The sequence below is a fragment of the Trichosurus vulpecula genome, chromosome 2, assembly GCF_011100635.1.
Source record: "Trichosurus vulpecula isolate mTriVul1 chromosome 2, mTriVul1.pri, whole genome shotgun sequence".
In the NCBI taxonomy this organism is placed as follows: Eukaryota; Metazoa; Chordata; class Mammalia; order Diprotodontia; family Phalangeridae; genus Trichosurus; species Trichosurus vulpecula.
The window spans coordinates 122,781,350-122,894,347 of NC_050574.1; the positions used below are offsets into that span (position 1 = coordinate 122,781,350).

General features: G+C 39.6%; 2 protein-coding genes across 2 annotated transcripts; one reads left to right on the plus strand and one right to left on the minus strand.

The window, feature by feature from the left end:
• Nucleotides 1–3,845: 3,845 nt before the first annotated feature.
• RNF169 (ring finger protein 169) lies at nt 3,846–88,674 on the minus strand. The gene is made up of 6 exons (XM_036743896.1): nt 88,251–88,674; nt 65,102–65,175; nt 42,774–42,902; nt 31,569–31,681; nt 10,579–10,678; nt 3,846–8,425 (listed from the first exon to the last, which is right to left on the minus strand). The coding sequence occupies exons 1-6, from the start codon at nt 88,672–88,674 to the stop codon at nt 7,217–7,219; spliced, it is 2,049 nt and encodes a 682-aa protein (XP_036599791.1). The 3' UTR covers nt 3,846–7,216.
• LOC118836669 (60S ribosomal protein L9) lies at nt 27,261–27,933 on the plus strand. The gene has a single exon (XM_036743897.1). The coding sequence runs from the start codon at nt 27,278–27,280 to the stop codon at nt 27,854–27,856; it is 579 nt and encodes a 192-aa protein (XP_036599792.1). The 5' UTR covers nt 27,261–27,277; the 3' UTR covers nt 27,857–27,933.
• Nucleotides 88,675–112,998: the final 24,324 nt, after the last annotated feature.

Here is a 112,998-nt window from a genome sequence, read left to right on the forward strand (position 1 = left end):
TTATTGACAAGAGAACTGTGGGCTAGATAATAAAACAATCAGGTGAATTTACAACTGGTCCAAAGACCAGAACAAAAGATTAGTCATTAATGTTTCATGTCAAGTTGAAAAGGTCTTTATAAAGTGGAATTTCGTAGAATTCTACTCTTGATTCTGTGCTGTTAAACAACTTTTTATCATAATTAGGATGATAACGTCATGCTTATTAAATTTTCAGATAACAGATTCAGGATCCAAAAAGATCTTGACAAGCTAGAGCACTAGCCAAATATAGTAAGAAGAAATTTAACAGAGATAAATGTGAAGTCTTACATGTGGGTTCAAAGCTTCACCAGTTGGGGGTCAGGGCATAAGTAGCAGATTATCAGAAACAGATCTGAGAGTTTTACAGAACTGAAAATTCAATGAGTTAATAGTGGGATATGCCAGGCCAAAAAAAAAAAAAAACCCAAAACCCAAACAATTCAATCTTAAACTACACTGAGAGGCATAGTGTCTAGAACATGGGAAGTGATGTTTGGCTGTCCTTGGGACTAGTTAGATCATGTCTCACTATTGTGTTTAGTTCTCAATACATTTTATGAAGGACATGGATTAAGATGGCTCACATCCAGGGAAGGGCAACCAGGATGGTGAAGAGCATAGCAAACTATCTGCATCCAATTTCCGACCACAGGCTGTTTACTATCTTGCTACCTGGAATGCCTCTTGTAATAGTAATAGCTAGTATTTACAAGATGCTTGACAAGTATTATCACATTTTATCCTCACAACCGCCCTGAGAGGTACGTACTATTTATTCTCCCTCTTTTACAAATGAAGAAACTGAAGCAGAGGTTAAGTGACTTGCCCAAGGTCATAGAGCTAGTGTCTGAGACCAAAATTGAACTCAGGTCTTCCAGACTCCAAGTCCAATGTTTTATCCACTGGGCCACCTACTTATCTCTTTCTGGTGATACGTTCTAAGACTGCAGGTTCATATTAGTACTAGCTAAAGCTAAATATAATTAAAGAGGACTTAAAAGTCACACACACACACACACACACACACACACACACACACACGTGTGTGAGCATTCCCCAAAAGCAAAAGGACTTGGGGGATAAACCAAGCCAATCTAGCTTCTGACTTAATCATTCAATTGAAATTGCTCTCTCCAAATTTACCAATGATCTCTTAATTGGCAAACCTAATGTCTTTTCTGTCTTCATCCTTCTTGACCTCTATAGCTTCTGACACCATCAATCCTACTCTTCTTGATTCTGTCTACTCTTTCTTGGTCCTTGTATGTGTCTGCTTCTTCTTAGGTCTCCTTTGCTAAATCTTCATTCAGGTTATGGCCATTTATGGTGGGTATCCCCCAAGATTCTGTCTTGGGCCCTGGCCCTCTCCTTCCTTTCCACTTTTATTTGGTGATCTCAGCAGCTCTCATGGATTCAATGATCATTACTGTGCAAATGATTCTCATTTGTCTAGCCCTAACCTCTAAGTCTTACATCTCCAACTGCCTTTTGGACTTCTTGAGCTGGATACCTTAGACTGAAACTCACCATCTCCTGTCCCACCCCCCTTTCCCAAAACCCTTCACTCTCCTTAATTTCCCTATTACTGTCAAGGGTGCCACTATCCTACCAGTCACCTAGGTTTGAAATCTAGCTGTCATCTTCAACTCCTCTCTTCCTTCCACTCCCTCTGGCAACAGGACTATTGCTAAGGCCTGTTGATTTTACCTTCATAACATCTCTCATATGGTTTCTTCTCTATTCTGACATAGCCACCACTGATTCAGGTCCTCATAACCTCATGCCTGGACTATTCCAAGTTTGCTGATTGGTCTCCCTGTCCCAAGATGCTCCTTACTCCAGTCCATCCTCCATTCAGCTTTAAAGAGCTTCTTAAAAGTCTTGACCATGTCATGTTCCCACTCAACAAACTCCAGTGCACTGGTTTCTTATCACCTCTGAAAGCAAACAGAAAGCGCTGTTTGGCATTCAAAACCTCCTTCCATATTTTCCATATTCTTATACATTACTTAGTCCCACATACTCTGATCCAGGGATACTGCCCTCCTTGCTGTTCACTTCTTACACGAGACATTCCATCTCACTACTCCAGGCATTTTCACTGGCTGTCCCCAGTCCTAGGATTCTGCCTCCTCATCTCTACCTCCTGGCTTCCTTCAAGTAGAAGCTAAAATCCTACTTCATACAACTCTTTTCCAATCTCCCTTAGTGCTAGTGCTTTCTCCCTCTGGATTCCATCCAATTTCTCCTGCATTTATCTTGTTCATACATAGTTGGGTTTTTTTTTTACATGTTGTCTCGCCTAATTACCTTGTTTACCCCTTAAGAGCAAGGACTCTTCTTTTGCCTTTCCTTGTATCCCCTGTATTTAGAAGTGTCTGGCACATAGTAGATACTTACTGTTTATCTGATTAACCAATCATTTTTGTCTGTTAACACTAGAGAGTACATGGTAGGTGCTTAATCAGTTTTTTGAATGGCTCTTTACTAGCACAAAGTATTGAAGGGAAATCACTTGATTTCTTTTTTTTTAAGAGGCCAGTTACAAAATCTGAGCCTGACAATGTGGTAGAATGGGGAAAAAAAAACGAAAACATTTGAGAATGAAGATTTTGATTGTGATCCTGGATCTACAACTCATTGATTATGAGAATGATTAAGTCATTTTCCCTCTCTAGGCCTCAGTTTCCTCATCTGTAAAACAGTGTCTCTAAGGTCCTCTTCCAGCTCTAACATTCCATGAGAAGCAGCATGTCAAAGTGGACAGTTTTGGACTTGGAGACCTAGACTTTGGGAAACCTTGGGGTCAAATCCTGCCTCTCTTACTAGCTATGTGACCATGGCCAAGCCATTGAATGTCTCTGAGCCTCAGTTTCCTCACCTATAACATGAGAGAATAGTATCTATAGCATCTACTCTCACTGAGTAGTCATGAAGCTCAAATGAGATTACAGAAACTGCTTTGTTAATATTCAAGCGTTATATGTAAATGTCAACTGCTATTATGTTTTGAGGTCCTGTCCAGAACCAAGATGAGATCTGCTATCTAGGGTTGGGTAATCCCAAAACTACTGCTCCTTTAACTGACAAATTATGTCGGATGACATCCTCAGATCCTGGGCAACTAGGACAGCTTAGAACCATTTCTCCATGTGATCCAATTTCTGTTTTAACTTATTTAGCTGAACCAAATCAGGTTATTAGCTCACCATAATGACCCACAGAAACCTGTGATGTCTTATATTCTGGATATTTTCACTCTCTGGGATAAAATACAAGTAAGACTAATTTCTTACAGTTGAATGACACAGGAAGAAATCAGAATTACTCAAATTCAAATTATATAATTAAAAGATAAGAATAGGATGCCACTGTTGTTATGGAAGCTAGTCTAAGTCCTTGTCTTTGCCCCAAAATGTGGTAACACAATACATACCAATAACGCAAAAGCATGTTCTGTTCTCCCTCCCTCACCTCAGACCATGTGGCCACCTGAGCCTGTAAAACTGAAAATGCATCACAACTCTGGGGTTGTCTTTCAATGACTTCTCTGAGACTATAACTGCAGGTAGCTGGCCTCACACTGCCTGCCATGTTCCTCTGTAGACTCTCAATAGCTAGATCATCACAGATCCCACATGGTTCTGTGTGCTTATGTAATTCTGTTTACCTGAGTTTACTGGCAGTTGCCATCTTGCTGCTCCATTTCTGGAAGCCAATCAACCTGTTAATGGAGCAATCCTCAGCAGCTTGGACAATATCTGTAGTCATCTTAAGAAATATTCCATTCTTTACTGAGAAAAGCACTTATAACACCAAGAGAAGCTTCCAAACAGAATCAAAGCAAATATTTATTGTGCACCTACTATGTGCAAAGCGCCATATAATGTCCTTAACTGACCCATTCAGGATCACTCCTATGAAAGAACGGACTTTCCCCTAAGATGATCCACAAACCCTCTGGTCACAAATACATTCAAAAGCTGAAGAGTATAACCTTCAGTCATCACTGTGTCACCCAGGCAAAATGTTGGCTCTCTGTCTTAGTCATTGGGATTCAGTTAGATAACAATTGAGCAGCTGAAATCAAAGAAAGGCAATTTTCCTTTGGGTCCAATTAACATATATCTGGAGATGGCATGTATCAGGAATTTTTCCCCTCAGGGTATGAAGAAAATCAAGTTGCTTCATACAGGTCTGCCTGCCTGGCTTAGGGAAAGAAAACGTAGAGAGACCAAAGAACTGGGCAAGTGACAGAACACATAATTGCCTGATTCAATGACAGCCCAACAGGGCTCTAAATGACTTCTTCCAACATATACAATCAACAGGTCATGGGTACTCTCCCCAAGTATCTTCCCAGTTTTGGCCAGTGAGGCACCTTTTGCAAGTCTCAGATTTTCTGGACTTCTAATCAAAATCATCCCCTACCCCCAATCAGAAGTAGAGTTAAAGGCAGAGGGAAACTTGCATGATGAGTTGAGCCCTGCTGATTTGTAAAAAACAGATTTCTGTTGAAGTGTACTTTTTCATTTCTGGTTCACAAAGTTCCCCATCTTCTGTCTGGCTTTTCATTTTGTTAAAAGAGAGTTCGGACTAGCAACTCGATTTTGATGCAAATCCACAATAAACCAGTCAAGTGAATGAGGGGCAAGTTTCAGAAAAGAAATAGTTCAAGCTTCGGCTTCCAAGGAACTTTTTTTAAAAGGTAGAGAGCAATGTAAAATACAGACAATACTGAGACAGGGTCTGTGGTTGTTGTGTTCTTCCCATGTCCCTCCCCCACCCCCACCCCCCAAGCTAAGCAGATATAGGGAATATAATCTGTTCCTCAAGTGATACCACTCTACTTAAATGTGGGGAACTCTCCTCAGCAGTTGTTTCCCAAACCGTTGATGATGGCCAATGCCATTCTAAGTACCAGACTGGGAGACCACACCAGGGCCTGAGGCATTGGCTTAACAGGAAATAGCTTTGCTGGCTAGAGCCAAAATCTGTTGTCAATGCTATGAGATTTCTAAAAATGAGAGTGTTGATTCAGGGAAATATTGAAAATATATAGCTTTATCTATTAAAAATATTTTCTTTTTATCTTTTTAGTTTTTTCTCCTTTTTTTTTTAAACAAAAGTGAGTCCCAACTGAAAAGTGTTTTCAGATTCTTGGACATATAGAAGGAAGTGATAAAACGGAAAAATAAGTGTGTCTTTGCTGCTACCAACAGAGTTAACCTTCCATTAATACTTACAAATGGCAGACTGGAAGTATACTAATGGCAGTAATTGATGGCTTTTTCTAAGTATATGTGTGTATTGGGTGTGGGGGTTGTAAGGGAAGAGGGAAGGGCCACTTTTCTGTCCTTTCCAGACCACTTCTAACTATTTCATCATGGACACTGTCACTCAGGTAGTCTTTAAAAAGGCATCATGTCACTAGTGACTAGTTGGACCTAGATCATACAAAGCATGACCACAAAGTAATAAAACTGATTTTAAAAAAACTATTATACTAGAACTTAGCCATCCAAATGAGTAATGTCCTTAAACCTAATCCCTCTGAAAGGCTATACAATTATTCCAGTGAAATTGCCACAACTCTTGAGACCTTCAGGGCTAATTTTCAAGCCACTCAAAAAGATCAATCTCATTCCTTTCTTAGTATTACCTCATATGTAATCTGAACAGGTGATTATTCAACTTGACCACATACCTTATTTACCACATTTGGCTGTATATGGTGACTTTTAACTATTTCCAAAGACAAAAATCCATTCTCAAAGAATGAAGATATGGCAACCATGAGGACCGGGGTGGGGGGTGGGGGGGAGGAGTATCTTCTATAGAACCTGAAGGCAATTTCCAAAAAAGAGTTCCAGAAAATATTGAGCAAAACCAGCATCCCAAAGAAGTTGTTTTGAAGAGGATAAAGATATTTTTGGACATGTTAGTTTTTTAAATATCAGTTGCATTACTTAGAAGTCACACCTTGTATGTATATAGGGAAAACAAAGTCCTCTAAGATGACCTGAAAGAACACTAATCCCTAAGCTTGGGTGAGCCCTGAAGGGAAAAAATACTGGCTACTATGAGGAAGGAGATGTAGTACAGTGCTTTAGAGAAAAACAGACCCCTAAAGGGTCACAGATATCAGAATTCTTGGTTATAGCCTAATCAACTTCTTTGTTTCAATGGTTCACAATGAGTGCTCAATAAATACAGTTGTCTGATTTTGACACAGTATTCTTATTTAAAAGTCTAAGTTAAATCAACCTTGCAGAGAACCAAGTGCTATGGAGTCAGTGAGAATGGCTCTCAACTTATAGACAGGTAACCTGGAGGCTGGGAAGGCTGTGAGGCCAGTAGATTTTTCATACTCACTCTCAGTGCTTAATTGTGAATGATTCTTAGCTAATTCTTGCTGCTCCCTGGATGCTATGAAATCACTAGTTTATGTGTAAAGGGAATACAAATTAATTTTATCCAGTCCTACATGATTATAAGGTCATTGAGGGATAAGGACCATCTCTCTAAACTTTCCATCTTCCCTAGCTAAAACACAGTGTTCTGTATATAGTAGTGCCTAAAAAAATGTTTGCTACTGATATTTTAGAATTACCCAGAGCCAACTCAATTAGAAAGATATACTTTTGGGGATGGGAGAGGGAAGGAGATGACAGGAGGGAGGGGAATTTAAAATTATGAGTTTCAAGGTCAAAGAGAAATAAATTATCAATTAACTGTTCAGGACAGTATTCATTCTATCTGCAAGGTTGGTTTAAACAAAGCCAGGATGAATTGGGTGGTCTTATAGTTTCCACAAAGCTAACCCATTTTCTTCACTCGTTTTTAAAATAGAGAGAGAGAAGTTGCGGGGCATAGAGAAGGGGAGGAATTGCAAACTCTGGCCACAAGCTCCTGAAAATGGCCAGCCCAAGGCTCAGACCAATCAGGCCCTGCCAGCTTTGGCCCCAAACACCCTCTGGACTGTTTACAGTATGGAGGGCTCCCTACTTGAAAGGACTTGATCATGGAAGAGGGGCAGGGATAAGGAATCCCTTTGACTGTGACTAAAAGGCCCTGGCTCAGATCCATAATCAAGGTGTTTTCATCACTCAGCCTAAGCGAAAAAGTGGACTCAAGGATCTCTGATTGAACCTATTGGCCTCTAGGAAAAAGGCAACATTGTTCATAAGTGCTACTTGGCACCCGTAGTGCTGCTGGACCGTAGGAGGTACTGATCAACACCTCCTTTCCGCCTGCTCACTGTCCTACTCTCATTGTCAAACATGTGCTGGAGCTGAAGTGCCAGCTGCCGATCTTCCTCTTCCTGCTGTAGCTTCTGCTCCATCTCTTGAAATACTGGGTCCCCAGGGGTCAGGCCCACTTCCCCTACACTTTGTCTTAGTTTCTTAAAGGAGCCATTCTGCTCTAAGTGCTTGGTCTTACAGTGTCTTTTCCGGCCACGACGCAAGGGAGGGAGTGGCGCATCACTGATAGCTTCCATCATATCACAGGTGCCATTGGGCAGCTCAAAATGGTTCAGTGTTTTCAGCTGCTTTTTTGTGGTTTTGAGAACCACACCAAGTGTGCTGTTCTCAGGCAGTGCTGGATTAACAGCCATAATTTTCCTTGTGGTGACTTTCATATCAGTGCTCATCCATGATTTGTCTAGGTCAGAGTCTGTGCTCGTCTCAGATCCCTCAAACCCCTGACTGTCCAAAAGAGCTCCATTTGCTCTCCCTTTGGATTCCAAGGAATAGTCAGTTTCCAACAGGATCTTGGCACTGCTCTTCTTACCAACTGCCCTTTCTACCTTCCCTTGACTAATTGAGGGAAAATATTCCGGCTCTGGGATGACAAGTGTTGGATGATCTGAGCTAACTTGCTCACTGAAGAGTCTTACATGTAAAGCCAATCCTGGTTGCTCCTTGCTGGAATGGACAACTTCAGGAATGAGGAAGTCTTCCCCTGTTTCAGAAGGCATGGAAGTAAGAGTTGCTTTTGAAAAGGTCTTTTTGATCTGCCGCTCCTGGAAGATCTGTTCCCACTTCTTGAGAATCCGTGGGCTAGCCTCGTAAGAGGTCTGCTTCTGTAAGGTTCTGGTCAAATTTCTGGGTGTCGATTTGATGATCAGTGGGCTGAGTACTCTGCCATCAGGGAGTCTCTTGGGAGGGGTACATGGTGAGCAGACAATGGGTTTGAAATGATTCAGTTCTTCTGAGATGCTATCATTGCTCTCAGGACTAATAGATCGCTCTGGCTTATGTAAGGAGGACAGGGATGATAGGGAGCTGAATGGTAGACGCTTTTCCACAGTCAGATCAGGGGCTGAGAGGCAGCGGTTGTTTTGGGTTGACAAGAGAACACCAACAATGGAGTTGGAGGCTGGAGTCACTGCTGTGACCTAGAAATAAGATGAGAAGATTTTTTGAGTACATGGTCATGACCAGAAAAGGTATCTGTAGTTAACAATCTAAAGAAGGTTTTTAATCTTAACCTTCTTTGTGTCATGGACCCTTTAGGCAATCTGATAAAGCCTAAGGACCTTTCTCCATATGAATGTTTAAATGACTTCAAATGAATTAAATAAAATACATAGGGTTATAAAATAAACTAATTATATTGAAATACAAATATCACAGCTTTTTGTTTGTTCAAAATTCAAAGTCCTCAAGTTAAGAATTCGTGATCTGTACCAAAATATATCTTGGGAAACTCTGAAGACTAGTAATTCTAGTCTCTTGATAAATATGTAATAAGATATCCTTTTCTTATGGGTCCTGGAGAATCCATAGCACCCTAGAGTACAGAAAGATGAAATGGCCTTCAATAGCTATTATAGCCCCAAGGGGTTCAATTTAAACTGGGACCTGGTACTAGTTGCTGGGCACCACTTGTTTGGTTGTCACCTACCCTCTGGCTCCTCTTCTTCTGCTCCTTCTATGTGGTCTCATTATTTTCTTTCTCATCTTGCTTCTTCCATCTATTTTCCTTCCTATATTCCCCTTTCATGGTCTTTGGTCATCCTATCCCCATACTAGACCCACCCTATTCCCTTGTCCCTCATACTGCTCTCCCTACTGCCCAGTCCTCATAAGTTCTCTTCATGCTGCTAAAGACCTCCCATCATTAATGATCTCCCTTCATTCTGCTTCCCCCATCTCTACCATGGCCTCCTCCTATCCTACTCTCTTTGGGCTCAGCTCAGCCTCCTCCCATCCCACTCACCCTGGTCTCTAGCGAATTCATCTGTTTATGTATAAAGCCTTTTCTACCTATGATACTTAAAACACCAGTGTGACCTTGATCGAGTCACCTAATATCCATGTTTCTTCTTCTATAAACTGAAGTTTAAATTAGATAATCACTCTGGTTCTACACTTACTAAAGCCTACATATTTAGGTTCATAAGATCATGTATTTAGGGACCTCATGGATCACCTAGTTCAACTCCTACATTTTACAACTGAAGAAGCTAAGGTTCATGGAGCTGAACTGATTTAATCACATAGGTAGAATGTATCAGAAGCAGGATTTGAAACCACTCCTCTGACTCCAGAGTCAGTGTTCCTTCCACTGTACCACACAGTTCCAGTCCTGTTAAGTCAGCCCCCAACTTTTACCCACATGGTCCACTTCAGGATTTGGCAGCTTAAGCAAGTAATTAAGTATACCCTCCTCATTTGCAAGTCTGGATCAGAAGGGTATTTCTCGACCTGAAGTTAGAATCTCTGAGGAATCCTGTGGAAGCTGAACTGTAAGAAACTGTAAGAAAAACATCGATGATGAAAGATGCTGAACTGGAGAGATAATGATCTACTCTCCTCTGTTTTTGATGCCTTCCTTCTCATCCTTTAAGATCATTAGTGTTATTAAGGAAGTGAAGAGAACCACAGAACTCTTAAGTCTATGGTAGAAGGTTAGATGGAAAGTGATGGAGATCCCAAAATTATGGGAGTTCTTCAAAGGGTTCTGAGATGAAAGCGCCAAAGAAGTTCTGGTTTAAGAAGGCACATCATGTTAACAAAACTGAAGATATAACACAAATGTAACATATCTGAAAACAGAGAAGAAAACTGAAAATTATATTTAGTGGACCTGGAAGGTGAGGGAATAAATTTATACCTACAATGGAACTCAAGTAGTACTTATAAACAATGTTGCCTTTTTTTCTAGAGGACAACAGACTTGACCAGAGATTCTTGCATCCTTTTTGGAATGGTTTAAATGATGAAAACACCCCTGGGCTAAAGTTTTGACAAATGCTCATCAATTGGTCCTAATTCCACCTACCTATCAGTCCATCAGACTCACTGTTTTTTCCTCAACTTTGTGTCAGGATCCCCACCAAAGCTAGTATGACCAAGACATAGTCTGTCTTTTTCTAGTCTACTCTTACATATAGAAAAGTACATACTCAACTAGATTTTAGTGTCTACATTCATTCAAAAGAGAAAGCAAATCAGGAGTCACATCCAGAAGTGATCTGTGTGTTTAAAAAAAAAAAAAAGTGATGGGATAGGAAGGTAGATTCCCTGAGGCTTCTCAAAATAGTACCTTTGCTTTACTGCTGGGAACTGATCGAATTCTGCTTTTTGCTCTGTCCTGGGCTGTGTCATTACAGCTCTGGCTCCTCTCCACTCTGGAGTTCAGGTTTCTAAAGAAAAAAAAGTGGAAATAAAAGTAACATAACTAAAGATAGTATGTGCAACTGTAACAGGCTGGGTAAATCAGGATAGTTAGAATCTGTTCTGGAAGGAAATTAAGAGTGGTGGGAAGGATAATAATAGACTGGAAGTTAATAAAACAAAGTTCTAGTCCTAGTTCTGTGATCTTGGGCAAGTCACTTTGGGGCTCAGCTTCCTTGTCTATAAAATAGGTATCACTTGAAGTTTCAGGTGATGGTACTGGACGATCTCTCTAAGGCCCCCTCCAACTCTCTTAAACCATCTACCAATGGAGACTCAACTCTTTAACTAGGACGAACTCATTGGCAACATTCACTGAGTACCACGGAAAATTGGTGCAATCATTTCCTCTTCAATTAGCATTATAAGATCAAATAAGGCCAAGAGATGAAGGCGTCTCAAGAAGCCCTCTGATTCCAACTCTTGTCCTCCCAACTGAACCAGGCTTAAATGATCTAAAGTAGATCACTGACTGTTTAGTCCAGGTTTGAGAGTCTCTTAAGGACCACTACTTCATTACTAACCTAGTTCAGGCTTTTATCCTCTTTATGGGAAAAAAGTTCTTCTTCATATATCACTCAAATTTCATAAGCAATTTGAACTACTGAATTAATGATATCTGGGCATTCCCAGGCTAGGAGATAAAAGATTCAACATCATCCCTGCTCTGACATGATTTACAGTTTTAGTAGAGACCTTACCCTCTGATTTAAGCCCACTTCTCCTAAATGTGTTCTCTGGGGAGATGAAAGATAGTCTATATGTACACAAAGATTTGTGATCATTCTAAACAAAGGTTTTTAAAGTGGAAAAACATATACAACCAACAAAAGAAGTTATCATTGGTAGCACATTGGCTTCCACAGATCTGAGATGTCCAGTTAAAAAAAACACAGGGTTAGTCTGCTACTCCTCACTGGAGGATGAGGGCTTTATTTCCTTCATCTTGGGCAGCATGGCATATTGGATCAAGAGCTGGTCTTTTAAGCCTAGACAACCTTGAACCTGGGATCAAGTCCTTTGACACATATTGATTGTACGAGCCTGGGCAAGTTACTTAACCTCTCAGTGTTTTTGGTTTGGTTTTGTTTCTTTTGGTGTGTGTGTGGGTGTAAATTATTTTTACTTTAAAACTTAAATACAAAATAAGAAAAGAAAAAAGATACAAGCTTAAATACTAAAACTAAAATAATACAAAATATGAAAAGAAAAAAAAAGAAAAAAAAAGCATTGCCATGTGCACAGCAGAACATGAGAGGATTCAAAATGTACAGCAATAAATTTCCATTTCAAGAAAGCCTATATAATAAATACTAGGCATTGTGTTGAGATCCATCTTTTCTTTGCTTCCTTGTAAGTTATCTTTTGTTCTCTGCTGTGCAGACAGCTACAATCAAGTGTGGATATGTGTGTGTATGCATATATATATATATATATATGTATATATACATATATATATATATGCATACACACACATATATATATACACACATACATATATATACACATATACATGCAAAAATATACAAATATATAAATACACACACATGCATTTATACACACACTTACACATAGATATACTTAGATATCAATAATCACAGTCATATATAGACATATATGTTCATATGCATCTATGTAAGACTGTACAACATTTATTTATCCTCTGTTTCCTGGGTAGATAACCTCTTCCTTCATAAGTCCAAGTCTTTCCATATTTTTCCAAGTCCACCAATTCATCATTCCTATGCCACAGCAATACTCCCATCACATACTGTCTGGTTGTTTTAAATAGTCTAAAACAACACTGATAAATATGGCTGACACAGTGTAGTTTCCCTATTTTTCTCTTTTGATTAAATCTATTTTAACCTTAACTTTGTCCAAGATCATGATTACCACCCCTACTCCTTTTTCCCTAACAATTCCCTAGAATTTACTCTTCATTTTTATTTTATATTTGGGCGTATCTTATTTCCTATCCCTCCTGAATCCTCCACTTTATTTCTATCCACTACCTTGCCATCCTATTACTTAACCTACCCCCACTCCAAAGATCCCTTCCTTATCCTCTCATTCCCATTAATCTAAACACCCTTCTATACCCCCCTTTAACCTATTCCCTCACCCTCCCCTGAAAAAGATCCCTCCCTTATCTTCTTCCTCTTCCCTATCCCCTTAGACTTTTATTTCTTTCTGAATTTAGAAGACTTTTATACTCTTCTAGATATACATGTATTGTTCCCTCTTGAACCCATTCCCAATGAAAGGTTTCCTGAATAGCCCTCCTCCTCCATCTAATTCCTGTCAGTTCTTCCTCTTGAACCACATTTGTGTAAGATAATTGCTCTTTTTAGCTGTTCCTAAAAGGTTGTACTTTTTAAAGTTATACTCAGATCTATGCCAATTTTTCTTGCAAACTACCCAATTACTAATAACAATATTAGACATACATTTTACATTTTAAATACATAAAAGGTAAACAATCTATCCTTATCGAGTCCCTTAGAATTAGTCTTTGATGTGTACCTTATATTTCTTTTGGATCTTGTATGTCAAATCTTCTATTAAGCTCAGGGTTTGGTTATTGTTTTTTTTTTTTTGACAAAATCCCTAAAACCCATTTTTTTTTCATTCAGGATTATGTTTAGCTTTGCTAGGTATGATATTTTCAGCCAAAACCCCAGTTCTTTTGCTCTTTGATATATGGTGTTCCAAAACCTGCGGTCTTTTAGTGTTCCTGCTGTGAGGTCTTGTGTGATTCTAATTGTGGCACCATCATATTTAAATTTTTTTTGGTTATTGTTGCTCGTAACATTTTATCCTTGAGCTATGGGTTTTGGAATTTCACTATGATATTCCTGTGTGTTTTCCCTGTGGGGATCTCTTTCAGGTGGTGATTGGTGGATTTTTTTGTATTTTTACTTTTCCCTCTTGTTCTAATGCTTCAGAACAATTTTCTTGAATTATTTATTGTGTTATTGCATCAAGATTCTGTTTTTGATCATAGCTTTCAGATAGTCTGATTATTCTTATGTTTTCTCTATCTTTCCCCCAGATCATTTGTTTTTCTTATATTTCATACTCTTCTATTTTTTCATCTTTATATTTTGTTTTATTATTTCTTGATCTCTTATAACTTTGCTAGCTTCTCCTTGTCCAATTCTGATTTTCAAGGAGTTGTTTTCTTTCTTAAGATTCAGGATGCCCTTTTCTAATTCACTGACTTTCTTTTCATAATCTTGTTTTTCTTGGATTTTTTTTTTAGTTTTTCCTCAATCTCTCTCATTTGATTTTTAAAGTCTTTTTAAAGTTCCTCTATGAACTCTTTTGGGGCAGATGACCATTTGACATTACTCTTTGGAGTAAAAAAGTGTTTCTTTGCTTAGTATCCTCTTCTGAAGATGAATCCTGGTCTTCTCTATTCCCATAGTAATTCTCTATGGTGGATTTTTTTCTCCTCTGCCTGTTCATTTTTTAAAATATTTGCAGCATCTTGGTGTTTGTGATCACTTCTAGCCCTGGGGTAGTGCCTCTGGTCTCAGATCCTCCTTCAGTTCCCCCTCTGGCCTGGAACCAAAACCAAGACCTCCAGACTCATGTAAGCACCCACAGCCAGCAGCGTCCCCGTCCCACTGCTTCTGCACTCACCAGGCATGTACTGGTTCCTTCTTGTCCCCAGCCATGTCTCCACAGCACAGCTGGGTCTGGCATTCCTTGTCAGCAGAGGTTCCCTTCACCTCCCCTGGCTCAGATGCCCAACTCCCCTCACTGTCCCAGGGGTAAAAGTTTTTGTGGCTGGGGCCAAGGCAGCCTCCCAACCCAGCTAACCCCAGGGATGCTTATTGTTAAAGTGGACCTAGCCTGGAGGTGTTTGCTCCTCACAGGGACCAAACCTCTTCCTGGGATTTTTCTCAGATTGTCCCAGGAGGACTCCTGTTCTGCCCCTACTCTTACTTATTTTTACCATTCTATGTTAGCCTGAGGTGTTATTATCTCATTTGTGGGAGAAATCTGGAGATCTTGGAATTCTCTGATCTACTCCATCATCTTGCCAGAATCTTCCCACCTCTGAGTGTTCTAAGCAACTCTCTTAAGACCCTAAGTTGCAGAAAAGGTATCAGTCAGCACTGGCAATGTCATTGCCACTCACTACTTTATCTTCAATCTCTCGCTCTCTACTGGTTCCTTCCCTATTGCTCATAAGCATTCCCATACCATCTCTATGCTAACAATTCTCAAATCTACCTATCCTGCCCTGATCTCTTCCTGACTTCCTAACTCACATCTTCAAGTGCCTTTCAGACATCTTGAACTAGATGTCTTAACTCAACATTTTATCTTATCTTAAACTCAACATGTTCAAAACTGAAATCATTATCAACCCCCTACACCCTCCCCTCTCCTACCTTCCTTATTACTGTAGAGGAGGCAACATCATTCTCTCAGTCCCTCAAGTTTACAACCAAGGAATCAACCGGGATTCCTCACTATCTCTCACCTCCCCCACAGCCAAGCTGTCGCCAAGGTCTGTTGATTTCATCTTTGCAACATCTCTTGAACATACTTCCTTCTCTCCTCTGAGATTGCCACTACCCTGGTAGAAGCCCTCATCACCTCAAGCCTTGATTACTGCTATAGCCTGCTGATGGTTCTGCCTGCTTCAAGTCTCTCCCCACTCCACTCCATTCTCCATTCAGCCACTAGAGTGATTTTCCTAAAATACAGTTGGAGGTAGGGGTGGGGGAGAATGACATGATCAGAACTATGTTTTAGGAAAATTGAAGATTTTAAAGTGGTCATCATGACAGCAATCATGAGACCCTCCTCAATGTTTATAACACTGAGAATCATGAAATCTCAAAGCAAGAAGAGATCTCAGAGATCATATACTTTAATGTATAACATAGTTATGTGCCAGGGACTGTCCTAAGTGCTGAGGATTCAAAGAAAGGCAAAAACCAAAACAAAACAAACAAAAAAAAAACAACAGTCCTTACTCTCAAGAAGAAAAGTCTAATGGGGGAGACAACATGCAAGCAAATACATACAAACAAGACACACACAGGATAGATTAGGAATACACAGTGAAAGTAGGAAATGGCAAAGAGGAGGGACAGTGTTTCAGGCAAGGGAGACAGCCAGTAAAAATGCCTGGAATCAAGAGCAGTGTCTAAATCTTGTGAAAATGAATGTCCAAAACTAAAAATAAATTAATTATTTTTTTTAAAAAAAGGAAATGTGTCTAGAAAGAGAACATTTAGGATGCCAATGTCATTGGACCGAAAAGTATATGAGGATAAAAATGTAAGAATGGAAAATTAGCAAAGGCCAGGTAATAAAGGTATTTGAATGCCAAACAGAGGATATTTGACCCTGGAGGTAAGAAGGGTATGCTGGAATTTACTGAATGGTTGGGTAAGAGGTAATATGGTCAGACCTGCACATTATAAGATAAATCTGACAGCTGAATGAAGTACAGATTGAAGTGAGGAGAGCCTTGAGGCAGGGAGACCAGCCAGCAGTCTACTGTATTAATCTGTATTAATGGAGGGCATACTGTCTAACATAGTCCTGTTGTGAAGAAAGTGCTTTTTATGCTTACTGCCTTGTAGATATGACTTGCTCTTCCACTTATATACCTGGTACTTAGCATGGTGCTTTAAATAATCAATGCTAAAGTATTAAGTGAAGTTATAAAGAGGGAGAATATTTTTTCTCAGGAAACATTTAAATTTTAATAGAGATGGGCAATACATTAACTTGGTGGGCAAATGCTTGCAAAACAATATGGCAATGCTATATGGATGTGAAACCAAGACTCCAGGGAGAGGAGCAGGATTAAGTTTAGACTTAAGCTATATATTTGATATATACAGTAGGCTGTAAGGCAATATGAGGATAAAAATATTCAGGACTCTCCAACCATTCTGGAGAATGGCCCAGCAATATCACTACTAGGTCTGTTGCCCAAAGAGATCAAAATATTTATAAGCAGTTTTTTTTTTGGTGTTTTTTTTTTTTTTGTGGCGGCAAAGAATTGAAAATTGAGGAGAGTGATTGAACAAGTTGTGGTATATGATTGTGATGGAATACTACTGTGATGTGCAGAATGGTTTCAGAAAAACCTGGGAAGACTTATATGAACTGATGCAAAGTGAAGTGAGCAGAATCGGAAGAACATTGTACACAGTAACAATATTATAATGATCAACTAGACTTAGCTACTCAGATCAAGACTGATCCAAAATAATTCCAAAGGACCTATGACAAAAAATGCTATACCTCTCCAAAGAGAGAACTGATGAACTTTGAATAGAGGCTGGAACATACTTTTTAAACTTTTTCTCCCTTTTTTGTCTGTTTTCTTTTGCAGCCAGGCTAATATGGAAATGTTTTGCATGACAATATACAATTGATGTCAAACTGCTTGCCTTCTCAAGGGGGAGGAGTGGGAGGAAGAGAATCTGGAACTCAAATTTTTAAAAAATGCTAATTTTTTTTACATGTAATTGAGAAATGTTTAATGAAATAAAAATATATGGAAAAATATTCAGGACTTCATAACTGGCAATTTCTATAACTCTATAAACTAATATTTTATTACTTTTATTTTTTCATTTACATGGATATGTAAATGCTTGCATTTCTGGGTTGACTGGAGAAGATGAGGTTGGCCAAGCTGATAGGATAAAATCTTATGACTACTAGAGAAAGACAATCCCCCAAATTCTTTTCGGTTGTAAAAAGAACGTTGGACTTGGATTTAAACACTGGCTTTAATCAATTAATCCATAAGATACTAAACTCCTATTATGTGGTAGGCACTGTGTTAAGCACTGGGGATACAAAGACAAAAAACAGCTTTTACCATCAAGATGCCTACATTCTATTGGGAGACATCGTGTGTGTGTGTGTGTGTGTGTGTGTGTGTGTGTGTGTGTGTCCATACAAAACTTATACAAAATAGAAGAAAGGTGCTGGGGGGTGGAGGGAGAAGGGGAAGGTTCTGGCAATTAGTGTTCTAACATTTACTAGCTATGTAGCCAGGGTTGATATCGCTTCACTTTTCTGAGAATGTTATTTGATTTGTAAAGTAAAATGCACACAATATAATACTTGCACTATCTTACTGAACACAGAAAAAAAAAAGGTAAAGTTGCAGGATGGTGTTAAAGATTTAGTGTGTTCCTTACTCTTCATGGATTGGGAAAATAGGTTGTTCCTTCAGAATCAACCAGATTTCAAACTACATGCAGGTAGGGACATAGTCTTTCTTATCTTTCTAGCTCCCTTGGCACCAAGTACAAAATTCTGCACAAACAAGAGTTTCACAGCTCTAAGGAATTCAGAGAACAATTAGCTCAACCCATTCCTAACGAAGGGTTGCCTTATATCATCAGTAAGGTGGTCCACTAGCTTCTACCTGAAAATCTCCAGTAAAAGATAACCCATTACTTTGTAGGGTAGTCAGTCATTCAATAAACGTTTACAAATGCTCTGTGTTCCAAAGACTGTGCTAAATGCTGGCGATACCCAGGAAGGCAGAACAACAACAACAACAAAAAAAAAAAAACTACTGCTCTTGCCCTCAAGGAACATTCATACAATTTGTAAACCACTATGTACATGCAAGATGTATTCTGGGCAGACAGAAGGTAATCTCAGATGGAAAGCACTAGCAATGGGAAAGGCCTCCTGCAGGTGATGGGATGTTAGCTGGGTCTTGAAGGAAGTCAAGAAGTGGACATAAGGAGAAAGAAGATTCCACTACAGGGGACAGCCAATGAAAAGGCACAGAGACAGGAGATGGAGTGTCATGTGCAAAAAAACCTACATGTTTTTGGATCTCAAAGTACATAGAAGTAAGTAAAGTGTAACAAGGCTGGAAAAATTATTAGAGTTAAAGTTCTAAAGGGGTTTAAATGTCAAACAGCACTTTTAAAAAAAAATCTTAGAGGTAATAAAAGTGTATTGAGTAGGAGGAGTGACATGGTCAGACCTGAGCTTTAGGAAAATCACTTTGACAGCTGGATAGAGGTGAAGAATGACTGAGGAGAGGAGACCAAACAGAAGGCTACTCTAATAGTCAAGGAGTGAGATGAGAGTGCACCAGGGTGGTGACCATATAGGTAGAGACAGGTGACATATACAAGGGATGTTAGAAGGCAGAAACAATATGATTTAGCAATAAATTGAATATGGACAGTGTGAGAGAAAAGGTGAGGATGAAGTGACTGAGATAATTATGATGATCTCAACAGTAATAGGAAAGTTTAAAAGAGCAGGGAGTTTGAGGAGAAAGATAATAATTTATTTTAGAATTTTGCTGAGAATCAAAATTTAGCTCCATAACATATAGTTTGCTAATACCATATTCTTCTCTTTTTTGAAACTTGGGACATTTACCTTCCTCCAATCATACAGCACCTGTCCTACTCTCCTTATCTTTCAATGATGACAGACAATAGCTCAGCAATAACACCTGCCAGTTCTTTCAATGCTCTAGAACACAGGCTTGTCTTGGCTGGATAATATGAACTGGAAGCAGGGGAAGAGAAAAATGAGAGGGGGAGAAATGGAATTAGGTATTTCCTCTTACCATCTTCTCATGTGCATCATTAAATTGTTTCAGTTATTTCTTAACCATTTCTGTTTTGTCCTTCATCCCATATACTACAATACTTCTCCAATTCTGCTTTTATTCCCTTCAAGCAATACTCTTTTATTATCGTTAGCATTCATTACCAAATTCAGCTTACTGTGGGCTTTGAAGCTTCTGACACTGTTCTTACAGGGCCTGTACCATGTGCTACCTTTGAGTACATATTCTCTATTATCTGCCTCTTTGCCCCCCATCTTCTATATAATTCTCTTAAAAGGTAAAGTGATCAGTGAGTTTCCTGTGGAGCCACACTGGTTTCTTGAGACAGCTCTTCCCTTTTGCCTTAAATGCAATAATGTGTTTGTTATTGAATATTTGCTGAGTAGAAAGGTATAATGTAGTAATGAGCACTGGTATACAGTAAAGGAAATATTCTGGAATGGGAGATGAGGGGAGTGGAGGACTACCTTGCAATCTTTGGTTTACTCTGCCTATGGTCGATCCTAGGCTTTAATTAGATTAATAATGAAATTTCTTTCTTATTTTTTTTTCAAAAATTTTTTTTCATATCTTGAGCACATACTATTTGATATTGGTTTGGGTGGCCTAAAAATGTTCTGAGTGACAAAAGAAAAGGCAGCAGGAGACTTACTACAACATATAATCCTACATTTGGATAACTGAGGATTAACAAATTAGAAAAACAAATTGTATATTCAAAACATGCCACAAGTTATAATAGGATTTCAAGGATACTGCTGTTGCTGCTGCTGCAACTACTACTATTACCAAAAGCTCCTATTTGGATATCACTTTAAGGATTACAAAGTACTATTCTTACCTATAATAGAAATCATGTAAAATATCTCTATTTTACAAATGTGAAAATTAAGATTCAGAGACGTTAAGATAACACAGCCAAGGTCACACAGCTAGTAAGTTTTAAGAGTTGAGGTTTGAGCTAGATCCTCTAAACCCAAGTCCAGTTTTAAGTGCCCTCAGATATGGAAGCCATATTAACAATTAAGCTTTAGACTTCTCCAAAGTGACTGTATCTGAGAGAATCTTAAAAGCCAATTCACTTTCTACAAATACAGAACAAAGCCTAGGGAGTTTAACTAGAGGCAGTGACCTGCTATATCACTAGTCAGCATCTGGAGACTACTGACAAGCCCTGAGGACTTGGTCAGGTCTCTTAATCTTTTAGGGGCTTTTAGGAGTGTTCACCTGTAAAATAAGAAGGTTGGACTAGATAATCTCCCAAGTCACTGGATTATAGACTTAGAGATGGATGAGGCTTTATATTTAGTCCAATTTCCCACTCTTGGCTCTCTTTTGACACTTTTAGGTCTCTTACAACTCTAATACATGATGCTCTAAAATCCCCGAATTTAATGATTATTTCAAGATCAGGGCCTGTATCATATTTATATTTGTAACCCCAGAATCCAGAACAGTTACAAGGCCACTTGCTGAATTGACATCTATGTAAGGCCCCTTCTATCTCTAACACTGTATGATTGATTCCAGGTCAGCTGACAGAGAGGTGGAGCAATATATATTTGACCTTTGATAGGACAGGGAGGGTGGGGTGGGAGAGGGAAGAAGAGGACAAGGGAAGGGAGGGAACCCACTTAGAGGCGAGGTGTTGTCTCTATGGAGACAAGAGGTGTGAATTCATGAATGCCCTACTTCCCTAAAAAGCCCCAGTCACTGACATTTTGCTTCCAAATTATAGGGCTTTAAGACAATTCTGAAGTTGGCACGGCCTACTTGAGGGGCACTAGCATGGATAGGTTGTAGCAGTCTCCTCTGCAAAGTTCCCAAGAACCAAAAAGGAATGTTTTTCCTTCCCTCAAATGCTGATCCTTAAAGCCTTAGGGCAGTCCTTGCCAGCTGCCTGGTTTCCATGCTAAACAAGCAAAAGAGCAGTAAATATGAAAAAAATCAGCATTCTCTGAAAGTGACTGGCTGAAATTTCCAGTCAGGAGACTAAATGGTTTCAGGGATGTCTGGTTGGGCTAAAAATACCCACAACCACAATAATGCGTCTGAGTCACAAACAATGAGAAGTGGGGGTGGTTGCCACAGACCTAAAGCTAAGACTATGATACTTAATGTTCAAAGCACAAAGCAGAGGGTTTTCACTGTGAACACACACACACACACACACACACACACACACACACACACGCATACACACATGTATACGAATATAACACATGCAGGACTGCTATCTTCAAAACAAAATTCAGAAAGGAGCGCTGAGAGATCTACATAAGCAGATGTCATTTCATACAATTTCAGGGAAGGAAAGGCCTTTTAAAAGAGACTTTAAAAAAATCTATTCCAACCCTTTGACAAATGTATGAATCTCTTCTATAACATTAGTGACAAGTAGCTTTTGTCACTAATTCTCTGCCTAAACATCTCCAGTGAGGATGCAATCACTATTTTGTGAGATTGCTCTAATACAATTTTTACCTAGAATCCTAAGATTTAGAGCTAGAAGAGAGCAAGCTCATTTGAACCTTAGCTTAGAGAGGAAGACATTTAAGTCCAGAGAATATAAGTGACTTCTCAAGGTCACACAGGTAAGAAGTAGCAAAGTTGGAATTCAAATCTAGGTCCTCTGCATCTAAAACCAGGGCTCTTTACAAGTGTCACTTTGCCTCTTATTATTAGCAAACTCTTTATTTCATTGAGCTGAAACCTGCCTCCTGTGACTTCTCCCCACTGGTTCTAATTTCACCCAATGGAATCAAACAGCATACCGGGCTTGTTCCAGCTTCAGATCCAGCTCAGATTAAATACTTGGACACAGTGTTGCTACCTGCCTCTTTTCTCCAGGACATTCACCTTTTTAGTTCTCTTTCTCCTTTACCTTAGTTGGGCATTCAAGGGTCTCTGCAATCTAGCTGAAACTTAAATTTCTTTTTCTTTTTAAATTTTTAAAAAATTCTGAACTTCACAAACACCAAATAAAATAAGCCTTTCCACTTACAAAGCACAGCAGATAGTCAATCAATAAATTAATTAATCATTTAATGTGCCAAGCACTGTGCTAAGTAAGCACTGGGGATGCAGAGGCAGTCTCTGATGTCAGAGAGCTCACAGTCTAATGGAGGGAGACAATACGCAAACAACTCTAAACCAAAAACCTACACAGAAATAATCAGCAGAGGGAAGGCACTAAAATTAAGGTGAACTGAGAAAGGATTCTTGCAGAGGTTGGGACCTTAGCTGGGACTTCAGAGAAGCCAGGGGGAAGAGATGAGGAGGGAAAGGATTCCAAGCACGGGGGACAATCAGTGAAAATGCCTAGAATGGGGAGATGAAGGCTCTTGCAAGAGGAAAATGAGGAAGCTACTTGAAACTGCAAAAAAAGTTATTTTCAAAATTGCCCTGATCATCTCTAAGCTTCCTTCTCTTCATTTCTCAAGCATTTTTAGAAATGCTTCAATAATCTTATTTTTTTATGACACTAGTATTGCTAACCCTATTCTCCCCATTCCAACTCCTTCCCTTAAATTGGAGGATGTGAAGGAACAAAAAAATAAAAATGCATAGTGAAGAAAAAATTCACCATTGGCTGTGCACAGAAACGTATGTCTCATTCTGTATTCTATCACATTCTATATCTATCAGGAGGTAGATAACATGTTTCATCACTGGTCTTCTGAAACTATGTTTGATCATTTTACTGACCAAGTTTTTAAGCCTTTAGAAATTATTTATCTTCACAGTGTTGTTACTCTATAAATTATTCTAGTTCTGCTCACTTTACTTATCAGCACTTCATACAAACCTTCCCAAGTTTCTCTGAAATTACTCCTTTCACATCATTCTTTACAGTGCAATAATGTTCCATTATGTTTATATATAAAAATTTGTTCAGCCATTCCACAATCGATGGGCACCCTCTTCATTTCTAGTTCTCTAAAGACAAATAAAGCTGCTGTGAACATTTTTTCCACAGCTTTTCAGAAAGGCTGGATCAATTTACAACTCCTATCAATACTGAACCAATATGCCTGTCTTTCTACAATCCTAACAGCTGTCATTTTCACTTTGTTGTCATCTTTGCCAATCTGATGGGTGTCAGGTGGAACCTCATGGTTCCTTTAATTTACATTTCTCTAATTATTAGACCTGGAGCATTTTTTTCATTGGCTATTGATAGCTCGAATTTCTTCCTTTGATAAGTGCCTGCTCATATCCTTTGATCATTTACCACTTGGGTAATGGTTTTTGTTATTATATAGTTGAATCAGTTCCTCATATTTCTTGAAACATTTGCTGCAAAGCAAATCTGCCCTCCTTCCCCCCAAAAAAATCCTGTTCACTTCATTTTGTATGATTCTCTTTACCTCTTATTTGGTCATGAACTTTTCATCCATTTGCAAAATTTTCATCCAAATGCGAAAGGCATTTCTATCCCTGTTTCTCTAATTTGTTTTTTTTAATGTGACCTTTTATATCTAAGTCATTTGGAGGTTGTGTTGGAAAATGTTTTGAGATACTGAGATACTGATCTAAACCTAATGTTTGTCAGACTGTTTTCCAGTTTTCCCAGCAGTTTTTGTCAATTAATGAGCTCTTAATCCAGTACTTGGGTCTTTGCCACACTATGCTACTATGTTTGTTTGTTTCCATATCCACTGACCTATTTTACTAATTTGCTCACTGACCAATTTTTCTGGTTTTTCTCCTACTTTATTTCATTTTTATTATTTTATTTTTTATTTTTTAAGTGTCAAACAGTTTTGACAATTGCTTCATAGAATAGTTTGATATCTAGTACTGTCAGGCCCCCTCTCACTTTTTTCATTATTTATCTTGAGGTTCTTGACCTTTTGTTTCTCCAGATGAATCTCAGTATTTTTTCCCTAATTATCTGAAGTGATTCTTTGCTAGTTTGATTGGTATTACACTAAGCAAATTAATTCAAATAATTTAGTATAATAATTATATTGACCTGGGCTACCCATGAGCAATTAATATTTCATCAATTATTTAGGTGTGAAATTTCAGAGTTTTTTGTAATTGTAGTTTGTATAGTTCCCCATATGCGTCTTGGTTACATTCCTAAATATACTTTAAGTGGTTATTTTGAATAGAGTGTCTTTTTACTTCTGCCTTCTGAGTTTTGTTGCTAGTATACAGAAAAGCTAATAAATTATGCAAACTTATTTTATGTCCATCAATTCTGCCAAAGTTACTGTTTCACTTAATTTTAGTTGAATGTTTAGGATTCTCTAGACAGATTATCATATCACCTGCAAAAAGAGACAGTTTCGTTTCTTCTTAGTTTATGCTTATTCCTTCCATTTCTTTTTCTTCTCTTATTGTTATAGCGAGCATTTCTACAACTGATGATAATGGAACAATGGAAATTCTTGCTTTGCCACTGATCTTACTGCAAAGGCCTCTTGCATTTCATAAAATGTTAGCCCTTGATTTTATACAGATACTATTTACCATACTAAAAAAGGTCCATTTATCCCTATGCTTTTTAGCGTTTTTAACATAAATGTGTTTTATTTTGCCAAGGCCTCTTCAGCACCTAATGAATGATTTAAGCAATGTGATTTTTATCATTATCGATATGTCTTATAAACCATGGTGACAGTTTCTCTTATATAAAACAATGCATTCCTGGTACAAATCCAACCTGGTCATAATGTATAATATTTTTTTTAATATGTTGTTATAATCTATGTGCTAGTATTTTGTTATTTTTGCATCAATAGTCATTAGGGATATTGACTTGCTGTTGTCATTATTCAATACTGTCCAACTCCTTGTGATGCCATGGACTATATATACTATGCCAGGCTCTTCTGTCCTTCATCATCTCCCAAAGTCTGTCCAAGATCATATTTGTTGCCTCCATGACACTATCTATCCATCTCATCCTCTGCCATCACCTTTTCCTTTTCCCTTCAATCTTTCCTAATATCAGGGTCATTTCTAATGAGTCCTGTCTTCTCATAATGTGGCCAAAGTATTTAAGTTTGAGCTTCAATATTTGACCTTCTAGTGAATAGCCTGAATTAATTTAAGTATTGACTGATTTGATCTCCTTGCTGACCAAGGGACTCCCAAATGTCTTTTCCAGCATCAAAATGTAAAAGCAGCAATTCCGCAATGCTCAGCTTCCTTTATAGTCCAACTCTCACATCCATACACTGCTATTGGAAAACCAAAGCAGTGATCATATAGACTTTTGTCAGCAAGGTGTCATCTCTGCTTTTTAATATTCTGTCCAGATTTGCTACAGCTTTCCTTCCAAGGAGCAAGAGTCTTTTAATTTCAAGGCTGCAATTACCATCTGCAGTGATCTTTGAGCCCAAGAATATAAAATCTGACACTGTTTCCATTTCTTCTCCATCTATTTGCCAGGAAGTGATGGGACTAGTTGCCAAGATCTTAGCTTTTTTGATGTTAAGCTTCAAGCCAGCTTTTATAATCTTCTCTTTCACCCTCATCAAAAAGCTTCTTAATTCTTCTTCACTTTCTGCCATCAGAGTGGTATCATCTGCATATCTGAGATTGTGATATTTCCCCTGGCAACCTTAATTTTGGCTTTTTATTCACCCAGTTCGGTATTTCACGTGATGTACTCTATACATATAAGTTAAATAAATGAAGTGACAATAGTTGGCCTTATCATACTCCTTTTCCAATCTTAAATCAATTAGTTGTTCCATGTTTGGTTCTGTTGCATCTTGGCCCACACACAGGTTTCTCAAGAGACAAGTAAGATGATCTGATACTCCTAACTCTTTGAGGACATGCCACTTTTTGTTGTGATCCACACAGTCAAAGGCTTTAGTGCAGTCACTGAAGTAGAAGTTGATGTTTTTCTGGAACTCCCTTGCTTTCACCATAATCCAGTGAATGTTGGCAATTTGATCTCTAGTTCTCTGCCTCTCTGAAATTCTCCATTCACATATTGCTAAAGCCTAACTTGCAAAATCTTAAGCATAACTTTGCTGGCATGTGAAATGAGCTCATTTGTTTAGTAATTTGAGCTTTTTTTGGCACTGACCTTCCTTAGAAATGGAATAAACTGATCTTTTCTAATCCAGTGACCACTCCTATTGAGTGCAGTAGTTTAACAGCATCACCTTTTAGGATTTTAAATAGCTCAGCTGGAATTCTATAACCTACACTAGCCTTACTGTTAGCAATGCTTCCTAAGGCCTGCTTGACTTCATTTCCAAGATGTCCCGATCTACATCAGTAACCATACTATCATTGTTATAAGTGACGTTAAGATCTTTCTTGTGTAGTTCTTTTATGTATTCTTGCCACCTCTTCTTAATCTCTTCTACCTTCTCTTAAGTCCCTACATTTTTGTTTTTTATCATGCATATTTTTGTATCAAACATTGCCTTGACTCAGTTTTCTTTTCCTGAACTGTCTCTCCCTCCCTGGCTTAGGTATCAAGAATGTGTGTATGTGTGTGTGTGTGTGTGTGTGTGCACGCGCGCATGTGCGCGCGCATGCACACGTGTGCACATACACACATACATATACACACATATAGAGTTATCACAGAAGGAGTTTGGTATGATCCTTCTTTTCATATTTTTACAGTCTATGTAAAGTTGGAAATAATTTCTTTGAATATTTGATAAAACTCACTTGTAAATTCATCTATTCCTGGGCTTTTTTTCTTCAAGAGTCAATTTACTATTTATTTCTTCAATGCCTTTTTCTGTATTTGGTTTATTCTCCAACTATTCTGTTAATCTGGGTATTTTTAATTTTTGTAAGTATTTATACATTTCATCTAAATTATCCATTTTGTTGGCATAGAACTGAGCATAATAATTTGATAATCTCCTTTATTTCATCTTCATTTGTTGTGAATTCTCTATTTTGATTTTTTGATACTAGCATTTTTCCCTCTTTTTAAAAATCAGATTAGCTGTTCTTTGCCCCGTTCGCTACCAGAATGAAGACCATTCTAAGCAACCAGACGGTCGACATCCCAGAAAATGTTGACATCTCTCTTAAGGGTCGGACAGTCATTGTGAAGGGGCCCAGAGGAATCCTCCGTAGGGATTTCAACCATATCAATGTTGAGCTCAGTCTCCTTGGAAAGAAGAAAAAGAGGCTCCGGGTGGACAAATGGTGGGGAAATCGAAAAGAACTTGCAACCGTGCGCACAATCTGTAGTCATGTACAAAACATGATCAAAGGCGTTACCCTGGGTTTTCGTTACAAGATGAGGTCTGTGTATGCTCACTTCCCCATCAATGTTGTTATTCAAGAGAATGGCTCACTTGTTGAAATTAGAAATTTCTTGGGTGAAAAATATATCCGAAGAGTGCGCATGAGACCAGGTGTTGCTTGTGCTGTTTCTCAAGCCCAAAAAGATGAGTTAATTCTTGAAGGAAATGATATTGAACTTGTTTCAAACTCAGCTGCCCTGATCCAACAGGCCACAACAGTCAAAAACAAGGATATCAGAAAATTTTTGGATGGCATTTATGTTTCTGAAAAAGGCACAGTGCAACAAGCTGATGAATAAGTTGAAAAAGATGCCAAAGGCCGTGTCCTGAGGAGTCAACACTTATTCAGATGTCAAAATAAAAATACTTTTTATCAAAAAAAAAAAAAAAATCAGATTAGCTAGCAGTTTATCTGATTTAAAAAATAGCCCAGTTTTATTTATTAATTTAATATTTTTTCTTTTAACTTTGTTAATGTCTACAATGATTAATTTCTTCAAAGGTTTTTTAACGAATATAATTTTTATTGCATTTGTAGACAGTAAAAGATGTCAGTCAACAAACATTTATTAAGTGACTACTATGTGCCAGGTTCTGTGCTAAACACTGAGATACTCAACGAGGCAAAAGACAGTCCCAGCCCCCAAAGAACTCACATTCTAGTGGAGAAGACAACAAGCAAACAAATATGTACAAACAAGTTATATACAGAATAAGTAGGAAATAATTAACATAGGGAAGGCACTAGAATAAAGAGGGGTTGGGAAAAGCTTCTGGTAGAAGACAGAACTTTAGTTGGAATTTATAGGAAGCCAGAGAAGGCAGAGGGTGAAGATGAGGAGAGACAGGATTCCAGTCACGGGAGACAGCCAGGGAAAATGCTCTGAGCCAAGAGATGTAGCATCTTGCTTATGAAACAGCAGAGGCCAGTATCACAGATTAGAAGAACCAAATGAGATGTAAGGTATAAGAAGACTAGAAAGACAGGAGCAGGCTAAGTTTTGAAGGTCTTTGAGTGCCAAAGTGAGGATTTTGTGTTTGATCCTGGAGGTGGCTAGGAACCACTGGAGCCTATTGAGGAGGGAAGTGATATGGTCAGACATGAGCTTTAGGAAAATCACTTTGGCAGATAATGGAGAATGGACTGGAGTGGGCAAACACTTGAGGCAGGCAGACCCACTAACAGATAATTGCAATTGTCCAAGTGTGAGGTGATGACGACATGCACCACAGTGGTGGCAGTTTCAGAGGAGAGAAAGAAGAGTATTAGAGAAATGCTGCAGACGTGAAATCAATAGGCCTTGGTAACAAAATGGATAAGGAAGGGTGAGAGATGGTGAGGAGTTGAGGATGTGCTTAATATTTCTATTATTCTGCATTTTATGTGAAGTTTTTATGCCCTAAACAGAGTTAATTTTTGTAAAGATGCCATGAACAGCTCCTTTTTATTCCCTCAGTGAAATTGCCAGAGAGCTATCATAAAGAACTCATCAAAAAGTCTATTCAGGTCCTTAATTTCTTTCTTGTTTATCTTTTTGTTAGCTCTAAGTCTGAAAGCTGTATGCTGAGATCTGTAACTATTACAGTTTTACTGTCTTACTTCTCCCTGTAAATCAACTAACTTTTCCTTTAAGTATTTAGATCCTAAGTCATTTTGATGCATATCAATTGACATTAATTCACTGTCTAACATACCATTAAGTATAGTGTAGTTTCTGTTTAACTTTTAATCATGCCTATTTTTTACTTCTGTCTTGTCAGCAATCATCATTATTACAGCATTATTTTAAGTGTTTCTTATGAACAACTCATCATGGGACCCTGCTTTCTAATCCATTCTTCTATCCTCTTCCATTTTATAGGTGAATTCATCTCATTCACATTAATTATTATGTTAACTGTATATTTCCCTCCTACCTATCCTCATACTTTTTCTTCTCTTTACCCCCCAGATAGTCTTTACAAAGAAAAGGGTAGTGCGAAAGCATTTGCTTAACATTAGCGAGGCAATCTGCTTTTGCTCTTTAGTCCTTCTCTCCTCTTTGCCCAGACTCTGATGATAGTTTTTATACCCTTTATTTTCTTTCCTTTTAACTCACCATCCCCCTTCACAATCTATTCTCCAAAGCTGGAATATGTTTTGCTTATAACTCATCTCTCCCTTATTCTCTCCTTCTTAAACCCTTCTCTTCTATGCCTATTTTCTACTCTTTCTCTGTTGAGTTTGTTGTTTTTCTACATACAAGCTCTACGTGTGTTTATCTATGTGTGCATGTTCCACAGTGAGCTACTGCCTCCTCTGAACTTTCACATGGCTTCATTTATACCTCTTACTGCAATGATCACATTCCTAATTTTTATTATGATTATATATGATATGTCTTATCCATCTTACTAAATCACAGAGGTAGGCTTTGAGTCTTATCTCTGTTACTCCAAAGAATACAGGACACGGATACATGTCTATGATGTGAGTTTAGTAAATATTTCACTGGAATGGTCTATAAAGCAATGCCTCTTCAAAATCCTACAGACGCTGAAAATTAAAATATATCTGTAACTAAACATGTTTTCCTTACTTACCACTATTGCTTTAGTCTCTCATTTTCCCTAGCTCATAAAATCACAGAATCTCAGAATGAGAAGGGGCCATAGAAGGCATCAAGTCCAACCTTTCAGCTAGTATAGGAATGCTCACCACAGTATCCCTGAGGAGAGAACACCCAGTATCTGCTTCAACAATCCTAGTAATAAAGAGATCATTCCCTTTGTAGAGGCTGCCTGTTCTATTGTAGATCAGCTCTGATAGCTAGAGATCTTCCTTCTATTAAGCCTAAATCTGCTACCCAGTAACTCGGACACAAGTCTGCTACCACTATCCTATCATGATGATACATTAGATATTAGAAGATAACCTTCCTATTCCTCTATTCTATTCTGATAAAGTCTCAGTTCATAGAACAGAACTATACAGGCTGAAATACCAGAGACAATGTAGCATAAAAGAACACAAAACTAGTATCTGAGCCATAGTAAGTGTTTAATATATGTTTGCTGATTGACTAGGAAGAGACTTGGGCTCTTCTTTCATCATCATCATCATCATCATCATCATCATCATCCTCCTCCTCATCATCCTCATCATCCTCATCATCCTCATTCTCATATTCTTTCGTAGTTCATGTCCTGTGGACTATAATGCTAATAATTAGAGAGGCAGCATGGTGTAGTGGATGGAAAGCTAACTTCAGAATCAAATCCAACCTCTGACATATAGTGGTGAGTAATATCTGACTTACGTAACACTAATCTACATGCCCTGAATTCATACAAACTGAATGGCATCAAAGCTGGCCCAGACGCATCCTGGAGGAGGCAGAAGAAGGGAAATGGGGTAGATTAGGGAAAACTTACTTGTATTAACCACTGGTGACACATTATCTATAAAGTAGAAAATCCATACAATGTATAACCAAGAGGTGACATTCTTAGAGCGAAGGAATCTTATTACTGGAAAAGACCTTAGTGGACAAATAGCCCATTTTTCCATCCAATGCATTAATTCCCTGTATAACATTCCTAAACAAGCAGTGGTCCTACTTCTGCTCCAAAACTTCCTTCTAGAGACAGCCCATTTTACTGTTATATACCAGGGATGTGGAAAGGGTGATGGGAAGAATTAGGAGAACCCATATAATTTGCTCTCTCCTTCCTACCAAAAAGAGAGTGGAAGTATACAGTGTCAGGCTAACAAGGCTGCTATTTGGTCCCAATACCAAAGGGATAATAACTCAGTACAATTACACAAAGAATTTTACCTTTTATTTTTCACTTTTAAAAATCTGGTACATTCTCACTTTACTTCCTCACAAAATCAAGCTTGGTCCCAGTTCTCCCCTCTCCTTCCCCACATTCCCAAAGCTGTCTTTCCCATGTTCTTTTTGCCTGCCCAGTCCCACCCCTTTCTCCCCAAATAAACAGATCCAGACTGAATTTGGTATGGTCTCTTACCCTGCCAGGAAAGCTAAGGAGTAAACGCTGCTCTTGGAAACAAATGCCGAACGATGTGTCATCTTGCCCTGGGAAGGTTCTTCATTTTCTGAATCTGAGAGGCGCTCAGGACACTGGGAAGGAGACAACAAGGAAGACAACACTTGTCCATCTGCGGTACCCATGGAAATTTCCCTATGATTACAGAGAAGGTATACATAGATTTTTAAGTGTAAAGGACACACAAACCAAGGCTTTTAAAGAATTATTTTCTATTAGATAATGACACTACCATTTTGGTTAGAGAGATCCCCTATAAAAGATTTACAGACGGACATGCATAAGAATTGCACAGGAAGAAAGGGCATAGATGTAGATAAGTTGTTATATGCCCTACTGGATATCTGTACCCACACAAATCATATTACATACCTAAAACAAGAAGAAAGTGTTTATTACCCTCATTTTGCAAAGGAGAATGTTATGTAACTTGCCCGTAGTCACAAAGCTAGTAAGTTGTAGAACTTGGATTCTGGTCTAACTCTAAATCCAATCACCTTTCATTAAATTTCAGCTGCCCCTCTAAAATAACAATGCTTATATCAGCCAATGCTTTAGTATTGGATAAATGTCCCGTTGCCCTCCTGGGTAAGTGGAAATCTAGACCAGAAGCCACTTCCCTAATATAGTAGTTATCTTAAGGCCACTAGTGAGAAACTCGTAGGTCATCACCTACTAAATGTCAAACTCCCTTGTGGCTCCTCCCTTTACAGGTCACCACCTTAATATTCTGCTCTCATATAAAACATCCTATAGACACCAGTTCTCCCTTCTCCTTCCAGAATACAATGACAAAAAGCAATGGCAGAGTTGTAAAGGTATGGTCTATCCCAAATCTGGGAAGGAAGCAGCACAGAATATGAGTGTTAGAAGAGGTCTGAGTGGCCATTTAGTCCAACGCAGATGTGAAAGAAATCCAACTATATAATATAACCAACAAGTGGTCACCCAGCCTTTGCTTAAAGACCTCTTGGGAAGAAGATCCCACATCTTGAGGAAGTCTATCCCACTTTCAGACAACTTTTCATTGCTAGCAAGTTTCCCCTGACATTAAGGCTAAATTTGCCTTTCTGCAACTTCCATCCTCTGTTCCTAGCTCTGCTCTCACGAGTGCTAAATAGAACAGGTCTAATCTCTCTCAAACATAATATCCTTCGAACACTTAAAGATATCAATCATGTTTCTAGGAGTAAAGCTTTGATAGCAAAGCTTGCTAACAATTCTCCAGTCATATTACACATCCCTCTCCATTACGCTACCTATGGCCCAGTTAAGATATTGTCTTATCATTCCATTTTCTGTCTCTGTGTCATTGGATTGGCTGCCCTCATGCCTAGAATGTATCTTCTTCTCCAAGTCTACACCTTAGAATCCCTTTTTGTTGTTCAGTTGTTTTCAGTCATGTCCAACTCTTGTTGACAAGAAGTGGTAAAACACTCCAGTATCTTTGCCAAGAAAACCCCAAATGGGGTGCTGTGGTCCAGCAAATCTGCATCCAGATCCAAATGATATGACATTAAGGTAGCTCCAAAGACAGTTTTCCAGCATTCCCATTTTGTATAAGCAAAGTCCCATCTCTATTATGGTTTTCTTACCTTCTACCTTCTATACTTCCAGATATATTCTTTGGGATCTTTGAATTCAGCAACTAGTTGAGGGGAATAAGACTATAATATCAGACTGTTTCCTAATTCATCTAATGATAGCCAACAAAAATGATATGTAGGCGACCTTAACTATGACAGTAGGTGCTATGGGACCATTTGAGCCCAGATGGGCCTTCTTAGCTGGTTTTAGGGGTGAAAACAAGAAAAAGTTAATACAAGACACTAAGAAATTTACATAGGCATGAATCTCCGAAGGAGTTTTTCCCTTTTAAGTTGGCTAGCCAGTACTACAATGGAACTGAGTTATTCTCTTAGGGTAAGGATTGAAAGCTTTAGAGAAGTAATTTTGGCTTTTCGCCTCTCAGGATTCCGTAGGAGAGTGGGGAAAAGACTTCCAACACACAAAGACTCTAATAATGTGAGAAATGTGGTACCCGTGTATAGATTTTATAGCAAGTAACATCAATTTATTCATATTCCTCAGAGTGAGGAAGGACAGCACACAGTTACAAAATTCTAAGAAGCAAACGTGTCCTTAATACACATCCCAAAAAATGGTCATAGAAACCACAAATCAGATACTACGAATGAATAATGAGTCACAGTTTAACAGGCCATACAACAGATGGACTTTCTGCGATCTTTTTCACAGAATCACTGAACACCAGAGAGCTCACCTAGCCCAACCCTTCTGTTTTACTTAAAAAAAAAAAAAGACTCAGGAAAGTAAAGGAACGTGGCTGAGGTCATACATCTAACTACCGAAAAGCTAAGCCTAGAGCCCAGGCCTCTTGATTACCAGTATAATGCTTCTTCCACAACAAACTGTCTCCAGATGGAATCTTAACCTCACTCTATTTCATGCTATCTCTTTTCCACCTCTGATGATTGGTAGAAAAGTGTGACTTTATTCCCTCTGATTTACTCCTGACTTGTAACTAGCAATCTCAAAACATTTCTGTTTTTCAGGGATGTACTGTTAAATTCTAAGACGGAAACCAGACTTTATCATATATGTAGTGGATCTTTGCTCCCATAAAGACCACAAAATTAATCCATAACAAAATCTTAAGTTTTAAAATGTTTCCTAGATTTCCTGGGCTTCCCTCTTAAAGCTACTGCATTGTTCAATTTTAGAATTCTCATGAAGCCTCATTCGTTTATAACACATTTACTTGCATATTTCTTTCTTATAGCTGGAAATAATTCTCATGAGCCATTCAATTTGAGGTAGAAGGGACCTAAGAGGGCACGCAATCCAACCCATACCTGAACAGGAAGTTGCTCTACAGCACCCTCAACAAATGGTCATCCAGTTCATTCTTGAAAAATTTCCAGTGGTACAAAATTAATGCACAGTAGTCTGTTCTACTGTGGGACAGCTTTAATCATCAGTTCTTCCTTATACTGAGCTGAAATCTGCCTTCAAGTTTCAGGGTATCTTAACATCTGATCCAACCACATAGCATTTTTGCTTCAGAGGCTGCATGGCTCAAAGATATACATAGGATAGAAATTTTCATCATCATCAAAAGTAAAGAAGGATGCATCAAGACTGTGCATGCAAATGGCCAAGAAAAACAATCTGCAGAAATAGGTAACTTGCTTGGTGCCAAGAAAGACTGAGAAGAAGATGGACAAAGAAGTCAGGGAGGATCTGAAAGGAAGAAAAGAATCCCCCATTCAGGATGGCCTTACCTAATAATAATTCACATGCCTATAGAACTTTGAAGTTTATAAAATGCTTTATTCATAACAATCCCAAGCGGAAGGAGTGCCTGAATTATAATATTTATTTTAAAGAGTTCAAAACTCAGGCTGAGAAAAAAAAAATGACTTGCCAAAGATTGCTTAAGGAACAACTATCCAATCTCATGTTCAAATTTGGATCTCATGACCATCCATTCCTAAAAAACCATGCTGCCTCTAAGCTTTGCTTTAGTCGATGTGTATGTACATCATCTACAAAGATCAGGTGGCAGAGCCTCAGACATCTCATCCTATAAATGGAACCATCTCTGAGGACCCTCAGCAGACAAAGGGCTGGTAACTGAGCATGATTTTCAGCTATAGTCACACAATGAACACATAATGATGTATCAGAACAATGGCAGCAGCAGTATTCTTTTCTGAAGATGAAAGGAAAGAGGTCTGTTGATCTGGCATATTTCAGAGGAGTAGCATGGACATACAGATATTAGGAAAATGCTCCAATTAGCACTTTTGTTATAATGTATTAAGTGAAAAATATGTACATATCAAAAACATTGCATTAAACGACTTTAATGAAAAGAGACTTAAATTCCTCTCTTTTTGCTTCACAATCACCCCAACCTTACTCTATTCCGGGGGTACTTTAGACCAGCTTTTATGGATTCTGTAAATATATTTCAAGCTCAAAAGTCTATGGCCAAATGAGTTTGGTAAATGCTATAGTAGAATGTTTTTCAATTGCTAGTTCCACATAAAACTGTTAGTGGGCCACAAGGTTTTGTTTTTTTTTTTTAATTATCTAAGGTCCTTATTTCTTTTCTTTTTTTTTTTTTAACTTCGCATTGAATTAATTTATACACTAGTCAAGTTGCGGAGAAGAATTATGACCAATGGAACAAATCATGAGAAAGACGAAACAGAACCAAAACAAAACAAAACAAAACAAAAAAAACAAAACCCAAAAACAAAAACAAAAGAGAAGAAAAAAAGGCGAGCATGAAGTATGCCTCAATCTGCATTCAAACTTCATAGTTCTTTCTCTGGATGTAGAGAGCATTATCCATCGTGAGTCCTTTGGAGTTGTCTTTGTACCTTGTGTTGCTGAGAAGAGCTAAGTGTGTCAGGGTTGGTCCTCACGGAATCCATACTTCTGTGGTTGTGTACAATGTTCTCCTGGCTCTGCTCTGCTCACTCAGCAATATGTCATGTAGGTTTTTCCAGGTTGTTATGAAGTCTGTATCATCCCCATTTATTACGGCACAATAGTATTCCATTACCTTCATATACCATAGCTTGTTCAGCCATTACCCAATTGATGGGCATCCCTTTGATTTCCAATTCTTGGCTACCACAAAAAGGGCCACTATAAATATTTTTGTACATATGGGTCCTTTTCCCGCTTGTGTGATTTCTTTGGGATACAACCCTAGAAGTGGTATTGCTGGGTCAAAGGGTATGAACATTCCTGTGGCCCTTTGGGCGTAGTTCCAAATTACTCTCCAAAATGGCTGGATCATCTCACAGCTCCACCAGGAATGTAACAATGTTCCAATTTCCCCACATCCTCTCCAGCATTTATCATTTTCCTGTTTTGTTATTTTAGCCTAAGGTCCTTATTTCTTAAAATCCAAAATCTGATTACTTCTCTTCTCCATTTCTAGATACTTCCACCCCAGGTCCCAGCTGCCAACAGCTGACAGTAACAATACTGAGTTGAAGCTGCAAAGCATTATAAAATGCAGTTTTACCCTCCTAGACAGTAGGCACTCAATAGCTCCCCCTTCAGAAGGGCAGACTAGTTTCCTGCTTCTTCCCCCTGTCCCATTCCTCCTTCACCTTTCTATTTTCAACATTTTTCTAAGAATAACTTGTACAAACCATTCAACATGACAATTGATGAGTTGCACAACAGTGATTCTTTATACCTCTGGAAAAAAAGAAAGAGCCTTGATACCACTACTGTGAACAAGGAACAATTACAGCAAAGTCTGCTAGAAAATTTGGATGGGAAACATGCATTAGAGTCATACAGGACCTATGCTACAAGGGCAGCCAAGCTTTTATCTATTCTCAAGAGCAATATTTGTCAATTCCCTGAAGTGACAAAAGAGAGAAACAGGAGGAGGGTTTGGGCAGTTACTAACTTTAACTTGGCCTCGAGTTCTCTCTTGATTTTGAGGCACCAAACATTCCCAATGAGGAAGCCCTTACAAGCCATGGGGAAACCCAAAATGGTGACAATAATCACAGAAACTCAGAGGTCATTTAATGAGATAAAAATTCCCTCTACAATGTCCTTGAAACTAGATGTCCAGCCTCTGCTGGAAGATCTCCAATGATAGGGAATAAATGAAGATCAACTAATCAGGGATCCTTGATATGATATACTAAAGGAGACCCCAGGTACATTTGTAACATTTTAAATCCCAGTCTGGAATGAAATCAATTTTTCTATCTCTCTTAGTCAAGCAAAGAATCTCTAGTTTTAAATGTTTGTATTGGTATCTGAACTCTACCCTCCCCCAAATACTGCCAGTCATCAGAATCCCCTCCTCTTAATTTTTTTTTTAATTTAACTTAGTTAAGGCTGAAATCTGGAGAAAAAAATATGGCTATGTATAGAAATAACTTCAAAATGAAGACTTAACTTCAATGTTAGCCATGTTATGTTTTAAAAGAGGTCAGGCAATGTTAAACTTCCCCAGGTTGAACTAAAAATGACAACTGTGTAATCTGCTGAAAAGAGACTTACACTAAGAGTTATAACTGGCTCTGCTCTTTACTGCAGGATCTTAAGCACATCACTTCCCTCTCTGCACCTCAATTTCTTCATCTATAAAATCAAGATAATATCCACTCTGTTTCCATCACAAGGCAAAAATATAAATGCACTGTCATTCTTAAAATGATCATTGAATTTTCTACCAATTCCCTGTAACATGTGCACTCCATACAACAAAATCTTCCATCTGACCACTTAAATTGTTTTTATTCCTTTTTCTAATTGTCTCATGTATGTTACATCTTGTCAATCAACCAATAAGCACTTTTTCAGTCCTGCCTATTTGCTAGGCACAGGGAACACAAAGACAACAAATGAAACAATCCCTGCTCTCAAAGAGCTTACATTCTATTGGGGAGACAACGTGTACATATATAATTACTCACAGAACAAATATAAAAATAATTACAAAGTAGAGAAGGAGGACACTAGCAATTGAGGGCATCAGGAAAGGTGCTGTGCAGAAGGTAGAAGCTTGGGCTTCATATTTCCAACTAGACAGTCCAACAGTGTGGACAAACTCCAAGATTCTGAGCTTCTACTGTATTGTGGTTCTCACACAGCCAAGTACAATCCTTACTGGTCACTTTCTGATGTCCTCCCCTTTCTTATAATGGTTTCTCTGGAGGTTAGATTGCAAGATGGGCAGTTCACAGTTCACCAGCCTTGGTCTCTCTCGAGACCAAGTGACTTTGGTGGGGAAGGAAGAGGAAGAGGGGAGAACTGGCTCCAGCTGGATATTAGGCTCTTTCCCTCAGGCTTAGTGGATTGACACATAGTCCCTAATACATGTATCCTACCCTGTTTCCTCTGTTCCTCAGTTCTCTGGCTCAGCGGCACACAGGTGCCAAGTAGATATCAAAGATTGTGTAAATTTCTGCCATTTGAAGTTTGGATCTCCACAGCATTGGGACAAGATGGTGGAGTCTTGAGTTTTGTGACAAATATAGAGACACATATCCTGCCTGTTCCTTCTGTTCCTCAGCTCAGGCTAGGCACTGCTGCAAGACAGAATGTTGCCACATGTCTATTGCAGACCAAGCAAATTTCTGTTGCGTGGAGTTTGGGTCTCTGTGGCACTGGGGGAAAAAGGTGTACTGCTGGGGTACGGAGTTGCATTCCGTTGTAAGCCTGATGTTGGTTTGTGCAGCCCTGGTGCCAGAGCACCTCCTGGGGGAGGGGATGCTGAGTAATCATTTATTAGGGGTTAGGGCCAGTATTCCCTAATAAGTTCTTACTTTGTTTGGGTTCATTATATACCTTACAAGGTTAATAAGAGGGAAGCATCCCATAAACCATAAAGCATCACATACATGTGAGCTACTATTATTGTTGATAATAATAGCAACATTTATATAACCAGAATGGTAAAACCCCAGAAGTATCTGGCAAATAACATATAGAATTGATTCTCCCAAAATTCAAATAATTCACTTTTCAAGAGCCAGGAGTATAGAGTCGGAAGGCCATAATCAAATCCCTGTGCCTTTACTCACTACCTTAGGATCTTAGGGAAATCACTTCAATTCAACTGAATTAGTAATTTATTAAGTGTCTATTATGTGCAAGGTACCACAATAGCTTTTGGAGATACAAAGACAACAAAGGTCCAAAAAATCCTTGCTCTCAAAAAGCATACACTCTACTGGGAACATACAAGTTGCACATAGATTAAAAACTGCAAATGATTTGATAACACACTAACAATTGAGGGATCAAAAAAGAGTGTATGACTGCCTTGAAGTTAAGGCTGAACTAAAAGCCCAAGTTCTAAGAGGTAGAGATGAGGAGAGAATACATTACAGGCAAGGAGATCAAAAGTGCAAGAGCATAGAAGTAGAAGGGTGTAATGAACAGTTCAGGAACAGCAGAGCAGGCCAGTTTGGCTGGACATCAGAGTGCACAAAGGGGAGTAAAATTGCAAAATAAATCTGGAAATGATAGGCTGTAGTACAATCATAAAGGGTGGTAACTGACATACATATATACATACTTAGACACACACACACACACACACACACACACACACACACACACACACACAGATTGCATTTTCACATCTGGGAACACCCTAGAAATCCCAGTGATTCTGAACCCCTGGAGGTTGTAATTCAAACCCCATTCCTCACGTCCCACCTCTTGATTCCTCCTTCCCAACCTCTTCAACCCTCCCACCCAAAAGTTCCAACCAAATGCCACTCAGCCCTTCCACTGTGCCCTCTCTAACGCCGGTTCCATAGGAAACAAATTTCCCTTCATTTAAATCTTTTCCTCTCTCACTCCTTCCATCTACTAGCTCTTACTGAATCTTGGCTGTCCCCTGAAAACACAGCTTCCCTGGCCACACTTTCCAGTACTGGCTGTACTTTCACTCATTCTCAGCTCCCTAGTCTAGACATGGGAGTTGGAATATTCTTTGCTCCCCATTGCCACCTCCAGGTTCTCCCCTTTCCTCCATCACTCAGTAACCTCTTCCTTTAAGGTTCATGCCTACCACCCAATCAAAATCCTGGCAGCTGTTGTCTGCAGTCTCCTAAGTCACTCCCCTTCCTTCCTCAATGAATTTGGTACCTAGCTCACAATCTTTCTCTCCTCCTCAATTCTTGCCCTCATAAGAGGGGACTTCAACATACATATCAACTCTCCCTCATATACCCTAAACATTTAGTTTCTCAACCTACTCTTCTCCAGTGAGCTACTCTTCCACCTCACTTCAGTCACACAGAGATGATCATGCCCTTGATCTTGCCACCACCTACAAATCTGACCATAATTTATTGCTTTTCACCTCTCTCTCTTTGCCTTTCCTTAAAAAATCCTACTCTTCCATTTTCATTTGACCCCCTCTATTCTCTCCCAGGTCATCTCCCCTGTACTAGCCAGTCATCTCTTGAAAGAAATCCCAAAATGAAAATCTCAGGAATATTATAGCAAAAATCCTGAGCTCTCAGGTCAAGAAGAAAGATGGCAAGGGAGCAAGCAGCAAGAAAGAAAGAATCCAAATACCAAGGGACCACAGTCAGGAACACACAAGATTTAGCAACTACCCCATGGAGAGTACAGGACATGAAATATAAGATTCTAGGATTACAACCAAGAAAAACCTAAGTATAATCCCACAGTGGAAAGCATGGATATTTAATGAAACAGAGGATTTTCAAGGATTCCTGATGAAAAAACCTGAGCTGAATAGAAAATTTAACATTCAAACACAAGAATCAAAAGAAGTATAAAAAGGTAAACATGAGTGAGAAATCATAAGATTAAACTGTTTAGATTCCTATATGCGAAGATGATACATATATAACCCCTAAGAACTGTATCATCAGTAGGGCAGTTAGAAGTTTACCTAGACAGAGGATATGAGCATGATTCTATAATGTTAAGATGATCTCAAAAAAAGAATGGGTGAGAAAGAGGGATGCATTGAAAGGGGAAGAGAAAAAAAGAATAGGGAAAATACCTCACTTTAGAAACCAACTTTACTCTTTCCAAATACACACAAGAATGGCATGTTTTAATGAATAAATAGACCATTTATAAGTAGCTGTGTACATGTAAAAAGTGTTATTTCACATGAGTTGGTATTTGTAGGCTTTATGGTTTTCAAAGTTTTGGTGGTTTTTTTTCTCTCTCACAACTCTGAGGTGTGGAGCACAGTTGTGTCCTTACTGCCATTTTATGGATGATGAAATTGGGATCGAGAGAGATTAAGTGGTTTGCCAAAGGACACACAGACATTAAATGTTGAAGCCAAGATTTTGAACCCAACTCTTCTGATATCAAGTCCAATGCTTTTTCTTGCCTTACTAGAATCCTAAAGGAATCTCCTAAAGAGAGTGAATCTCAGGTCTCCATCAAGCTCCTTAAGGTAAAGGGCTATTTCATTTTTGTCTTTGTGTCCCCCGTGTTTAGCACAGTGACTGCTTAAATAGCAAAGTAAGATAATAACACAGGAGACTGTGGGACAGTATTTGATGCTAAGTCTTTCCTTCCTTCCACTCCCCTACCCCAACCTATCTAGTCTTTTAACCTGTCCACACAAGTCTGATTTTTCCACTAATATCTTAGTGCTATTCTGGACCCTCCTTACTAAGTTCTCTACTTCTCATAAACTGGGAAGCCCAACAGTGTCACTGGATCACCAAATTCAAGTGAATTCTGAGGTGCTCCATCACCCAGCGTGCCTGTGACAGAAGGTGAGTCTAAGAAATTTCTATTAAGAAGGGCGGTAAGGTGAGGAAATTGAGGGGATTAGGCCAGCAAGTGGTTAACTGTGGCAAATGAATGAAGCACACTGACTCCATCTTGTGACTCAATTCTGGAGCTAGCTCAGGTTCTCTTCTACTCAAGAAGTTAGTCTAGTGCAACTTCTAACTTGTGAGAAAACTTTATTCAATTATGGAAAATGAGAGAACAACTTATTACATTGTTTGAACCTAGCCCTGCATGACTGGGAAACTGGAACACCTCTCTCTACCTGCTATTTAGAAACCCTTAACCAAGAAGTTAGGTTATGGTGACCAGAAACCCAGTCAGATTCAAAGATTGATGCAAGGAGTTTTCTCACAATTGTACATCTCAAGCAACCCATGTCTCATCTGAAAACTGGGCCTATATTGATCAATCGGTTATTGACTCCATGTTCCTTTGTTCACAAGACACTGGGGCAGGATGGGGGGTGGAACTGGGACAGCTCCTTTTCTGATTTCAGGGAATTGCATCTGTTTGCTCTTCCCCTCTCAACTTGGAAAGTCCCTGATCTTTTACCCAAATAGAAATCAGATTACCTAATGTTTGATTGTTTCCTTTTAATTAGTTGGCCTTATTTGAGTAATTGCTTTTAATGTATCAAAGTCTGTGTCCCCCAGTATTCAGCGTCTAGGCCTAAGCTGAGGTCTGGCCCTGCTTTGTTAGGCAATTGGCATGCAATGCTTAATAAATTGATATGCTTGGAAGGTTGAACCTTCTTTGATTCACCACAAAGGAAAACAGTTTATAAAATATAAAGTACTATGCAAATGTTATTATTATTATTATTATCATTAAAAGGGGATTACTTACGAGAACTAATGGTTCATCTTTTTTCTGCAGTTCTTCCATTCTCCTTTTCCCTGCTTCAATGTCCTCCAGTAACAGCTTGTGAATCAGATCCTCAGAGCTTTTTTCCTCTTCTAACTTTTCTTCCCTCAACTAAAAATACAAATTACACAAGAGATAGAAAAGTTTAAAGTCAACCCTAGAATCATCTTGAGACTTATCAGATCTAAAGCCCCTCTAATTTTTAAATAAGGTTATTACCATACTAAACTCTTGCCAAACCAACACTTCGCTGTAGCTTAAAGTCCAATTGCTCTGCATTTTTGAGCAATCCAAAAACCACATAGCTAAGAGAATATAAATAAAACCGGAAATATAAGGCCTATTCACACAGCCAGTAAGGTCAGTCCCTGCTGAAGACCAGACACACCTGACTGGTTCCTACAAGAGCTTGAGAAGGCAAGATAGTGCAGTGAGGTGACATAGTATAGCAGTAAAAGCTCTTAAATAGGAGATTTGGGGAACCTGGCTTTGAGTCCTCACTCTGCCACTAACTTTCTAAGTATCTCGAGAAGGTTAGTTACTCTCCTCTGGGCCTCAGTTTTCACCTCTGCCAAATAAAGGCACTGGACTAAATAATTTCTAAGGTTCCTTTCAGCTCTGACATTCTAAGACTTAGAGCTAAAGCTAGTCAAGATTAGTTAAAAGGTCATAAATCACTGTTCTAAAGCTGGATGGGATCTCTGAAGTTATCTAGTCCAACCCACTGACAGATGTGTCCATGGACAAGAAGTGACTTGCCTGAGGTCACATAGCTAGTAAGCAGAAAAGTCAGAATTTGAACCTGGTTCTTTTGACTCCAAATCAAAGTCTTTAGGTAGCTACCTAAAGTGAGATGAGCATTACATGTGGAATCGGAAGAACTAGGTTCCAACCCTGGCTCTGCTATTTGCTGCCTCTGTAATTTGGGGCAAGTCACTTAACTTACCTAGACCTCAGTTTCTTTATCGGTCAAATGTAGAGGTTGGACTAAATGATGTTTAAAGTTCATTTAAGGTCCAAAACATAGTCTTCATATTTTTCTGGCAGAAAGATGACCATCTCTATGCCTACCACACCACATACCCCCACTATGGCAAAGTATACCATCCACAGCAATCTTCAAGAATTTATGACCAAAATCCTATTTTTGATTGGTCAGTTTTTTCTTCAGGCTTTTGTTATATTTAAGGGTAAAATGAGAAGAACATGCAGCCCCATCCTTACTTTTGGGAATCTTTCCCTCTACCATGTTTGATCATGTACTTAACACATATCAACTCATAAGCTAAATATATACGTGGCAAAATAAGTCACAGTATGGTACAGGAAAAGATGAAACAAAGTAGCCTAATAACAACTGTCCCTCCAGCCTAGTAAAAAGGCAGAGCAAAGCCCCATCTCCCAAAAAATTCCTATCTGAAAACTGTCTCAATTGATTCCTCTCCATTTGGAAGATCTAGCTACAGAATTATCCTTATTTTTCAAGCTAAGGAATTCTAATCCTAGAAGTCAGGGAGACATAAGATGAAGATTAGGAAGGAGAGACTTCCAACCATGACGGACAAATGATGAAAGTGCTAGTTAATATGTTAGCTTGTTGTTGTTATTCAGTCACATCCAATTCTTCGTGACCCCATTTTTGGGGTTTTCTTGGCAAAGAAACGAGGATGGTATGTTATTTCCTTCTCCAATGGATTAGGCAGACAGAGTTTAAGTGACTTGTCCAAGGGCACATCGCTAGTGAGTGTCTGGGGAAAATTTGAACTCAGGTCAATTTCTTTCTTAAACTGTGGCACCCAGAACTGAACACAATACTCTGACTATGGCAGAGAATAGAAGAGACGTACCTCATTCCTGAAAGCCCACTGCTGACCCATAATGAACTTAAAAGTTCACTGAAAACCAGACTATTTTCAGATAAACTATGCCAAAATGTTCCTACCTTTATCCTATACCCAGAAGTTGATTTTTTTAACCCAAATGTAATTACATTTATCTTTATCAAATTTCATTTTACTAGATTCAATATTCTCTCCTGTTGAGATCACTTGAGATCTTGATGAAGCCAAGTCAAGTGATAAAAGCATTTTTAAGCACTTACTATGTGCCAGGTGCAATGCTGAGCACAGGGATACAAAGGAAAGCAAATAATCAGTCTCTGCTCTCAAGAAGCTCAAAGTCCAATGGTGCAGACAACATGTAAAAACAAAGATACAAGTACAAAGTACAAATAAGATATCTACAGAATAAACTAGAAATAATCTGAGAAGAAAGATACTAAGATTACAGAGGCCTAGTAAAGTCTCATGCAGGAAACAGAGCTTTAGCTGAGACTTAAAGGAAATCAGGGAGACAGAAGATGAAGATTAGGAAGGAAAGAGCTCCAACTATGGGGGACAACCAACGAAAATGGAGCCAATGTTAGCTATCGCTTCCCAAATGTGGCATCTGCAAATCTGATAACCAATAAACATTTAGTAAGAGTCTATTTTGTGCCAGGAACTGTACTAAAAGCTGGAAGTACAATAAAAAGTCCCTACTCTCAAGGAGCTTACAATCTACAGGGGGAGACAACACACAAAAGGAGGCAGGAAAGCCGGGGGAGGGGGAACTGCTCAAAGACTTTTTGGACACCTTGTATTTTAAACATTTGACTGGTGAGGTCTTTGTGCATCAACATCATTCTCTTCAGAAAATTCACCTTTTTCCTTCTTCATTCCTGAGAATTTTCTATCCTTCCTAATCTTATTTCCCCTATCCAGAATTTCTCTCCTTTGCTTTAAGATGCTTTGCTTTGGGCTGAGAAAGCTCTAGCTGATTTCTGATCATTAAAGCTTCCTATCACTATAAATCATCCCTCTGTGATAGGCCAGTGCTTTGCTTTCTCAACTCATGTATTTTCTTTTCTGTCCGGGTGGTCTGCAGAATATTTTTGTGACAAATAACTTCCGTGTTTCCTTCTCTCCTAGAAGGGAGAACAGCCTATACTTGAAACATAGATCTATGATGTCCGGTTTCCTAATCCCAAGTTGAACTTTCTTTTTACCACATCACTATGCCTTTACTGGGTTTATGGGATGTGTACCATGTTGAAAGAATACTAGCCTGATATACAAGATCTGGGGTCTAATCACAGCCCTGCTACCAACTAACCTGCTATGTGACAAGTCTTTCAAACTCTCTGGGCCTCATCTTCCTCATTTGTAAAATGGGAGACTCAAGGAGATTAAAAAAAAAAAAAAGTCAGGCTAGAATACCTCCACAAGCCCTTCCAGCTCTAAAATTATACCAACTACATGCAAGATACAAATAAAGAGGTGGAACTATGGGTTTTCAAAGGCTCTGCCAGCAAAGAACAAGCTCTGACAGCTCCTATCAAACTGGAAAGGCTTCAGGTACAGACCTGGTAATGAATTGTGTCTCTTTTTTGGTGTCTGTGTTAAGTGTACAGAGAAGGTCACCACCAGGTGGGCCACCAGGTAATGATACTCATGCAAATTATATACTAAATGTAGAGGGGATGTGATATGTGCCTGGAGAGATAAAATCACAAATCTTTTGAGCAATAATATTTGAGATAGATCCTCTGTGGTTTTTTTTAGGTATTCCAATTTTGCTCCTGAAAACCAGCTATAAAGTACTGCGGCAAAGCCAACAAAATTTAAACTGCCACAATCCTTTCCATGCTATCTGGTCTCTGTAGTTATTATATTTATAAGGAGATGGTTTTGCTTCTTAGGATTTTGTAAGTTGTTTGTGTTCCCATCTTTCTTCTCTTGAGAAATATTAACGAATCAGTGTCGCTTGCTGTAGAATACAGGGTATTCTAAAAACCTTAATGCAGTTTTAAGCTATACATTTATATGAACATTTATATATAACTATTAATAAGGAAGACCCTTCTCCCTTGTTAGGATCTTTGTGTATTGAAGTCTAGCATTTCACAAGTAGAATTCCAAAGGGGAGAAAAACATAAGCACCTTTATAAGGCCTTTAATTCCTCACTCAACAACGCAAGACCATTCCCCTGGCACCTGTCAAACAACAAGCATGAATCCTGTAAGTGTTAACTGTCTCTTGCTTTGTGCTTTTGCCTCAAAAGCCAAGAAGGTCTCCCTTCTTTTCCCAATAACCTATATTATAGGCAAAAATTTCCATCTGGCCTCTGAAAGCTTCGTAACAGCTGGCATCATAGATGAGAACTTCCATGTCTTAGGTAAATCAGGAATTATTCCATGTACCATACTCTCATCCCTCTTAACCAACTACTGTGCTCAAATATCCCAAAGCACATATCAGGTAATGCCTTCCTTCCTCCTCAGAAATCACTATGCTGGAACACCAAAAAAGAAATTTGGGAAACGAACTTCAGGCTTGCCACACTACCTCATTCTTGGTAACTACCCCACCACCATCCCAATATAAAGATGGATTTGAAGGCCCATGGCATCCCACTTCTGTCTCTGCCTGGCAATGAAGAATATCTTTTAACAAATTACAAACGTCTTGTCCTTGGGTTTCCTTTTCCTCTCCCTAGTGCAGATGCTTGTGTTACCACAATCACTAATTTGGAGATGCATCTGCCACCAAATGAAGGAGCTGTAATGAACAGAAACTGAATAAATTTCACTTTTAAATTCCTCAAACTCAAGGAGTTCTCCCTCCAACTGCTGCAGTAAGTGGCCCTAATATGAATACTCTTGAATCCTCTTTCCATTTCCATCAGGTTAGTTTCTTGACTTGGTAAGCCAAAACCAGATTACAAACAACAAGTAACCATAAAATAAGTGAAAAGAATAAAACCTGGCAAATGGGTATTGAAATAAACAGATCAAATCCCCTCATTAGCCAAGTCAACTAGATATACAGGCTTTCAAATTCTGCCCTCTCTCCTGACTTTGTAATCTGGGGTTTGAAGAGATGGTTTGGTTTTTAAAAGCTGGTATTCCACCAACACTATTAACTTACTTGCTAACATTATCCACAAGTACAGTAAAAAATAATTTGCCCCATCTAATATATAAGTAATATCTCCAATAAAGGTGAAGCTATACATCCTTTATTATCAGAAACTTTGTTAGCAGAGGGAAAATAGAGGTTTAACATAGTTTAATTCCTATTCATTTTTGAATGCTTCACTCTGATGCTACCTTCTCCATGAAGCTTTCCTTGATCTTTTCTGGTAACAACCTTCTTCCTTGGACTTCACATAGCATTTTGTTCTATAACTCTCTCATGCATGTAGCATGTATTATTCTTATCTTTGCATATGTAACATTTTAAAAACTTCACGATATCTAAGTCTTAAATCTCATCTAAACTTTTTTCTGTCCTATTTCTATCACAGAAGTCTATAAAGAGTAGGTACTTAATGTCTGTTGAAGAATTAGTATGCTCCTAAATAGAAAAATTTACAGGACAAAAATGCCATTAAATATTGACTAAAAACACCAAATGTATCCCCAGAACCCTTTATATAATCCTTTCATTTGACCCTCAAAATAATCCTTTGAGAGATAAGATTATCAAGATTAATGGTCTCAAGCAGAAAGCTGGGAAACAATTTTTATGGCCAGAGTCTCTGATAAAGGTCTCATTTCCAAAATATATAGAGAACTGAGTCAAATTTATAGAAATACAAGTCATTCCCCAATTGATAAATGGTCAAAGGATATGAACAGGCAGTTTTCAGAAGAAGAAATTAAAGCTATCTAGTCATAAAAAAATGCTCTAAATCACTATTGATTAGAGAAATGCAAATTAAAACAACTCTGAGGTACCACATCACACCTATCAGATTGGCTAACATGACAAAACAGGAAAATGATAAATGTAGGAGAAGATGGGGGAAAATTGGAACACAAATGCATTGTTGGTGGAATTGTGAATTGATTCAACCGTTCTGGAAAGCAATTTAGAACTGTGCCCAAAGGGCTATCAAACTGTGCATGTACCATTTGACCCAGCAATACCACTTCTATGTCTGTATAAATGGGAAATGGACACACATGTACAAAAATATTTATAGCAGCTCTTTTTGTGGTGGCAAAATATTGGAAATTGTGGGGATGCCCATCAATTGGGGAATGGCTGAACAAGTTGTAGTATATGAATGTAATAGAATACTATTGTGCTACAAGAAATGATGAGCAGGCAGACTTCAGAAAAACCTGAAAAGACTTGAATGAACTGATGCTGAGTGAAGTGGGCAGAACCAGGAAAACATTGTACATAGTAACAGCCACAATGTGAGATGACTAACTTTGATAGACTTATCTCTTCTTAGCAATGCAAGGATCCAAGACAACTCCAAAGGACTCATGATGGAAAATGCTATCCACATCCAGAAAAAGAAACTATGGCGTCTGAATGCAGATTGAGGCATATTATTTGCTTTTTTTTTGCTTGTTTCCTCTTTTCTTGTGGTTTCTCCCATTGGTTCTAATTCTTTACAACACGACTAACATGAAAATAGGTTCAATAGGAATATATATATGTAGAGTGTATATCAAATTACACTACATCTTGGGGTGGAGGGAGAAAAGAGATGGGGAAAGAATTTGGAACTCAAAATCTTATGTAAGTTAATGTTGAAAACTAAATTTTAAAAAATAAGAAATGTGATTTAGTAGCTGCCTTTTAAATAGTTGATTAGTGACTTGCGCATGGTAGATGCTTAATAAAATACTTGTAGAATTGAATTAAAATTTCTCAAGTCACAGCTGGTACTGTTTTTCAGGCGACAATGGGTAAGTCCCATCACTATGTAGGATTTAGGGCTATAAGGGAATGTAGAGATCATCTAGTCCAACTCTTTTATAAAAACAGACGAAGAAACTGGGGCATCAAGTGATTAAGGTCACACAGGCAGGTAAGTAGTAGAGGGTTCCTATTAGATCAGACACTTACTTGCTTAATAAATGCTTTGTTGAATTATACTTTTAATTAGTTTTACAATTGTTGTAGAAAGTGTTAATTTTTACATGAAATCATGTATTTATCATTTCTATTTGAACCAGATACAACTGAAGTTGGCCTATGAGAAAAAGTCATCATTCCTCCAACCTGGATCATGAATAGCTTTTAGTATTGGGATGTGCATGACTTTCTTCACTGTTGTTTCAAATATGCTCCAATCTCATTTTGTGGTGACTTTTCAAGAACTTAACCAAAGAACCTTGCCTTTTCTCTCACAAATCTTCCCAAACTGGAGAAGGGTAGACATGGGAGAGGGAGAAGACCATATGAAACTGCAAAGGAAATGTAAAAATAACCCATGCCTTTGATTAAATTAGACCTTAAGGCCTTAGGTTCTCTGCATTTTTTTCAGAAGCATATTAATTTGATTTTTTTAAATCTATGTATAAGAAGTCTAGGAGGGGGCGGAGCTAAGATGGCAGCTGGTAAGCAGGGACTAGAGTGAGCTCAGTACCCGAGTCCCTCCAAAAACCTATAAAAAATGGCTCTGAACCAATTCTAGAATGGCAGAACCCACAGAACAGCAGAGGGAAGCAGGGTTCCAGCCCAGGACAGCCTGGATGGTCTCTGGGTGAGGTCTATTCCACACAGAGCTGGGAGCTGGGAGCTGGGAGCTGGGAACGGAGTGGAGCAGAGCCCAGCCTGAGCAGCGTGGACCATCCAGACCAGAAGCCAGGCGGAGGGGGCCCTAGCGCCCTGAATATGTGAGCTGCAGCAGTTACCAGACCCATCGACCCACAAACACCAAAGACTGCGGAGAAGGTTAGTGGGAAAAGCTGCGGGAGTGGAAGGAGTTCCCAGTTCGGCTTCCAGCCCCGGGGGGCAGCGGAGGTGGGGCAGCTACAGCTGTTGTTACTTCCCGCTCCAGGCCCACCTGGTGGGAGGAATTAAGTGGTGGATCAGAGCAGGAGTGCAACAGCCTGCTGAAGATCTAAGCCCAGTCTGGACTGGGGGTCATTGGGGAAGGAGGAGTGCGGCTCTGACAGAGCAGGCACCTCCCCCCCAAACGTAGAACATAGAACTCGTTAGTCTACAAGCAGTCATACCCCACTGAAAAACTCAAGGGTCAAGTTAGTTGGTTGGGAATATGGCCAGGCAGCGAAAACGCGCCCAGATTCAGTCTCAGACTTTGGATTCTTTCTTTGGTGACAAAGAAGACCAAAACATACAGCCTAAAGAAGACAACAAAGTCATAGAGCCTACAACAAAAGCCTCCAAGAAAAACATGAACTGGCCCCAGGCCATAGAAGAACTCAAAAAGGATTTGGAAAAGCAAGTTAGAGAAGTAGAGGAAAAATTGGGAAGAGAAATGAGAAGGATGCGAGAAAACCATGAAAAACAAGTCAATGACTTGCTAAAGGAGACCCAAAAAAATACTGAAAAATACACTGAAGAAAACAACACCTTAAAAAATACACTAACCCAAATGGCAAAAGAGCTCCAAAAAGCCAATGAGGAGAAGAATGCCTTGAAAGGCAGAATTAGACAAATGGAAAAGGAGGTCCAAAAGACCAGTGAAGAAAATACTACTTTAAAAATGAGATTGGAGCAAGTGGAAGCTAGTGACTTTATGAGAAATCAGGATATTATAAAACAGAACCAAAGGAATGAAAAAATGGAAGACAATGTAAAATATCTCCTTGGAAAAACCACTGACCTGGAAAATAGATCCAGGAGAGATAATTTAAAAATTATTGGACTACCTGAAAGCCATGATCAAAAAAAGAGCCTAGATACCATCTTTCAAGAAATTATCAAGGAGAACTGCCCTGATATTCTAGAGCCAGAGGGCAAAATAGAAATTGAAAGAATCCATCGATCACCTCCTCAAATAGATCCCAAAAAGAAATCTCCTAGGAATATTGTTGCCAAATTCCAGAGCTCCCAGATCAAGGAGAAAATACTGCAAGCAGCCAGAAAGAAACAATTTGAGTATTGTGGAAACCCAATCAGAATAACCCAAGATCTGGCAGCTTCTACATTAAGAGATCGAAGGGCTTGGAATGCGATATTCCGGAGGTCAATGGAGCTAGGATTAAAACCTAGAATCACCTACCCAGCAAAACTGAGGATCATGTTCCAAGGCAAAATATGGATTTTCAATAAAATAGAGGACTTTCAAGCTTTCTCAGTGAAAAGACCAGAACTGAATAGAAAATTTGACTTTCAAACACAAGAATCAAGAGAAGCATGAAAAGGTAATCAAGAAACGGAAATTGCAAGGGACTTACTAAAGTTGAACTGTTTTGTTTACATTCCTACATGGAAAGATGATGTGTATGATTCATGAGACCTCAGTATTAGGGCAGTTGAAGGGAATATGCATATATATATATATATGTGTGTGTGTGTGTGTGTGTGTGTGTATGTATATGTATATGTATGTATATGTATATGTATGTATATAGATAGGTGAATGTGTATGTATGTATGTATCTATGTGTATATGTATGTATGTGTATGTATGTGTATATATATGTGTGTGGTTTTATATATATATATGTGTTTATATGTATGTGTATATATATGTGTGTATGTATGTGTGTGTGTATATATATATATATATGTAAAAGAGAGAGAGCAGACACAGGGTGAGTTGAAGATGAAGGGAAGATATCTAAAAGAAATAAAATGAAATTAAGGGATGAGAGAGCAACATAGTGAGAGAGGGAGATAGGGAGAGATAGAACGGGGTGGATTATCTTGCATAAAGGTGGCAAGAGGAAGCAGTTCTGTGGGAGGAGGGGAGAGGGCAGGTGAGGGGGGAATGAGTGAACCTTGCTCTCATCAGATTTGGCCTGAGGGGGAATACCATACATACTCAGTTGGGTATCTTACCCCACAGGAAAGAAGAGGGAGGAAGATAAAAAAAAAATAAAAGGGGGGGGATGATGGAGGGGAGGGCAGATGGGGGTGGAGGTAATCAAAACAAACACTTTGGAAAGGGGACAGGGTTAAGGGAGAAAATTCAATAAAGCGGGATGGGTTGGGAAGGAGCAAAATGTAGTTAGCCTTTCACAACATGAGTATTGTAGAAGGGTTATACATAAAGATACATGTGTGGCCTAGGTTGAATTGCTCGACTTCTTAGGGAGGGTGGGTGGGAAGGGAAGAGGGGAGAGAATTTGGAACTCAAAGTTTTAAAATCAGATGTTCAAAAACAAAAAAAAGTTTTTGCATGCAACTAAAAAATAAGATACACAGGCAATGGGGCGTAGAAATTTATATTGCCCTACAAGAAAGGAAGGGAAAAGGGGATGAGAGGGGAGGGGGGGTGATAGAGGGGAGGGCTGACTGGGGAACAAGGCAACCACAATATAAGCCATCTTGGAGTGGGGGGGGGAGGGTAGAAATGGGGAGAAAATTTGTAATTCAAACTGTTGTGAAAATCAATGCTGAAAACCAAATATGTTAAATAAATACATTTAAATTAAAAAAAAAAAGAAGTCTAGGAGTGGAAAAAAGAGTACAGAGAGCATATTTTTAGATTCTTACGCAAAAGAATTGATAGTATATTCACAAGTATCAATCATAATATAAATGCCTATACCAAAAGGCTGAAAACTTACTTATCTGAAGTTTCTTATTTTCCTTAGAACCATGCAGTTAATTTATTCCTAAAGATGTGCCTGTGCACTACTCCTATAAAGTAAGACTCTGGACTAGCCCTAGTCCTGAGAAGAAACATGTCAGCACATGTCAGAGTGGGAATTTCCTTATGTACTACATATACCAGAGGAGAGAAGAACAAAAGCATGAAAACACACCCAATGACATACAGTACGGTACAATGGAGAGGGCCTTCGACTTTTAAGTCATAAAATTCATCTTGTTCCAGTTCTGCCATTGACTATTTGTGTCATCAATACATTCAAGTTCCAGGTCAAGGTAAACCACACATCTCAAGGTTCTCAAAGAACTGTTGGGTTGGACTATTTAACTGATGTTTATAATCTTTCAAAAATCATAGGGAATGGAAGAAATGCCACAAGCTTGAGTTCACTTGGCTTTAAATCTTATGATTGAAAGGAGAAAAGGTGATATTTGAAAAGTTTTAAAAAAGATATTTCAAAAGTACAAGATGGATTTGAAGAGAGTTGGAAAGGGCCTTAGAGTTCATAGAATCTTAACCTCTCTACTTTAGAAATGAGAAAACATCTCTTGATAATGACTTGCCCAAGGTCACACAGGTAGTAAAAAAAAAAAAAAACAATATATGCACTCAAGCCCAGGATCCTTTCCACTATACAATATGATGGTGAAATTCCAGTGGCTCTCTAGGATAAGATATAAAATCCTCAATTTTTTAAATAAAGCCTTTCACAATTTTTAATGCTTCAAAATATTTGATATCATTTTTGATATCTAAAACCTTGATATGTAAAGCCTTTCTGGCTCTATTCTACCTTTCCAGACTTACATCACAGTGCTTTATAAATGCTTGCTGAATGAAACTTAAAAGAACTGTATTACAAGAAATTACTAAGATCAACTTGTCTTTATCTTCTTTAGAACAAGCTACATAACTAACTAGATTTAAAAGAATGTTTAAATATAGTTTATTATAATACTGTACCAACATTCAATTAGAATCAGAAAACTCAAAATCATCTCTGACCTTTCCTTTCCCTTTGCCATCCTCTACCTTCAATTACTGAAGCCCCTACCAAGTTCTATAAATTCTACTTCTGTACTCTCACTCATACCCATTTCCTATGTTCAATCTTCATTACAACTACTAATGAAGGCAACTAGGGGCAGCCAAGTGGTACAAGTGGCTAGAAAGCCAGGCCTGGAAGACTTGAGTTCAAATCTGATCTTGGATCCTTAACTAGCTATGTGACCCTGGGCAAGTCATATAATCTTCTGGCCTCAGTTTCCTCATCTGTAAAATGGGGGTGTGATAATAGTACCTACCTCCCAGGGTTGTTACAAGGATCAAATGAGATAATAATTATAAAATGCTTAGCACGGTGCCTGGCACATAGAAAGCACTATATAAATGTTAATTATTATTGTTATTATAAAGATTCGAAGTTCAAACTGGCATGACCTCTCTCTTGAACTATTTTAAAAACATTAACTGATATTTCCCTTTCATATAATCTACAGTCTAGCCAAACTAGACCATTATTAGATCTTGCAGTTTGTACAATTTTCCATTAACTCTATGGCCTATTATAGAAAGAATGCTGTTGGTAAAAGACAACTCAGTACCTTCTCACACCTTCATGGAAAATGTCCTCCTCAGCATGTGCCAAAGACTCTCTAAACATTTTATTGATATGAAAATAAACATTACAGCAATTAGTGATATTTTGTCAGCTGTCCTTTTTTTGGGGGGGGGGGGCAACAACAGGATTTTAGATACAAGTATTATTATCCTCATGTTACAGATGATAAAAATGATGCTGACACTAAAGGACTTGCCCATAGTCACCAGGCTATTAAATGTCAAAGTCAGAGTTTCAATCCAGGTCTTCCTAACTCCAAGTCTAATTCTCTTTCTACTATACCATGTCAGCACTCATATGTTCTTTGTGCCTCAATCGCCTCATCAGTAAAATGAAGGAGTTGGACTAGAAAGCTTCTATGTTCCCTTTCGGCTTTAAGACTATGATCCTACATACTAATCCCATTCCAAGATTTTAAGCTCCTTGAGTATAAGAACTGTATTATTTTCATCTTTGTATGCCTAAGTTGGCATGCAGTGGATAGAATGCCAGGCCTAGAGTCAGGAAGATTCATCTTCCTGAATTCGAATCTGGCCTCAGACACTTACTATGTGACCTGGTCACTTGACCCTGTTTTCCTCGGTTTCCTCATCTGTAAAATGAGCTGGAGAGGAAATGGCAAACCACTTCATATCTTTGCCAAGAAAACTCCAAATGGAGTCATGAAGAGTTGGACATGACTGAAACAACTGAAGAACAATAAATGCCTAAGTGCCAAAGGATCTCATTCAGAGGAGGTCCTTAACGTTTACTGAATTGAATTTTAAGGCAGAAAAAAAAATTGAACAAGGCAACAAAAGCATTTCAGTAAAGAGAGCTTTCAAAGAGGATTTTGTACTCAATTTGGGCTTAACTTATCAGAGGGATTTTTAAAGCTATTAACAGGACCCTAAGGTTTATATAATTCACTTATCACATCTAATTACTCTGTTTATTTGCTAAGAGTTTACAGTCACCTTCTCTCTACTTCAGTGACTCAACAATGAAGAACAAAAGACTACTCCAAAGGTAACCAGTGAGAGAAGAAAGAAAATAGATGGGCTTGCAAATTTATTAGCAAAAACTTAAGAACCAGCCTAAACTACTCATGTGACATGCTGATTTACCAAAAGTAGTTTTCTAATGGCTTCATTTTCTGCAGAGGGAAAGAAGTAGTCTTAGAAATTAGGTCTTTCTCTTTTCCACTTATTCTTTAACAGTCATAGAACCCCAGAGTTTCAAGACATCTCAGGAATCATCTAATTCAACTCACACATGAACCCAATGATGCTATAATAAAAGGAATTGAGGGTAGGGACTGAATCTATGAATTCAGCAGATTAAGTAACTTGTGGTAAGAAACTCCCTTTAACAATGCAGACTAGTATCTTCTCTGCAACTGGCATTCTGAGAAAAGTTGCCTAGAGCACTGAGAGATGAAGTGCTTTGCCCAGGGATATAGGATGTCAATGGTGGATCTTGAACCTAGGTTTTCTTGACCCCTCGGTGAGCTCTCTATCCACTATGCCAGGCTGTATCTCACCAGAATAATCACTCAGATTTAAATACCAGCCTACTGTTATATACAGGATCAAACTTTGCACACAGTAGTAACTTACTGTTTACTGAATCAAATTAATTATAATAATCTCTAACATTTTAGGTTTGCACAGCAATTTACATACATCATCTCATCTGATCCTTACAACCACCATGGGAGGTGTTATTATTATCTCCATTTTACATTTAAGGAAACTGAGGCTGCAAAAAGTTAAGTGACTTGCTCAGGATCACACCATAAGCATGTGAGGCAGAGTCTGAACTTAAATCTTCCTGCCTCCAAGTCCCACCTTCTAACCACTGTGCCACTTAGCTACTGCATAAACATGATCTGATTTCATCTTCACAATACCCTTGGTGAGAAAGTTACGCTATTATCACCTCCATTTTATCTATATAAATTGGGACCCAGCAAGATGAAAGGACTTGCTCAAGACCGCAAAACTAGTAAGTCACAGACCAAAGACTCAAATCCAGGTCTTTGGGGTTTGATATTCTTTTCATTGTACCATGCACTTTCAATAATAAAATAAGTGAACTGGCTTAAATTTCTTCCAACTCTAATAAAATATAAGTCATTAAAAGTATGCTTATTTACCTACTTGTTCACAAAGATGATAACAATAACCTCAATCTTACTGTTGAGCAGGACTTTCAGAACTGAATTCTTCAAAATACAAAAATGATAAATGAGCGTTCTGTTATCTAGGAGAGAAGAGTTCAATTATTTCCACAGGCCCTGAGGATACAAAATGCTTTACATATATTAACTCTTTCGATCCTCACAAGAGCCCTGTGAGAAAAGTGTTATTAAAATCCCCATTTTAAAGATGAGGAAACTGAGACAAAAAGAGATTAAATGATTTGTCCAGCGTGACAGAACTAAGAAGTGTGTGAGGAAAAATTCAAGCTCAGGTCTTCCTGTTTCAAGTCCTGTACTCTATCTATTTTGATACCTACCTATCATAAGGGAGCTCATGAGAGAAGCTCTCAAAATCTCAGTAAAATGTGAGGCAAGATTCCCTGCTTAAAAAGTAAGAAGTTGAGGTGGCACTGGGCACTTGAGGAGAGGTAAAAGTCTGGAAGAGCTGTTAAGGTGAGTACAGGGATATGTGAACTATCTGGATCCTAGTAAAACAAACTTATTGACAAAATTTTATATCTTTAAACATTTAACATGCCATCTACTCTTGCTACAACTACTTTTTTCTACAGGATTTGGCATTAAGTTCATCAGATTTTGACACATATTCTTTCATTTTTCATCTTGAAACCATACTTTTATCACACCAGATATTAAGTGTACAATTGCTAAGAAGTTCATTTTTCTAAGCCCATGGGTTTTCAATGGGAGTTAAAACAGGCAAGTTCTCAAACCAATGAAGCATGTTTTTTTTTTTCCATCTTGGATACATTTCTTTATCTTTTGTGATGCGTGGTATGGTGCAAGGTCAAAAGCATTTTTTGGAAGTGGATGTTTTAAAGTCTGATGAAGATGCCCAGATCTCACAGCTCACCCAACAGGTCTTCTAAGAACTGTTCTGTCATATAGTCTCTCAGATTAATAACCTCAGCATTATCTTCAATTCCTCATCCTCCCTTCCTCTGCATATAAAATTAGTTGCCAAATCTTGATGTTTCTACATCACGAACAACTTAAAGTCTGACCCCTTCTCTCTACTCTCATAGCTCCAACCTTAGGTAAAGTCCTCATCACCTCTTGTCTAGAATATTACAAGTCTCCTGATTGGTCTTCTTGCCTCAAGGCTCTCTCCACTCCAGTCCATCCTCCACATTGCTGCCAAAGCAAGGGATTAGGAAGAAGAGGAAGCCTTAGAACCAGGTACTGAACTCCCTGGAGAAAGGAGGAAGAGTGACCTCAAAGTTGAGAGATTGTAGCAATGAGGCTCTGAACTAGATAGTATAGAAGAATTGGGAAAACTTCAAAGAATGGGAAAATCTGACTCTATCACCTACTAATTATTTGCATATAGACAAGTCATTTAATTTCTCTGAGCATGGTTTTTAAAAATGTAGATAATAATTACACATCATACCTTAGACCTAGAAGTGATCCCAAAGGTCAGATAGTTCAACCGCCTCATTTTATAGGTGAGGGCCTGAGGCCCAGAATGGAAAGAATCTCAAAGTAGGATGATGACAGCAGAATGAGGTAAGCAGCAGTAAGAAACAAAATGAGTACACTAATTCCTCCCAATCTCATAGATGTTAGGGGCAGCAAAGGGAGATAAGGAAGGGTACCGGAAAGAAGAAGCAACACTTGAGAGGGTGGCCATAGTAAGTATCTTTAGTCAGGCAGTCAGTTAATAAGTATTTATTAAGCACCTACTATATCCTAAGCACACACTGCTAAGCACTGTGGGATACAAAGAAAGGCAAAAGACAGGCCCTACCCTCAAAGAGTTCACAATTTCTCTTTAGGAGAAAGACAGCAGATAAAACACAAATAAGAAGATGGAAGTAATATGATGATTTTAAGAACTCACATTTACACAGCCCATTACAGATCACTTTCTTCATTATAACCTTGTGAAATAACCACTACAAGTATTATTATCCCCACTTTATAAAAAAAAAAAAAAAAAAAAAAGGAACCTAATCTGGGATTGGTCCATGGTTGACAGCTAATAAATGACAGTGAAAGTCTAAATAACCCCCTTGTTTTCAGGGTCAAACTTTTCTTGTGACAAGCAGTCTCTTCCCTAGACAACCTCTCTCTTATGCACAACAACCCCAGCTGGCCAACAAAGTACTGAGAAGGGGCAGGAGCATCCCGGGTCTGGAATGAGCCCTTCACATAACCATCCATAACCTTCCTTCCCTTGTCATGGCCTCAAGATAATTTATTTCACTTAAGGTCCCAACCTCCACTGTTGGCCAAGTTATAGTTGTACACTGCCCCTTTGGAGATCTGGTTCTATCCTTGTGTTTCTGCCTACATATTGGATACAATTTTGCCCCTTTTTATTCTCCTCCCTTCGGAAACTTCTGATGCCTCCCACACCCATCCCTGCTCAATTTAAGTAGTTTCCGTTATTTGGGTCCATAATAAAGGTTTATTGCTTTTAGTATCATTGGCCTAGCCTATCTCTCCAGAGGAAACCCCTAAGTGCCAAAAGCAACTGCACTTTAAACCTTCTGTCTCCATGCCCAGCACTCTTTCTGAATCACACTGTCCCATAATACTAAACAGAATAGCCCAAATCAACATCTAATATACACATTATGTCTTCTATATGGTATACATTTATTAGTTGAATAAAAAAAAATTAAACTAGTTCTAGGAGAAGCAAAAACTATATCATAATTAGTAGTTTCCTACTCTATCTACACCACTTTGTCACATATTAAGGATTGTTTGCATCTTATGATGGCAAGGCTGTCCTATTTTGGTTATGATGTTATCTATAAGCTTCAAGAGGAAAGGGACCAAGATTTATTCTTTATATCTCTCACAGGTATATCAGCAAATAACAAATAATAGGTGCTCAATAAAACATTGAAAAGGGCACTGAACTAGGAACCCAAACATTTGACTCTACCACTTACTAATTATCTGAGTACAGGCAAGTCATTTAGTTTCTCTAAGCCTGGTTTTTTAATGTGTAAAATGGGGACAAGTTACTGGATCATAAAAATGATCCTAAAGATTATCTAGTTCAAACCCCTCACTCTATAGATGAAGGGACTGAGGCCCAGAGAAGATAAATGACTTGCCTGGAAGTCAAACAGGTAATAAATGTCAGAATCAGAATTCAAACCCAAGACCTTTAACATCAAATCCAATGTTTTTTCCCTCACTTCCACTTCTTAGACTCTATGGTTTCTTCAAAGTTCCACTCAGTCTTTCCTGAGACCTTTTCTGCTTGTGCCTTGTATGAGAAACAGCCAGGACATCTAAGAACACTGGATTGAAGAGTAAAAGGAAGAGGGGGAGGGGAACAGAGGAGTGAGACATAAGACTGGAAAAGTGGTAAGGGGCCTGAAAATGAAGGGCTTTAAAAAGCAGAGGATTATATATTTGATCCTGGAGGCAACAGGCATCACAAGAGTTTACTGACAAGAAGAGTGACATAGCTACACCTATACTTTAGAAAGATCAATTTGATAGATGAGAGCATAGATGGGAGTGGTGAGAGACTTAAGGCAGGGAGAACAACCAGCAAGCTAAGGCAGTAGTCTGGGAAGTGAGATGACAACGGGCCTGCACTAGAATGGTAACAGTGTCGGGAAAGAAGGTGAATATACAAGAATGTTACCAAAGTGAAATCAACAAGATTTAGCACCAAATTGAAAGTGAGGAGTCAAGGATGAAAGCCAGGTCATGAGCCTTAGTGACTAGATTATAGAGCTCTCAACAGTAACAGACAAGTCTGGAAGAAAGGATTTTTTTTGCTGGGGGGCGGGGGGCAGGACCAGACTTTAATTAGCTCAGTTTGAAATATGTTGAATGTAAGTTGTTCACTAAACATCTAGCTTGAAATATCTGAAAGGTAGTTGGAGCTGTAAGACTGGAAGACAGGAGAAAGATTAGGACTATAAAAGTACATTTAAAAATCATCAGCTTAGAGATGATAACTGAATCGATGGAAACTAATGAAATCACCAAGTCAAACAATATAGAAGAAAACAAGACCCAGTACAAAGTACTAGGGGACATTCAACTACAGTGGGCATGACCTGGATGAATATTCAGTAAAGGAGACTGAAAAGAAGTAGTCTGATAGGTAGGAAGAGAATAGGAGAAAGTAGTGACCCAAAAACCTAAAGAGATGAGAATATCAAGGAGAAGGGGGTGATCAAAGACTATAGAATGGTCAAGAAGGATTAAGACTGAGAAAAGGTTATTAAATTTGGCAATTAATAGATCATTGATACCTTTGGAAAGAGGAATTGCAGTTGAAGGTGAAGAAAGAGGAAAGAGTGGAGGCACTGACCTGTGGGTGGCCTTCTCAAGTATAGCCACAAAAGGGAAGAAAGTAGAGATGGTTAGATCAGGTGATGGTTTTTGGAGAAAGAGTTGTATATTTGTAGAGAGTAGGGAAGTAGCCAGTATATAGGGAGAGACTGAAGATTAGAGAAAGTGGGAATGATAGAATGAAAGAGGGAGCAATCTGCTAGAGAAGACAGGTAGGAATGGGATTGTTTGTGCATGTGGAGGAGTTTGCCTTGGCAAAGAGAAGGGCCACCTCTTCATTTGAGATGGGGTAAAAGAGGAGAAAGTGGACAAAGATGAGGAGGAGAGAAAAGGGAGCTATTGGTGAATGGCTACGATTTTTTATGTGAAATGAGGCAAGATTCTCATTTGAGAGATTGGGGGGAGAAAAAGCCTAGGGAGGTTTGAGAGGGATGAAAAGGCTTGGAAGAGCCACTGTGTTGCGTGGGATAGTGAAATGAAGAGGAAATATACTTGTTTTGATAGATGCCAGAAGGAGGAATAGAATATTATGTGGAAATTGCAAAGAGACAAAGACAAGCTTGCTTTAAAAAAAAGAGGAAGAAAGGAGCTTAATAATTAAATCTATCTAAAAGTAGAATGGACTGCCTCAGAAGCTGATAGATTCTCTCTCATCAGGAGATTCCAAGGAAAGGCTGGATGACCACATATCTATCACCAATGTTGGGGTGTGGGGGCGGTGTTTCTTGTTCAGGAATGGACTGGACTTTGAGATGTCTCTAAGAACTCTTCTAACTCTGAAATTCTATTGCTCTGTAAAGTCACTCAGCTGTTATAGATTTTGGACCTATACCATGACAATTATATTTTCAGCTTTAAAAATCCAGGTGCTTGTTTAAACCACTGTGATTGATTCTTTACCAAAATGTACACTATTTCTATCATTCCCTAAATCTGTCTGGGCCACATGGAAGATAATGGGAGAGAATGTGTATATTTCACCAAATGAATCCCTTGGAAAGCCAATGTGATACATGGAAGGACCACTGGACTCTGGAGTCCAAAAACCTAGACTGGAGTCCCAGGATAACCCTGTGCTAGCCACGCAATGAAAATGCCTCACTTCCTTTATCGTTAAAAACAGTATAAATATTATTTGCTCTCAACTCAACAACCACTTAGTAAAGACCTCTACTCAAGGCACTGTGCTAGGAATACAAACACAAAAATAAACCTACCATCAAAGAACTTACATATAACACATGTATATAAATACAATACGTACACAGATTCAAATCAATTCAACAACTGCTTACTAAGTACCTACTATATGTAGCAGGCACTGATGCTAAAAAGATAAAAACAAAACAGTCTCTGTCTACAAGGAGCTTCCTTTGTACTAGGGGATTCAATATTTATAGACAAGTGCATACAAAATAATTACAAAGTCTTTTTAATTCAAAAACCATTTATTAAGCACCTATTATGTGCTAGGCACTGTGCTAAGCTTTTCCAAGTCTTTTCTGTCAGGAAAAAGAGCAGTAACAACTTGCAGGGTGGGGCAAAGGCTGGTCAGGATAGAACTCAGGTTAGAGGTAGCACTTGATCTGAGCCTTGAAGGGAAATAGAGACTCCAAAAGGCAGGAAAGGAGAGTGTTTCCAGGATTGGGGAGGGCAGCCTGTATAAAGACAAAGGAGGCAGAAGATGAAAATGTTATATACAGCAAACAGCAAGCAGTTCAGTTTAGCTGAAACAATGTGTGTGAATGACAGTGATGTGTAATCAGTCAGCCTAGCAAGAGTCTGAACTGAAAGCATGAAAATGCCAAAGAAGAATTTATAGTTTGAGGTTTCTTGGACAGAGGAGTGTGACGTGGTCAAACTTGTGCTTTAGGAAATGTCAATTTGGTAGCTATGTGGAAGATGGAATGGAGAGGTGAGAAATGCAGGGAGAAAATTAGGAACCTATTATCATAGTCCAGACAAGAGGCAAAGGATGAGTAAATTCAAGGTAATCTGAAGAAGAGATCAAGGAGATCAAAGAGGTAAGCTCCATGAGAAGAAAGAAAGGAACAGGATGAAGGGCACTGAAGTAAAGGAACTGAACTTAGGAGAGAAGCCACCTCTTCATCAGAGACCGGAATGAAAGAGGAGAAAATAGGAGATGACAAAGGGGTCTGAACTATAACAGCTAAATGTTAAAAGGAAAGAGGGAAAGGATATTGCAGGAGGATTGAGGAATGGAAAGACGGAAAACTGTGGGAAGATAAAAGAATCAATCAAGGCAGGAGAAAAGGATTGTCATATAGCTGTGTGAATTCATTTGAAATTAGACTACAAATCTGTAGTGGACTCAGTCACTGGTTGTGTCTTTCTCCATCAACAGCACTCAAACAGGAATGAAGAAAATTGGTGGTGCAGATAAGCCAGAGTGTGGTTTGGCAATGCATGAGCCAAAGTAGGACCAGGGGTCAAGGGATTCAAGAGCAGAAGATGGAGCATAGTTGGACTTTTTAAACTATGAAGTCAAGACTGCAATCAAAGTGAGATCACGGTAGAGACAACAGACGGGGAGGGCACAGGCAGGTAAAGTCACTGTAGACTACAGTGAGGATGAATATCTGGTTTAAAAAGAGTGAAGCAGAGAGAGAAATGCAAGAATAGGAAGTTTCAATCCAATACAGGAATTTCTGAGTCCTGAACAATGCAAAGCGCATTGGCTCGGGAACCAATAGACCTGGATTCAAATCTTGCTTCTGACACTACCTGGGCAATTTTGGGCAAGTCACTTATGCTCTCTGGGTTCCAACTTCCTTATTTGTAAAATCAGGAGGCTAGATCAGATGACAGCAAAAACAAGGACATGGTTATCTCTGTATGTTTCTAAGGTGAAATGAAGGTCATGGCAGCTGAGGTTAATGAACCCTAAGACTAGGGTAATAAAAGGGACATTAACATGTATCCAGATGTCCTTAAGAATGAAGGCAGGGTTTGAGGAGAAAAAGAATTCTATGGAGCAAAGGAGTTAACTCCTTGAAAAAGGAGGGGGAATGACCTGGAACATTGCAAATGATTATAAGAAGGGTCTGGATGGGGCAACAAAGATGGAAGGAGTGAACCTCAGAGGAGGAAAGATTTCTGAATCATGACACCAAAGGGAGGCTTGTAAGTGTCAGTGAGAAACAAAGAATATGGCTACTTTTCTTCCCTCTGCTCCAGTGTGTCTTTAAACATGAGAGAAGATGTATCCAATACAAGAGAAATAACAGCTAAGAAAAAAGTATCTTGTGGTGATAGCCAAGTTTCTGCAAATGCAAGAGAAGTAGAAGAGGAAGAAGACTACGATAAAGGAAGGTTGTTAGCAATAGAATAGGGATTCCAAAAAGGTCAACAGAATGGAAAGATGCATAGGACAGGGACCAGGGATATTAAGAGCAGAGATGGATGTGGATGAGAGGCAGTATGGAATGGTACTTGTAAAGGTAAATTTTCACCCAGGCAGCCAAAGAATATTGCTAATATTATTAGCAATAATATTATCCAAATTCGTATAATCCAAATTCTTACTAAGTGTTCATTACCATTAGTATTTCAAGTTACTTCCAATAAAATGAAAATCAAGGTTAAAATTAATACTATACCTTTCTTAGGCTTTCATACTCCTCTCGAAGTTCCCCTGGTTTACTTAATTTGATTGGTGCTCTGAATATAAAGTCTGCAGGGAAGGATAAAAGGGAAATACTTTAATGTACTTTTCAAAGAGGGAACTGGTATTCAAATCAATTCAAACATTTACTATGGTCTTGGGTAAAACATTATGATGTGTAAAGCACTTGAATGAACTCTGGGGGTGCTATGAAGATGAAAAAAATAGTCCCTACCTTTATGGACTTTACAGTTTAGTAGGTAATATTAAAGATACACAGACAACCATAATATAAAATATAACAAGCAGGTGAGTGTTGATGAATGACATTCAGTCATTTAACTGGTAATGAAGTGATTCCTATCTTCTATCTCTAAATAATACCATCAAAACACAAAATTTTCTACACCAGAATTCCAGTAATTGTGTCAATGAAGAGTGTATTATACATTAAATTATATTAAAAACCATGTCTTTTAGACTAGGCCTAGTTTCATTAGAATGTTAAGACTATCTGAAGTACCACACAGAAAAGTGCAGAGTTAGAAAGGCCCTCAAAAGAGTGACTAGAATCTAGTTACTAGATTATTCCTTACAATCGATTAGGGCTCAGAGACCATGAACCTAGGTCAAGACCACTGGATTTGAAGTCAAAGGTCCCGAGTTCATATCCTAGTTCTGCCATTTACTACCTGTGTGACTATGGACAAGTCATTTCACCTTTGTGGGCTTCAGTTTCTTAATCTGTAAACTGACATTTAGACTTGATGGCAGCTAGGTGGCACAGAGGATAGAGCACCAGGCCTGGCACCAAAAAGACCTGGGTTCAAAATCAGCCTCAGATACTTTCTAGTTGTGTGACCCTGGGCAAGTCATTTGACCCAGTTTGCCTCAGTTTCCTCATCTGTGAAATGAGATGGAGAAGAAATGGCAAGCCACTCCAGTATCTGTGTCAAGAAAACCCTAAATGGGCTTATGAAGAGTTGGACACAACTGAAATGCCTGAACAACAAAGATCCTAAGGTCTCCCTCTAGCTCCGACCTGAGAAGGAATCCCTTCTACAACATTCCTGATAAGTAGTCATCTAACCTCTACCTCAAAGATGTACAATTTAAGTTTTGTTCATGATACTTTACTTCCTACTTTTGCTACAATGCGGATATTGTGAAAGCTACACACAAAGGAAAAATATCTTAAAATCCTCCAAAAAGAAAAGTCAAATTTCTTATATATCTGTCCTTGCTTAAATGAAGTCATTTCAAAGGTCTAAATAAAATATTTGTTACTAAACATTCTAAGAATTTTCCTTCCTTTCAGGTAAATAAATATTTGTTTTGACATCACCTACACCATCTAAACATACTGCAGCATCTAAACAAACTGTATTTTTCCTTTTTTAGTTGGGTTAGTTATATTTAGAAAGCAATGTTTTTTATTTGATGTGTGGTTAACACTTAAGGAATGTGGAAGGCACTTCCATTATACATATTCAACCTAGGTAGTAAACAGAAACTCAGGGCTCAACGTGCTAGAGACTGACTAATCACCAGATTTGAGCAGCAGAAGTTACATCACCTTTAGTCACTTGAATGGAAAAAAAAATTCCTAGTGATTATTCTGAGAATTCCATCCCTTGTGCACATTTCAAGCACACATCAGGACCTTCAAGATCACCTAATCCAATCACTTTAAAGATGTGGAAGCTAAAAAAATAAATAAATAAATAAATAAAGATGTGGAAGCTGAGGTCAAGGGAAGTTAAGTAACATGGCCAAGGTCATAAATGTAGTAAATTGCAGTACCAGCATTTGAATCAAGGTCCTTTGACTCCAAATACAGGATTTTTTTTTCTTACTACACCACACCACCCCTATGAACTTTTTCAAATGGCTAACAAAAAGGTTATAGATTGTGGTTTATTTTTTAGGCAACATCTTAATTTTAGTGCATAAAAGTAAAGCTCATTCACATAGGAGCTATCTTGTTTTCCAAGTGCTTTGCTTTGTTGAATGAGTATCACAAACAACCTGCTGATATCTTGCTGAGGCAAAGAGAAAAAAAAATATTTCAAAGACTGAAGGGCCTTAGGAATCCATTCTCTAGATTAGGGGTTTTTAACTTGGGGTACACAGATTTCTGGGGATCCATGAATTTAGACAGGAAAAAATGATATCTTTATTTTCATTAATTTATGACTTTAACAGTTCCTTAAATTAGAGAATTAAAAAAACAAACACAATATACTAAGAAAGCATTCATAAGCTTTACCAGACTGCCAATGGGGCCAACAAGACAAAAAAAGATAAGAACTCTGGCTCTAGACAGTTTCTACAACTAGAACTACTTGTAGATTTCTAAGTTGTTTGCCGGTTCAAAAAATAACCCCCTCTCCTCAAGGAGGGAAGAAAGGCAACAACTGTGAAACCTGACAACCCACCCTCCCTACACCATTCCCCACCAAGTAAATCCAAAGTCATGGGATTTTACTATTGTATATTGTCAACTACTTCCCCTAGTGAGATTTCAAATTTAGATGACTGGAAAGGTGGTTGCACCCTCAAAAGAAAGGGAAATTTGAAAGAAGACTGGATTTAAGAGAGATGAGTTCCATTTTGGGCATCCAACTGCATATGTCCAACAGGCAGCTGTTGTTGATGTGGGACTAGACCTCTGGAGAAAGACTAGGGCTTCTCACACACACACACACACACACGTACACGTGTACACATGGGTATATACACATTTATATGCATGTGTATATGTCTATGTCTGTATTTGAGAATCACCTGCATAGAGACAATAATTGAATTCATGGGAGTTAATAAGATCATGAAGGGTATAAAGGTCTAAGAAAAAAGATCTAGGACAGAGTCTTAGGAAATAGTCATGGTTAGGGAGGCAGGATGATACATAAGAGACTTAAGAGTAATAAGAGAGATAAAGGAAGAACCAGGGGATATCCAGGAGGAAAGGGTGGTCAACAGAGTCAAATACTTCAGAGAAGTAAAAAAGGATCAGTACTGAGAAAAGGCCATCAGATCAAGCAACTAAAAGATAGCTGGTTACATTGGAGAGGGAAGTTTCAACTGATAGAGACAAGGTTGGAACAGTAAAGAATAAGATGGGATCTTCTGCTGAGAGGGAATGGGAAGAATGGTATAAGAGCTTGAAAAGAAAAAAGAAAGTATGGAACAGCTGTTGTGGGAATGCAACTAAGAATCGACTAAAAAGGAAGAAAAAGATGCCAAACAACAGTAAGAGGCCATTTGAAATTAGAACATACAAAATTGGAGTGGATGATGTGGTGTAAACTTTTCCAACATTATTAAGCACAGATCAAAAATATAAGCAAACAAGGTGGATGGTAGAGGATGATCCAGGGTTGAGGACTAGCAGAACTAGCAGAATGGTAGTAGGACGAGAGGGCAACAGTATGTCAATGCCTATGCTTGATCCAGTGTGACAATAAAAGAAGGAGCAACCAATACTAGGAAGGGTGGTCAGGGATGCAGCATCTTCTGTTGAAAGCCAGATTTCCATGAGTATAAGAAGATATACAAAGACTGAACAGAAGACAGAAAGAATAAGAGAAGATTTTTCATGATGTAGGGGTTCCAGAGGAAACAATGGAAATGAAGGGTAGAAGAGAAAGGAGCCTTGGAAGTGGTAGAACTGAACTAGATAGGGACAAGAGTACAGGGAAGAGAAGGGGATTTTTTTTATCCCAGAAAACAGTGACTGATCAATGGGATTGGGGAACAGGAGGGACAAATCTGCTATCTATACGTACCAACTGGTTAAAGCCTCTTTTCAAGTTCTGTGATGATTACATATGATAAGGGTATTTTGTTCTCTCTCCAAACACTAAGAAGCTGGGGCTAGTTGAGGTTGGGGGAAAGGCTAAAATTAGATTAGAATCTTGTGTGTCCAGGAACCCAAGTCAATTCAAATATGGCATCAATTTAGTAGTTATATCCCAAGATGGTAGGAGATGTGGCAGAATTTAGTGAGGCTATCACTTCATCACTCTGAACACTAGAAGTGTTTCTTTAGATCATTTGGCTGACATGCAGTTACTAAAATCCCTAGGTATTTTTCACACAAACTACAATTAAGTCAAATAGTTTTCCCTTATACTGTTCCTTTATTTCAACCAAAGTACATAACTTTACTTTTATCACTATTCAATTCTATATTCTTATAGTCTATTCAGGGCAGCTAGGTGGTGTGGTAGATAGAGGGTTAGGCCTAGAGTCAGGAAGTCTCATATTCTTGAGTTCGAATCTGGCCTCAGACACTTATTCATTGTGTGACCTGGGTAAGTCACTTAACCTCATCTGTAAAATGGGCTTGGAGAAGGAAATGGCAAACCATTCCACTATCTTTGCCAAGAAAACCCCAAATGGGGTCACGAACAGTCAGCCATGATTGAAATGACTGAACAACAACATAGTCCATTCATCATTTCATAATGCTGAGATCCTTTAGGGATTGATTTTGTTATCCAATTTCTTCCAGTTTTATATCTTATATAAATTTAATACACATGTTGTTATTTCTTCACACAAGTCACTAATCAAAATGCAGAAGAACATAAGGCTGAGGACAGAGTAGGAGTAGACAGGTCCAGGGTAATGGAATAGGAATACTTTTTATAGTGCATTTATCACCCATAGCAGATTTCTTTTTGTTTGAGCTATATAGAGACCTGAGAGAGGCTTGAGAAATTGAAAAGGATGTCAGAAATCATCTAGACCAACCCTCATTCGAAACATGAATCTCTTCTAAAATATCACCAAGTAGTCATCCAACCTCCACTTAAAACCTTGGCAACAGAGAACTCACTACAAAAACCAAGGCATCCAATTCCATTGTAGGAAAGTGCTGAGAGACAAAAAATTCTCTTATAGAGAGTTCAATTCTATCTCCTTTTAATTTCTTTATATTGATATTATTTCTACTCATTCCATCCCTGGAACCAATATTTCAAGACAGCCATCAGATCTCTCACCCCTAACACCACTCCCAGAAATATTCTCTTCTCTAGGCTTCTTCTCTTCCTCCTGTACTTACCATTATATACAGTAGCTTCTTCCTCTTTCTTATTCTGATTGCCCTTCTCTGGGCATACTTTTGTTTACAAACATCTCTTCTAAAATGTAACATCCAGAAAAGGTCTGGTGATGATTTATATAGTCCTAAAAACTCACATGGATGACCAGGAAGAGCTATCTCAATAAGCAAATGAAAATTTTGTTGTTAAATGTATGTTCTTTGACCCTAAAATATATACAGTCACAAAATCTTAATCTGAGGACAAAATAAACCTTGCCCATTACTAGGCTTTGTAGACTTTTCAAAGAAGTACTTTTATAGTCCTCAGAAGTCTAGGTCCTTTACCAATGACAGCAAAAGCAGGCAAGTTCTCTTTCGGGGGAAAAAACAAAAACCCAATGGTTTGCCATAATGGAACAAACAGGCTTCTGAGCCAGTTCATACTTTGTGGATATCACTTGGTCAAGCCAATGATCTCACAGAACTTCCAAAATGCTTTGACGTCCAAATCAAACCCTATTCCTGGAAACACAGTGTTCTATCACCTAAGGCTAAAAATTAAGGTTATTTTCTTCCAATTCTAACTAGCGTGATCCTGCTGAGAGGAAAAAAAAATCCGGCATGACGTTTCACTGCGCACTCTCATAGTCAGCACAAATTTGGAGTATGATGTTCAAGGGTGAGTTCCACATTTTAGGAGGGACAATAACAAGTTAGAACATGCCCAGAGCACAGCAATCAAAATGGAGAAGGGACTTGAAACTACATCATGGAAAGACTGGCTGAAGAACAGAGGAATATTTAACTTGGGGAAGAGAACACTTTAAGGAAGAGGGAAATATGAATGCAGTCTTCAGATATTTGAAGAGTTATAATAAAGAAGAGAGATAAGACTTGTTTTGTTGACTCTAAATGACAGAACTAGGATCAGTGGATGAGAATTACAAGGGAGCAGATTTGGGATCAACAGAAGACAAAAACTGTCAAAAGGGGTTGCCTAAAAACAAAATGGGCTTCCTTGGAAGATATGAATTAATTTCCTTTTAGTGGAAACCTTTTTTTTTTTTTTTTGCTTTTTTTTTTTTTGTTGTTTTTGGCAGGGCAATTGGGGTTAAGTGACTTGCCCAAGGTCACACAGCTAGTACATGTGTCAAGTGTCTGAGGCCGGATTTGAACTCAGGTCCTCCTGACTCCAGGGCCGGTGCTCTACTGACTGCGCCACCTAGCTGCCCCGTAAAAGGTCTTAACCTGGAACTATTTTTTTTTGTTTTTGTTTTTTGTAGGGCAATTGGGGTAAAGTGACTTGCCCAAGGTCACACAGCTAGTAAGTGTGTCAAGTGTCTGAGGTCGGATTTGAACTCAGGTCCTCCTGACTCCAGGGCCAGTGCTGTACTCACTGCGCCACCTAGCTGCCCCAAGTGGAAACCTTTAAAGGGAAGAATGTTAACAACTTACAGGGGATGCTGTTGAAGAATTTTAGGTAAGGACTGCACTAAATGACCAGTAAAGCTCCCATAAATTTAATTTTCTATTATTCTATAAACCATTGTGTTCTACCCAAAGAAATCTCCAACTATATTTTCAACTGAATTTTTATTTTTAATTTGATGAGAACAGGCATACTCTAAGTCATGCTTCTGAATAACAGTCATCACAGGAGTCCAGAATTAAAGTGGCAGCCTACAATATCTACAATAATTCTATTTTTAAATTCTCATTAGATAAACCTACTTCTGTAGTAATACTTTTTGGTAATTACAAAGAAGTACTCTAAAAGTTCATAATCATTGTCTTTACTGTAAGCAGAGCTGCTGAAAAGGCAGTGGACTAGGAGTCAAAAGTCCTTTCAATTCAAACAAATATTTATTAAGCACTTGGATATAAAGTGTGTGAAGTAGTGAGAGAATAAAGTGTGAAGGCTTCACAAGGAATATACACACACACACACACACACACACACATATATATGTATGTATTTATATCTAAAATGTTTGAGAATCAATATTTAGAGAAAAGGGAAATGGGATGAATTTGAGTCTATGAGAATCTGATTATTTAGCCTTTAGAAATGTCTTTCTCCCCCTCCTTCTTTAGATTTATAGATGTCACCTCAGCTGTGAGTGGAATACAAGATTGTGAAAGCTTCCCTACGAATAACTCAGGCAAGGCAATATTCAAAATAGAGATAGTACTTAAAAATCTAGTTAGGATGTGAACCTCACCAGGCCTAAGTTTCATTTTCCTGTAACTTTTTGTAAGTTTTCATTTTCAGGGAAACCAGATGGTATTCCCCTCTCCCCCTCCCTTTACCTATTTCCCCCTATAAGGTAATTCTGTAGCTTTATTCCTGGTTAGATTGTGAGGTCACTTGTCTCCCACCAATGGGGATGGGGGGTCCAGCCTCTGGGGTGGGATTCCTTAGAATTGTTTGTACAAGGGTATATATCTCCCTGCTTGCCTTCCCGCCACCCCCCCACCCCCCATTACTGCTAGTCCGCCCTGGTAGTGAGAGAGATGCTCAACTCTCATGAGACTTGATCAAATAAAGCTTCTGTTTTTCCTAACTTGAGAAACCTCTTTTTTTTTACTTGAGTCGGTGGTCTTCTGACCCACACAAAAGCATATAAAAAAGTTTAGATAATAGTTTAGTTAGATCCTCCCCTTCATGGAATTTCCATCCCTGAAAGAGGAAAAAGGCAGAAAGAACTAAAACACAAATAATAACTAAGTGCAGTAGAGAAGTATAAAACAAAATGGTATGTGAAGCTCAAGTTCAGACTGCAAGAGAAATCAGAGAAGAATTCACAAATAAGGTGAGCATTTAGGATCAGCTTTGGATGGTCACATCTATGCAGAAGGAAGGAGAGTCTGACAACAACATGAAAAGACTGCAAAGAAGAAAAGCAGAGGCGGGAAGACCTGTTAGGAAACTCCTGCAATAGGAGAAGTAGGTGGCAATGAGGGCCAATCTAACCCACACTTTATACTTTGGACAGGTAAAATCTGAGATTTGGGGACCTCTCTGACCTCAGTTTCCCTTTCTGTAACATAAAAGTTAGACCAGATAATCACTAAGGCCTCTTCTAATATTAACACTGGGTTTCCTTGGGAGATATCCTGTCACTGGAAATCTTTAAGAACTGGTAACCACTTACTGAAGATGCTATAGCAGGGTTTTTGGTAAGGGCTATAATAAATAACCAGTTAAGGCCCATACAACTTCTCTATTATTCTATAAACCATTGTGTCCTACCCCAGAAAAGGCTTAAGGGGAAGAAAAAAGGGGGGAGAGATAAAGAAGATCTGGTAGAGAGAGAAATGATGAAAAGCAAAACTATGATCTAATATGTCTTTTTAGAAATACAAAGATGATTCACAAATTCACTTAGATGTGAGCCCAAATATACTAGGGTGGGGTCATGAGACAATCAATATGGCAAGCTAGTTTTACTCCCTTCCCCCTCTTAAAAGCCTCAAAAGAAAATATGACAAATCTATAGTAAAGTGGAATCTATAGAATCAAATGACAGAAGTACCATACATGGTAAAAGTCTCATTAAATTACATCAGAGAACTTAAATATTTAAAGTTCCTGCTCCCCCTCCCCACCTCAGACAACAGTCACAAGCAGTAGGAAGCAACCTCATAGCCTTGTGCTCTAACTATGATGGTCTTGACCTACAACCACTCAGGAAGGAAGGAAGGAAGGACCGAGTTTTTACTACGTTCAAAAACACTGTTTTAAGTTAAGTGCTAGGGATACAAATACAAGCAATAAGAAAAATAGTTCCTACTCCTACATTTACATTCTAATGATGAAGACAACACACACAAAAAAGGAAAGGAGGGAGAGAAATGATTTTGAAATCCTTTAGTCAGAAGCAGAGCCAGACAGGGAACGAAGAGTAGCCAACCTGGACCTCTCCACAAAACATAGGCAATACAACTTGGGTAGAGGGAATGGAAGCAAACGACATGGCAGCACAAAATTGGGACTAAAAACCTACCTGAGGTCAGTCTACTCTCCATAGAGTTTACTTTGGGTAAAGAACCAGCTGGGTCCCCATACTCTCCAAATCGATGAGGCTGAAGATGTATACAACCTCAGGAGCCCCACAGCAAGTGAAGAGAAAGGAATCAAAAATTGAAATGAGAAGCCAAGAGACAAGCTTCAGAGAATGTGAGATAAAGGCTAAAATACAAAAAGCCTGAGAGAAAAAGACTGGATGTAAACCATTCTCCAAAAGACAAACCAACAGTGTAATGCAAAGACAGAAGAAAAGAATGGTTTTAAAGGTGACAACACACTGAATATCACACTCTCAAGGAAACATACAGACCCAGACACACACACACACATACACACAGACCCAGAAAAAAAAATTCTAGATTCTCCAGAGATCATGAAGCAGAATCAAGAAACTCCAGAATGGTTCAAAAGAGAAATTAAACTATAAAAAGAAGATATAAGGATGTAAATTAAGTTGGAAAGCAGAGCTCTAGAAGCAATTTTTATGGAGGCATACACAACAAAGAACTTCCCAGCACTGGGCCCTGGTCTAGGTATTTCCTTCTCTGTGCCCTGAGCACTTGGCATATAAGGCTTTAGTCCACTCTTTATTGTCCCTCAACAGTGGCCAACGCAGAACATGGGTCTCTTCTGTTTCTCCCCCACAATTCTAAACTCAGTGATGTTTCTGCCATATCAAAAATGACAATCAAAAGATTTTCCATCCAATCATCCATATATTCAACCCTTAGGCAAATCTCTGGTGAACAGGTTCCACTTATTTTCTCAGGGGTCTTTCCTGTTCTTCATGACCTCTATCAGCTCCTCTCCCTCATCTTGGAGATGCTCTGCTAGAACACAGCTCTTTGTGACTTCCTTCCTCTATTCCAAAAAGGAAAATCTAACAAAACACTCTTGTCCTATCATGGAGGCTGGAAAACTATATGCCAAGAGAGAACCAGAGATGCCAAAGGTGAATATCCCAGTCAGGAAATAAAGCAATAGATAAAACGGATTCAACAGAAGTTCTTGAGTTTTTCAACAGCCTAGAAATGACAACCTCTTACCTTTGCCTATGGAAAACAGATGCTGAAAGTAGCTTTAAGCGACTAAGTTATCTTACACATTTTGATCCATTAAATCCTAGGACCACTCCATTAGTTAACTTTTTTCTCTAACCCTCTGACCAGGAGTGTGTTTAAATCAGGAGACCTCTAAGGAAATGATGTCTTAATGGATGTCAAATAACCACATTCCATAACCTGACCCACCAATCTAAGCCAGGAATTACAATGAGTTTAGTCAGCGAGCAATGGGATTGCCACAACTCAACAGCATTAGACCTTAACCAGGTCCTTCCCTCTAAAAAAAAGGTTTCTGCCTGGGGTGTGGTAATAGGTTATTAATAAAAACAAACAAACCAACCACAAGACAGGTATTATGTTGTTTGCAACAAAACTCCTCAGGAAGAAACTGTCATTGTCAGAACATCCACAACTACCACAGATGCAGAAACAAATCCTCTCTCACCTTTATACAGACTGCTGCCCAATCACAACTCAAAATATTAAAGAGCACTGAACCAAGAGTCTGGAAACTAGTCTCGGTTCCTCTAGGAACTATGACTCAGAACAAGTCATTTCCATGTCCTTATCTGGGCTTCCCTTCTTCATCTGTAAAATGAGGAAGTTGAATTTGATAACTCCTAGACTCCCTTCCAGTTGTTTCATGATTTTATAAAATTCAGTTATTTATCCATATTTGGTTGTACCTAGGTTTTGTCAGCTATAAAACGAGGGCACATATCCTTTCTAGTTTCCCTGTCTTCCTTCAAGTCTCAATTCACATCTTTTCCTTCTATACTACAGGAAGGCTTTTATGGCTGCCCAGATACTAATGCCTTCCCCTCTGAGTTTATCTCCCTGCTACTCTGTACATATCTGGTACACACCTAGATATACTTATTAATTTACATGTTATATTCCCTATTAGAATGTGAGAGCCTTGAAGGCAGGAACTGGTTTTGCCTTTCTTTGCATCTCCAATATGTAGCACAAAATTATTCATTATTATTACCACAAGGAGATCAAAGAAAAAGGAAAAGGACCTATATGTACAAAAATATTTATAGTAGCTCTTTTTGTGATGGCAAAGTACTAGAGACCTATGAGACACCCATCAACTGGGGAATGGCTAAATAAGTTGTAATACGTGAATGTGACAGAATTCTATTTTGCTGTAAGAAATAATGAAGCGGATGGTTTCAGGAAAAACCTGGGAAGACCTATATGAACTAATGCAAAGCAAAGTGAGACAACCAGGAAAAAACAATCTACACAGTAAAGATCTGGTAATTCTGATCAACACAATCTCCCATAATGATTCCAAAGGACCACGAGATACAAACTGAATTTATTTTTGTCTTATTTGATACTTCTCTCCAATAGTGCAGATGAGAATTAACTAAAAAATAACATAGCGTTAGGAAGCAGCCTGAGGAAGTGAAAAGAGTATGGGATTCAAGTCAGAAGACATAGGCTCAACTCCACAATCTGACAGTTCCTACCTATGGGACTTTGGTCAAGTCACTTAACATGTCTAAATATTAGTTTTCTCTCCTATAAAATGTAAGTAATCTTTGCATTTGCTACCTCACAGGATTATTATAAGAAAAATGTTTTATAAATAATCTCCCAAATGGTACACCTACTGCATTCAAATGATACAACCTACTGCAATTCAGAAATCCAAAGCTCTAAAGATCCAACAGCCTCAGCCTCCCTGCTAGCTAGTATCACAGACATATTCTACAATACCAGGTTTGTTCTCCTTCACATACACTATTTTCTAGCTAATACAGTAGATGCTTAATAAGTATTACTTGAGTTGCTTATAAAATGACAATCCTTTCAAAGTGGCAGAGGAAATGTAAAAACAGATACAATCTCTATAGATACCCAAGTTTTGCTAAAATCATCTCTTTGGAGAGCACAGTACTATAGCAACCAGGGATTTAATGAGCCACCATATAAAATGCATCAATAAATTTCTAAAGAAAATAGGTTAGGCTGACTGACAATCTTTAATTACTAGGTTTAAGACAGTTCAATGAGCATTTAAGTGCTCACTATGTGCTAGAAATACAAAGACAAATTTTTTTTTAAGTTCTCTCTGTCTTCAGGGAGTTTACATTCTACTGGTTCTCAAAAGCAAACTTCTTTTGATTCCATATGTAAAAAATCTGATTGTGCATCCACAAAATATGTCTATTCTACATATGTATTACTGTAATTCTATGTACATTATAAAACATCTGCAAAAAATACTGAAAAGGATGATAAAGATGAAATATACAACATATTTATTTTCATTTTATTTAGTGACAAAAGAATCCCTTTGCTCTCACCAATAATAATATTTTAGTGATACTAATTTATTGAGAGAATGTGATTAAATATGTTTTATTATTTGAGGGGAAAAAATTCCATGTGTATGTCTTAAAGCAAGGTTTCAATGCAGCAACACTCCTGAGTGCAGCCAGAACCAGATTAAAATGTAATTGGTAAATATTTAACAAAATAAATAAAAATACAACAGGAGACATATATATGTATACATATATAGAGAGAGAAAGAGAGATACACACATACATACGTGTGTGTGTATTTATAGTGTTAAGTTGTGGTTTTCTAAGTCAATATATGGTTGGCAGGGATCCTTACATGTAGTTTAGTGCCCCCTCACTTTCTATTTGAGTTTGATTTCACAGCCCTAGAGTATAGGGAAAACTAATGGCAACAAGGTGTCCCTAGAGTTTACTGAGTAGAATGATGGCACGGTCAGCTTGTACTATGGGAAAATCACCTTGGCAAGTGTTTGAAGGATGGATGACTAGACTGGGAAGAGACTTAAGAGAGAGAGAGCAATTAGGAAGCCATTACAATAGTCCATACAGGAAGTAATAACCTAAATTAGGGTGTGGCTTTGTTAAAACACAGAAGAGGATGGATTCAAGATATGTGGAGATAGAAATGACATTTGGGTTGAGTGAAGGGTGACATCATGTTTGTGAAACTGGGTGACTGCAAGGATGTTGATGCCCTCAAAAGAAACAGGGAAGTTGGAGGAGGAGTAGGTTGTGGGGGGAGGAATAAGGTAATGAAATCTCTGGTACAAACTGCAACCCACCCATGCCTGCTCATCCTGTGTAAGTTATTTTGTTTCACTTAAAATGAATGGGGGGTGAGAGGGTGAGGGGATTTCTTGCTTCACAAGTCATTGACCTTGAGTACAGAGTTCAAAGTCTGATGACAGCCTGATGTAGCCACAAGGAAAGAGGATAAAAAGAAGTGAATAAGGGAAGGAGAAGGGCCACATTTTTCCAATGGCACAGCTGGGGGGGGGGGCGGGGTGGAGAGGGGAGAGAAGGGAGTCTAAGTTATGGTAATGTTATAACCGCACCAAAAAAGTCCAAAAAAGGCACAAAAGGGGAAGGTGAGAACCATAACAGTGGGAGCAGTTGGGGGATGGAGGGAAGGCAGTGGAAGAATATTAGGTGATGATGGACCAAGGGTGGAGACAAGCCCTACAATAGGCTATAAAAAGGAAGGTGAGATGTGACCTGTCTTCCCAAACTTCCAAACTGATTGATCACATATCCCTTGAGGTCATGCTAGTGACAAGTCTGAAAACCTTGACTCTAAAGAATATGTGTATCAATAATAATTTTATAGGTAATTGCTCATGAATCTCATTTTCTTTTGCACTGGTATATTAAACAGCAACAGATCATTGTTGGATTTCGTATGGTTGGTACTGAGGATTCACTATCATTTGAGCAGAAAGCAGGTATAGGTATATTTAATGAGGTATGATTCAAGAACAAGATAAGGACCTAGCTTACTAGTATGAAGGCTATTTTTCTTAATTGTAAACATGAGAATGATCCCCTTAAATAATTAGGAGGTACGCCACTATCTACTATCAGCAGTTATCTGGTTATCCCATCTAAGCCATCCTTCCCAGAGCCCTCCAGCAGGTTTGGGACTCAGGAAGCTTCACAAAAGATTCAGCCTGGCCAGTGAAGCTGAAAGTAATAGGCCTTTATCTGGTTCTTTTTAATTCACATAAGGTAAGGCTTAAATGCTAAGCCAATGCGACTGGATTGGAAACATGGGGGGCAATGGTAATGAAGGAAGAATCCAACCAGGTGCTCATCTGAACACACATGTGCTCATCTCAAAGTCAAAGCAAGAGGAAGAGATGGGTTAAGTTATGGTGCTAGGGAGACGCTATTCTTTGGATATTGAGAGTTAAAAGGAACTTCAAAGGTCATCTAGTAGTCTGAGCCACTTTTTACAAATGAGGAAACTGATGTCCAGAGAGGGTAAGTGATTAACCCAAGTGAGTAGGCAGAGGCCCTGGAAATTAAGCCCAGCCCTTTTCCCCACCCACCAGGCTAGTTCTTATTCCTCAGCTTTGATACACTTGGCTAAGCCAGGGTACCACCTCCTCCATGGAGCAGAACAACACACTGAGCACCTCCAGGCTCCTCATCTTTGATGTCATAAGTGGAGCCCTGATGTAATAGTAACTAAGGTGGGACGTTTTGCTTTTCTTCTCTTAAGTGCCTTTGATTCTGGCCTTTGTTTGAATGGGGCAGATAAAGTGGGATCTTTTTGTCTTGGAATATTTCTCAGCACTGAGACAACTGGGAGTCATTGATTTGTATATGATGTGATCCTGGGGATGGAGAACTTTCCCAGACCCAGCTTGGGTGAGGTCAGAGCCCTCAGGGCTCCAAACTGGATATAATTGAGGAGAGCTTCACATTTGATTTTTGGGGCACACTCATGGAAGGAGTGTTGAGACTCTGGGCAAGCTGCAAACTGCCCCCCAGCTTTGCAACCCAGATGTTGGTACTGGTAATTATGTATTGTGATTTGAATCAGACAAGGTCTGTCTGTTGATGTTTGTAATTTCTGTTTGTATTTGCCTTGAAGTTCAGGGGGCTAATCTTTTTTCCCTGAACTGTGAATGATATTTGTATGTTTGATTAAACTGAGATTGTTAACCCCTTAAAGTTACTTTCCTTACTAAGGCAGATCAAAGAACCTGTGTTGGCAGCTTTCTGGGTACTGGTTGTTGGTGGATATTACACCCCCACAGAAGCTTCTAGCAAGATTGTTACAACACCTGAGTAAACGGGTATTGACCAATAGAAGAGCCCTCCCCACCACTCCTTCTATGAGCACGGGGAACAGGAGTCTCCAAGATTCCAAAATGGCAAAGTGGGGATGCCATGCTGGAGGAGGGGTCATATCCACACCAGAGGCAACATGCTATAAGAGACTAGGTTCCCTCCACCCCCACCCCCCAAAAAAAAACCAGAGGGTTGGGCTTTTTTTTTTTTTGGTTTACTAATCTATGTGTTTACAAAGAAGTTTACTTTCAGATTATTAAGCCATGTTAATGCATTTGGCCAGTCACACTAACAACACTATGGTAAAGCTATGAATTTGGTTCATCCATTCTGGAAAGCAATTTGGAATGATACAAATAAAGCGTCTAAACCACACACACCACTCGACCTAGAGATTCCATTGCTAGGCATATGCCCCAAGGAGGTCAATGACAAAGAAAGGCTCCATATATACACCAAAAATATTTATAGCAGCATTTTGTGTGTGTGTGTGTGCGCGCGCGCGCATGCGTGCATGTGTGTGTGTGTGTGTGTGTGTGTGTGTGTGTGTGTGAGTGGTAGAAAAAACTGGAAACAATGTAAATGGCCATCAAGGGGAATGGTTAAACAAACTGTGATGTATAAATGTGATAGAATATCATTGTGCTGTAAGAAACAAGTATGATGAATACAGATAAGCAAGCAGAGCTAGGAAAATGAATATAAAGATTATAAACAATTTAAATGGAAAGAACAATCACAAAACAACAGAGACTGAATGTTACAAAATTACAAAGAACAAGCCCCGCCTTAAAGAAGAGCTATGAGAAGACACTCTCCCCTGTTCTTTTGCAGAAGTTGGGATCCAAGACTGTGGAACACTGCATATAATGTCAGATTTTTGTCAATCAGTTATGCTTAATTTTTCTCTTCCTTTTTTTCGTTTTTGAAACATTCTTAGTTATAAGGGGTGGTTCTCAAGGGTTGGGGGGAGACAGGGGGAATCTGAGCTATGTAAAAACAAAAAATACAAAATCTATTAAAAATAATAGAACTGAATATATGTATGCATATGTACATACACTAATAATAACAGCTAATATTTATATAGCACTTGAAAGTTTGCAAAGCATTTTACAAATATTATTTCATTTGATGCTACACAACCCTGGGAGGTAGGTGCTATTATTATCCCCATTCTGCAAATGAGGAAATTGAGGAAGACAGAGGTTCTATGACTTGCCTAGCATCATAGCTAACAAGTATCTAAGGCTAGTCTTCCTGACTCCAGGACCGGCATTCCATCCACTGAGCCATCTAGAGCAGGGCCTGCACAACCTGCTGCCCGAGGGCTGCTTACAGCCTGTCCAGTGCTTGCAGCAAGCCAAAGGATTTCCTCTAACATACAAAGGATGTTTTCCTCTACATTTTTTGCCAGTGTCCAAAATCCTTTGGCAGGCCGCAGGTTGTGCGGGCCTAATCTAGAGCGTGTACACATAAACATACAGACACACATTACATACGAGACCAGCCCTAGCCATACTCCACTTTACTCCACAGCCTTTCCCTCTACCCTGCCACAATCTCCTTCTAGTTCCATAACCATAAGCAAATCAATACCATCATTGCTATGGAAAAGGATATCAATACCCTCCCCTATGGCTCTACTCACCATCACTATAACTATCTTGATCAAAATATCTCTCTCGGCCACCTCTCTCCTACACATTGTCTCCCCCATTAGAAAGAAAGTTCATTGAGGGTAAGGGCTGTTTTCACTTTTTTCATTTGTATCCTCGGAGCTTAGGACAATACTTGGTACATAGTAAATGCTTAATAAATACTTTTTTCATTCATTCACTACGCTGAAAACACTTTGCCATGTTGGTAGTAAGATTTGTATTAAAGGACTGCCTAGGAAAAAGGAATAAATTCTTAAGAGGTTGGTGAATTTTAAGATCATAGAATCTAAGAGTAGAGAGTCACTGAAGATTTTCGTATGTAAGAATGACATGATCTAATTGATGCATAAAGCCTATTAAGAATGGGGCAGCTAGGTATTCCAGTGGTAGAGCACTGGTCTGAGTTCAAATCTAGCATCAGTCACTGACAAGCTGTGTGACCCTGGACAAGTCACTTCACCCCAACTGCCTCCAAAAAACAAACAACAAAAAGCATATTAAGAGCTGGAAAGGACTTTAAAGATCATCTAGACCATCCCTCTCATTTATTTTATAGAGAAAGGAAGAGACCTGCCCAAAGTCACACAGCTAACGGAGCCCAGATTTGAAGCCAAGTCATTTGACTTTAAATCCAATGTTCTCTCCACTATGCTACTGTATATAAAATTTTTGTTAGACAAAGTAAGTTATTTCATTGAAGCAACATAGTTTAATAGGTCTTGTCATCAGGAAAGTTTGAGTTAGAAGCCTGGCTCAAACCCTACCGTTGTGACCCTGGGCAATATCTCTGAGCCTACCTATCTTAGAAAATACCATACTTTCTCATTCTGTGATTCTTTACCAGGTCTTCATGCAAACTGTCCAAAAAGAATTTGCTTCCTGTAATGCCCTGGAGGTGTGTGTGTAAGAAGTGTGAGGATCCACATACAGCTCTCTTGCCATTTGATGTCCTTCACTCTATGTTACTGATCCATTTTTTTTTGTCCATCTACCAAAGCAAAAGCCAGATTTGATACTGTAGATTTTTGTTTTCAATAGGAGCTGGGACTAGATTACCACTGAAGTCCCTTCAATGCTAATGATCCTAAGTGATTGACAGAAAAATTCTTTTTAAAAATAGAGCTAAATAAAAAACCCAGCTGTAATAAATTAATACAGGAACAGTAAAACAGGATGCCACTGCATCACAGCACAGTACAATAATACAACTTGCTAATAACAAACCTTAGTCATGAAAAAACTAAAGAGCATTCAATGTCTCTTGTTTAGAACACAGTGAAGCATTTCATGCATTCTAGCAAAATGGCCATCAAAAACCTTTGTTGAACTTGTGTATCTCTTTGTATCATTCCATGGTTACTTGATATGTTACTGTATCTTTCAAGGAACAATTTATAACTATCATAAGCATGAGAAATAAGATGGAGGAGGTGTAGTATAGCTTTAAAAAACTGGTAGGCTTTAGTAACCAGCAAAATACACATATGTCAAGTGCCTCCCTTGTTTCCCTTCAAATGTCAGATAAACAAAGTGCTACTATAGTAATAATAATAGCAGCTCATGTTTCTATAGCACCTCAAGGTTTACAAAGCACCCTCTTCGTGGTATGTAATTTAAGTATAAGTATTTTAAAGGCAAGGAAACTGAAGCTCAGAAAAGGTAACAATCTATCTTTCATGCAATTGCCAAAGTAGTAGGCTTTATGCATCAATTAGATAACGTCATTCTTAAGTCCAAAAATCTTCAGTGGCTGCAAAGTAAGATTCATATTACTTCACCTGGGATTCATGGTTCTCACAATCTCGTACCAACCTGCCTTTTCATTCTTATGTCCTATTTCTGCCCAACATATACTTAAGCTCCGGCCAAACTGGTCTCCTCTCTGCCTACCGAAATATTTCCTAAGGCTGGAATATCTTCCAACCCTTTCTGTACTTACTGAATTCCTATTCATCCTTTAAAGTACAAATCAATTTAACCTCCTATATGATGCCTACCATGATTCTCCTGGGGTGATAAAGTTTCATTTAGCATTCTGAAACAAGCCAGTGATCCTCCCCTGGGCCTCAGTTTCCTCATCTATAAAATGAAGGGGTTTGGAAAGATAACCTTTAAGGTCCACTCCAGCTCTAAATCAATCTAAATCAGCTTAACATTCTAAATACATTAGCCTCCAAAGTTTGTTGATCAAGCACTCCTATTAATACAAAGATTTTTGAGCATGCCCCCAATACATAAATATTTACTTATTTATAAATTATATACATGTACTGCTATACTAATATATTATAAAACATATACAAAAATAGATATCAAAAAGGATGAGTTTTTAATACTAGAACATACAGGAAGGCACTGGAGTTTACTGAGTAGGAAAGTGACAGGTCAGCTGTGCTTGGAAAAATCACTTCAACAAATGTATTGGAAGACAAATTTGAGAGAGGAGAGATTTGAGGCAGAGACACCAATTAGGTAGGAGATTATTGCAATAGTACAGATGAGAGGTGAAAAGACCAAACCTAACTGGTAGTGATGTGAGTAGATAGAAGATTATATTGCTAGAAATAACACTTGGCTACTGCATGGATATGTGGGGTAAGGGAAAGTTAAGTATGATACCAGCACTGCAAACCTGGGTGACTAGAAGGATACTAGTATTCTCAACAGAAACAAAGAAGTTTGAAAGAGTGGTGGGTTCGGGACAAAACAGAGAGTTCTGTTTTAAGACATGTTGCATTTGAGATGCATATTGTACATCAAGCTTGAAATGTTCAATAAACAAGAGACTAGAATTCTGTTGAGAGAAAGACCTGTGAGTCATTTGCACGGAAATGATAATTAAACCCATGGGAGCTGATGAAGTCACCAACAGAGAGAATAGAGAGACAGAGAAAAGAATGCCCAGTATGCAGCTTTAGGGAATACCCACAGTTAGGAAGCTGTATACAAATAATGATCCAACAAACAGAAGTAAGAAGTAACACATAAGAGGAAAAGCACAGAAAGAGCAGTATCACAACAATCCAAAGAGAATAGAGTAGGATGGTGATCAACAGTGTCAAATGCTACAGAAAGATCAAGAAGGTCAAAGACTGAGAAAGAGCTATCAGATCATCACTGGTTGGCCCTAAAGAAGAGATAAAAAAAAAATTACCTCCTCTTGCTTCTTTTGCACATATGGGACGACCACAGATGTGGAACAATGCACACAATGTCAGACTTCTACAATATGTTGTTTAATCTTAATGAACTTTTTTCACCTTTTTTTATTCTGCTATAAAGGGCAGTGCACTGGGAAGAAAGGGGGAAGGGACACAGGGAGAAAGCTGATGTAAAAAAAAAAGATAGCAATTTTTTAAAAGAGATTATTGAAAACAATTTTTTTTTAAAAATTATTGATAGCTTTGAAGAGAGCAATTTCAGTTGAAAGGGAAGTCAAAGATGAGGAAAAGGTGGAAAACCTGGAAAACTTGAAGAATGGTGATATTCCTGATAGAAATACCAAAGTTGAGAAGAAGATTGAGAAAGGAAAGATAACGTAAATGCAATTCATCCATGCCTGTTCATCAAAGGTTACTCACCCTTACCAACTATTAGCCATCTGTAATATCTCTGGTGGTTATAATTTCACACTTGAGAATTCTAAAGGTAATGCAGGCTTAAAAGGGTGCAGGAATATAAACTGTCATCTAGCCAACAGAACTAACTCCAGCGGGGCTGCAGTTCCATTAACCACTTACTAGAGATATGATGCTAATTAAGGGAAGTATATTAAATGGTATGTGCAGTGATAACACAATGATGCCAAATCAAGTTAGGCTTTTAGGTAATACCTCCCAAAGTACCTGAAAGCAAAAAAGGAGGGTAGAGTGCACCCAAGAATGATAAAAGCCCAGGAAGATGACAGGTGCTACTCACTGACTAGTAAGATGAAAACAGAACACTGAATTCTGGGACCTGTAGTTTACAGAACTGGATTTTTTCATAACAGTATTCTCCTCCCCTTTATGAAAATTACACATGCCAAGGCTCCCAGCATGCCAACAGCAGCAGCAGCATTTTATACTCTGGTAATCCATTCCATAAGCTGATGGAGGGAGACAACTTTTTATCAACAGATAAGCCAAGCTAATTTTGCCAGAGCAAACTGTATATGCCTCAACACAGGACAAGTCACAACACAATCTTTTGGTTTTTGTTTGCTCTTTACACTATACTCTCATTCCAGTCTACACTTCTCATTCCAGGAAAGACTGACCTCAATGAACAGACTTTAGGGGAAGGAAAGAGGAGAAGGTATGGTAAGAAACTAAGTCCCAAAGCTGTACCAACAAACTGTACCAAACCAAAACAGAATCTCCAGGGCTCTCTCCTTTTAATGGACTGGGGGAATTTAACAGCCCTCAATAACAAAGGTCAGTGTCCCACCTAGGGCTCTAAAGAGCTTTCTTGATGTCCCCACCCAACTGCTCTCCCCATCCCCTGGATTCATCCTTGGCCTAGAATAGATTCCACCATCACCATTCTACCACATCATTCAATCTCCCTTCCATCCACAATGAAACCACCTTCTCCCAAATCCAACTTGTCCCTAACCTATCCCAAGCCTACAAACTTCCTTCAATTTTCAAGTTTCTTAGACCCATGCCAGAAGATAGGTCCCCTCATCCCAAATGCACTTTATTCTTTCCTTCCAAATCTCACCTAGTCCTCCAGTCGTACTGGGTCCACAACATTCCTTCTTTCCCCCTCAAGTTCAACCTGCCTCTAACCCATCCTGCATATCTCTCTCTCTCACACACACACACACACACACACACACACACACACACACACACACAAATGCCCCTAAGCGCCTCTCTGAAACCTCAGAGGCTTTCCTCCTGATTCTCAACTCAAATTCAACCTACTCCCACACTAATTTCAAGCCCAAAAACCTTCCTCAGGGTCACTCTTCCTCTAAATTAAAATAGTATTGATGGGGTGCTGAGGCCCCCTAAGATCATGCCTCTGGAAGCATCCCAATTTCTCAGCAGGCCCCTGTCCTGTGAGAAAATTTTCTCTTGTTGCAGAACACATCTCTTACCAGAAAAAAGGGGTGTCTGGCCCAAGCCTCTTCCTCCCACCAAATCACAAGGTCCATGCCTCTGACAACTCCCTCAGTATCTGGTATACTCCCTACACTATCCCATCCATAACTCCTGAAGATACCTGGACCCTTAGATTACCTAATGAGTATTCCTCGCATTCCTTTCTCATGCCCCTTTTCCATATAAACCCCAGCATCATCCTCAGCTTCTCACAGGTTCCCATAAGGACCCTTGCTCACTTTTGCTAAAGTGTTACAAAAAACTCTTTGCCAGTTGATTAAGAGAACTTTTGAGTGTGTGAATTCATTCCAGGCAACTCTGACTTGGCATTCTGGGGGTCCCAGCACCCCAAAATTTCATCAGCACCCTGACCCACAATCCCTGCAAGTTCAACCTGTTCCCTGACCCATGATCTTCCTCTGTCTCCCCAAATCCAATCTGACCCATTCTAGATCCTGGAGCTTCTCCTTTCCCAAAATCTGATCTGCTTCCCCATGCACCAGGCCCCTCCCCTAGAATGTCCTTTTGTACTAGGGGTAAGAAAAGAGATGGAAATGGGAAAAAGAAGGAAGGTGGAGGAGGAGAAGGGGAAAGAGCAGTTAGAGGGGAAGAGGAGGAGGAAAAAGAGATGGAAGAAGGGGGAGGAGGAAGAGAAGGAGGAGGGGAAAAGAACGGAAAGGAGGAAAGATGGTAGAAGAGGAGGAGGAAAAAGAAGGAAGGTGAGAAATAGGAAGAAAAGAAGGGGAGGAGAAAAAAAAGAAAGGAGAAGGGGAAGGGAGAAGTAGAAAATGGTAAGGAGGAAACGGGAGGAGGGAGAAGGAAGAAGAGGAGGAAGAAGAAGAAGGGAGGAAAAGAAGAGGAGGAGGAAGAAAAGGAGGAGGGGAGGAAGAGGAAAGGAAAAGTAGGAAATGGGAAAGAAGGAATGGGCAGGGGGAAAAAGAAAAGGAGGAGGGGAAGAGGAAGAAGAGAAGAGGAAAAAGAAAGGAGAAAGAGGAGGGGGAAAGCAGGAAATGGGAAGAAGGAGGAAGAAGAGAGGAGGAAGTGGGGAGGGAAAGGGAGGGAGGAAGAGGAGGAAGATGAGAGGAGGAGGGGGACACCCGGAGGAGGGGCGCACAAGAGACTGCACCTTCCTCGGCGGCCGCGGCCCGCTGCTCCTCGGCTCCCGCAGCACCGGCTCCAGGGCTGGCCCCGGCTGGGTCCCCGTCCAGGCGGCGGAGGCGGCGGCGGCCACGGTGGAGCCGCTCCCACAGCTCGGCTTCGGCCAGGCCGCTGGGGCGGGGGCGGGGGCGGCGGCGGGCCCGGCCTGAGGGACGGCTGCTGCGGCAGCCGCAGCGCGGGCAGCAGGAGGGCCCGGAGGGCGGCCCGGGCCCGGGGCCCGGTCCCGCCTCGGCGGCGAGGGGGGCGCAGGACCGACCCAGCGAGTGGCCGCGCGGCAGGACCACTGCCTCCGCCAAGCAACCGGGACAGGCCGCCGCCACGGCTGTGCCCGCTGCTAGCTCCTCCCCGCCGCCCCGCCGGCCCCGCCGCCTCAGTGCAGCCGCCGTCGCCATCTTGTTTCGCGTTTGAAGGGAGAGACCGTTGGGGGCGGGAAGCGGGTGAGAGGAGGGGGCGTGGCAGGACCTATCTACATATTCATTAGCGGCCTCGGCTCTGTGGCACTTTTTAACCATGAGGGGGAGGAGAAGAGAGAAATGGGCGGGGCGGCATCACGACGGGCGTAGGGTATCTGAATATTCATAAGGGGGCCTGGCTCACGCTCTTTGAGCCAGCCTTTGAGTCCCACAGAGAACGGAGACGAAGTGGGCGAGGCTGTAAGCTCAGAGGGGCGGTGCTACATCTACATATTCAGGATACTCCATGGCCAGGCCGTAGGAGGGGAAGTGGAAAAAAATAGGGGGCGAGGCAATGCCTATTTGGGTGGTACTTAACTGCATATTCATAAGGAGGCAGGACCCGAGTGTTCTGTGACCACGCCTTCTGAAGGGAGACGATTCGAGCGGGGGCGGGATATGAATAGCTATTCTGCATATTCATGAGCTGACCTAGCTCTCGTCAACCTTCTGGGGACTGAGTTCGGGCAAGAGGTGGTCTTATAAATATTCATAAATACCCCTATTGGCTCCGCCTTTGACGTGCCCCTCAGTCCCGCATAGAGCCCTGGCGCATAGGAAATTTCTGGCCAAGTCTAGACCTACACAGACAAAGCATAGTTAGTGATGACGGGACACTTAGTAGTGTAGTGTCGTTACCTCAAGCCTCCTAGGGCTGGCAGCTCCCTGACATGAGTTCCAGTGTCAGTACCACCATTTCCTGACTGTGGGACCTTGGGAGTGCCTCTTCCCTTCCACTGAGCTTCAGTTGCCTCATCTCAAAAATGGGAATACCAATCCCTTTCATGGCAATTTTGAGGAAAGTGTATTAGAAGCATCTGCCTCTATTACTAATTGAGGAAATTTTAAGGAAACTTTAGGCTAAAATAATACTATTGTCCTCTAAATAAGCAGGTGAACGAGACACACGCAGGCTTTGGGGACTTGAATTATCTAGATAATTACCTCAGGTCTCCCCTGGGGATGTTTCCTTTGCGCAATTGCCTGGAAAGATCTATCTATATTAGTCAACCTTGAGGTATTTTTGTCTTCACTGCTTAGTTATTCATCTGTCTTCAATTCAACAAATATTCATTGATTCCTAGGCGATTAGGCAGAGAAAACAGGCTAGTTTTGTAATCGGAAAACCATATCTGAAAAGGGGCTTGGGTTGTGAGGATCACTTGTGATAATGTACATATAAGTCACTTGTTTTTGTTTTTATTCCCTCCACCTGGACTGCCATCACTCCCCCAGAAACCTTTACCATCGTTTAAAATCCTATCTTTTAAGACTCATCTATAATGCTACCTTCTCCATAAAGCCCTTCTTGATTCCCTCTGGCCAAGTGAGACCTCTCCTTTCTGTAACTTCTTTGTACCTCACACTGCCTACAGCTCAAAGCATTACCTTCAATGAACCAGGGTGAAAGAGTGTAGAACAGGACAGCAATTAGTAGACCTAAAGTCTACTACTGTACTGGTCTATTGTAAAGTGTGGGCACATGCATATTATATAGAGTTGGTGGGGTTCATGGGGTGATGGTGGTCCAGCAGCCTAGAGGAAAAGTAAAGAGATAAGAGGATAGGACAGTCATCGTTCTTTGGAGGAGCAACGAAAGATGGAACAGGAAAGAACCTATTCTTCAGTTCATTTCTGAGACTACATTTTAGGAAGGATAAGCTGGAACAGAGGAGGAAAGGGGAGGGGTAGAAGGGAAAAGAAACAAGTAATTATTAAGCACCTTCTATGTGGCAGACACTGAGTTAGTGCTTTACAAATATCTCATATGATCCTCACAACAGCCCTGGGAGGTTGGTACTAGTATGACCTCCCCTTTCAGAGTCAAGGAAACTGAGACAAGTAGAGGTTAAGTGATTTGCCCAGAGACACACAGCTGGTAAGTGTCTGTGGTCATACTTGGACTCAGATCTTCCTGACTCTGAGCCCAGCATCTATCCGCTGCACCACCTAACTGCCTCTAACAGGGAATTGAGACTTTGTTCAGCCTAGAGGAAGAGAAGTAGATGACTTAGGTATAAGAAAAAATACTGGACCTTTAGTCAGAACAGATCGGAGGACCCAGATATTAGAGTCACAGACCTAGATCAAAGCCCATTTTTACCACTTATTATCATTGTGACCTCTTGAGCAAATCTCTTCTTCACTCTGACCATTAAATTTACACCTTTGTAAAATGAAGTTGGAATGGATAATAATGGTGATAATAGCTTGCATTTGTGTGGCGCTGTAAGGCTTGCATAGTACTTTACAAATATTATCTCATTTGATCCTCACAACAAATAGCTCTAGAAAGTAGGCACTATAATCTCTATTTTCCAAATGAGGAAACCGAGACAGATAGGCCTGCTCGGGGTCACAAAACTAGCAAGTGTCTAAGGTTGCACTTGAACTCAAGTGCTGTTACTCTAGGTCCAGTGCTCTCTATCTGCTACAATCTTTAAAACTATTTCACTTTTGAAGGATGAAATTATCATTAAAGCAAGTCAAAAAATTATGAGCTATACTGTTTTGAATAGAAAGCTCCAGCTGAATTCCAGATAATTGAAGTAATCCCTTCAGTACTTTGTCAGCTATAAACCCCTGTGTTGGTAAGCAAAATGGGCTCTTAGCACTCCGTTCAACCAAGTGCCCTTGAAGAGTTTGGCTTTTGCTTCCTTTGATTAATTCAGTGTATTTCATTGAGTCTCACTAGGTACTAATCCCCAGGCCCAGACCCCTATTAGGTGCTGAGCCTATGTGGGTGTGAAGCTCCCAGGGTACTAAGGGGAGGTGCTAACTCAAGAGTCAATCATAGGAGCCTAAGTTCTGGTCATTCAGATGACGTTTGATGACGTCTGAAATGGTATAAGAAGAGAAGACAGAGCCATTTGTGCAGGGCTCTCACTCGTGGTGGCGTGAGCTGATGCGGAAACTCTGGGCAGCTATAGCTAAGAGCCCTCCAGCTCATAAACCCAGATATTGGGACTTTGTTAAACTCTGGTAACTATGTATTGGGATTTGAATCAGACAAGGTCTGTCTGTCGGTGTTTGTAATTTGTTCGTATTTGCTCTGAAGTTCAGGGTGCTGGCTTTTCCCCCTGAACTAAGTGAATGATATTTGTATGCTGAATTAAAGTAAGCTTGTCAACCCCTTAACGTTGCTTTCCTTAGCAAAGCAGGTCGAAAGAACCTGGGCTTTGGTAGCATGCTGGTAGCATTCTTGTTGTTGGGCTTGTGTTGGTTTTTCACCCCCACAACAGCTGCTAGCCGGATTGTTGAAACAGCCCCATGGCATTAAAAAGGCAAGGATGTAGAGAAGAAGGAGTGCTGGAGAGGCCTACATTCAAAATGGCCCCAGACACTTACTGGCTATATGGCTATGGGGGTATCACAGAGACTTGGAAGATGGAAAGAATACCTGAAGTACCTGCTTCATACTGTCGTTGGGAGGATCAAATGAATCATTTACATTGTGGTACTGGAAAAATCAGTTACCATTAGAAAACCCCTAGACTCTGACAAACACCCCTAGAAAGAATGGACTCAGATCTCTTGGGCATTTAGCAAATATCCCTGGGGCCCTGTGACTCCTCCAAGGAATGTCAATAGATAGGACCATCCCACTGAAGGATAACCTGTCAGACCCTTTCACTTTAGCAGATATCCCTGGGGCTCCGTGACTCTACCAAGGAATGTCAATAAGATTATCCCACTTAATGATAACCTGTCAGAATCTTTTGACCAGTCAGGACCTTGTTCCTATTCCCCACACCCTGTGACCTGGCCTGTAAGTTCCAAGAGATAATTAACCTCTGTACCCTGCATTTTCTATATAATCCACACCTTCACCCCAACTTGGGGTCATTTTATTTGGGTAGCAAACCTCTAATGGCTGCCGGCTAATAAATTCTCCATTTAAAACTTATACTCTGTGGTGTGTCTCACTCGCTTCTGGTACAACAACATAAAGTGCTTTGAAAGCTTTAAAGCATTATTCAAATGTTAGTTATGATGATAATGAAGATGACAACTACCATCAAATATCTGATAGAAGAGGCATTGGACTTGTTCTCCTTGGCCTTTAAGGACAGAACCTAGAGCAGTGGTTAGAAGTTACAGGGAGGGAGATTCAGGCTTCATATCAGGAATGACTTCCTCACAATGAAAACTGCCTAGGAGTAGAACTGGTTTCCTCAATTCTCACCAAATTCCCTACCTTTCCATTTCTTTGAATGATGGAGGCATAATGGAAAAACTGCCATCCTTAAACTCTGGAGAGACATGCGTTCAAGTCACCGAACCTCTCTAGGCCTTTCTTTTCTTATTTGTGGAACAGAAATAATAATGCCTAGTGGAGAGAAGATACTAACTACTCTTTTTGAGAGAGAGGAAAAAAAGATGTAAGAATACTGCCTGGATGAGATCAATCTGTATGGAATCTCAAAGTTGGAAAGGATCCAAGGGGTCATCTGATCTAAACTTTTCCTGAATAAAAATCCCTATACATCCACAATGGTCTCTTTCGATAACTCAGCCATTTCTTCTTCATTGGAAATCTTTAGCTTGCCTTCAGAATTTCACTTGTACCCATGGCTACTCCAAACCTCATCTTACCTAAACTTCCCATGGCACCTTCTCTACCCTCTCTCTCAGCTGAGGACCCCTCTCACATACCACCAAAACAAAAACAAAAAGAAACCTGAAGCCATTCACCAAGAGCTCCTTCTACTTCTCTTATCTCACCTGCCTCTATCATCATCACCTACTACGTCCAACTTCAGTCCAGTTTCTGATGTCTTTTCCAAGGCCAGCCCCTCTACATATGCCCTTGTCCCAATTCCTTTTCCCCTAAGACCATCCCCTCTATTATCCCTACTCTCTCTCTCTACCCTTTAATCTCTTCCTAACTGACTCCTTCTCTGCTTTCTACAAACATACCCATATCCCCCTCATCCTTAAAAAATTCCCTCATTTGATCCTACCATCATATCTGGCTATTGTCCTAGATTTCTCCTCCCTTTCACAGCTAAACTCCTTGAAAAATCTACCTCTGTTGTTGCTATTTACTCTCCTCTCACTTTAAAACCCTTTGCAATCTGGCTTCTGACATCATCATTCAACTGAAACCTCTCTCTCCAAAGTTACCATCAACCTCTAAAATGCCAAATCTAATGGTCTTTCCCCCAGTTCTCATTGTTCTGAACTTCTCAGCAACATTTGGCAGTGTTATTCAGCACCTCTGGGTTTTCATGTCATTTTCTCTCTTGGTTCTCTTCCTACTTTCTGACCCCTTTTCCTTAGGATCCTTTAAAAAATCTTCATCTGTATCACACCCTCTAACTATGGGTGTACCCCAGGATTCTGTCCCAGACTCTCTTCTCTCTATATACTCTCACTTGGTGTTGTCATCAACTCACATGCATTCAGTTTTCATCTTTAGGTAAATAATTCCCAGAACTATATACCAAGCCCTAGTTTCTCTCCTGAGCTCCAGTTCCAGATCACCAACATTGTTCCGAACATCTCATACTAAATATCCTGCAGATATCTTCAATTCAACATACCGAAGACAGAATTCCTTATCTTTCCTCACAAACCACTCTCTCTTCTGGCTTCCTTTGCCTCCAGGAGCAAATACAAAATGTTGTCTGGCATTCAAAGCCCTCCGTAACCTAGCCCCCTCCTACCTTTCCAGTCTTCTTATACTTTATTCCCTAAAAATTTCTCTTCAATCCAGTGACACTGGTGACTGTTCCATGAACAAGACACTCCATCTTTAACTTTTGACTCCAGACACTTTCTCTAGCTGTCCCCCAGGCTTAGAACACTCTCCCTCCTCTGCTCTCACTACTGACATCCCTGGCTTCCTTTTAAGTCCCAACTAAAATCTTACCTCCTACAGGAAGCCTTCCCTATCCCTCTTAATTCCAATGCCTTCCCTCTGTCAATTATTTCAGATTTATCTTATATACGGCTTGATTTGTATATCTTTGTTTACATATTGTTGCCCATATTAGATTGTAAGCTCTTTGAGGGCCAGGATTGTCTTTTGCCTTTCTTTGTATGCCTAGCAGTTAGCACAATGCCTGGCACATAGTAGGTGTGTAATAAATGTTTAACAATTGTTTTCTTCAAACAAATGATATTACTATTTGTGAAATGTTGATTGGTTGATTCTTAATTTTCTTATTGCTGAAAAGATTACTACCATTCTCCCAGTCATCCAGGTTTACAACCTTTGTATCATACTAGATTCCTCCCTTGCACTCATTCCATATATCCAATCTGTTTCCAAGTCTTACCATTATTATATTCATCCTCTTCTCTCCACCCTAGCTGAGACCCTCTTGCCTAGACTATTGCAGTAGCCTTCTAACTGGTCTCCCTGCCTCAAGTTTTTCCACCATTGCACTTGATCTTCTACAAAGCTGCCATGTAACCTAAAGTGCACGTCTGACCATATCATCCCCCCTTATCACCTCAATAAACTGCAGTGGCTCCCTATTACCTGGATGATCAAATATAAAGTCATTTTTGGTATATTTAAAGGTATTTGCAACCTGGCTCCTTCATACTTTTCCAATCCTTTTCCACTTTACTTACCTGCAGGTACTCCATGTACAATGACATGGGCCTTGTTTCTATTCCTCACACACAATATTCTATGCCTTTACAGTGGCTGTCTCCCATGACAGCTGAGAGGAGCACAGATTATGATGAGGAAAAATAGAGGACAAGGAGACCAATTAGAAAGCTATCGGAATAGTCTAAGCCAGGTGCAAGGGGATAAAGGCCTATACCAAGGTGGTGGCTGTGTGAATGGAGAGAAAAGGACACATACAGGAAATATTATGGAGGTAAAAATGGGTTGGATATGTGGAGTTGGTGTAAGTGAGGAGTCAGTGATAATGAGAAAATTGTGAACCTGGGTGACTAGGAGGATGGTAGTTCCCTTAAGAGTATGATGGCAATTCCTGATTTTTTTATCCCCTCAATTTTATATTGTGTACATCTTTGTTTTTCAAATGTGTTTCTTGTAAGCAACAGGTTGCAGGGTTTTATTTTTTTATCCAGTCTGTCACTCCTTTTTCATGTTATTGGCTTGCTTAAGCCATTCACATTTAAAGTTATGAAATTTAGTTTTACATTTTCTTCTGTCTCAAAAGTTAGGGTTTTTAAAATTATGATTTTCTCCTCTTCTTCAGTTGCTTTAATCTTTTTTAGGTGACTCTGTTCCCACTGACTCTCTTCCCCTCACCCCAATCCACCCTTCTCATTTGTTACCCCTTTCCCTTCAAGATTTTGTTTATTAGTTCCTCTCTCCTACTTTTATCTGATTATATATTTCTTTCCCCTCTTTTTTCCTCTCAGTCAAGTAAATTGTCCTTTCCTCTCCCCACTTCCTAGCTGAAGTTCATTAGTTTTTTTAAAGTTTCATCTTTTGCACCCCTTTTCAAAGAGTGATTTCTCTCACTCTCTTTATTATTCATCCTGTCTTACTGTTTACTCTAGACCTTCATTTTCTCATTCATGACCCCTATAACCAACTAGTCTCTCTGTCTTTTCTCTGTTTTCTTTGTGTTTTTTGTATTTTATATTTTCTTTGTATAATCAAAGCTTCCAACATATCCATCCTAGCCTCTGCCTTCTAGGAGCTTTCCATCACTGCCTTATAGGGCTTACCCCATGATTCCCTTTTTCTATTGTGCCTCACTCTCAGAATAATGCCAATTATTGCAGGTGTCAGAGAGGACACTGTCCCATGGCAGGGCACTTCCCCCTCCCCCATTAATCTATAACTTCTCTTGTTGACCTTTCCTTCTGCATTTTGCCTGGAAATCTTCCTGTGCCCATACTCTTCTACTCCTCCAGTTGCCAGTTACCCTTAAGGATTCCAACCCTGCCCATCCAAAGACAAGTAGACTTTTCAGGCACCAAATCCCCCAGGCCTCATCCAGCATAAGGTCCTCATCTCCCTTTACCCATAGAAGAATTCACCAGTGGAAGGCCTTCTTCCATTCCCCCACTTTTCAACCTTTTCCCCCTCCTCATCACCCACTCCTCTATAGGCTCTTCTCTTTCTTAGACCACAGAGATTATTTTCCTCTAGTTGCTGGCTCTTAATATGACCCCAGTGCATCATTCATTTCTCTCTATTCTCTTCCTCTTTTTTACCCCTTTCGTGTACCCTTCCATGTTATAAGTTAGTCTCGCAAAAGAAGCTTTCACCTATAGGCAGGATATTTCCAGGTTCTATCCATAATCTAACCTTGTCTGCCTCTTCATTGTTACTTCTACCAGATTTCTGCTTTCACCCCTGTCTCCTTGTGTACATTTAGGGAGAGGTCTCTTACTCATCTTTCTGTTGTCATTCTGTTGCTGTTGCTATCTGCATTTATTTGCTCCTGCATTTCTGTTGCTCAGGGTGTTCAAGAAGCAAATAATCTCTTCAATTCTGATTTCTTTTCTTAAAATGTTTCGAGCTCTCCTTTATTATTGAACATTCATCTTTTGTCCTGTATGATTAAGCTCAGATTTATAGGATAGATCACCCTGGGCTTCATCCTGAGCTTCAATGCTCTTCAGACATTACAGTTATCCCTTCCACATCACGACTTTCCCCATTGTAGGTTTTTTGATATATGGGTTATCATAATAAATTAAATGGGAACTTTGGGGGAGTTTTGCAGAAGCCACAGACAACATGTAAAGACCAGCAGATGGCACAGAGCCTATGACCAAATACTTAACCCAGATTTTACAATAAGGTACTGTAAACACACCATAAGAGGAAAAGAAAAAAATCATACTTCTTCTCTGGTATGAAGAGAGGGCCAAAAAATTTTACATGGATTTTCCAGGTCTCAGGGGTGAGGGGGGCACCTAACCCCCATGATGTGGAAGGGATAACTGTATTTCATTCCCTTCTACATTTTTAGTGAGTATGTGATAGTCTTCTGTTATTCAAATGTCCTTTCCAATGTATTTGAAGGTCTTTCTCTTTATGGCTTGTAGAACTTGTTTCTGAATTAAATTGTTAAATTTAACCACTATGTGTTTGGGAGTTTGCAGCCTTGGGATTTTTTTTCTTCTGGAGATGATCTGTGAATTCTTTCAATTAGAATTTCATTTTCTAGGTTCAGAAGTTCTGGGCACTTCTCTTCTATTATTTCCTTTATTATGGTGTTAAGAATTTTTGTCCTGTTGTGTTTTTCCAGTAGACCTATGATCCTTCGGTTGTATGTACACATCCTATCTTTGAGATTCATATGTTTCACCTATATTGTAAGTATATTTTCTTTTAATATTCTTGGTTTTTGCTTATCTTTTTCCAGATTGTTTTTTCATTTTTGTATATTTGCATTCCCAATCTATTGTTCTCTAATTTATTTCTTTGATGAGGCTTACACTGCAGTTTCAAGTTTTTCTATTCTGCTCATTATTTTTACTATGCAGGATATAAATTCTGCTCTCATAATTCTCATTTCTTTTTTAAACCACTCAGGAATAGTGTGTTGTAGTTCTCAAATTCCATAAGGTTCATCAAGTATTGGATCATTTCCCTTCATTTTGCAGTATTTATTTATAGAGGTCTAAACTTGTTTACTAGCTGTTGTTACAGTTTTTCCTGTTGATTTCTCTGTTTATATTCAAGGTCTTTGATATTCTTCTTCCTGAAATCTTTGGTACTTTCAAGTCCCCACCTCCCACAACTTATTTTCCTTGTTATTCACTTCCTGACTCCTTCCTCTCTGGTTGTGGTCTCCTTGGGGACTGGATATCAAAGCATCTCAGCCTCCTCCCACACTGGGCAATTCTTGGTTCACAAACCTATATCTCTGCCCCAATTGACTTTTGGATGATGAGAACTGGCTCTGAGCTATACTCTTTTCGCTCAGGCTTGATGGAGTGCTACACAGCTCCCTATATGCATATTGTCTTGTCCTACTACCTCTGTTCTTCAGTGGTTGTACCTCTCAGCAGGGTTTTTGCTCCTGAAGGGCTGTGCCCAACTTGTGTGTTGAGGTCTGAGCAAACTTCCACACCCAGGAACTAGAATTTCTATGGCACTGGAAAGAATGCCATAACGAGAACAGGGGTGGGTTTTGATATCAGTTTGTGTCGTGTCATTGGGTCTCCTAGTTCAACCTCAATATCAGTAGTGTGGGAGGTGGGAGAGGGGTGCTGAGTGAGCTTAGGGTCAGTGAGCATCAGCTTATGAGTTTTGAGGGTTTTTTTTAACCTTCTTTTGGATTCTAAGTGTCTTAGACCATGGAAACAGCTGAGCTTACTTTATCTTTGGTGCATAATTTATGTTTTAGAGAACTTTGAAATGTCATGGGAATCAGAGAAAATGTCTAGTCTGCCATCTGGTTATGACCCAGAAGTCAGTTCCCTTGACAGTAATAGGAAATTTCAGAAGAGGGGAAGGTTTGGTAGGAAAGATAATGAGTTTTGTTTCTAACATGCTGAATTCAAGGTCTCCAAAAAGCAGTTGGCGATGTGATATTGGAGGTAAGGAGAGGGGTTAGGGTTGCACAAGTCGATTTGAGAATCATCAGCATAGAGATGAGAATTGAATTCCTGGGAGTTGACAAAATCACTAGATGAGATAGTATAGAGAGAAAAGAGAAAGAGGTCCCAGGATAGATACCCATGGTCATGTGGTCATGACCCAGACAAATATCCAGAATAGGCCACTGAAAAGGATTGACCAAATAGGTAGGAGAAGAATAAGGAGAGAGCAGTGTCACAAAAACTTGTAGACATGAGAATATCCAAGATCTAACGTGATCAGCAGTAACAAAGGCTGATGAGAAGTACCAGAGGATGAAATATGCAAAGAAACTACATTGAGGAGACAAAGTTTAATTTGCTAAGTCGCTCACAGAGCTACTTCTGAGGGCAGGTAAATGTCTAATAATAACAATTACATTAATAATATTTTATATAGCACCTACTGTGTGCCATGCATTGTGCTAAGCACCTTACAGTTATTGTCTCATTTGATCCCCATAATAACCTGGAAAGTTGATGCTATTATTTTCCCTATTTTACAGGTGAGAGAAATGAGGCAGACACGAGTTCAATTACTTGTCCAAGGTCACACAGGTAATAAGTGTATGAGGTTGGATTTGAATTCAAGTCTTCCTGACTTCAGGCCTGGCATTCTAATCCATTGTGCCACCTAGCTGTCCCCTATACTGCTATCCTATGTGTAGAGTATACAACATAGCTCACAGTACCTATCCAAGTTTCAGTATCCAGCAAGGTTGGTTATTAAGTGAAGACTTAAGTGGAGACAAGCACCTTGTCTTCCTACAATACTGCCCAGCACAGGCTTGGGATCTGAAGTTCTCAGAGCAGGTGATTTCCCCTGGGTGTCCTGTCATTGCTTCATAACTTGTCTGACAGACTTTTTATGGGGCAGAGGAAGGGGACTCAGCCTTAGTCCCCTGGCAAGAATTCCTTCACCTGGAAACCTTCTAGTCCCATCTCTGATGTCTGCAAGGTATGTTACATCTCTTGTCCAAAACATCTACCTCTTGCTGTACCTGGGGAAGCTCTGGAGCCAGAACAGTCCTGAGTCATTAGAGTCATTTGTTATATTTTTAGTGCTCAGAAATCAGCAAATACTACAAATCAGGGCTTAATTTTTTTTTGTTTTGTTGGTTGTCTAGAATCTAAACTAGTAAAAGTGATGAGAAAATGTTAATGATGCAGATTAAACTTAAAAGTATGTCCTGCCTTTTCAGAGAGCCAATTAACATTGGTTAAGCATTTCCCAGCATCCCCCGGGACTCCTCATCTCCTCACTTCTTGTGGTTCTCTCACTACCGCATCAGGCAGCCAAAGTCCATGAAGCAGAGGGGGAAATGGGCAAACTGAGAGGGGTGCTGCATAAGAATGTTTAGGGATAGGCTATGAGACATGGAAGGAAGCTTCAGAATTCTCTTTCAACCCCCTCGTTTTACATATAAGGAAACAGAGGCAGAGAGGGAAAGGAAGTATTCTGATTGTGAATCAGCTGCCTTTGAAGGGGGTTAGTTGGTGAGAGGTCTTCAGGCAGAGATTGAATGACCCTTTTTCAGTTACCATAGAATGGATCAGCTGTGGATTGGAGTAAGTAGCTGTTTAAGTCCCTTCTGACTCTGAAATTCTGTGAATCCATATACATGCCAGATCTTAACAAATGTATTTTAAAACAGATGAATCAGGCTCTCCTTACTCAATTAGCTACAATTTAAGTACCTGCTGTGGGCTAGGTACTGAGCTAAGAACTGGGTATATAAAGAAAAGCAAAAAATAACCCTCTTCTCAAGGAGCTCACAGTATCATTGAGGAGAGTGTGGGAATGGGAAGAAGAAACAGTGGGAGTGGGAAGAGACAGACAGGGAGGGAAATAAAGAGTGGAAAAGATGAGAGGAAGAGAGAGACAGAGAGAGAGACACAGAGAGAGAGAGAGACAGACAGAGAGAGAGAGACACAGAGAGAGAGAGACAGAGAGAGAGAGAGAGAGAGATGTAATTGTAAGAGAGATGTGACAGAGTACTGCAATGAAGTATGAGAAATACAGAGAAATCTAGAAAGGTCTTCATAAATGGTGCAAAGTGAAAAAAAAGCAGAAGAATGGTGCTCAAATGAATTACTACAGCATAAGGGAAAAAGTGAATCGGACTGAATGGACAAAAGAAGAATTGTGTTTAATCAAATCAACAAACATTTATTAAGCCCTTGCTATATACCAGGCACTGTCCTAAGCATTAAGGGACACAAATACTTCAAGTAGGAAGAATCTCTGCCCTTCTATGGGTGAAGATGATTTGCATGTCCAGAGAGAGGTAAAAAGGGTACGTGGAGAGCAGTGGGAGAAAGGTATGTTGGTGAAGCCCAGAGAATGAAGAAAGGCTGGTCTGGGCCCTTCCTCAAAAGGGAGGGGAAGAAAATACACTTAAAAACTATTCTAAGAACGGGTTCATAGCCTTCCCCAGACTGCCAAAGGTTAAGAACCCCTGACTTAGAGGGAGAAACTGAAAAATGATATTTTAGACAGTTAAATTAATTTGAGTATAAGACTTGCCCAAGGTCACCCAGCCAGTAGCGGGGCTTGAAACCAGGTCTTCCTGACTCTGAGACCATCCCTTTAACTGCTCTGCTATGCTCCCTCTCTCCCTGGGATGATAATGCCACTAATACATCACATCTGTATAACACTTTAATGTTTACAAAATGCTTTTATCACAACAGCCCTGTGAGGTTGCTAGCCTGTGAGTTATTAGTGTCATTCCACACATGAGGAAGCTGATTATCAGAGAGGTAAAGGGAAGTAATAATGCAGTATGTTACAAAAAGCATTTAATCTGGAGTCAAGGGAGCTGGTTCCAAAGCCCTGCTGCTCTGCCACTGACTAGCTGTATGACTCTGGCAAGTCACGACTGGTCTCTGGGCCTCAGTTTCACCCTATGCGAAATGAAGGCGTTAGATGGCATGATGTCTAAAGTGTTGTCTCCAAAGCAATGATTTATGATTTACCTTAGCTAACAGTTGCTAGGTGCCCAAATGAGGCTTTAAACCCACATTTCCTAATTCAGGATTCAGAGATAGCTCTCCATTACCCCACCCGGCCTCTTTAAAAATTTTTTTAATTGTGAACTTAGTAATCATCAACGAACAAATTCTAATGTATAAAGAACAAAAACGCAGACTAACTTACAGCCCCCTCTGTTAGTAGAAGCCCTCCTTTGTCACAAATACAGTGACTCATCCAGGCCTATCTACCAGGACTTTGTTGGTTTCTAAACGCTCAGACTTCCATTGATTTTGTCTTCTGAGGGCCCTGAGCCATGCCCCCCACGCCCCACTGCCTCACATAAGCTGAGACCTGAGAAAGACCTTAGCTTAAAAAGGCCAAGGTCTCCCACTGCATCCAGGGCCTTCGCCAGTCATCCTGACCTGTCTTGCCACTGGACACCAATGACTCTGAAGGACAGAGTGAGGCTGATGACTTTGCACAGCAATGCCTCACTTAAATTCAAATCACTTACAAGTCAAGACTTCACCCCTCTGATGTCATTGGCCCTCTTGGAGAAGAAGGACCAACAACAATATAAGCTCCAAACCCCCAGGCTCATCTTGGGCCTTCTCCTGGAACTGTGATGTGGATGTACTGCCACCAGGGGGCAGATGGAAACTGTCAAGATTCTCCCACTCCTGATCCCACCATGGTTCTCCTGCCCTAACTCAGCATGCCAGCTCCATGCCCCCAAAAGACCCTCAGAGAAAAGCAAAGGGTCACATACTATCAGCTAATGTAAACTCGGCTTCTTCTACCAGCCCCTCTACATGTTTTTAAAATTAGATCTATTTAAATGGCCAATCGGGTCTGTTTCCCCTGCCTGGGAGAAGATGAAGCTTTTTGTTTCTCATTTTATTCAAATAGAGAGTTGTGACTTTGACCGGATCTCCTGGTATGGGAACTCCCTCCATCAATACAACCATGGCAACCAGGTGTAATTTAGTAGATAACCCCTGGATCAAGAGTTCCTAACCTTTTTTTGTATCATGATCCCCTTTGGCAGTCAGCCTGGTGAAGTCTATGGACCCCTTCTCAGAATCACTTTTTTAAATGCATACAATAAAATGCACAGGATTATAAAGGAAACCAATTATATTAAAATACAATTATCAATTAATTTTTTAAATAAATCTTAGGTTGAGAACCCTTGTGTTTGGGAGTTGCCAGAGGCACAAAAAGATTAGGTGGCTTCCTAGGATCACATAGCAAGCAAATATTTGGGGGTGAGATTTGAAACTGGATCTTTCTGATTTTAAGGACAGCACACTACACCAGGCTTCATTTTAACTGCCATATCATGGACCTGAAACTGTTGGTTCAATTTAGTATTACAGAATTAGAAGAGAACCACAGAGGAGGAAAGAGAAGCCCCAGAGAAGTAAGTTGGCTTGCTCAAAGATGCACAGCCAGGAAGGAGCAGAGCTGGGGTTTGAACCCAAATCCTGACTCCACATCTAGTTCTCTTTCAGTTACACAGAAAATTCCTCCAGGACTTTCTTTACCCATAGTGCATCCAAATTATATAGTTAGTATGAGGCAGGTATTCAGTACTTTCATACAGTTGATTATGAACAGAAAATAAGTGATGCAGGGATTCCGGAAAAGAGAAATCATTGTGGGCTGGCGTGGTCATGGAGTTTTCATGGGAAAGGTGGGACTGGAATTGGGATTTAAAGGCATGATAATAACCTTTGGATAGGTAATAAGTAGTGGGGGCCAGGGGAAGGGAGAATACATTCCAGGAGTATGTTTTCAACTGCTTGTATTCTGGGATGATTTTTTAAAGATTTAACCTTAAAAGGTCAGCATATATGTCTCAAAATATGATATTGGAGGGAAAATAGATAACTCTTCTGAAGAACCTGAAATGAGAAACAGCTGTATCTTCTGGTACCAGCAGGTGTCTCTGTCGAACCAAATCTCTCTCATTCCATCAGTGGTTTTCTTTTCCACCTTCCCAGCACTTTCATCTAGTCTCCTTCCCTGCCTCCCCCTCCACATACCCTCAACTGCCAGTGAAATGCTTTCAGATATCCCCAAACATTTCCTACCTGGCTAAGCCTGCCTCCAGGTGTGGTCAGGTTGCTACCTGAAGGGGGCACCTTTTCAAATTAAGAGTCAGGATAGGGAAAAGAAAACTCTGAAAACCAGGAGATCTAGGTTCTCTTTCTGACAGCTGCTAACTAATTATATAGCCATAGGCAGCTCATCTCCCCTTCTTGGAGCATCAGATTCCTCCTAAATGAGAGTGATGGATCAGGGGAATCTCTAAGCCCCTTCCAGATCTAAATTCTATAGTCTGTAGTCTAACATTTTGTTCTCTGAACTCCCTGATCGCTCTGACTTGCTATGTTCTCTGACAGTCTATAGTCCAACAGTCCTTCCAGCTCTAACATTTTCTGATTCTAAAACTTGGGACACCAGCCAAAAGGAAAGCCAGGGGCCTGAGTGGGATAAAGTGAGAGGAGGCAGTGGTGGTGACATCTTTATAACTCTGTCTTGGATCACTGGTTCTAGGTCCTACGGTGGGTTGGTTCTCTTATAATGAGATTTAGAACTGGGGAAAAAACCCTCAGAGATCATCTGATCCAAGTCCTTCATGATAAAGATGAGTAAACTGAAGCCCTGAGAGTTTGTGACTTGTCTAAAGTTACACAAGATAAAAGTGGCAGAGTCAAGATTCAAATCCAGGTCCCTGGACTCCAAAAGTTATGTTGTTCCTTGTTAGATATCTAGCTTCCAGATTTCCCATAGCTCAAACAGGAAATATGCAGCATAGCTCTGTCTGGTCCTAAGACATTACATTTGGTGAAAATTGTGAGGTGGAAATTCAACTCAATTTAACAAGCCTGTATAAATCCTATATGCTCTAGATTACATCTCCCAGAAGACTATACATCTTCCCATGGTATACATGAGTCACCTGTAAAGAAAGGGAAGCAGGAAGTTGGAGCTGGAGGCCACTCTGCTTTCCTCAGAAATGGGATACCAAACTAGGATTATATCTACGTGCTCCCTTAAATACTGTTAGTCTAGGGGATATGATCAGGTTCAATCTGACTTCTGATTGCTGTGTCATTATTGGGAGGAAGCAGGATCCCAAGCTTTATATCCAAAGCTTGTCTTTCCTAGCAAATATGAGTTCCACAATGAACACACATAACACTTAGCCAAGAGAACTCATTTATCCACATGATAGCAAAACAGAAATCAGAGAAGGTATACATAGGAGAATATATTCCAGACAATACAGAATGAAAGAACTCTCCCATTGGGGTACAGGTGCCTCAGGTCAACCAAGAGAATCCTTGATCTCACCCGAGGGGAAATTCCCCAAAGTCTTTCCTGTACCAAGGTGGGGATTGGGACATGAAGGAGACTGCCCACTCCTCTCATGTCTTCTTGGAGTCTTTTCCTCCAGCAACCTGAAGTTTAATTGGCCTCTTCCATCTTCCCTCTTGAAGATGGAAGTCAGAAGTGCCCAAAGTGATTCAAAGCTTGAAGAGTCCTGAAGAAGACATGAAGCCCAGAGAGGATTGATGAAGTCTGGAGTTCTCATCAGTTCTGCCCTGCTCCCCACACAGGGCAGGGCATTCATCTCCACCAATGAGGAGAAAGTCCCACACCAATGGGCTTTGGGACAGAGAGATAAGGATGTGATGAAAAAAGTGCTTTGTACATTGTAATGCATTGCATAGCTTTAGGGGATTATTATTTTTCTTTGCATCCCCCACAGTGTTTAACCCAGGATAAGCAAGCACATAGTAGATGCTCAGTATAGAGTTGAGGATTCCAGATCTCCTTATTCTTCATCCAATGATCTTTATTTTCTAAAAATATCATTATCACTTCCCATCCCCCCACCCTTAAAAGAACCACCCTTTATAACAAAGAAACCCAGTCAAGCCAAACAAATTAACCCATTGACCTTGCCTGAAAATGGATGCCTCATCTTCTACCTTTAGTTTACCCTTCTCTGCCAAGAAGATAGAATCATCCTTCACTATTAGCCCTCTGAAGTCATGATTGGTTGTTGCTTTCATCAGATTCTGAAGTCTTTCACTGTTGTTTTCCTTTATATTATTGTGGTCATTGAGTAAATAGTTTTGCCGCTTCTACTTTCTCTATATCAGTTCAAACAAATCTTTCCAAGTTTCTCTTAATTCTTCATTTCCATCCTTTCCTGTGGTGATGATTCCACACCATAGTTTGTTCAGTAATACTAAAGTCCCAGTGCACCCATAGCTTCCAGTTCTCTGCTACCACAAAAGTGTTACTACTATAACTGTTTTTGTATGTATGGCACTTTTCCGTCTTGCCTTGACCTCTATGGTGCCTAGTAGTAATATTTCCAGGTCAAAGGGGCATATATAATTTAGTGACTTTTCTAGTATCATTCCAAACTGTTTTGCAGAAAAGTTGAATCAATGCATAGCTCTGTTAACAATGTATGAATGTGCCTATCTTACAATAGCCCCTCCAACATTTAACCACGGGATCTTTCCACTAGTCCAAAGGACATAAATTGCTGGTTTACAACCATTTCCAAGGTAGGATTCTATCTCTCAAAATGAACTAGGAAAGGGGAAATGTTTGGATCAGGAGGGAGACATTGGATTGCCTTTCGACTCTAGCCCTGGGCAAAGTGCCTTTATTATTTGGTTGTAAGTATCGTAAATCCTCAGACATCAGACATGCTCGAGTTGGAACAGAAATACTAAAACACATTTCAATGCCAAGCAGAAAATTGTGTATTACTTAATTCAAAACAACTCCATTCAAGGAATATTTTTCTAAATAGCATATTTGGAGTCAGAGGATCTAAGTTTGAATACTGGTTCTGCCATTTGTTACCTTCAAGACCCTCCTTGGTCAAAGATATATAACCTTTCCAGATCTCAGTTTCCTTACTTGTAAAATGAGGAAATTGTACCTTCCAGCTCCAAATCTATGATCATAAGTATCTTCTCTGTGAGGGGGTATAGATGCACGGTGCTTGGTTCTGGGGAAAATGTAAAATTTAGATAAAATACAGTTCTTGCTCTCATTCAACTGATAGTCTTATAGGGGATGATGACCAAAGAAATAGTCATAACGTGAAATAATACATTTTAGTGAATTAGAGAGATGTCACCAAAGTGCTATGTGTGGACTGAGGGAGAAGATTTTTGAGATTTTTGATTGGGGGAATTGGAAAAGGCATCACGGAAGAGATGGTTTTTAAGATGTGCTCTAAAGAATTGATTGAGTATTAAGTACATACTATGTTCAAGGCACTGTATTAGGTGCTAGAGTGGAGGGGCATAAATCTATTAATCATGTCTTTAAGGAGGGAAAACATCCAGCTATGGGCACAAAGGAAGGCCTCTAGGAAAAGGAGACATTAGACCTGGCCTTGAAAACTATTGGAATGTTGACATGTGGAAATGAAAGGCAAGACATTCCAGGCAAAGGAAGTAGAAAGAACAAAGAACACTGAGGCTAGAAGGTGTGAGGTATGTTGAGGAAACAGTTAATAATATTGAGGGTGATACAAAGATGAAAAATAATACTGCACTCTCAAGCAACTTTTAACCTAATAATAAATGGGATAAGATAGGGATATGAATAAATACAATGCAAATTGCAATATTAAAAAAAATCATTAAGGATATGTATAACCAAAAAAGATGGTGGGCTTGTCATGAAAGTAAAAGATACAGATACAGAGACCAAGTGCTACTCTAGCATCTGTAAAATATAAAAAGCTCTGGGTCTCCCACACCTTAAAGAACTACACTATGGTGGATTTATGTGACACAGGAATGAGAAGATATGGGTAGGATTGCATGTGTGGAAGGAGATAAAGAATACAATAATCTCTTATGAACTGAAAATGGGTATTACACCAAGGGAAATGGAGAGGAACACAGAATATTAGCCAGATTACAACACATACCAATGAGGAACTCCAAAGAAGAAGAGGAGCAAAGGATGTTATCAGAAAAATGTATTATAAAAAAAGAAGATAGCAAAGGGGCTGGTCATATGGTAAGCACAAGGTATGACAGATAGATAATCCAAGTACTCCATTGGTGTCCTCACAATTTCAAGAAAAACTGAGAATAGCCTCCAGTACTTTGGGTAGATCCTATCAAGAACAAAAGTCACACATAATGGGTGGGTATATATAGGTCACAATCATCATCATTAGAGGGGATATCCAACTTCATGAGACCATAGATCCTTTTGAGTATTTGAAAATTAAATATATTTAGATAGGCAGGCAACTGAGTTAGTCTATTGGTGTAAACACACACACACACACACACACACACACGCACGCACGCACGCATTTTTGCCAGTATTACAGAATGAACTTGGCTCAGAGTTGAACAGGAGAAAGGAAATGAGTTGTATTAGATTTGAGAAACTACATAGCTTTTTCAATGGTTCCATGCTGTTCCTGACTACAAAAGGCCATCTTTCTAATACCAGCATTCTTCCAATGATGCCATATGACTTTGGGCAATGGGAATATCATAGTCTTTGAAGAAGCATATTTTCAGGTGACCTACAGGTCAATGGAGAGGTTCTTAGTGGGCATAGAATTGCCAGTGATGATTTTTGCCAACAAAATATAGCATGAAAAACACAATTAAGAACATGACTATGACCTTCTCGTGCTTTCTCATGCATATCTTTCCAGAAGTCCTCCATAAGGAAGGACCTCTACCCAAATGCTACAGAATCTCTTCTGGGTCTTTTGATATTGCACGGATATCATAGAAGTTTTAGGCATTAGTGTAGTTTCTCTGATCCCGTACTCATCCAATTAGGCTCTGAAGGAATAACACATAGGACAAGTAAGTTATGATGGACAAGCCGAGAAGGAAAGAGTCAAAGAATGAGGTCTACCTTGGGATAGTGGGCTGATTCTATATGGTGTATACTTGTGAATGTATTTTGGGGTTGGGTCACTGGACATCTCAAGGACATTGAATATTTATTGACCATTGACTGATAGAAGACATTGGATGCCTGGAGTCGGGTGATGAGAGGGAAGAAGCACAGAAAAATGAATGAAATATGTCAAAGACAGATTTTGCCAACTTCACTTTCACCCAGGACCAATTTGTTCATCTATATTGCATACGTAATAAGAAACAATGTGGAACATTAGATAGAATGCTGAACCTGGAATTGTGAAGACTTGAGTTCAAATTATAGCTCAGGTACATATGAGCTATATATGTGTGTGACCCTAAGCAAATCACTTCACCACTTTGATCTTCAATTCCTTTATGTGTAAAATGAAGAGATTGGGCCTGATGATGTCTAAGGTCTCTTCCAGCTCTAAATCTATCATCTATGGAAGACTGCCAAAAGAAGGAGGCTGGTCATATGAGGAGAGCTATGCACAACTAATAGATGTTTCACCAGTATCCATGAAACATGAAAGGGCTGAAAAGAAGCCCATTGAGTAGATTATCTGTGTAGAATGTATGTGAGGATATGAATAATAATCCCAGACTTACAATCTAGCATTTATAGAATACTGTTAGGTTCGCAAAAGGCTTCCCATACCTTAGCTCAGTTGGGCCTTGAAACTTCCAGAGAATAAATTCTCCTATGCTCTGAATTTTATAGTCTTACAGAGTTGCCTGTAAGACACTAAGAGACTAAGTGACTTTTCCAGGGACATATAGCCAATATGTGTCATATATGGGGCTTAAATCCAGGACTTTCTGACTCTGTGGCTGCGCCATATTGGCACTCTACAGAAATCATTTCCCCTATTTTATAGATGGGAAAACTGAGGATCCAAGTTAAATTCGAGCCCATGGTCACATAGCTAGCTAATGCCAGAGCCAAAGTAAGAACCAGGTTTTCCATCCAAGTTTTCAATTCAAGCCAGCACTCTATCCACTACACTACACTTCCTCTCACCTCACATTTCACTTATAGATAGAAAGTGTCCCAAGCTGAATTTGAACCCAGTTCTCCAAACTGCAAATCTGGCCCTCTTTCACCAGGTGCCTTTCTTTAGTAGACTTTTAATAAATATTCATTGAATTAAATTGAATGGGATGATTTGCATTTTCACTGGGGTAAAGGAAATGGTCCCTCTAAATGTTTGACTTCAGAGAATTAGGAAGGTTGGGGTTGAGAAAAGTAGTTGGTGGGGTCAGCAATCCTTTCTGTGCCCTTGAGGTGGGTCCTTTTTTGAATAAGATAGGCCCTTCTGATGAAATTCCTTCAGCATAGGTCTTTGCTTTAGAGACCTTTGCATAGGTCTCTAATTTTCCAGGCTCAGCAAGACCGTAGAAACAGAACTCAGAATGTCGGAGCTGGAAAGGATCTTAGAATAAAGACAGAAATTGTCAATATAAAGAGAGACCTTACAGACTGCACAGTCCACTCCTTTATCCTTCCAAGGCATTTTGCTTTGTTTTGTTTTTTTAAAGAGCTTTGGTCTTAGAGTTGGGACACTTGGATTCTATCCCTTGCTCCAAGACTTATTAATTTTCTATTATCCTAGACAATCCATTTTATCACATGTGACTCAGTTTCCTCATCTGTAAACTAAGAATAACAATACTCACACTACCTGCCTCATAAGCTTCTTATGAGGAAAGCAAATTTTAAAATACCATAGAAATGTGAGTTAAATTAGAGCATTGGATGTAGACTAAAAGGACCTGGTACTTAGTGTAAGTATGACTTTCCACAAGTTACTTCACCTCTGGGCCTTAGTTTTCCCATCTGTCAAATAAGGTTGTTGAATTAGATTGCCCCCTAAGATCCCTTTTAGTTCTCAATCTATGACACTGTTTTTACAGAGAAAGAAACATGGACCCAGAGAGTGACTTGCCTAATGTCCTCATTTTCTCTCTTGTTAGCTTCCTGGACACCCAAAGCTTAAAAACAAGGATAACTCATTGTGTAGACTACCCCTTTCCTCCCAGTTAGAGCAGCCAGTATTGTCCTCTAGCCAGAAATCTCCCCTCTTCTTGCCTCAAGTGGATTCCCCAGTCCCAGATACCTCTCTTCCTCTCCTACACAGCTAGTGATCCTTTGTAATAATGATTTTAAAAGAGACATGAATAGGAGAGCTAATTACCCTGTGTATTTTCTGCTATTGTCTAATCTGTACAATTCATATATATATATATGTATATATATACATTATATATATACACACACAATACAGATATATATATATATATATTATATAATATATATAGAGAGAGAAATTAGAAAAAGAGGAAACAAGAGACAAGGAGAAGGGAAGAAAAAGAAAGCAAAGAAAAAGAAGGGAAGAGAGAGAAAGAGAAAAAAGGAAGGAGAAAGAAAGAAAAGAGAAAGAGTGAGAGAAAGGAAAGAAAAAAGAAAAGAAGAAAGAAAGGGAGAGAGAAAGAAAGAAAAAAGAAAAGAGGGAGAAAGGAGAAAGAAGAAAATCAAAAGAAGGGAGAATGAGAAAAAGAAAGGAAAGAGTGAAAGAGAGAAAAGGAGAAAGAGAGGGAAGGAAGAAATGAGAAGGAAAGAAAAAGAGTGAGAGGAAAAAATAGAAAGGAAGCAAAGAAAGAGGGAAAGGGAAAAAGAAAGAGAAAAGAAAGGAAAGAGAAAGAAAATGAGAGAGAAAGGAAGGGAAAAAGAGAAGGGGAGAGATAAAGGGAGAAAGGGAAGAAATAAAGCTCGAAAGAAAGACCTTTTATTTCAGCAAAACTAACCAACCCGTCAGCCGTGCCCCGAGAGCATCCCCCCAACCTTCCCCACTGGGAAATTCTACTCGTGGTCTAACTGGGATCAGCACTCTTTCTCGACTATGGGTCAGTTCCCTCGAGATCCTTCCTTACTCCCTTCTCATCCGAGTGTGGGTAGGAAAGGGTTAGCCTCGGTGGGGCTGGGGCGCCCCGCTGTCACCACACACACACACACACACACACACACACACACACACACACACACTCATAGACACTCTCACACACACGCACGCACTCATACTCTCTCTCTCTCTCTCTCTCTCTCACACACACACACACACACACACACACACACACACACACACACACACGCCCAGGGGGCCGGGTTTGCGGGCGACCAGTCCCCAGAGTTTCTTCGCTTTCCCTGAAGGAGGCGCCTGAGCTGAGATCGCGCCAGGCGCCCGGGAGGGAGCTCCCCGCGGCAAGGTACAAATGAGGCCGAGCCCCGCGCCGGCCGCCCTTGGCAGGCGGACTCCATGCGCGCTCCGAGCTCCCGCTGCAGCCACCACCGCCGCCGCTGCCGCAGCTTTGCCCGGCTTGCCAAGAGCTCCCCTGCCTAGGACAGTCTCCTCCTCTCTCTCTCCTCTGTCTCTGTGCCCCCTCTCCCTTTCTTTAGCTCGCTCTCTCCTCCGCCTTCTCTCTTCCCTCCTCTGCCCATCTCTCCTTCCCTCCATCTCTCCCCTTATCCTTCCATCTCTTCCCCCGAGAGCTCCCCCTTGCCCCCTCCCCCCGTCTCCCCTGTCACTCTCTACCCCTGGCTCTAAGCTAAAAGGGACCTCAGAGACCGTCTAAGTCTCATTCGTCAGAGCTAGAACGGACCTGAGAGATCGAATTAAAGTCTCTCTCCTTTCTTTCTCACTCTCTCTCGTGTCCCTTTTTTCTTTCTCTCCCTCTCCTCTTTTCACCATCTCTCCTTCCCTGCATATCTCTTACTTTTTCTTTTATCTGTCCCACTCCTCT

Excerpts from the sequence above, each read along its gene's own strand:
- RNF169 (XM_036743896.1), bottom strand. The coding sequence starts at position 88,674 with ATGGCGACGGCGGCTGCACTGAGGCGGCGGGGCCGGCGGGGCGGCGGG. Across the intron at positions 65,176-88,250 it reads GGCCGCGGCCGCCGAGGAAG|ACTTTATATTCAGAGCACCA; the intron begins GTGCAGTCTCTT and ends CCTTCCCTGCAG. Across the intron at positions 31,682-42,773 it reads AAGATGAACCATTAGTTCTC|TGTCCTGAGCGCCTCTCAGA; the intron begins GTAAGTAATCCC and ends TCTCCTTCCCAG.
- LOC118836669 (XM_036743897.1), top strand. The coding sequence starts at position 27,278 with ATGAAGACCATTCTAAGCAACCAGACGGTCGACATCCCAGAAAATGTT.